Source organism: Giraffa tippelskirchi, chromosome 13 (assembly GCF_054371585.1).
Source record: "Giraffa tippelskirchi isolate mGirTip1 chromosome 13, T2T-mGirTip1v1.2.pri, whole genome shotgun sequence".
In the NCBI taxonomy this organism is placed as follows: Eukaryota; Metazoa; Chordata; class Mammalia; order Artiodactyla; family Giraffidae; genus Giraffa; species Giraffa tippelskirchi.
Window position 1 is genome coordinate 82336718 of NC_137287.1, and position 143438 is coordinate 82480155.

The 143438-nt window shown below is 45.5% G+C and overlaps 4 protein-coding genes and 2 long non-coding RNA genes across 18 annotated transcripts in view; 3 read left to right on the forward strand and 3 right to left on the reverse strand.

Moving 5' to 3' along the window:
* Window positions 1-6032: 6032 nt before the first annotated feature.
* Window positions 6033-70238, reverse strand: ZNF133 (zinc finger protein 133). 9 transcript variants are annotated; one of them, XM_081558656.1, is made up of 6 exons: window positions 70114-70238; window positions 67462-67548; window positions 61544-61660; window positions 12317-12443; window positions 11822-11917; window positions 6033-7916 (listed from the first exon to the last, which is right to left on the reverse strand). In XM_081558656.1, the coding sequence occupies exons 4-6, from the start codon at window positions 12435-12437 to the stop codon at window positions 6229-6231; spliced, it is 1905 nt and encodes a 634-aa protein (XP_081414782.1). In that variant the 5' UTR covers window positions 12438-12443; window positions 61544-61660; window positions 67462-67548; window positions 70114-70238; the 3' UTR covers window positions 6033-6228. The 9 variants fall into 9 exon arrangements, with proteins under 9 accessions (XP_081414782.1, XP_081414783.1, XP_081414777.1 ...); XM_081558657.1 differs by lacking the exons at window positions 61544-61660; window positions 67462-67548; window positions 70114-70238 and adding exons at window positions 18888-18972; window positions 20243-20301; XM_081558651.1 differs by lacking the exons at window positions 61544-61660; window positions 67462-67548; window positions 70114-70238 and adding exons at window positions 18888-19070; window positions 20243-20301.
* LOC145532809 (uncharacterized) lies at window positions 20361-43006 on the forward strand. Its single transcript, XR_014073573.1, has 2 exons — window positions 20361-20406; window positions 42476-43006. It is a non-coding gene; the product is annotated as an uncharacterized LOC145532809 (long non-coding RNA).
* Window positions 69935-93835, reverse strand: KAT14 (lysine acetyltransferase 14). 5 transcript variants are annotated; one of them, XM_081558615.1, is made up of 10 exons: window positions 93138-93835; window positions 90950-91068; window positions 88536-88657; window positions 84632-84813; window positions 82552-82968; window positions 81871-82439; window positions 75445-75581; window positions 74407-74516; window positions 72999-73189; window positions 69935-70988 (listed from the first exon to the last, which is right to left on the reverse strand). In XM_081558615.1, exons 1-10 carry the CDS (start codon window positions 93394-93396, stop codon window positions 70815-70817), a joined length of 2280 nt encoding a protein of 759 aa, XP_081414741.1. In that variant the 5' UTR covers window positions 93397-93835; the 3' UTR covers window positions 69935-70814. The 5 variants fall into 5 exon arrangements, with proteins under 5 accessions (XP_081414741.1, XP_081414739.1, XP_081414742.1 ...); XM_081558613.1 differs by having other exon boundaries at window positions 74407-74582; XM_081558616.1 differs by having other exon boundaries at window positions 74407-74582; window positions 75532-75581; window positions 82552-82971.
* On the forward strand, window positions 70317-72001 carry LOC145532808 (uncharacterized). The gene is made up of 2 exons (XR_014073572.1): window positions 70317-71218; window positions 71521-72001. It is a non-coding gene; the product is annotated as an uncharacterized LOC145532808 (long non-coding RNA).
* Window positions 92873-97388, reverse strand: PET117 (PET117 cytochrome c oxidase chaperone). Its single transcript, XM_081558670.1, has 2 exons — window positions 97197-97388; window positions 92873-93835 (listed from the first exon to the last, which is right to left on the reverse strand). Exons 1-2 carry the CDS (start codon window positions 97290-97292, stop codon window positions 93686-93688), a joined length of 246 nt encoding a protein of 81 aa, XP_081414796.1. The 5' UTR covers window positions 97293-97388; the 3' UTR covers window positions 92873-93685.
* A 30271-nt stretch (window positions 97389-127659) lies between these two features.
* The window catches only part of OVOL2 (ovo like zinc finger 2), a 25056-nt gene continuing 9277 nt past the window's right edge, over window positions 127660-143438 (forward strand). The window contains exons 1-3 of the mRNA XM_081552258.1: window positions 127660-127890; window positions 128570-128790; window positions 139040-139229. Of these exons, the coding sequence (XP_081408384.1) occupies window positions 127791-127890; window positions 128570-128790; window positions 139040-139229 (511 nt within the window). The 5' untranslated portion in view covers window positions 127660-127790. The remainder of the gene's footprint in view (window positions 127891-128569; window positions 128791-139039; window positions 139230-143438) is intronic.

Here is a 143438-nt window from a genome sequence, read left to right on the forward strand (position 1 = left end):
AAGCATATGTCAGCAAAATATTCAGAGTTAGCTGTTAGCTCTTTCCCTGGCTATTTTCTTAGCTATTTTAAGTGGACGTTTATACAACAAACAGATCCAGATTTGGCTCCCCATATTGAAGAAATTAAATTTACTACCCGCTCATCCCCTGGTGCTCTCAGGCCTTGGACAACTACCTCACCACGGGACAGGGGACCCCAGGCTTCTTTCAAAGCCCTACCACCTCCCCCCCCCAGCCTCCTAGGTGCGCCCACCTGTCCCTGCTCCTGCCATGATGACATCACACATGTGGACGGGGTGGGGGTTGGACAACCAGATGGAGGAGGGGAGCACTCACAGCCCCCTGCCTGGCTCCTGAGTTAGGACCCCTGTATCCCGCCCTCAGTCTGGGCCAACACCACCCATGCTCCTGGTTCTCTGGCCTCTGCACTCAAACTGGAACCAGGTGGCCAGCTTCCCTGAGTTTCAGCTGCGGACATCAGGAGGTGAGGATTCTCAGCCTTCACAAGGAGCACCAGCCAGTTCCTGTAATAAATCTCTCCCTATTATAGTGTATGTCTATCCCATCGGCTCTGTTTCTCTGGAGAACTCTTGACTCATGCACTGCTTTAGTCTACTGTCCTTTTTCTTTGATATTCAGCCCCATTTTCACTCTTTTTCTTTCTCAAATGGGGGTACAATGTGCCAGGGACCAGGCAAGACAGGCTGGTCCGAGGTGATGCCCAGTGAGTCACATGTTTGGGAATACCAAGGGGTGTCGCTCCTGAGACTGGATTATGTTATGTGGCAGAGGTGACAAGAGCCTGTGATGTCATTAAAAATAACAATAACAATGAATTGATTTAATCAAAAAGGAGCTTGTCCCAGGTGGGCCTGACCTAATCAGTGGGGCCCTTTAAAACAGTGTTTCAAGGTCAGAGACCCAAAACAGCTGAGTCTCTTGTGGTTTTGAAGAAGCAAACTTCAGGTGCTGGGGCTGATGGTGGCCTCCTGGAGCTAAAGGCCTCACCGTTGGGAACTGAACTCAGCCAGTGACCAGTGACCGGGCTTTCTGTCAATAAGCACTTGGTTCCAGATCTGAAAGGTGAGGCCCACGACTCCGAGCACAGAGCCTAAGGCCCAGCACATGCTTTCGCCCACAAGCCAGGGAGGGCAGGGGCTGTAGGGAGCCTGTCTCCCCTCGGGCCCTCCCACCCAATGGGCCTGGAGACGCAGGTTCCTCCTGCATGAGGGTTGCCAGCGGCCCAGCAGGGCTGGAGTCTCCTCCCTGCAGCCTCTCCGGCCACCCCCAGCTGCAGGGAGACCCCAAGAGTCCCTACCTCTGTCAGAGTGTCCTCAGGCCCCAGTTCTGTGACCAGGGTGGCCACACTTGCTGCTCTGTGCACCTGGTCTCTGTCCCCTGGGGGAGCTGGAGACCAGTCCTTGAATCTGCTCTTTTCACTCCTGTCTTTTCCCTTTTCTGGGGCCTTTGGCTTCAGTGCTGATGGGCTTCCAAGTCACTTTGCTTGGCTCTCTGTCACTGTTTGCCAGGGTCACCCCAGTATATAACCCATGGGTCCCCCACTGCCCCTGTGCCCAGGTCACCCACACTCACCAGCTGGCATGATGCCTGCCCTGGGGTCCCAACCCTGCTGCCCAACTCCTGGCCCTGCCCTTGCTCAGGCCTGGCCTCCCCCACAACCCTGGTCCCTCTGCCTCCTTCCTCCCATCTTGCCTGTGTCCTGCCCATCACAGGCACCCACAACTGTCCATGTGAGAAATCCAAATGCCCTTCCTGAGTTGCCCAGGTCTCCTGGACCAGCGGCCTTAGCCATCACCACAGCCTCTTCTCTGGTTCTGCTCTGAGATCCCACCCAGGCCCCAGAACATTACCTGACTCCTCAGCTCCGGGCTAGGAGGGCCTGGTTCCCTCCTACCCCAGCCCCTCTGCCTCACCCTCTCCAGAGATGACCTGTCCAGCCAGTTCTCCCCAGTCACATGCCTGTCTCCTCAGAGACCAAACATCTGCAGGCATGGGATTCTGGTACCTCCTTCCAGTCCCCGGCATGGGGCAGTGACACCATGGGCGATTAGTCAAATCGACCTCACCTGCCAGCACTAATCAAGGTTGTTTTAAAATCTGCACGTCCTCCAAACGGCTCAGAGCCTAGACAAGACGTTGGCCCTCGCTGTTTTCCAGGGACTTGGAGTCAGCCGCATCTGTCTGCGCTCAGCCAGCTAAGCTGGGTGGGCGCCAGCAACCCCAGGGTGACCCAAGGGAAGTGGGAGTCTGAAGCCCGGTTCCACCTGTGCAGAATGAGGCTCGTCACACCTTTCCCCAATCACCGCTCCCTGTGCTTCAGGCTGCCCTGCTGCCTGACTGGTTATCCTGTAAATACTCAAGTCCCTTGCCTTTGTGGAGGCAGGTTTGAGGTTTGTTTTCCTGTCTCCCTGCTCGGTGGCTCTGTGAATAAACCCTCTCTGCTGCAGACTCTGCTTTGGTTTCCTGCAAGTCTAGCAAGATGAACATGGTGGGGTAGGTTCTCAGCAAAGAGCTGTTGAGAAAATTCACTGTATCTTTTGAGTTCGGGCAAAAGAATGTTGTAGACAAACTGCAGGCTTTGCAGCAGGGGGTATCCTCGCTGTGGAGTTTGAAAAACACATTTGTTGTTGTTTTTTAATCAGATAGTTCTGATATAAGGTTGTAAAGAAAAATAAAAGTGTAAAAGAAGGCCTAATTAATAATGACAATGGTAGGGCAACTACAACACTTGTCTAACTATGGATTTTCAGTGCTAAGCTTACCTATATATTCTTTATTCTTTTTTGTTGGTGGTGGTGAGTTGTTTTCTTTTTTTGCCACACCTTGAGGCTTGTAGGATCTTAGTTCCCAGACCAGGGACTGAACCCAGGCCCCCGCAGTGGGAGTGCACAGTCCTAACCACTGGACTGCCAGGGAATCCTCATTATTCTTTAACAAATAACTCCAGATATGATTTATTAACCAATAGGCCATGAGAAATTGCCGTTGAATTGGAGTTTAGATAGATTCTGAATTTGCTGCTATTTCCTCAGGGAATACAGCTGAAAGAGTTTTTGTTTTAGAGAATCTGAAGCAGAGACATAGGTGATTAATTCTCTTCTTGGGTACAGAAGCAGCAGGCAGGGAAGCTTGGTATTTATACTGACTCAAATACAGGCAGCTTCACCACTGTTTTTATAACATCTAGATTCAAATCACGAGGAATAAAGAATGCCATTAGTCAGGGCTTCAGACTGAGTCAGTTGGCAAGTTTCTCGCTTTAAAAGAACACAGAATCTGCCTGCAAGGCAAGAGATTGCCTGTGATGCAGATGTGGGTTTGATCCCCCAGCCAGGAAGATCTGGAGCAGGAAATGGCAACCCACTCCAGTGTTCTTGCCTGGGAAATACCATAAACAGAGGAGCCTGGCGGGATACAATCCATGGGATCACAAGAGTCGGACACAACTTAGTGATTAAACCACCACCACAATGTGAAGGGAATGTCTGAAAAGGCTCCTTCAACTCCACTAGACAACATGAAAATTTACCAATTTACCTAATCATCTTGGTTCCCACACCAGTCTCAGGGCGGTGGACAGCAGGGTGCATTTTTTCAGAATGGAAACCACCATTGTTTACTCAGCAATCTGAGCCCTGGTAGGAATCTCTGCAGTTAATGCACCAAGGAGAGTGGAGATATGCTTTAAAAGGAAAAAGAAAAAAAAAAAGCTACAGATGCAGCTGGAAGCATATGGTGGCCTTAAGGTTTGAGATAAAATAGCAAAAGTAGAAACATGTGCTAGCTTTGAAAGATATTTAATGGTTGACTTGGAACAGGCCAGGCGTCTTACCTTTTCTCTCCTATCTACATCCAAACTTGAGTAATAGTTATTGTCAGGCTGTTTTTTGTTTCTGTCTTTTTAAAACCCTTTCACCAAGTTTCTCCAGTGGTTTAAATGCCTCAGTATTTTATTTTGTCCCTTTCCTTTATAATTCCAACTCGAGATTTCTCAAGCTGGTTTTTGAAGCCCTCCAAGATTTGACCTGACCATTATTAACAATTTATCTTACTTTCCTAATACACCCCCTGAAGTCCAGGCACAGGAGTCTCTCTCTGTGGAATCTATAGCTGTTGTTTTCATACCTAAAAATTCTCCCTCTGATTTTTCCTGGGCTTGGTTTTCTCTCCTCTGACTTTCCAGGTCCTTGTCATCATTCCTTGATCCTACCGGCAGTTCCCCACCTTTGATGAGAACATTCCCAGCTACACCTCACCTCTGTGCAGGCAGCCCCTCTGGCTGACCGGGAGCACTGAGAGACAGGGGCACAGACACGGCCTTTCACTGTGGACTGTCCTGGTATTCTGTAAGGACTGAGTTGTTCTCTGTTAATACTGTATGCAGCTAGAGAACAGGGATCAGAACATTACATTTTACTTCCTTTCTTCTCCCAAGAAAAACTCTCCCAAACTGACATTCTAGAGCCGGGCACTCAGTCTGGCTGGCCAGCAGGGTGGTTACACCTGCTTCTGAAGTGTTTGCTTCCACACTTATCAGATTAATAAATAGACATTCAGAGGATTTAGCAGTCCCAAACAATCAGCTCTGATCTAAAAACAGAGCAAAGCCTCTGGTTTCTCAGAACCGTTTCTCTTATTCATTCGACTTGCTTCCAAGTATGACAAAGAATTTGCTTTGGAAAACTTAAATTTTTTTTTAACAATTGAAATGCTGTCACTGCCAGTTTAGGGTTTTACCGAGTGTGTGTTGTGCTTTATCTTATGTCGGCAATTCTAGGTCCCAGATATTTCTGTGGCACCAGGTTTGGCCCCAGGTTTTTATTTTTCCACCAATGACAGGATTTGGGTGGGTAAGATTTAAAATTTTTAATTGAGGTAAGATTCAGGTAATTCAAAGTTTACCATTTTGACCATTTTTAAAGTATACAGTTCAATGGTTTTTAACATTTCCAATGTTCTACAGCCATCATTACCATCGAGTTCCAGAACATTTTTATTACCCCCAAAGGCAACAATCCTTTATTGTTAATGGGGAACAGCCACCCCCATTTCCTCTTCTCTTAGTCTCTGGCAGCCACTAACATGCCTTCTGTCTCTTTGCTTTGGCTTATCCTGGATATTTCATATAAATGGAATGTGTTTGCTTCCCCCCACCCCTTTATTCTATTAACATGATGTATTGATTTTTTTTTTTTTTCCTATGTTGAGCCAGGAAACCACTCACAGTGTGAAAATCCTTTTCACATGCTGCTGGATTTGGTTGCTAATACTGTGTTGAGGGTTCCTCCCTCTATATCCATAAGAGTTAGGGGTCTGTAGTTTCCTTGTGTTGTCTTTGTCAGGTTTTGCTAATAGGGTAATACTGGCCTCACAGAATGATTTAGGAAGGTCTTTTTTGGTAAGATTTTGAGAATGGGTGTTAATCCTTTAAATACTAGGAGTCGCCAATAAAGCCATCTGATTTCGGGCTTTTTTGGAAGGTTTTTGGTTACTAACTCAATCTCCTTATTCATATTGGTCTGTTCAGATTTCCTACTTATACATGATTGTTTAGATGTTTGTTCATTTCTTCTAGGTTAACCAGCTGACACACAATTATTCGTGGTGTGTTTACCCTAACTCTAAGCAGTAGCAGTGGTCCTAACCTCTGAGTTGACTCAGCAAAGGCAGAAGTGGAGACGTCTGAGAGGAGGAGGCAAGCCAGTAGGGGGCTGCCACAGGAGCTGGGGGAGAATGGGGAAGGGGCTGCAGGTGAGAGGGAGGGCTTAGGGGAGGTCGTGGTTCCTGGAAGACCCCCTCCCTTGCCCGAATACCCTGAACACAGTTCCAGGATCCTCTCCCTCTACAAAGGACCAGACTGTCCAGCATTCACAGACTGACTCAGTTCTTATGTCGTCCAAAGTACTGAATTACCACGGAACCACGGCCTCAGAAGCTCGAGATTTCTGTACCACCCCTGATTCCCTACCTTTATAGGTGGGTGAATGAGAGACACAGTTGAGGCCACATATTTGTAAAGAAGCAGAGTTTTATTAGCACAAAAGGCCCCAAACATGACGACTTGGGGAGAGGAAGTAAACTGAGTTCAAATGTCTTTTTGACCGCTTACGGAATGTGTTTCAAGAAGAGTGTAAAATGTTTTGATTTAGTCTGCGCTCCTGGAGCGGGTGAGGGGGTCAGAAGGATGCTCCGGCGGCGCCTCGGGGTCAGACTGAAATGGTGGTCTGTGGTGGGCACACATTCCTCCTGTGTCTGCTGAGGTGGCACTTCTGGCTGAAGCCTTGCCCGCACGCCTTGCACACGTGTGGCGTCCTCCCCTGGTGTGTCATCTGGTGGAGGATGAGGTGTGACTTGTGGGGAAAGCCTTGGCCACACTCTGTGCACAGACAGGAGTTCTCTTCTAAGTGTGACCACTTATGCATGAGCAGGGCGGACTTGTTGCCGAAGCCCCGCCCGCACCGCCGGCAGTTGTACGGCTGCTCCCTTGTGTGTGTGCGGCGGTGCCGGATGAGGCCCGACTGGTGGCGGAAGCCCCGCCCACACTCCCTGCACACGTACGGCTTCTCCCCGGAGTGCGTCCTCTGGTGTGCCACGAGGTTCGACTTCTGGCTGAAGCCTCGCCCGCACTCCGCACACACCAGGGGCTTCTCCCCCGAGTGCGTCCTCTGGTGTCGGATGAGGTTGGACTGCTGGCTGAAGACGCGCCCGCAGTCCTTGCACACGATGGGCTTGTGCCCGGAGTGCGTGTTCTGGTGCCTGTTGAGATGGGACTTGAGACTGAAGCCCCGCCCACACACCCCACACACGTACGGCTTCTCCCCGGTGTGTGTGCGCCTGTGCGAGATGAGGGTTGAATTCTGGCTGAATCTGTGTCCGCACACGCCACACACATAAGGCTTCTCCTTCGAGTGTGTCCTCTGGTGGTTGACGAGCGTGGACCTCTGCCGGAAGCAGCGCCCACACTCCTTGCAGGCATATGGCTTCTCCCCCGAGTGTGTCCTCTGGTGCGAGATGAGGTTCGACCTGTCGCTGAAGCCCAGCCCGCAGTCGCCGCACACGATGGTCTTCTCCTCCAGGTGTGTCCTCCGGTGCCTGACGACGGCTGACTTCTGGCTGAAGCCTTTCCCGCACTCCTGGCACACGTAGGGCTTCTCCCCAGAGTGTGTCCTCTGGTGGATGATGAGATTCGACTTCTGGCTGAAGCCTCGCCCGCACTCACCGCACATGTACGGCTTCTCGCCTGAGTGTGTCCTCTCATGTATGATGAGCGTCGACTTCCGGTTAAAGCCTCGCCCACACTGCCCGCACACGAGGGGCTTCTCCCCGGAGTGCGCCTTCTGGTGTCTGGCCAGGCTCTTCTTCAGACTGAAGCCCTTCCCACACACCCCGCACACGTAAGGCTTCTCCCCAGAGTGGATCCTCTGGTGACTGAGCAGGTTCGCCATCTTGCTGAAGCCCAGTCCACACTCTCCACAGTTGACAGTTCCAAACCCCAGGACTTCGATCCTCTTCAGCAGTGTGTCTGTTTCCTCGGGGGTCCCCATCTGTGCGGGGCCGGCCTCTATCTCCAAAGCTGGGACCCCACCCCCGGGGATGACTAGCTGCCTCTGGGGTGGCCTGGGGAATGCTCCTACAGTCCTTTCCTCTGTCTTTCCAAACAAAGGCGGGGCGCCTTCTCCCTCCTGCCCTTCCTCTTCCTCCATCCAGGCACTACCTCCAGCAGCCTGCTGCTGCTGGTCCTCCAGGCACAGATCTCCTGGCTGCAGGGGATCTTCGGCGTACAGGCACGTGAAGATCCAGGGTGGGGGACTACACAGCACCTGCGGCATGTGGAATTTCTGACTGCAGAGATCCGGAGGGCAGAAAGGACAGAGGTGGAGTTCTGGCTCCGGTTCTGTGGCAGAGAAAAGAGTCTGAGTCAGAACTGAGACGTGGAGCCACCGAAGCGGTTCTGCCTTGTCTGATGGTTAAGACTTCATTCCCTGTTCTTCAAAATGTTTACATCTTCAGGGCCACCCAGCAAGACTTCCTGCAGAGGACCTACTACAACGACCTCCTAACGCACAACCACCCAGTGATACAAACAGGGTCCAAAGGGATTGTCTGTGATCAAGAGAGCTCTGACCAGAGGACCCACATGGAAATGTCTTTGTCTTTCACTGTCTCCCTAGGAGGATGGGGTGGAAGGAGAGAGCTGTCCCTGAGCCTGGAAGACCCTAGTGTAGGAGGCAGCACAGCAGAGTGGCTAAAGATACCACATGTCAGACATCTGAACCTAGAGGGTCCCGACTCACTGACAAATACTAATTAGAGGACTACTCTGGACCAGAATTCCCACAAGGTAGGGCTTCCCTGGTGGCTCAGATGGTGATGAATCTGCCTGCCAATGCAGGATACACAGGTTTGACCCCTGGGTCGGGAAGAGCCCCTGGAGGAAGAAATGGCAACCCACTCTAGCATTCTTGTCTGGAGAATTTCCATGGACAGAGGAACCTAGCAGGCTACAGTCAATGGGGTCGCAAGAGAGTTGGACACGACTGAGTGACTAACACTTCCTTTCACTTTCAGGAGGCTTTCAGCAGTGGATAATACACACACAGTCTAGGCCCCCCAGTGACTGGTGCCCCGGATCAGTTTGAGTCTTGTTAATTTCCATAATTAACCTAAATAAAAATGGCACCAGGAATCAATATAAAAGTTTTCTTCAAAAAAAAAAAAAGTTTTCTTCTTATAGTACCTCTCGTAAGGAGATGTCAACACTGAACACCTTGCTTCAGCATGGCTGGTTCTACTCAGCTGATGGGAATGCAGGATCACATAGTCTGAGGAACCAGTTCCAGACCTCACTGCATCTGCCTGAACACTTGCCTTCATCAGTGAACTGAACTTTTGAAAACCAACTGTGTATACATCTACATTCTAAAGTCATTCCATCAGTATAGAATGCTACTGTATTCGGAGACAGGGCCTTTAAAGAGGTAATTAAGGTTAAAAGAGGTCATAAGGCTCTAATCGATATGACTGGTGACCTCCCTGTAGGAGGAAGGCCAGGATGTGCAGCCTCAGAAAGGCAGGGTGAGGACAGAGCGAGGAGGTGGCCATTCAAAGTCCAGGAGGTAGGCCTCCTGTGTAACCTGCCAACACCTCTGCCAGCCAAGAACTGCGAGCCTCCAGAAACACAGTAAAACCTTTTGCTTCTGCCATGAACTCTGGTGCCGTGTTTCAGCAGCCTGAGCTAAGAGAGATGCTGCTTCTACCCTGAGCTCTTCCCTAAGCACCCCTGTATCTGCCCTACAGTCCGCCCCTAAGTAAGTCCCATGAAATCCATCAGCTGTTCCAGTAAATGTGAAAGGGCCAAAGTCCCTATTCAAAGATAACGGTTGGTTTGGCAGAAAATGCAATAGCAGCTACGTGACACCCCAAATCACATTAAATACCATACCAAAACTCCCTAAAAAAACAAAGAGCCACAACAAAGCAGGTCTTAAGACTAATAAATAATAGGATTGATATGTACACACCACTATATTTAAAATGGATAACTGACAAGGACCTACTCTACAGCACAGAGAACACTGCTCATGTTATGTGACAGCATGGATGGAAGGGGAGTTTGGGGGAGAACGGATACACGTATATGTACGGCTGGGTCCCTTCACTGTCCACCTGAAACTATCACAACATTGTTAATCAGCTATACTTCAATATAAAATAAAAAATGAAAAGGTTTTTTTAGAAAAAAAGGAAAGTTAAAGGAATATAATGTGGAACAAAAGAATTTTAACATTAAAAACTTCATTAATGAATGAGATAAAATTGTCATGAACCTTTACACACCTAACATTACACTGAAGTGAAATATATAGCAAAAACTTAGAAATAAATGGAGGATTTGATATAAGTTACAATGACATTGGAAAGTAATCTAAGTAATCTGCTATGACTCTTAGCAGATAAAAAACAAGGATATAAACAACTTGAAAAATATAAATGATTTCTATTATATATGCTACTTCCCTTGATTGTAAGACAAAATTAGCTTCCAAATTTGATAAAACTGAGAAACAGAAAATTTCTTACAGAAAAAAAACATATACTTCTCTTTATTATGAAACTGTCAACAGTATTTTAAAAGCTAAAAAACACACAATTCCCTACAGTTATCTATACTCTATCATTTAAAAAGAATGCCAAGTCAAAAAACTTCCCAGAAACCCCACTCTTTCCAGTTCTATACCCACCAAGCTAACCACTGATCATGGTCAATAATAATGCAGATGTCTATGTTCACATACACATATTGATACAGTCTTTCACACATATAATAAACCCAACTATGTAATAAACATTGTTTTGCAATTTTTCACTTAAAAATGTATCTTCTAATTATCTGGTTTTCTGTTAAACAAGGTAAAGGAAAATCTGATCTTCATTAATGAACAATTAGGAAGCATCATCACAAAAATGGAAAGTTATAAAAAAAAATACAGGCTCAGTAAACTGTGGGACAATGTAAAAAGGATTAATACACATGTAACTATCATTCCAAGAAGGAGGAAACAGAAGGGAACAAAAGAATCATGAAAGAATAATGTCCAAAAATCTCCCCAATTGGCTCTAGCCATAAATTTATAGATTCAAAAATCTGAGCAAACACTATGACAGGAAAAATGCAACGAAAATCAACTCACTTCCTCAGTGACATCACAGTCAAACAGCTGAACACCAAACATACAGGAAACTCTGAAAGTAGCCAGAGGTTTAAAAAGTAACAAAAAAACAAAGCAATAACTGTGGAAATGACATCTGATTTCTCATCAGAAACAATGGGAGGCCTGAATAGGGGAACAGTATCTTTAAAGTGGTGAAAAAATAAGCCAATCTAAAATTCTATGTCCAGGCAAAATATCCTTCAAGAATAAAGGTGAAATAAAGACACGTTCAGAAAAACTAAATGAACACACTGCCTGTACCAACCCCCCAACCACAAGAAATGCGAGAGCACAGAAACACTATCAGGTGGAAACTCACATCCTCGGGAAAATAAGGCAAAGCACAGAAAATGGTAAATTATCTGGATAAATAAAAAGAATATTTTTTCTTTTGATTAAAAATACATGTGTTTAAAACAAAAATTTTAACATTGTATTATGGAGTTTAGAGAGTCTGAGGTGCAGTACAAATGACAACTATAGACTAAAGCATGCTGGGGAAAGCGTGCTGCAAGCGTGCGACTACACTGCCCTGACATTTAAATAACGTGGGATCCAGAACAAGTAGGAAAAGAGAAGTGAGGGCTGTGTATTGTGATCCCTCTGAGCAGGGGTCAGCAAACTTCTTAAATGGCCAAACAGTAACCAGTTTAGGCTTTGAGGGCTAAGCGGCAAAATGAGGGATTATATATGTAATTACATAACCATTTAGAAAATCTCACCCTCCTGGATGAAATCCATTCTGACAACTTTTTTAGAATTAATTTCCCAATCGGCTGTTTACAGCTTGCCTTCCTTCCACGGGGCCTGCCTTTTTTCTTCAGCTCCCTTAGTTTTATTTCCATGTTCTTGCTTCATCTTTTAAAAATATAGTAACAAGAGCCACCAGACTATGTATGTGGGAGAGAACTAAGTGAGGCAGAGATGGCAAACCCAGTGCAGGAAGGAGACAAGACACCAGGAAGCTCGAGTGCGCCTGCAGGTCTGGAAGGAGGCCACGAGGGCAGTGCACACGGTGAGTGGCCAGGGGGCCAGCAGAAAGACCTCCCGCCCCCAGCCCTCTGAGCCACCCAGGGTCCCCACTCACCCAGGCAGCTGACCGGCGAGCATTTTCTCTCTTCTTTCCAGGTCTCCTTCCCTTGCTCCAGCTGGGTGATGAGTTTTGGTTTAGAAAACGGAATGCCTGCTCAGAGGAAAAGAAAACAAGATGGTTGCAGGTTATGCTGCACTGAGAGCCACACCAGGGGGGGATTTCTAAAGGTGGTGGGGAAGATCTGAGAGCGGTGAGCTCCCCGCCAGGGGAGGGAAGCCAGGATGGGAGTTCACTGACCCGACTGCATGCTGTGAGAGAACACCTCCCTCGTTTACAAGAAGATACTGACTAGGAAGAGATGCCATGCTTACCAGAGAGCCTGTGGGAAAACGCTAGAAATGCGGAGTATCACACACATATACACACACCTGTACACGTTTATAGAGTGTCTCTGCTTTTGAGTCCAACCCAAAGGTAAGGCCAGAAAGCAAGAGGGCTGCTCCAAGTTGCCAGCAGCCAGGACCCAGGTCCTGAGAGATGCAGGCTTACCCAGCGAGACCAGGTTGCTGTAGTTCTCCAGCATCACCTCCCGGTACAGGGACCTCTGAGCAGGGCTCAGCAGCACCCACTCATCCTGGGTGAAATCCACAGCCACATCTCTGAATGCCATGTGTGCCTATAACACAAAACAGCCCTGCTCACCCGGGAGCCAGCCCTGCCCAGGCCTTAGGGTAAGGGGCAAGGGGGAGGCTGCCCGGGAGAGGCAGGTGAGAGATCTAGATGCTGCCTTTGACCCTGGTGCTCTGTATTCCAAGATCTTTAAAGCCCTGTCACCATCTGGGCAGTGGCACTTGTCAACACGTTCAAGGTCCTGGGTGGGCTGATTTGGAGAATACATGCAAAAATAGGAGCCTGTAACTTTCAGGAACTCTAACTCTATGCTGAGGGAGAGTGCAAACAACGTAAAAATTAAATAACAGTAAAGCAACAGATAATTTTGAGTTTTAAGAATTTAAAAGAATAGTCTGAACCATGGTTTTAGTGTTGAAGTATCCGAATGACTGAGGTTCACACAGTTCAGTTATGGCAAAGACCAAACACAACTCAGTCCCTCCCTCAATCCCACGGCCCTTCCAGCCCTCCTTGCCTGAGAGGCACCAACCAGCAGGGAATGGTGAAGAGCTCGAACTTGAACCCTACTGCCCTGGTTTGGAGCCCATCCCAGCCATCAGCTAGCATCTCTGCTTTTTCAACTGTGGGTAACAGTCCACTAAATGTCCTGTCCCACGCTGTGGTGCTCAGGGTGGACGTCCCTGCCATTCAGTCCACGAATTCATCTCACATGCCATTCTCACACCCTGCCCAATATTACTGCCTTTATCGCAACACTGTTTCAAAGTGGAAAGCACACTGGAACACAGACATCGGGAGAGGTTTTCACAAGAGGCCCAGGAACTTGGTCTTGAAGGAAGAGCAGGAGTCTAGGGAAGAGAAACGTGCCAGGTGTTCCCGATGAGGTGTATGGGGAGCAGAGAAGAGGACACCTGAGCCAAGGAGGAGAGGAAGCCTGAATCCTGGGACCACTTGGGAGGAATAAAAGGCGCTAAGTGGCAGAAATGCAGAACAGGTCGAGCACAGGAGCAGCTTGTGGGTTTTACATGATTGTAAAATATACATAAGCATGTTACTATTTTTACCATTTGAAGTGTACATTTCATGCTCGCACTTAATGTGGTACAACCATCACCACTATCCATTGCCAGAACTGATTCATCATCTCACGTTGAAACTCTGTGACCATTAAGCATAATTCCCTTTCTCACAAACCCTGGTAACCAACCATCATTTTACTTTCTGTCCATGCATTTGACTATTCTAGGTATCACAAATATGTGAAATCATACGGTGTCTGTCCTTTTGTGTCTGGCTTATTTCATTCAGCGTAATGTCTTCAAGTTTCAGCCATACACTCCAAAGAAGACGTACAGATGGCTAAGAGACACATGAAGAGAGGCTCAACACTGCAAATTATTAGAGAAATGCAAATCAAAAGTACAACTCACACCAGTCAGAATGGCCATCCTCAAAATGTTCACAAACAATAAATATGGGAGAGGATGTAGACAAAAGGGACCCCTCCCACACTGTTGGTGGGAATGTAAAATTGGTAACAGACCCTCTGGAGAACAGTATGGAGGTTCCTTAAAAAACTAAAAATAGAACTACCATATGATCCAGCAATCCCACTCCTGGGCATATATCCAGAGAAGATTATAATTTGAAAAGACACACACACCCAGTGTTCACTGTAGTCCTAGTTATTACAGCCAAGACATGGAAGCCACCTAAACGTCCATCAGCAGAGGAATGGATAAAGAAGATGTGGTACAAGCCTTCGCTGGTGGCTCAGTGGTAAAGAATCCACCTGTGAATACAGCAGACACGAGTTCCAGTGGTAAAGAATCCAGTGAATACAGGAGACACGAATTCGATCTCTGATCCGGGAAGATCCCACATGCCTTGGAGCGACTAAACCCGTGTGCCACAACTACTGAACCTGTGCTCTAGAACCCATGCTCTGCAACAAGAGAAGCCACCTCAATGAGAAGTCTGTGCACCACCACTAGAGAGTAGCCCCACCTGCCGCAACCAGAGAAAAGCCCAAGCAGCAATGAAGACCCAGCACAGCTATAAATAAATACAATTAAAAAAAAAAGATGTAGTACATCTTTGTACAATGGACCATTACTCAGCCATAAAAAGAATGAAATAATGTCATTTTCAGCAACATGGATGGACCTAGAGATTATCATATTAAGTAAAGTAAGTCAAACAAAGACAAACATATCACTCATACATGGAACCTGAGTTTTTAAAATGATATAAATGAACTTATTTATAAAACAGAAACAGACTCACACACTTAAAAAACAAAACATATGGTTACCAAAGGGGAAATGTGTGTGTGTGTGTGGTGGGGGGAGGAATAAATTAGGAGTTTGGGATTAACATACACACACTACTATATATCATATATAAAGTATATAGACAGATAACCAACTAGACCCTACTATATAGGACAGCGAACCCTACTCAATACTCTGTAACAACCTATATGGAAAAAGAATCTGAAAAAGAATGAACATATGTATATGTATAACTGAATTACTTTTCTGTACACCTGAAATTAACACAACATTGTAAATAAACTGTACTACAGTAAAAATTGGGGAAAAAAGATGACCTGAATCAAAATATGAAGGGCCTACAAAGTACCAGGGAGAAGCTGACACACAGCCAGCAACTTCAAGGTATCTATCTACTGGAAAAACTATCAGGCTCTGAAGAATAACAAGAAAAGTCCTAAGTGACTCTAGACAAAAAATACACCAGACTTCCATGAGACTTTTCAAAATCATCATTCAACTCATGTGCATTGCAGGTGGGAATGTACAATGGTGCAAGCACTATGGAAAACAGCACAGCAGTTCCTCAAAAATTTAAAAATACACTTATCATATGATCTACCAATTCCACTTCTGGGTATTTCCCCAAAAGAATTGGAAGCAGGGACTTGAATAGATATTTATACACTCATGTGAGCAGCATTATTCACAATAGCCAAAATGTAGATGTGATCCAAGTGTCTGTCAATAGACGAATGGATAAACAAAGAGTGGTGTGTTTGTGTGTGTGTATGTGTATATATATATATGATGGAATAATAGTAAGCCTTAGAAAAAAAATTCTGACACACGCTACAACATGGATGAACATTAAAGATACTATGCTAAGTGAAACAGTTCAGTTCAGTGAAACAAACTAGACACAAAAGGACAAATATATAATTCCACTTATATGAGGTATCTAGAGTAATCCATATAGACAAAGTAGAACGATGGGTGACAGGAGCTAGGAGGAAGGGGAAATTGAGTTATTGTTTAATGATTGCACAACAATATGAATGTACTTAATGATACTGAACTATATACTTAAAACTATACTTAAAACAGTTAAGATGGTAAGTCTTATGTTACATATATTTTATCACTTTAAATGCATGGCAAAAAGAATATCATTCAAAGCAATAAGAAAATATCTCGGGGACTTCCCTGGTGGTCAGGTGGCTAAGACTTCGCACTCCCAATGCAGGGTGCCTGGGTTCGATCCCTGGTCAGAGAACTAGACCCCACATGCCACAACTAAGACCCAGCAGAGCCAAATAAATAAATAAACAAATATTTAAAAAAAAAATTTCACCAAGACAAAATACCCAGAAATGTAAGGCTGGTTGAATATGAGGAAATTCATTATTGTAACATACTGTATAATGAACTGGACCAAGGAGAAAAAACATGATTGCATTTATACATGCTGAAGTATTCTTTAACAGAATTCATCCAACATCCAATTCACTGTAAGACTGATGAATCCATAGAACTTTTCATTTTGAATTTTAGACTTAGAAGTTGCAAAAATACCAATTCCCATGTAACCTTAATCCAGTTTTCTCTAAGGTTAACATCTGAGAAAACTATACTACAATGATCAAAACCAGGAGATTAACATTGATTATTACTACTATTATCTAAACTACAGCTTATAACCACATTTCAATAAGTTTTTCTACTAATGTCCTCCTTCTTCTGGTCCAGGATTCAACTGAGGTTCCCGCACTGCATTTAGCTGTCATATATCTTTAATCTCCTCCAATCTGTGACAGTTCCTTCTTTCATGAACAACATTTTTGAAGAACAGCCCTCAACTGTGGTTTATCAGATTTAAGAAAAAAATGATTAGAATGACCCTAGTTCACTTTTGGCTAGACTGTCTCAGAAGTCACGTGTCCTTTTCACACTCCTTGATAGGAGTTCATGATATTGGTATGTTTCACTACTGATGATGTTAACCTTGATCTTGATCACTTGGTTAAGGCAGTGTCTGCTGGGTTTCTTCATTACAAAGTCACTCGTTTTGCCTTTATATTTAATATACATCTTGGGAGAGATACTTTGAGATTATACAAATATCCTGTTTCTCTTCAACCTTTTACCAAATAATTTTAGCATAATCTTGTGGGAACTGTCTGCAACCATTATTATTGCGGTGTTGACCAAACGACAATGTTCTATCTCCTTCTTTCCTTCGAAATTCATTAGCTGGAATTCTGTAAGCAAAAGTTGTCCCTTCTCTTTTTTTTTAATTAATTTATTTATTTTTGGTTGTGCTGGGTTTTTGTTGCTGCATGCAGGCTTTCTCTAGTTGTGGCAAGCGGGGACAACTCTTCATTGCAGTGTACGGGCTTCTCACTGTGGTGGCTTCAGTGGTCGTGGAGCACAGGCTCAGTTGCTCCATGGCATGTGGAATCTTCCCAGACCAGGGACTGAACCCATGACCCCTTCACTGGCAGACAGATTCTTATGCATTGAATCACCAGAGAAGTCCAAGAGTTGTCCCTCCTTATTAATTTCAGTGTGGATTCATAGCTTATCCTAGGCGTTATATTAGATTATTATCACCATTTTGCTGTTCAAATTATTTCATCAAACACTGGGAGCTCCTTCAGGCTGACCTCATCCCTGCTTTCAACCACAAATGTGGGACAAGTGATGCTGTGCCAGTCACAGGCTTAAGTCTGTATGCTCTCAGGGGCATCCAAGGCACCAGGTTAAGAACGTCAGCTCCCTTGCTAGAGGGACCAAGCAAAAGCAGAGGCCGGATATCACATGGAGAGGGTGCAGGGCCTAGCAAAGACACCACCGGTGTCTTCACCGTGCATCACCTGCTTAGTCTAACCCAGTGCCAGAAACTGAATCAACTGGCTCAAGAGGAGCAAATGAGGCGCCCCACCTTCTAAGAACCATCTCCTGGTCCAGTGGGACGGTCGGACAGTTATGACACAGCCTAAGCCCTGGCGTCCTGAGCCCCAGGGTCCTTCCATCAACAGGGAGCCTGGGAACACTGCCAGGGATGTGCAGGGTGCTCTTCAGGGGGAGAGCATCCCAGCTCATCACTGGAGTTGACACTGAAACAGAGATGCTCGGAGAAACACAAGCAGATAATGGAATATGCTTCCATGAAGCTGTAAAGCAGGGTCTGACCAGGTGGGGAGTTGGGGAGGAGACTGAGGAGGAGACTTGAAGAAGCTGGAGGCATTAAAAGTAATTCTAACAATTACTTAGCCTTTATGTGCCAGGCACTGTAACTGCATTGCTAGGGTTATCTCCTCCAACATCCCCAGGAGATGGACACCATTCTGATGATCCCTATCTGGCAGATGAGGAAAAGAAGGCTCAGAGAGGTGAAGTAACAAGCTCAGGGCCACACAGCTAGACATGGTAAAACTGAGATTTGAACCCAAGCATCCTGACTTTGCAGTTGGGACAGAAGCAAACAATTAGGAAGGTCTCTTTCTAGCAGGCTGAGTGGCAAGTTCAGTATGTGGACCTCAGGTGCCCAACTCAAGAGGCAGGCGGGGAGAGGGACAAGAAGGTGGAGAAGAGACAAGAGTGAGGGCGGAGCAGGAGTGGAGACCGGAAGGAGAGGGGTCCAGGGCACAGCGCAGGTGCTGCTGAGAGAACAGGGCAGGTGAGCCTGGAAAGAACAGAGGCCCAGCTGCGGGTGTTCACTGAGGTCTGCAAGGTCAGAAATGGGGGGAAGGCCAGAGACAGGGACACTGTCCCCCGGAATTCCTCCCTGGCCACAAACCTCTCCTCTCCTGCCTCTGAACAGAGCTGCTCTGACTGAAACAACTATTAATTCTCTTGAGTGTAGTGATGACACTGTGGTTATTTTACAGGAAGCTCTAGTGTTAGAGCTGCCTCCTGAGGAAACTGCAGTGAGATGACAGGACAGGGACAGAGGCAGTGAGGGCCTCGCCGGATGGAACCAGAACAGAAGGCCAAGGCCTTCACAACAGACAAGCTTGAGAGTGCGCAGGCCTGAACAAAACCACAAGGATGGAGGGGTGGTCAAGAAGGACACAGGGTCTGAACAAGAGTCCCTGTGACGGCAGCCACCCCTACCACAGACTGTGTCCCCTGGGGAAACCAGCTGGGCTCTGATCTCTGGGAGCGGCATGCTGGGCACAAGATGTCAAGGCTGAGCGAAGGAAACCCACCTGTGGTTCAGCACACGGAAGGCAAGCAGTCCCCACGTGAGTCCGGGCTGTCAGGAGCCCTCTCCTCGCCCAACAGGCTTCCTCTCTGGGCAGCACAAGAGCAGAAAGGTTCGGGAGAGTCACTGGAAACTCACGCCCTGGCAAGGTAGGCTTTCCTCTTCCTTAAAGGCATCAGGAATGGACCTGTCACAGAAGAAAAGGCTGCGGGCAGCTCGCTGAGAACACAGCCTGCCCCGCCGACACCAGGCCTGAGCTGACCCACTCTCGCCTCTGACCTTCCTAAGCAAAGTTCGTACTGGGCACTTAGGACTGTACACATCAGAGACGGTTCCAGGCACAGAACTGTCTTATTTCATTCTAGTCTCACAACCCAATGGAATACGATTTATTATCTTCATTTTACAGATGAGAAAACAAGCACAGTGAAGTCAGTCCCTTATCCAAGGTGACACCGTTACAGTCACAGAGTCGGATGAAAGCTAGCAGCTGAGGCCAGGCTCTTCAAGTAGGGCAGGGACAGTGAACCTCTGTGGGTTGTAAGGCTTCTCAGTGTGTTATTTTGAGATGAATCAAGATTGCTCCCCAGGTGACAAGGGTTAAATCTGGATGGTGGGTCTGTAGAGTTCTATTTATTTCTGTCTAAAATCTCTCCCTAATAAAACTTTAAAATGGAACTCAAAATCCCAAAGTCGGGAAACACCGGAGCTGTGCACATCTGTGACTGCTGTGGTCAACGCAGGTTTCCAGGACCTTTGAGAAACTTGCCCAGTGGGCCTCAGACAACCTCTTCCTCCAAGGCCTGAATCCAGGGGCGACCAGCCAAAAACACACCCAAGATCGTTGCCAAAGTGGCCCGTTCCACACCCAGTCCATCCCAGGCACATGCTGCCCACGGCAAACCACCCACCAAAACTCCTGGCGGCGGGCTGGCCCGCATCCCAGCACCTGGAAAACATCAGGGCCCCATGCTAACTTACTCAACCCTCTGGCCCCTAGGGACTTGGGGTAAGAGCGACCCCCACCCCCCCCATCATCGTCGCTCTTTCGGCCAAGGCCTAACGTGTCCTCACCCACAGGAGCCCCAGGACGTGGCTGGATTCCGGCATCCGTCACGACTGGGCATCGCGGCTGACCTTCGCCCACGTCCATCGGAGATGCGCGCTCACATCCCAAATATGACATCCGGGAGGGCACGGCCTGAACCGCGACAGCGCGTCCAGCCGCCGCCTCCTCTCCCCCGCACCCGCACAGTCCCCAGCCTCAGGCCCAGCCAACAGCCCAGACTTTCAGGACCTACTTTTCCGCGCAGGGAAGGGTACGGCTGCGGCTTAGGACCCCACGAGCGCCACACTCACCAGCGAGGAACAAGGGGTCACTCCAGCCACCAGCTGGGCCAGGACGCTAGGACTACACTACCCAGAATCCTCGGCCCAGCACTAGGACTACAATACCCAGAATCCTCGGCCCAGCGCCGGGACTACACCTCCCAGGATGCTCGGCGCGCCCAGAGGCCTCTGAGGTAGCTGTTTCTCGGTAACATGCCCACGGGAGAATGGCCGCTGTGGCGCCTAGATTTCCGCCCCCTCCCCTTTTTTTTCCCTTAAAACCACGTGGATAAAACATGTAGAGGACCCCGGGTAAAACGTCTCTCCTTCCCGTGACCCTTTCGCTAACGCCTCCGCCTTAAAGACTACACTCCCCAGTGACCCTAGCAGTAACTCCTGCCTCCGGTGCCGGCCCACCCCTCGGCTGGCGGAAGTGATGTGCCCGGGGAATCTCCGTTTAGTTTCTGGGGTGCGCGGCGGAGGGGACAACGGTTTCCGGGACACGCTTGCTTGCGGGGAAAGTCAGGCTACGTCGCGGCGGGTGGGGAGGGGTCCGTGAGCCGCGCAGGCGTGATGTCGACCAGCTTCCTTTAATTCACTTAAACCCACGTTGGGGACTGAGAATGGGAAGGCTAGGCATCTTGCCGCGATCTTACTAAGGAGGCAGCCCTGGGTTCCGAGCCTATGTCCCCAACTAGCGCACCCGCACCGCTCTCCGCTAGATCCTGTCTCTCTGTCTCAGTCCACGCGTTTATGGGCAATTTCTTATCCATCTTCTGGGGGACAGGAGCCTCACCGTTAAACCATAACTTGGGGCTTAGCCCCTTGTAGTGTCCCCCTGAAAAAGCAAAATATCAAGAATGACTACCTAAAAGTTGAGAATTGTTTTATTTGGTGGCCTTATATCGAGGAGACAGCCTCGCAGCTCTGAGGAACTATTTCAAAGAGTTATGGGAGGAGCCAGGATATGTAGGAGTTTTTGCTGAAAAGAAAACAGGGTGGTTGAACATCGAAAGGTTACTGCTGATCACAAAGGAGCAGACAGCTTAATGAATTTAGAACTTTTCTACTATGGGAAGATGAAAAATCTGGGCTCTCTTAAATCATTCCTTTGAGATGCATCTTAAGTATCTAGGGCCAGCATACTGTTTTTCTCCATCCTTCAGTTCAGTTCAGTTCAGTCGTTCAGTCGTGTCCGATTCTTTGTGGCCCCATGAATCACAGCACGCCAGGCCTCCCTGTCCATCACCAATTCCCGGAGTCTACCCAAACGCATGTCTGTCGAGTCGGTGATGCCATCCAACCATTTCATCCTCTGTCGTCCCCTTCTCCTCCTGCCCCCAATCCTTCCCAGCATGAGGGTCTTTTCCAATGAGTCAACTCTTCGCATGAGGTGGCCAAAGTATTGGAGTTTCAGCTTCAACATCAGTCCTTCCAATGAACACCCAGGACTGATCTCCTTTAGGATGGACTGGTTGGATCTCCTTGCAGTCCAAGGGACTCTCAAGAGTCTTCTCCAACACCACAGTTCAAAAGCATCAGTTCTTCTGCGCTCAGCTTTCGTCACCGTCCAACTCTCACATCCATACATGACTACTGGAAAAACCATAGCCTTGACTAGACGGACCTTTGTGGCAAAGAAATGTCTCTGCTTTTAAATATGCTATCTAGGTTGGTCATAACCTTTCTTCCCAGGAGTAAGCGTATTTTAATTTCATGGCTGCAATCACCATCTGCAGTGATTTTGGAGCCCCCCAAAATAAAGTCTGACACTGTTTCCACTGTTTCCCCATCTATTTCCCATGAAGTGATGGGACCAGATGCCGTGATCTTAGTTTTCTGAACGTTGTGCTTTAAGCCAACTTTTTCACTCTCCTCTTTCACTTTCATCAAGAGGCTCTTTAGTTCTTCTTCACTTTCTGCCATAAGGGTGGTGTCATCTGCATATCTGAGGTTATTGATATTTCTCCCGGCAATCTTGATTCCAGCTTGTGCTTCTTCCAGCCAGGCGTTTCTCATGATGTACTCTGCATATAAGTTAAATAAGCAGGGTGACTATACAGCTTTGACGTACTCCTTTTCCTATTGGAACCAGTCTGTTGTTCTATGTCCAGTTCTAACTGTTGCTTCCTGACCTAAATACAGGTTTGTCAAGAGGCAGGTCAGGTGGTCTGGTATTCCCATCTCTTTCAGAATTTTCCACAGTTTATTGTGATTCACACAGTCAAAGACTTTGGCATAGTCAATAAAGCAGAAATAGATGTTTTTATGGAACTCTCTTGCTTTTTTGATGATCCAGTGGATGTTGGCAATTTGATCTCTGGTTCCTCTGCCTTTTCTAAAACCAGCTGGAACATCTGGAAGTTCACGGTTCACATATTGCTAAAGCCTGGCTTGGAGAATTTTGAGCATTACTTTACTAGTGTGTGAGATGAGTGCAATTGTGCAGTAGTTCGAGCATTCTTTGGCATTGCCTTTCTTTGGGATTGGAATGAAAACTGACCTTTTCAGTCCTGTGGCCACTGCTGAGTTTTCCAGATTTGCTGGCATATTGAGTGCAACACTTTCACAGCATCATCTTTCAGGATTTGAAATAGCTCAACTGGAATTCCATCACCTCCACTAGCTTTGTTCGTAGTGATGCTTTCTAAGGCCCACTTGACTTCACATTCCAGGATGTCTGGCTCTAGGTGAGTGATCACACCATCCTGATTATCTGGGTCATGAAGATCTTTTTTGTACTGTTCTTCTGTGTATTCTGGCCAGCATATCTTGTATCTAGCTAGGGCCAGCATACTGTTTTTCTCCATCCTTAGTTTCCCTAAATGTGCACCTTCAGAGTACCTGCAGAGGTTGCTGGCTTCACAGCAGGCAGCATTCCGTTGTTTACTAAAACAGCAGTTGATAGCATCTTTTTCTTTTTCTTTTTGGTCTACAGCTCTCTGAGTCTTTGTTCAGCGCTCTGATTGAGGTCAGGGAGGTACTGGTACCATCTGGGACACCCCCACTGGGGAGCTGAGGAGCACACCCCCCTTCACTGTGGAGGGTGTTTCCACCAAGGTACCCTCTCAGTTTTCCTTACTTCCCCTAGATTTACTTTCTGAAATTTTGTCGTCTAGAAGACCAAGAAAATGTTCACATGGCCCGGAAGGCCAAGGAAAGACAAGCATTTCCTAAAATTCATTCTTAGCTCCGGGAGGATGAATCCATTTTCTTCTCTTGCCTGGAGGCTGCCTCATTCACAGTGAATTCAGTTCAGCCCCTGCCCTGAGAAAAGTCCCTAATCTGACTTGGACACTCTCTCCACATCCCTTTCTGCTCTACACTAGGACTAGTAGTTTACCAAGAAATTAGAGTCCACTAAAAAAAAAATATATACACAACCTAAAAACTGAGAATTCTATTTTATTAGGCAGATTTTCAGAGGACTTCAAGCCTAGGAAGCAGCCTCTCAGTTAGCTCTGAGGGACTGCTTTGAAGGGCAGGGGAGCCAGGATATACTGCAATTTTACAAAACAGATAATCAGAACATCAAAAGATTACTATTAATTAAAACCAGACATCAAGTTAATGAATTTAATGCTTTTCTATGAAGGAGAAGATGCCAGTCTGGGTACACTGAAAGCATTCCTTTGACAAGCACCTTAGCTATCTAGGGCCAGCATCCTGTTCTTTCCCATCCTAGTCCCCTGAAGTACACGAGGGTGGAGGGTGGGAGGTGGGGCTGATGGCTTGAGATCGAGTGTTCTGTTTCCATCCTGAAGTCCCTCAGGGCTCACCGTGGGGCGGGGGCCCTGTAATGTGATGGCTTGATGACCCACAATATCCTTTGTGTAACCATTCTTAGTCCACATCAGCAATGAACAAAGAAAGTCAAGAATGTCACCTACCAAATCAATAAACAAAGGACGCTGTGGCTACTACAGTCACCCCCAACTATGCACCCTGAGGGGATTCAAGATAGAGAAAAAAAAGTGTTGGCCCTAGTGAAAGTTGCTCTGTTGTGTCTGACTCTTTGCCATCCCATGGACTGTATAGTCCATGGAATTCTCCAGGCCAGAATACTGGCGTGGGTAGTCTTTCCCTTCTCCAGAGGATCTTCCCAACCCAGAGATCGAACCTAGGTCTCCCACATTGCAGGCAGATTCTTTACCAGCTGAGCCACAAGGGAAGCCCAAAGAATACTGGAGTAGATAGGCTATCCCTTCTCCAGAGGATCTTCCCGACCCAGGAATCAAACCGGGGTCTCCTGCATTGCAAGTGGATTCTTTACCAACTAAGCATTAGGTGCATATCAAAGAAATGATTTCAAAGAACCTAGACTCTTGGATTTTCCCATACCTAGAAAAGTGCTAAGTACATTAACTTGAGATGTCTAGTTTTTCTTTAGGTGCGTACTCAGTCGTTTCAGTCGTGTCAGACTCTTTGTGACCCTATCGACTGTTGCACGCCAGGCTCCTCTGTGCATGGGATTTTCCAGGCAAGAATACCGGAGTGGGTTGCCATGCCCTCCTCCAGGGGATCCTCTGGACCCAGGAACTGAACCTGAGTCTCCTGCAGTTCCTGCTTTACAGGCAGATTATTTGTCACTGAGCCACCCAGGAAGTCCCCTGGTTTTTCTTTAAATAACAGTAATATTTTGATGTTTTGACTACCTGGGGTTTTTTTTTTCTTCTTCTTTCCAAAACCCCTGTATATTCTGGCTCCTCCCTTACCTCTTCTGAACAGTCCCTCAGAGCCATCTGAGAGGCTGTCTCTTGGGCCTAAATCCTCAGTATGTCCACCAACTAAAACACAATTCTCACAATTTATCACGTCTGTAAACAGTCAGATTTCTGTTTCAGCCCCAATCTCCAGTTCCTTACAACTTTTTGTTCTCTCATGTTGGCTAGAACCACAGTTGTTGTTGTTTAGTTGCTAAGTCGTGTCCAACTCTTTGCAACGCCAGGCTTGTGTGTACGTGGAATTTCCCAGGCAAGAATACTGAAGTGGGTTTAGGTTGTACATAGTTTTTAAGTGGACAACACCAATACTGTATTTATCAGACTCACTGATAATTAGTGTTTTGCTCCAGGGTCTCTCTATGTGTCCAAGTGAGCAAGCTCTTCTTTTTCTCCTTTGAAACACGTGTAATTGCACACACTGTAGACCCTTAGCTATATTGGCATGTGTTTCCTAAGAACAAAGACAATCTCCTATGTGACCACAGTAGTTACCAGGTTCAGTAAATTTAACACTCAGTTCAGTTCAGTGGCTCAGTCATGTCCGACTCTTTGCAACCCCATGGACTGCAGCACGCCAGGCTTCCCTGTCCATCAACAACTCCCGGAACTTGCTCAAACTAATGCCCATTGAGTCGGTGATGCCATCCAACCATCTCATCCTCTGTCATCCCCTTCTCCTTCCACCTTCAATCTTTCCCAGCATTGGGGTCTTTTCCAATGAGTCAGTGCTTCGCATCAGGTGGCCAAAGTATCAAAGCTTCAGCTTTAGCATCAGTCCTTCCAAATTTAACACTAAAGCAATATTTTACATTAGCCTACCATCCACATTCCGGTTTGACAACTGACCCGAGTGTGTTTTATAATATGTACCCCCCCACCCCCGCCTCTAGCACAGGATCCAGTCTAGGATTTGAGTTTTAATTGCTGTGTCCCTAATTTCCTCTAATCTGGAATATTCCACAGTTGTGTTTTTGTCTTTTATGACAACAGCATTGTTGAAGAGTCGGGGCTTCTTTTTTGGAAACTGCGGTTCTTACTAGGGTCTGCCTAGGGCTCCCGTATGGTTGGACCCAGGTTTTGAGGTCCTGGTCCAAGCACTGACTGGAGTGGGATTGTGTCCTTCATGAGGCATCCTATTCAGTGCTGCTCAGTTTCCACCTTGTACCGAAGACCATCTCTGGGTAGACCTTTTAGGACCTTATACCCATTTTTCTATTTTTCTTTTTTTTAAAGAAATTTATTTATTTTAGTTGGGGGCTAATTACTTTACAATATTGTAGTAGTTTTTGCCATACATTGACATGAATCAGCCATGGGTTTACATGTGTTCCCCTTCCTGGACCCCCCTCTCACCTCCCTCCCCATCCCATCCCTCTGGGTCACTATTTTTAAAGCTCTTCTCAGGAACCAGGAGCTTCCCTGGTGGCTCCGATGGTAAAGAATCTGCCTGCAATGCAGGAGACCCAGGTTTGATCCCTAGGTCGGGAATATCCCCTGGAGAAGGGAATGGCAACCCACTGCAGTAGTCTTGCCTGGAGAATTCCGTGGACACACTAGCCTGGAGCACTACAGTCCATCGGGTTGCAAAGAGTTGGACATGTCTGAGCAACTAACACTACTACTACTACTCAGGAGCCAGATACTCTGTTTTACCTACATCACCTTCTTGAACCCTCAAAACAGCCAAATGGAGATCACCCCCTTTTGTGGATGAGGACACAGACACCCAGAGCTGGCAGTAGCCAGTAAGCTGCAGAATCCACATCTGAGCCCCCAGTCCTGCTCTTACCACACACGCATTAAGTGCCCACCACACACCACTCACAGGGCTTGTTAGGTGAATGTGTTACACTCCACGCCCTCCAGCAGCACAGACTATGGGAAAGAAGGATATGTCTGCAAGTAATAACCAGCCAGCCATGTTACTAGGGAAAAAGACCACTGAGGTACCAGCTTTCCACTCTGAAGACTCCTTCCGTTAGAACTGTATAAATGTCCTTTTCTAAAGTAGAATCTTGAAAGTTGACTAAGCTATAGTAACATTGTTTAAGGTAGTAAATGACTGAATCTTAATTCTTTTCCTCCCATTTTATTATGAAAATTTTCTGACACAAAAAATTGGGAGATAGGAATGTCTAGACACCCATCACAGTTAATATTTTTATCATATATATATATTTGTCACACACTTCTCTTTCTGCCCATCCATCTAATTGGGGGATGCACTGCAAAGTCACAGACATCAGTTCACCCCTAAGCACTTCAGCATGCAAGTCATTAGCTAAAGTTCAGTATTCATTTACAGCTCATTTTGAAAGTAAAATGTACTTACAGTGAAATGTGTGAAACTAACGAGTACCATTTAATGAAGTGTGACAGATGCAGACACCCATAAAACCCCAATCCTTCTCCAGTTACAGAACGTTCCCATCACTACCAAAGTTCCCTCAGGCCCCTTCCAGCTACATCCTCATCCTCGTGGCCTTCAGGGCAATTGCTAGATTAGTGATTCTCATCGTAGAACTTCATATAAATGGAATTAGCTTTTTCTCTTTTTTTGAGAAGCCTGTGGCTTTAGCAAACAGTTGCGTATGTTCAACACAACTTTACTAGTCTCCAGATACATTTATATCTGTAAAAAGATTAGTTCAGGGACTTCCCTGGCTATCCATTGGTTAGGACTCCATGCTTTCACTGCAAGGTCTTAGGTTCCATCCCTGGTCAGGGAACTAAGATCCGGGCAAGCCAAAAAGGTGGTGGTACAGACAAAAAAAACAAATTTAGTTTACAGGAAACATTTGCTTCAGTTGAGTGGTCAGGTTTGGAGGGTTGTACCAGCAAACCCTCATACCAAGGTAAATGCATCAACAGACTAGATCAAGGCACATCCCAGTCCCATGTGAGAACAGAGTGGTCCCCAGGGTGGGAGAGTCAGTGACTCACAGAGTCAGCCCTAGCCTGGGGCTTCTGGGCCTTCAGACATCCTCAGATACATGTGTCCATACCGCTATCAAAGATACCAGGTTCCTTTGAATTTTTAAGATTCTTTTTAGTATTTCAAAACACCAGATAGAAGAGATACTAACCTTCCCCAGGGCACCAGAGACTAACAAAAAATCCCTTTCCCCCTTGGCTTTGGCGGTTAAGATACAATCCTAATAGCTAATATTTCCAGAAAGCCCACACTGTCACTGTCACGGGGTAGAGTGTTTCACACATCCAATTTCATTTAGAGATATCTGTTAGAACTATAGTCTGTGCGTCTAAAAGTGAACATGTTTCCTCTAAATATGCGCTTTGTTTGGTAGAATTTTAAGAACCTTCAAAACGTGAGGACTCTGGAGAAATATAATGAAAGAAACAGCTGGGCTAGTAAGAGGCAGGCCCCTCTTCCATTGGTTCTTAAGGAAGTCCCTTCCTGGGGAGTTTCTGGGGTCCAAGTATAACAAATGACTTTTAAAATCACTCGATTGTTTTAAATCATGTCTTGAAAATGTGAATAGCTCACATTATAGAAAGCTGAAAGTAAATTGGTGATGAATTGTTCTTTTTTTAAAAAGGCAGAAGACACTTGAGTTGCGAGTTTGGTGTCTCCTTGATGTGAGGCAGGGGTCAGGAAAGCCAACTTTAACTGACTGTGACCACGGACAAGACATTTGACCTCTTTGGGCCTCAGTTTCTCTATCTGAAATACGTTGAGTTTGAACTGATCACCTTGAAGGTCCTTTCCAGCGAACTCCGGAGTGCTCTGACCTTGGACCTGAGACCCTCCTCCCCTGGAAGTTTCCCCTCTGCTCTCCATGTGGCCTCAGCGCCACTGAACAGCAGGGGGCACCCTCTACACAGGGAGCCCTCCCCTCCCCATAGACCTCTGGCCGTCCAGGTGGAGACTGGGCACAGGCCAGCTACTCAGAAATCAGGGCTCAGCTCAAAAGTCCAGAGCCAGCCCTTTCCAGGAACAACAGGGATGACCACAGCCTCAGAGGAAACCACTCATCTTGTATCTTTTCAAATTTTTGTGAGATTGAAATATTTAATTGTATTTTAAGCATGGATACCATTGAAGATAATGGAAATCATGACGCATATTCTTATAATCGGGCTTCCCTGGTTGCTCAGAGGTAAAGAATCTGCCTGCAGTACAGGAGACCAGGGTTTGATCCCTGGGTGGGTAAGATCCCCTGGAGAAGGAAGTGGCAATGCACTCCAGGATTCTTGCCTAGAGAATCCCCATGGACAGAGGAGCCTGGAGGGCTACAGTCCATGAGGTCACAAAGAGTTAGACATGACTGAGCGACTAAGCACAGCACAGCATGTGCCTGGCATTATTCTAGGCACTAAAGATTTGACAATAAACAAGACAGAGTGTCTGTCTTCTCAGGAGCTTACAATTTCCAGGAAGGTGCCAGGCAATAAATACTTTAAAAAGTAAATAAATGAAGGTGTAATTTTTTTGGAATTAATTTTAGCAACACTGAAATAATATTTGTGGTGTTCTTGATGTTACGTTGCTATAGACTGAAAGTGTGTGTCCCTCCAGTATTCATATGTTGAAACCTCAGCTCCAATGTGACAGTATTTGGAGGTGGGGCCTTTGGGAGCTGATTCAGTCATGACGACGGAACCTTATGAATGGGATTAGTGCCCTTAAATCAAAGACCCTGAAGAGTTCCCTCAGTCCTTCCATCATAGAAAAGTTTGCTGTCCATGAGACAGCCGAACCTGAAGCAGGTTCTCACAAGACACCATATCTGCCAGGGCCTTGATCTTGCACTTTCCAGCCTATGGAACTGTCGGAAATACTTTGTTTAAGCGATGTGGTATTTTTGTCTTGGCAATATGAAGGGACCAAGGCATGTGCTCATGTAAGAAAACATCTTGCAGTTAAGGAACTGATACAAGAATCCTAGCAAAGAACTCGAGAGAGGGAGCTGCCGGCTTCATTCTCCACTTCCAGAAGATGTGGGCAGAAGTTGAGAGGCTGTCAGTTCTCTTCTGGTAAAAGAACATTGCATTTGACTGTAACAAGATGTTAAACCTGATTATGCCTTATATTGTGTTTGTTCTGGCTGAAGACTGAATTCCAGGTTGATATCTGTAGTAGGATTCCAGCAACTAGAGAGTGAATGGATTGTGTTTCCTTTAAGCCTTCTGATATCTGGGTGAAAGGAATATATTAATATGTACTGTTCTTACATGTCTCACCAGTGAACCATCTTCAACAGGAAAAGACAGCTTCTGCTAGTTTTGATAGCATTCTTGTGCAAGTTAGAAAAAGATGTCCTTTTCCTTAAGGCATTTTGTTTTTCTTGAAATTTTTCCTGATAGACATTCATTTCTACAAGGTCTCAGATGTGAATTGCACTCCTTAGTTTAGTTCAGCTCACACCCCGCACAGCCACCTCAAACTGCTCTCCTGACAGGTCCAACCAACGCAGAAGCAGAAGAGCAGCTTATTCATAACCTATTTTGTAACTGCTTTCTTTCTACTTGTTCCCTTGTCACCAGCTTTTCTCACCTGGAGGCAAACATAAAATCTCAGGCCGCTGATTCAGAAGTCTAGCAATTCATTGCATTCTTGGGAGAAGACACTCAGCTAATCTCTAGATGACCACAGCAAGCAAGCAAATAAAACTGTGCATGCATCCCCTCAAACAAAACAAAACAAATTTTTTTTAAAAAACCCAGAAGACGTCTCAGTCTGGTCTGGCATGGAGTGGGGTGGGGGAGGCAGTTTAACATTCACGCTTTTCTCACATACTCTGAACGTGTGTTGCTCTTCTGTTTTGGAATCACAGTGGTCCGTGAGCTCATGAATCAAAACCAAGCTTTATCGGTATATGTAGGAGAATGCAAGATCCATCCCAGGGGAGTTTTTTTGAGCTCTCACTGAGCCTCTAATGCCAGTGGGTGTCAGGCACCCCAGCTAGCCCATGCTCGTCCTTCCCAATCCATCTTCTTTCTCTTCCTCAGTCTCAAGACCTCCATCTCCTGCTCTCAATTCCAACTATCACCCACCTTCCTAGAGTCTTTCCCAACATCTTCCTTTCTGCCCCCCATCACATCAGTTACCGAGCAGCTCTTGCCGGCTCAGGATTCTTAAATCTATGTTGTTTGGCCACAGCCTCAGGTGTAGCCTCAGGCCCTTTGTTCTCTTTCTGGGAGAAACACATCAGCTGCTCAGGCAGTGTCCTGGCATTCGGAAAGCTCCTTGCCGCCTTTTAATCTTCTCTCCTGTTATCTAAATGGAGCTCTAACCATTTACCTGAACTGCTCATAAACCTCCAGGGGTGCCTTGCTGCCTACAGGATAAAATCTCAACTCTGTTCCAGTCTTACCTGGATTCAACCCTACTGTTAACCTTTAGTGTCCTACTCTGTGCTTCTCCTCCACACCACAGGCATTCCCAGCCACTTCAAACAGCTTGGAATTTTCTCAAAACATTGTGCTTCTAAGTCTCCATCTTCCAGTACCCTGTGGACTGAATATCACACTTCCTTCCTCTGACAACCTCTCATTCATCCTTCAAAGCCTAGCTCAAGTGTCACCTCTTCTCCAAATTTCCTTATCCTATTCTGATTTGACTTTTGTAGTGCATTTTAGAAACCTCTGCCTTAATATTTTTTTATCACAGTCTGTTGCAACATGTTTCTCACCAGGAATGAGCTCCCCACAAGGCAGGTGCTGGGTCTCATTTTACTGCCTGTTCTCAGAGTTTGGCGCTCCAGAAAGTACTCAAGGGTTGGCTGAACCCTTGAAATGGAAAGACAAGATCAACAGGGTGACTCCATGGAACTGAGCAAATTCTTTTTTTTTTTAATGGCACTGCAAGGCTTGTGGGATCTTATTTGCCAACCGGAGATTGAACCTAGGCCCTCAGCAGTGAGACTGTGGGGTCCTAATCTCCAGACCACCAGGGAAGTCCCTGAGCAACTTCTGAAGAGCTTCCAGGGTGGAAGCGAGGTGGCTACTGTGGCCTCGGCAGGGCCATTGTTGTTCAGACATTGAGAAAACTCAGGTTGTATAAAATCAGAGCTTTCCAGAATGTTCTCCTGTCCACTTGAATTCTGGGGTTCGATGGGACTGGGGCTTTACAAAATGAAATAAAAGGATTTTTGCTATTGAATATACAGTGATCATCTTTAGAAAGACAAATACAAGAAGAAGAAAAAAATCATAGGATCAGTGAATTGCAGATTCAGAGTTTTAAGATTGATTTATGGGCTCCAGCAAGGCGGTCAGACAGGGAGTAGACAGGGGGTCAGACATTAAGCAGTGATCTTTTTTATCTTCTCATTCACTGCTGGAATTCCAGTTCACAAAAGCAAAATCAGTCTTGCTTATGCACTCTGAATTCCTTAGAGTTCAAGATTCTACTGAGAAAGAATGAATGGGTCTCATTATCCTGCCTGCTAAATTCATTGATTTTCTTTTTGCCTGAAAACAGACTTTTTCAGAATTCTTTTTCTTAAGAAATAAAAAGACTGTTAGACTATAAATATTGAAGTAGGTTCATTTAAAAAACAAATACATATCTCCCACAAATGTATCTATTTATATTAGTTTGAAATACAAGTTTATGTCTCTATTAGTTTGATAATATACTAAAACACACACAGCTAAAGCCACGCATTGGTTCCTTACTGGGCTTCTGTGATTGAAAGTGGGGAGGTCCTTCTCCTGCACCCAGGACACTCACAGTCTCACCAGGGAGATGATGAAGTCAAGAAATATGTCCATGCAGGGGGTGTAGAAAGGTCTTTAACACCTTGTTCCATCAGAGAGTCCTCTGGCGATGCTGGGATCCTCATCAAAGGGCAACACGAGCTGACTCCAGCTGCGGCCAGAAAAGTACCCAGTCTAGTCAGGCAGATTCACGTGTAAGCAGGTAGGAGCTCAAGAGACAGGCTTCTGAAGTCTTCGGCTTTGGGCCTATTTCTTCACGGGAGGTCCCAGGTATCAGACCCTGGTCTGTGCAAGGTCACCGCACAGTGCCAGGTCTCTGAGCCAAGCCTAGCACCTTGTCCCACTTCACAGCAGCTCTAAGTCTGGCAGGTGTGCTGGGAACGCTTGGTGTCCCTGCACCAGGTAGATGTGAAGCTCTAAACTCAGTGCGTTAGAGAGGTGATTTCAGCATTTTAAACACCATGTTCTGTTATAGTTTTAGTTAAGTAACATTTTTGGTAATTATTCTCATTATTCATCTATTAAGTTAGCTTATTCACACAGAGAGCTTAAACAGTAGCTGAAACAATTATTTTGTTGTTTAGTCACTTGGTCGTGTCCAACTCTTTTGTGACTCCATGGATTGTAGCCCACCAGGCTTCTCGGTCCATGGGATTTTCTAGGCAAGAACACTCAGTGGCTGTGGCTCTTGAGCTCAGTTGCCCCGCGGCATGTGGGATCTTGGTTCACCGACCAGAGATCAAACCCATTGCCTTGCAGGATGGATTCTTAACCCGTGGATCAGCAGGGAAGTCTCTAGTTAAGTAACTTTTCTGAGTTGGGAAATCAACTTCCTGTTAACCATAAGCTGGGACACTCAACTCAAGGGTAGACATTTATGTCAACCATGTGGGTCATGAGTACAGCCCGTGTGTGGGGGACATGGGCATCAACTGGGACCCCAAGACCCTTCAGATTCTTGGCTGTCACTGAGAAATACACCAGCTGGGAGAAGACAGCAGTGAATTGGCAGAATTAGATGTCTTAAAACAGCAAATGATGTCAATGTAGTTCTTCCCTTTCTTTGATTCCCTCTCACATGTGAGTATTGCAACAAGCTTTCTAGGAGGAAACTCTTTCTCCCTTATTAGAACTATTTTGTTAAAGGAATGTTTCTTGTGACTTCCCTGGTGGTCCAGTGGTTGGGACTTCGTACGTCCAATGCAGGTGGCATGGGTTCAATCCCTCGTTGGGGAACTAGATTCCCCAAGCCACATGGGGTGGCTACAAAAGAAAAAGAAAAAAATTGAAATAAAAAGGGAATATTTCTTGATTCCATCTCTTTATCCTTTATTTGTATTTCTTTTCTTTTTCTCCTTTTATTTCATAGTGTGACACTTGGAAGACCCAAGTACTTTTGACATGTGTTGTTAGCCAGAGATGTTCTACAGTTTCTATTGGTGATGTGTTGGAATCTTATTGGTTTCCTGTTTTGGAGAGTGTTTCAAACACTGAATGTTTGATATTGCTGTTTGCACTCTGGATAGCAAGATGCTTATGTATTTTCCCAAGTGTCTTTCATGCCTTGCAGCCAGTGGCAACAAGCTCTGACAGGTCCAGAGCGAAAGTGAAAATTGCAGGACAGAGTTTCCAGTCTCATCTTTACAGCCAATTTTCCGGGTGGTGTTGAGACAGTCCTAACTGCCTAAGGCATAATTGGGATGATGATACCCACCTATGAATAAGTTTGTCGTATAGATACATGAAGTCACGTCTGCAAAAGATTCCCAACTCCTCGGAAGAGGCGGTTTTATAGAACCATAGTGATGACAGCAGCCAAGAGTCAAATTGTTTTTAGTGAGACCAACTCTAGCATACTTGTCTGGTTTCATTATAGCCGGCAACTTTCTCAACAGGTCACAGCGGGGTGTACAATGAAGACATAGAAGGATAAGGAAATTAGGAATGCCAGTCAACACGTAGGAGGGTGTGTTAAAGGCTACATGTTCTTTGCCACTGTCTTTAATACCCAGTACTCTTCAAGAGTACTCTTCCCTGGGTCAGGGAAGATCACCTAGAGAAGGGAATGGCAACCCACTACAGTATTCTTGCCTGGAGAATTCCATGGACAGAGGAGCCTGGCAGGTTACAGTCCATAGGGTCACAGAGAGTCGGACACGACTGAGCGACTCACACTTTCACTTTCTTCACTCTTCAAGAGGCACTGGTGTGTCCCATTGTCATCATTCTGGACCTAGCATCTACTTCAGAGAGTCTTTACCACCTTGTCTGGGCATATTTCCAACATCTTGGGAAGTGCAGACAGAATAAGTAATCACGGGCCAAAGAGGCCAGGCTGCCATTCCTGCCCCAGGAGACTCTGACCTTCTGAGTCTGCTGGTGAGGTGGGAATTTCCACCAGGCTTCTGGACCATGTGATGGGGAGGGGCTCAGATGAAAACTTCCTACCCTTGAGAGTCCTTTTTGTGGCTGACACACTGCTATTCTCTCGAAGCCCATAAAATCTTATCAGTTGCTCAAAGGGTCTGTGGGGGAGTCAAGGTCAATGTCATGGAGGAGACTTTGTTAAAACCTTCTTAACACTGTGTGACACTATGGTCAGAGGTACTAATGACTCTCTGTGACACTTAATTTTTTTTTAAGGAGAGATACTCGTTTATTCTTTCAACTCACACCTACACACTGAATGCCAAGCAAGTTATCATGTGCTCAAGATAGAAAGATAATACAACCAACATGGTCTCTGCCCTTCCAGAGTTTAAAATCAGATGCCCGTAATAGTAACAAAGCAGAATTACAGTCAGCTTGATTTGAGTTTGAAACAATTAATATTAAGAATATTCCTTTCACTGTCTGGAAATGAAATTCATGGTTAATAAGCATATATATATTACATATACATTATATACCATATGTATGATAAATATGTATCTTTTATTTGAGGTGTATATATAATGTATATTCCAAACCATAATATAAAGAACCAGAAGAAAATTCATATATGAAGAAATAATATGTAACACATATTCCAAAATGTAGGTGTTCCAGCATGACTACACTAGAAAATGTAATAAAAGAGCAAATATTCACACTTCTCTGTAGAAGTTAGTTATAATTATTAAGTTTAGATTTAAAAGTAAGTGAGGACTTCCCTGGTGGTGCAGTGTTTAAGAATCCACCTGCCAATGCAGGGGACACAGGTTCCATCCCTGATCCAAAGATCCCATATGCCACAGGGCAACTAAGCCCATGTGCCACAACTACTGAGGCCTGTGCACCTAGAGTTTGTGATGCAACAAGAGAAGCCACCGCAATGAGAAGTCCAAGCACCACAACTAGAGAGTAGCTCCCACTCGCCGTAACTAGAGAAAGCCCACATGTGTCAACAAAGACCCAGTGCAGCCAAAATAAAAAAATGCATTTTCTTAAAGTAAGTGAGAAGCTCAGAATTACATTCCAGATGAGAAGTATGGAAAATAGAAGAGTTAAGGGTGGGGGATAGAATAAAAACTAGTGTTCAGAGAAGACAGACCAAGCTCACTTGAAGATCATCAGAGAAACAGGGAAACCACCTTACCATAAGCAGGCATAACACTTCTAAAGAGGGGAAACAGAGGGTGCACAAGATATCAGCAGGTGCGTCAGCAAGAAACAGCGTGCTTGGAGGAGGAAGTAACGAAAGTTCAGGAAGGTAAAGGCAGGCTCTGGTAGCCATCGGGGACGTCTGAGGCTCTGGAGGGGTGAGCGAAGGAGTTTCCAAGCAGAAGCAGCAGTTGACTGAACACAGTGAGTCTTGGAGCCTCGGGCAGGAGAACTTGGCCACAATTGACCCATTGCTGGGCGGGAATATACCAAAAGTGAGTACCCTGACTGCTCCTCCAACCTCCACAGTGCTTTCAGGGCTTCCTTTGTCAGATCCAGCCGAAGCCGGGGGCAAAGCACGTTTGGAAGCCCTGTGGGATGTGAACTGCTTCTTGAGTTTGCAGGGCTGCGGTGCACTCTGCTGTACTTCTAGACCGCCAGCTTACACCCCAACCACACTTCTACCAACTTCCAAAACACCTTTGGGGAATAGTACCCTGCTGAGAATCACTGCTTTACCTCCTCAATCTGAAACATGCTCTTCTGGTCCAGATCCCTGAGGGCCTTTGGAAGCATGCGGGTGATGGTTACTTACCTGTAGCCTGTGTCTAAGCATCAGTGGGCAGGTCTGATCGTGGCTTTGCTTTAAGATGCTCAACTTGTCCCAACAAACTGGTTATACTGTCACCTATTCCTGTAGAACCAATCACACCAAACCTTGGTGGCTTAAAGGAACAGGCATCATTTCTCAGCCCAGAGCCAGGATTAGCTGCCGGGGAAGCCCCCCAGTACAATCTAAATGCTGTGTGAATGCAACATAAAATCTATGTAAATAGTTACCAGTGCCCAGAAAATTCAAGTTTTGCTTTTTGGAACTTTCTGGAACTTAGAGGGGGATGGCTATTTTTGACCCACCGTTGGTTGCATCCTCAGATGTGGAACCCAGGGACACAGAGGGCTGACTGCAAACTTCTCTCACAAAAATCAAGGTACTGTCCAGGGAAAGCTGAGACTCCTCCTGTTTAAGGGCAGAAGTCACTGCACTTAAGAGTATTGTAGACTGTATTGTCTGGAGGAAAAGACTTCCCTGGTGGCTCAGACAGTAAAGAATCTGCCTGCAATGTGGGAGACCTGGATTCAATCCCTGGCTTGGGAAGATCCCCTGGAGAAGGGAATGGCAACCCACTTCTGTATTCTTGCCTGGAAAATCCCATGGACAGAGGAACCTGGTGGACTACAGTCCATGCGGAAACAAAGAGTCGGACCCGACTGAGCGACTAACACACACAGGGAGCCCCGGACTTAAGTGAAAGCCAGCAGGCAGCACTCCTTCCAGTCATTCACAGGAAACAGGCTTTCATGCACAGCAGCAGAGGAAACCCAGACCGGCCACAGAATCCTTTACATCAGTGGATTGAAAAAAGCTGAGGTTGCCGGCTTAGTCGCGGGAACTGAGCTTGGATTCAAACACCAGTCTCTGTGTAAAAGCCACTCGTGTAACTGCATCCTGTTGCTTCTCCAAGAAAACGCCAAGATGAGAATGAAATCTTAAATCTGAAGTTTGAAACATAATTATTTGAGTATTTTATATCTTGCAGTTTTGTCTATCTTTTATCATGCCCTGAGGAAGATATTCTGCCTAAATCATTATTATACAGAAAGAGGAACTAAGGGATAAGTAACATAATTACTTTAATGTTTTTAATTAAGCCTTTTATAGACACTTTAAGATAGGCACTGAAAGTACTAACAGCACAGTGAAGTCATTTTTCCTAATCCATAGCAGGTCAAGGACCAAACTTGCGTGAGGATTTAGGCTTTTTGTGGCTTGCATCATCTCTTTTTCTCTATTCTACTTATCTGTAATAATATATAATAAGTATGTCGATATACGTTGAATGAAAATTTTTATCTGAAATTAAATCCCTGCTTTTGCAACTTATTAAGTGAAAAAAATCAGTAGTTATATCCGTTCTTTAAAAGTATAAGGGCTTCCCTGGTGGCTCACACTGTAAAGACTCTGCCTGCAATGCGGGAGACCCAGGCTTGATCCCTGGGTTGGGAAGATCCCCTGAAGAAGGGAATGGCAACCCACTCCAGTGTTCTTGCCTGGAGAATCCCATGGGCAGAGGAGCCTGGTGAGCTACAGTTCTTGGGGTCGCAAAGAGTCGGACACGACTGAGCAACTAACACACACACAACAAAAATGGTGGAGTAGGGGACCCCAACCTCTATTCACTGACAGAGATCAACAATTAGACAGCTATCTAGGAATGAAAACAGCTCTAGGAGAGTTCAGGAGTCTACCTGAAAGCTTCAGCAACAGGGTGGAATAAAAAACCTGTGAAGAACTGCATAAAAAGAGTAATTCATAAATAATAAAGATTGTGTGGTATGTGAGGCAACATAAGACATAGAATGGAATACTCAGGATAATATCATAAGGAATGGGGGAAAACGGATCCCTATTGGGGTACAACTGACCTATTTTATCAGAATTAAATCAGTATTAACTTGAAATGAGTTATTATTGATAAGTTAAAAATGTTGATTAAAATACCTACAATAACCAGTGGGGGAAAACTTTCAAAAAATTATAAAAGCAACAAAAGTAGTTAAAATCCTAAATATTTGTTTAATACAAAATAAATGGTAATGGAGGAAGAGAGGAACAAAAAGGAGATGATACACACATAGAAAACAAAAAGCAAACTGGCAGTTGTAAACCCAGCATACGTATCAGTAATGGCCATAAGTGTGAATGAATTAAGCATTCTAAACCAAAAGACAAAAACTGAAAAATTGTCATACACACATACATATGCCTTTAGTCAGATTTACTTGGGAGTCTGTAATTTTCTCTGCTCACTGTACCACCATGTAAATGAATGTGTTGTTCTGGAATTTAAGCACGTATGAGGAGGGGAAGGAGACTTTTCTATGTTTTTGAAAGTCTTTGGCAGAGTTTCATGTTGCTGTGAGTGTTGTATGTGGCATGTGGCACCTCTCAATAATTACACTGATGGGAAAACTGAGAAGAAACTACTCAGAGCCACAGGGAGATTCAGTAGCTGAACCCAGGAGCACACGAAAAGCAGGTTTCTCCAGAGTCCACCACACCTTTTGGGGGACTTACTAAGGAAAAAAAAATCCTCTGAGTCCTTGTAAACCTTGACTTATGGTTTACTCTGGGGCAGGGAGAAGGTGAAACAAAAATTGTCATCAGAATATAAGACATCCACCTAACCTTCACCACTTTTGGGTACTGCTTCTAGTTTGTTTAATTCTCTAGTGGTTCACCAAACTCAGCCAACACACTGGATAACAACCAGCCCTCCAAAGTGTTTCATAATGTGCTTAAGCTTGAAAAATAAGGTGGAAACTTCTTGAATGTTTTCTTTTGCCAACTTGAAGATTTCACATATGTAAATCTTTTTTTAAAACAGTATTTTATAATTTTTAAAAGATTTTTCTGATGTGAACCATTTAAAAGTCTTTATTGAATACGTTACAATATCATTCCTGTTTTATGTTGTGATTTTTTGGCCACAAGGCATGTGGATGTCAGCCCCCCGACCTGATTGAACCTGCACCCCCCTGCATTGGAAGGCAAAGTCTTAACCACTGGACCACCAGGGAAGTCCCTCACATGCTCAAATCTTACATGCTTGGTCTGAGAACCATTTAATGAGTAAGGGCTTTGAGCGCTGATTTAGTGTGATATGCGAGTGAAATGAGGTCTTGAAAACTAGTGATTGTGGAAGTCCTTTAATATAACATGTTGCCTGCTGGACTCATGATGGTATTTTCTCTTACACCAGTTCCTGGGCTAACAACCTGGCAGGCACCCCTTCTACAAATCTTTCTGGGGGTGGTAACATAAATACAGATGCCAGGGCTCTGTCCCTCTAACTGTATCACAACCTCTGGGTGAGGACCTGGGTTTAACTATTTTTAAAAATCTCCCCAGATATTTCTACCATGCAGTCAGGGTTGAGAACCACAACCATCCAGCTCTTGAGTATTTCATTCACTGAGTTTCTCATCTTTCTGCATTTTCTCTTGAAGTCATAGTCCAAAGGACCCTGGAAACACTCCCTAAACTTGGGGACGGGAGGGAAACACTTAAATTTGGATCCGTTGGTTAATTCATACTTGAGTCAACATGCTGAAGGTTAATCATACCCAAAGGGAAGAAATGAGAGTTTTTTTCCTTCCAACTCCTATCTCACATGGGAAAATGGAGAGAGACATGGTGTTTGCCTTTTCAGAATTCTGCACGCCCAGCCTGAGTCAGCACTTGAGCACGAGATCACGTTGTCTTTGGGGGTTATGTTCAAAACCATCACCCGGGGGCCGTACCTTCATCTCAGCTCTCCTGGTGACCTCCTACAAATTTCCCTGCTACGCTGGGCCAGTGGAGGGCAAGGTGGGCCCCCAGCTCTCACACAGCCTCAAGCCAGCCACCCTGGGGAAGAGCTAACCTGCACAGCCTTGCTTTGTGGTCCCGCTGGGCTCCAGCCAAAGCCCCTTTAACACCCACTCACTAGTGGATTCAACACACACCTGCTGCCTTTGGATCGGGTGAGGCAAACTGACTACATTTCCTACATCATAAACCCTTCCCAAGGCCCCCTCTTCCCCCCACACCCCAGTCCTGGTGGAGGTCCTCATTCTCTTACCTGGATGTCCAGAGTGGCTCCCTAATCAGACTTGCTTGACTTCGAGCCTCAGCTCCTCCGAATCCAGCCCACACGCTGCCCAGAGTCATCCGTTTACCACTCAGATAGGGTCAGTCCTCCTCCCTGCTGGGCAAGCTCCAGTGGCACTTGCCACTGAGGTCTGCACAGCCTGGTTAAAGGCACCAGAACGGTCATAAACTGGCCTCTGCCCACTTTCTGAGCAGCTATCCACTGCTCCTGCTTCATGGAATTCCCCAACGACTGTCATCTACAGCCCTCCATACACATCGTTCTGGGCATTGCTTAACTGCCTCCTCTTCATCCTGCTGGTTAGGAAGGGATTCCCATCCTAGGTTATGGGGATGGCCAAGGACACACACTCAGTGGACGGGTGAGAACCTCACCTGTGCTCACAACTGGGGGAGGACTCCAGGGGGACTGCACTGGAGGCAGAGTGAACAGCCTGTTTCAATGTTTTATTTACTTACGGCTGCACTGAGTCTTTGTTGCTGAGAGCAGAGGCTACTCTCTAGTTGTAGTGCACAAGCTTCTCATTGTGGAGGCCTCTCTTGTTATGGAGCATGGGTTCCTGGGCACATGGATTTCAGCAGTGGTGGCACGTGGTCTCAGAAGTTGTGGCTGCCGGGCTCTAGAGCACAGGCTCAGTGGTTGTGGTGCATGGGCTGAGTTGCTCCACGGCATGTGAGATCAGGGATTGAACCCATGTCTCCTGCACTGGCAGGCGGATTCTTCACCACTGAGTCACCAGGGAGGCCCGAACAGCCTATTGCTCGTGGAGGTGGGCTTGGTGGTATCGAGGGGTGGGGTGACCTCGGGCTCACGTGGGAGGATGTGGCTGGCTTGTCTGAACGACGCCACGAACTGACACCCACTTCTCAGAAATAAGCAGGATCCGTGCTGGTCCCTCTTGACAAGGAGGGTTGTTTGGGTGGGGGGCTTCCTCCTGGGGAGCAGGGTGGGTAGCAGAGGCTGTGGCCCAGGCATTTGAGGCTCTGTGGGCTTTACGATATGTGCACTTAATACCGGACCCACAGCACTTAATACCAGGCCCTAATCTGAGGTTTTCCATCACAGGCCTGAGAACTCTGTCTCTGTGTTTCTCTATTTCCCTCCCCCTGACTCTCTGGCCCAGTCCTGGTCACCAGGACTGTCAGCTCGGGCTTCCCATCCCCCAGGACATGTCCCCTGACCTCTCCCCTCCAGCCAATCACTCACCGACCCCTAGTACCCCCTTGCCCAGAAGCTACAAAAGTACTTTAATTTTCTGTCTCTCTTCTGGAATGTAAGCTCCTTAAGGACAGGGCCCTGCACAACTTACTTGTTTTCAAATCCTCGGTAAATGTCCAAGATAAGATGGCATATTTTAAGAATATAACTCATACATTTACCTTTATCAAAAACATTCTAATTTACTTTTACTAAATTTTAGGCTGTCAGGAAAGACAAGTCCATTGGAATTCCTTAAAGAAAACAGGCAGTAATAAAACTTCCTAATTCTATAAGAAAACTGTGAGGGGAAATTATGTAAAAATTGTTTAGCTAATGCAGCCTCCCCACTTTCTTCACAGGGTTGAGCTCGGCCCACGTGCACACCTGCCCTCCCCTTAAACTGTTAAGCACAGGTTCCAAGAGAGCCTGGGATTCTAAAACACCATTTGAGGTCAGCATGCAGGTACCAGTTCACACGGGCAGGAGCCGAACTCACCTCTGCCATCACCCAGGTTTCCTGGGCTGAGGCATGTGGGGTCAGAACCTCCAGGCACCTTCAGGTAGGAGGCACAGAGACAAAGCTGCTTCTGTAATCCTTGACCCCTGCGTAGAAGTCTCCAGCATCTCACGACTGTGAGAAGCAGAGCCAGGATTCAAACCCAGGTGCGCCCAGTTCTGGAGACGTCACACAGCTGGGCCAGGAAGAGAGTGGACTTGGCGCCCGGGCTGCCATGGGAGCTCGTTGCCCACAGCAGAGGGGACAAGCCAGTAGCCTCGGGCTCCATTGGTCCAAAGACAAGTCTTCTTTGGTGTGTGCTATACTTAAAGTTTATTTCCAGTTTGCTTTTTATTGTGGGAAAAAAACACATAAAATTTACCTTCTTAACTACTTTTAAGTGTACAGTTCAATGGCATTAAGTACACTCACATTGTTGTGCAGCCATTTCCACTATCCGTCTCCCAAACTCTTTTCCTCTTACAAAACTGTGTCCCCATTAAACACTAACTCCCCATTCCCCACTCCCCCAGCCCCTGGCAACCACAGTTCTACTTTCTACTGAATTTCTATGAATTTTATGATTTTAAGTACCTTGTATAAATGGAATGATTTGTGGGCTTTCTTGGTGACTCAGTGGTAAAGAATCCACCTGCCAATGCAGGAGAGGCGGGTTGGATCCCTGGGTTGGGAAGATCCCCTAGAGGAGGAAATGGCAACCTACTCCAGTATTCTTGCCTGAGAAATCCCATTCACAGAGGAGACTGGTGGGCGACAGTCCATGGGGTCACAAAAGAGTCAGATATGACTTGGCAACTAAACAACAACAATGCTATTTGTCTGGTTGTGACTGGCTTATTTCCCATATCATAATGTCAGTGATGTTCTGTGTTAGGTCCATGTTGTAGTACGTGTCAGAATATTCTATCTTTTTAAGGTTGAATAGATTTCCATCATGTGAATATACCACACTTTATTCATTCATTCTTCCATCAATGGACAGCGGGGGTACTTCCACATTTTAGCTATTGTGAATAGTTCTGCTATGAACATGAGTGTACAAACACCTCTTTGAGACTCTATTTCAAATCATACATCCAGAAATGGAATTGCTGTATCATAGGGTAATTCTATCCTTAATTTTTTGATGAATAGCCATCCTGTTTTCCCCAGCAGCTGTACCTTGCGGCATTCCCATCAGCAGTGTACAAGGGTTCCAGCCTGTCTACATTTTCACCAAGACTTATTTTTTTTCTGTTTTATTATCTTTTAAATAATAACCCATCCTAATGGGGATGAGGTGGCATCTCACTGTCATTTGATTTTCATTTCCCTAATGATGACTGATGTTGAACATCTCTTCAAAAAAAAAAGTGTCCAACATGAAAAATCTGGAAACTTCACAACTCCAAATTCCTGGCCTCTTTTGACAAATCAAAAGCTGGTATTCGTTCCCACAAGGCAAGTGAGCCAGGGGTGAGGTTGGGGCTCCCTTTGAAAGGGGCAAGGCTCTCCTGGCCACCCTGGTCCCCACCACTACTCCCTCCCTGCTGCCTGACCAGGGGGCACGGGGTGTCTGAGACTTCCTGAGGGGTTGTCAGCGTTGCTCTCAATGAGTGCAGACCTTTAGGCGAATGTCTCACCCCAGTCCAGTCCCACATTTTCCCCACCTGGCCCCTGGGGCCTCTGGAATACTGGGGGTCAGCTCTGGAGACCGCATGTGACTGGATTTCTTCTCCATGTGCTTCTTACAATCATCTCCCAACAGGAGGATTTGATAAACAAATAACAGAGAAAAGCTTTCTCCCATGAAACTTAATAAATCCATCAAGAATCTGGGCATGACCAGGGAGGGGCATCCTGAGCCCAGACGATCTCGGGAGGGGCCGCCCGAGACCTTTTGAAATCAAGAGCAGGCTGAGCCCTGGTCACAGCGGCATTTCGTTTCGCTGCTTTGGAGTAAATGGAACAGCTTGATGAGGCTTTCTTGAGATGATAGTGACAATACTAAAAAAGTTGCTGGGGCGAAACATGTCTATGCTACACCTACTAAACAAATGTGCAGAGGGTGTTCTCGGTGACGAATGCCCGCCCTGTGCCCTGTGGGGAGAAGGTGGGGATGGTGGGAATCCACTCTCCCACAGTCTTCAGCCTGTACCCAGAATCTGTGGCAGAGACACTAAAACCTAAAGAAGAAAACCTGCCATCTTGTGTGTCTGAGAAGATGGGCAGGATCCTTTGTGCCTGCTCCCAGACTGAACCTGATGAATTGCCTGGCATCTCGTGGTGAGGAAGTCAGGAGCAGGAGAGTCTGGAGCAAACCCAGAGAGGAGAGGAATCACCCGGGCCATCTTCCTGGGACCTCTAAGTCTTACCCTTATGCAAGGATCTATTTCTATTAAGCACAGGCTTCTCCTTCCTAGCACCTGGAGGATGTGCACCCATTTCACAGGAGAGCAAATGGAGGTTTGTGTCACAGTGGCACGTGACCCTGGATGTTTTCTATAAAAGTGTTATTAAAGGTCTATTTGGCTATTTAAAAACTCTGAGTGCCTACCTAAGTTGATTACGTGCAGCCTGAATCAATGACAGCTTTAGCAAAAAGATGCTCAAGCTATCCATGGTGGAGTCTAGTCATTCTGCAAATGTGGGCTGGCCCCAGAAATCCTTAAGGGGCCCATGGCCCATCAGAACAAAAGTGAAAGTGAAAGTCGTTCAGTCATGTTCGACTCTTTGCGACCCCATGGACTGCACGTCCATGGAATTCTCCAGGCCAGAATACTGGAATGGGTAGCCTTTCCCTTCTCTAGGGATCTCCCCAACCCAGGTTTCGAACCCAGGTCTCCCACATTGCAAGCAGATTTATTACCAGGTGACCACAAGGGAAGCCCGTATCAGAACAAAGGGGCAGCTCTATTATGATTGTAATAACAGAAAGTAGGTTCATTGAGCATCAGCATTAAGCATCCTTCAGGCCAAATAGGCTGCTAAACCTTCCCACATACTCTGTCCCCCTGGTCTTCGAGGTCACATTGAATTCAGGGATTCGAGGCACTGACAGGTCTCCAGGCTTTGGCTCCGGGGGCTGTGCTGCCAGTCATCATGGGAAACTAATCTTCCAACCACTCCGACCTCAGGGCTCTGTGTGCTTCTCTAAATGAACTGCCGTCTGCTTGCCCTGCCTACTCAGATCATCATTCCAAAAGCAAATCTGCCCCCCTACATTCCATGGCTTTTGGTTTCCTGCAAGAAGTGAGAGCATCTGTGTCCATGATTCTCATTCCTCACGACACGCTGAAGTGGGTGCCAGTCTAGAACCGGGAGAGGTGAGCAGTGTGGGCACAGGTGAGTGGCAGACGCAGGGTGCACTGTCCCTCTGCCCTAGAGCTTGGGTCCCTGTGGTCCACCACAGTGGGTGAATAAGCATGGCCAGTTCTTTCAGGCTGCCTGATTCAGGTCACAGACGATGCCACCCCACTCCTTCATACAGCAAAAACTTCTTAAATAATATTTTGGGTTAACGTTTTTGTAAAATGCTTTACTATTTTCCTTGCATTTTTTCTTCTTCAACTGTCAGACTTAATTTTAGCAATTTTGATGGAAAATTTTCTAAATGGCTTTACATGTTTCTTTACATTTTTCTTTCAGGGCAGCTTGAAAAAAAAAACCTTTATTATGGAGAATTTTGAAGATACACAAAAGTAGTTCTTAGTAGAAACCCACAGTGTGCCCTCTGCCAGGTCTGGCCTCTGGGCTCACATCACACCTGTGGAACCAATCACGCTGTGAGTGTAGCAGGAATCTGGTCATTATCATGGTGAATGTCTCTGCCCGGCATTTTCACTGCTATGAAAGATTATGTTGAGTGAATAGATCACAGTTTATCTGTCCTTCTGCTGATGGACATTTGAGTTGGTTTTGATTGGAAGATGGAGCCAGCAGAAATACTGAAAATGTTCCTGTCTGTGACACTGGAGACTCTGTACACTCAACTTCTCGCTCTTCTTACTTTTTAAGTTGATTTATAATTGGGTTAATTTCTGCTGTACAGCAAAGTGATTCAGTTACATGCATATGTGCGTTCTTTTTAATATTCTTTTCCATTATGGTTTGTTACAGGATATTAATATATTTCTATGTGTTCTACAGTAGGACCTTATTGTTTATCCATTCTGTATATAATAGTTTGTATCTGCTAATCCCAAACTCCCAACCCATCAGTCCCCCACCATCCCTCCCTTTGGCAACCACAAGTCTGTTCTCTATGTCAGTGAGTCTGTTTCTATTTCGTAGATATGTTCATTTGTGTCATATTTTAGATTCCACATGTAAGTGATTGTATTTGTCTTTCTCTGACTTACTTTACTCAGTATGATAATTGCTAAGTCCATCCATGTTATTTTAAATGACATCTCATTTTCTATGGCTGAGTAGTATTCCACTGTATATATGTACCACATCTTTATCCATTCATCTGTCGATGGATATTCACGTTGTTTCCATGTCTTGTCTATTGTGAATAGTGCTGCTATGAACATTGGGGTGCATGTATTTTTTTTAATTACAGTTTTCTCTGGATATATACTATACTCAGGAGTGGGATTGCTGGGTCATAAGGTAGTTCTATTTTTAGTTTTCTGAGCAACCTCTATACTGTTCTCCATAGTGGCTGCACGAATTTACATTCCCTGCACGAATTTACATACATCAGTGTAGGAGGGTTCCCTTTTCTCCGTATCCTCTCCAATATTAATTATTTGTAGAATTTTTAATGATGGCCATTCTGACCAGTGTGAGGTGATACCTCATTGTGGTTTTGATTTGCATTTCTCTAATAATTAGCGATGCTGAGCATTTTTTCACTTGCTTGTTGACTTTCTGTATTTCTTCTTTGGAGAATCATCTATTTAGGTCTTCTGTCCATTTTTCGATTGTTTGCTTTTTTTTTTTTTTTTTGCTGGGTTGTATGAGCTGTTTGTATATTTTGGAGATTAAGTCCTTGTTGGTCACATTGTTTGCAAATATTTTCTCCCATTCTGTACGTTGTTTTTTCCTTTTGTTTGTTATTTCCTTTGCTGTGCAGAAGCTTGTAAGTCTGATTAGGTCCTGTTTGTTTATTTTTGTTTTTATTTCTGTTGCCTTGGGAGATTGACTTAAGAAGACCCTGTTGCGATTTATGTCAGAGAGCATTTGCCTATGATCTCTTCTAGAAGTTTTATGGTGCCATGTCTTATGTTTAAGTTTTTAAGTCACTTTGAGTTTATTTTTGTATATGGTGTGAGTGGGTTCTAACGTCACTGACTTACATGAGGCTGTCCAGCTTTCCCAGCTTTGCTGAACAGACTGTATTTTCTCTATTGTATATCCTTTCCTCCTTTGTCATAGATTAATTGACTCTAGGTGTGAGCATTTCATTTCTCTTGAGCATAAAAACTTAGGAGTGAAATCGCTGGATCAGAGGCTAGAGGTGAGTTAAGACTTAGGAAATGATGCCAAACAGGTTTCCAAGGTGATAGTGCCAATTTACTCCTGCCTGGGATTAGTAGCTTTAAGAGCTGGGAACATGCCTTCAATATTGAAATAATTTCAGTATTTGAACCACTCAGTTGAGGCCTGGTATGACTTGAGTGATCGGAACCATCTTCATTTCAACAGAGATATGGAAAATGTTGCTCAAGGGTACAGAGAGGAAGGTCATTTGGGGAGATGCCCAGTGGTTTTCTCACCTTCAGGTATGACCCTCTGCTTAGAGCTCCTCTCTGTTAAGTTTTATGCTCAGGGGAATCCTCCACGGGCTCCCAGGGAGAGCAGAGTTTCTGGACCCTGCCTGTCCCAGCTGTAGACTCAGCCTTCAAAGACAACAAATTGGAAAATCCTTGCATGGCCCTGTAATGAAATCTTACAGTAAAAGTAAATGTATAAGTTAAATTTTAGGTGAAAGAATCACTACTTGTGGATGATACGATTGTGTATCTGGGAGATTCAACTGAAAGATGAATAGAAATAATAAGAAAATTCAGTAATGTGACTAATTACAAATTTAACATTCAATAAGCAATGGCTTTCTGATGTGCAAGGAACCTGTTAGAAAATATAACAGAAGGAAAATTCACTTGCAATGCCCACAAAAGACAGAATATCTAGGAATAAACTCAATTAAGATGAACTTAAATGAATCAAAACTTTATAGCTCCAGTAAAACTTAAAAAATATTGAACAAATAGCAAGATACACCCTATTTTTTAATAACAAGAACTGACATTATGCTTTTTCCTCCCTATGCTCAGTCACTTCAGTTATGTCCAACTCTTTGTGACCCTATGGACTGTAGCCCGCAAGGCTCCTCTGTCCATGGGATTCTCCAGGCAAGAATCCTGGAGTGGGTTTCCATACTTATCCAAAAATTTAATGCAATCTTAATAAAAATTGTCTATTTCTTAATTAGACAAGCTGATTCTAAAGTTCATATTAGGACTTCCCTGGTGGTAGAGTTGTTAAAAATCCACCTGCCTGTACAGAGGACACGAGTTCAGTCCCTGGTCCAGGAAGATCCCACATGCTGCAGAGCAACTAAGCCCATGTGCCTCAACTACTGAAGCCTGTGTGCATAAAACCTGTGCTCTGCAACAAAAGAAGCCACCTCAATGAGAAGCCAGCACACCGCAACTAGAGCAGCCCCCACTCACCACAATTGAAGAAAGTTTGCACAAAGCAAAGAAGACCCAGCGCAGCCAAAAATAAATAAGTAGAAGTACAAGATTTACACAAAGAAAATATGAAACAATTTGGACATTAAAAAAATAAAGTTCATATCATGCAAAACTAGCCAAGAAAACTCTATAAAAGAAGGCTAATAGGTGAGATTGCCCTTCTAAATAATCATAACTAGGGCTTGCCTGGTAGCTCAGCTGGTAAAGAATCTGCCTGCAGTGCAGGAGATCCCAGTTTGGTTCCTGGGTTGGGAAGATCCCCTGGAGAAGGGATAGGCTACTCATTCCAGTATTCTTGGTCTTCCCTGGTGTCTTAGTTGGTAAAGAATCCACCTGCAACGTGGGAGACTTGGGTTTGATCCCTGGCTTGGGAAGATCACCTGGAGGAGGGCATGGCAAACCACTCCAGTATTCTTGCCTGGAGAATCCCATGGATAGAGGAGCCTGGCGGGCTACAGTCCACGGGGTTGCAAAGAGTCAGGCATGACTGAGTGACTAAGCACACTTAAAACTATACTTACTTAAGGGTGCTTGAGACAGCATATGAATATACAGTGAGATCAATGGGACAAATAAGAGAGCCCAGAAATAGACCTCAACACATATGGAAAGATGACATTTCAAAGCAATGAAAAAAAGATGGAGTATTCAATAAATGACTCTAGGACAGCCGAGTGCCAGCTGGAGCCATGGCTTGCTCCTTACACTGAAGAAAATTCCAGATGGAGAAAAGTATTTTAAAAACATAAAAGCATGGAAAGAAGCTTGAGGGTTGTTTTTTTTTTTTTAAATCATCTCCAAATAGGGAAGATTTTTCTAAATAAGACATAAAACCCAGAAGCCATAAAGGAAAAGGCTGCTACATTTACATACCCATAAAATTTTTATAGACGATTAAGAGGTACAAACTATTATGTATAAAATCAGCTATAAGAATATATTGTACAGTATGCAGACTATAGCCAATATTTTATAATACCTATAAATGGAGTATAACCTTTAAAAATTGTGATTCACTATATTGTGTACCTGTAACTTGTATAATACTGTACATCAACTGTATTTTTTTTTACAGTAGATTAATTTTCTAAGGAAAAAAGTTTATTTAGGAAAAAATAGTTATTTCTAAAAGTTTTTTGAAATGACAGACTTGGAAAAAACATTCGCTACTAAAACAACAAAGGTCTAACTGCCTTAATACTGCAAGAACTGTTATTTAAAAAACAGAAGGAGCTGGTTAATATCCGTAATCCAACATCCAAAAGAAAAGTGAACAAAAGACAAGAGCAGGTAGTTTATATATGAAAAGGTGCTCAACCTAATTCACAATAAAAGCAATGGAAATTCCATCTAGACAATAAAAATGGAAACGACGGATAATCCACACTGGACGCACGCATTGGATACCAGCAGAGGCGGTGCTGGTGAGAGGCCAAGGCCACTGTTCTCCAGGGCCCACTGGTGTTCAGCGTCAAAAACTGGACGCGTGTACCTCTGCATCCGGCTCTTCTTCCTCTACAGGTTCTGAGGGCAGAATTCCATAACTGAAAATTGTTTATAATAGCACTAAACTGGAAACAATTCAAATGGCCTTTCAGTAAGAGCCTGGCCAAGTGTGCTCTAGAATGGGGACTGACAAGCTGTTTCTTAAAGGGCCAGATCGTATTTTAGGCTTCTGGGGCCAAGAAGCAGCACAGAGTTTATTATGTAGGCACTTCTTTAAAACTATTCTCAGTCAAATATTAAAACAGATGTCTTTGGTCTCAGGTCTAGGATATCCACACAATGAAACGCTATCCAGAGTATGACGAGGCATGTCCAAATATTTATTGTGTGAAAAAGCCCCAAGGCATACGTTTTAAAAAGAGGTAGTCAGTTCAGTTAAGTCGCTTGGTTGTGTCCGACTCCTTGCGACCCCATGGACTGCAGGATATGCAATCAACACACAAATATCAGTTGTGTTTCTATACACTAACAATGAACAGTGTGAAAAGGAAATTAAGAAAATAATCTCATTTACAGTAGCACAAAAAGAATGAAATACTTAGGAATTAATTTAACCAAGGAGGTGAAAGACTTACATACTGAAAAGTATAAAACATTGCTAAAAGAAACTAAAGACACAAAAAAATGAAAGGCATTTTGTGTTCATGGATTGGAAGACTTAATATCATCAAGATGTTACTATTATCCAAACTGATCTATAGTAATCCCTATCAAAACCTCAAAGATATTTTTGCATAAATAGAAAAATTCATTCTTAAATTCATATAGAAAAAAAAAATTCATATAGACTCTCAACAGACTGAAAACAGCTAAAACAATCTTAAAAAAAAAAAAACAGAGTTGGAGGACTCATACTTTCAGTATGGTACTGGCATAAAGACAGACATACAGACCACTGGAACAGAATAGAGAGCTTGGAAATAAACCTCACATACAGGGTTAAACGATTTTTGACGAGGGTGCTAACACTATTGATGGGAAAAGGACAGTCTTTTCAACAAATGGTGCAGGGAAAACATTCAACTATACACAGATGGCCAATAAACACATGAAACAATGCTCAAACGTCACTCATCATTAAGGAAATGCAAATCAAAACTACAGTGATATACAACCTTACAGCAATAAGGATGGCTATTATCAAAAACCCAGAAAAGAACAAGTGTTGGCAAGGATATGGAGAGATTGGAACACCTATTCACTGTTGGTGGGAATGTAAATGGTGCAACTGTTCTGGAAAACAGCTTGGTGATTCCTTGAAAACTAAAAAATAAAATTACTATGTGATCCAACAATTCCACTTTTGGGTTTATATGCAGGGTCTATAAAAAAGCAGGGTTTCTTGAAGAGAGATTTGTACACCCATGTTTGTAGCAGTATTATCCACAGTAGCCAAAAAAGCTGAAGCAACCCAAGTATCCATTGACAGATGAATGGATAAACAAGATATGAGATACACTCACACACACACACACACACACACACACACATACACTGAAATATTATTCAGCCTGGAAAAGAAATGACATTCTAATATACACTACCACATAGATGACATTGTTTGAATGGAACTTGAAGACATTATTTGAAGTGAAATAAGAAAGATACAAAAGGACAAATATTGTATGATTTCACTTACGTGAGTTACTTGAAATAGTTAAATTCATAGAGACAGAAAGTAGAATGGCAATCACCATGGGCTGGGGGCAGGAGGGTATAGGGAGTTATTGTTTACTGGGAATAGATTTCAGTTTGGGGTGATGAAAGAATTCTGAACATAAAAAGTAGTATGGCTGTACAATAACATGAATATACTTAAGGTCATTGAATTGTACAGTTAAAAATGGTTAAAATGGCAAATTTTATATTATATATATTTTATCAGATTAATAAAAGAATATTATTTAACATTTTTAGAAAGCAAAGGATATAATAATAAGCTGCCAATTATACAAATTTATATGCATACATATGTGTATATAGGAAATTTCTGAATGACATGTGAGGAATATGGTGGGTTTCTGGGATGGCAGAGAGCCTTGTTGTTTAGTCACTAAGTCATGTCATCAACTCTCTTGCGATCCTATGGACTGTAGCCCACCAGGCACTTCCATCATTGGGGTTTCCCAGGCAAGAATACTGGAGTGGGTTGCCATTTTCTTCTCCAGGGGAATCTTCCTGACCCAGAGAATGAACCTGCATCTCCTGCATTGGCAGGCAGGTTCTTTAGCACTGAGTCACTAGAGAAGCCCAGCAGAGAGCCTTACTCTTTCAATAAAAGCTCTGGATTTAGAAAGAAATATTTGCCATAAAATAGTAAACTGTTTTCAACAGTCATAGATCATCAAAATCCCTTCTGCCACACCAAACTTATAATTCCCAATCTACTTCCCACACTGGTCACACCACACCTACTGCTAAAGTCAACATCAGACTATTCAGCACCTTTGTGTAATTAAAATAAGGCAACCACTCCTCTGGGTGGATATGACTCTCAGTCATGCAACCTGGAGGGCAGAAAGAAGGATGGGTTTCAGGCCCACTAGCCCTTCATTGGGGTGCCATTTTTTGCAGTGCACAACATGTACAACTGTTCATGGTGTTTCTGCCTGGGGCCAATTTTCCCCTACTTGACCAATGTTATTTTTCATAGACCAAGAAAGAATACATAGCACCTTTGTTAAAAATACAATTTCCTTAAAAAAATAAATGTTTCTTTGAAAAGCTTACAAAAGATAAGGGGAGTAGTCCACTCTTTTCAATTGATACAGTACAAAAGGCACCATCCAAATTTTCTGTTAATTGTTGATTACAGTGATATTCATAACCACATGACCTGTGAAACTTTCTGGTTACTTGAAATTTGAATTTTTCTCTCAGAAAGTCCTAATTGTTTAGTTAGTAGGGAAAACTCCCTTGTTCTCTATTTTTCTTTCTATCAGTTGGGTCCCTGTAACCAGTTGTGTTGAGGGATGTGGTCTATCTGGATGTGGTGTGAGGACTTTGATGCACCACTGTGAGGCCAGAAGTTATAGGGTCAATGTGATGTCTGATTTCAGATAAACAAAATGCACACTAAGTAGTTTCTGTATTGGTTTTTTTTTTTTTTTTTGAAGAATAATGTTTGGTACAAGCAATATGACCCCATGGAAAGAACTGTGATTATTTGTTGTCATACTTATGCACCACAGATTCATTACAAATCTGGAAAACGAAAATGACCTGGAAATACTGAGTCAGCAGCCATGAAATTAAAAGATGCTTACTCCTTGGAAGGAAGGTTATGACCAACCTAGACAGCATGTTAAAAAGCAGAGACATTACTTGGCCAACAAAGATCCGTCTAGTCAAGGCTATGGTTTTTCCAGTAGTCATATATGGATGTGAGAGTTGGATGGTGAAGAAAGCTGAGCGCCGAAGAATTGATGTTTTTGAACTGTGGTGCTGGAGAAGACTCTTGAGAGTCCCTTGGACTGCAAGGAGATCCAACCAGTCCATCCTAAAGGAGATCAATACTGGGTGTTCACTGGAAGGACTGATGTTGAAGCTGAAACTCCAATACTTTGGCCACCTCATGCGAAGAGCTGACTCATTTGAAAATACCCTGATGCTGGGAAAGACTGAGGGCAGGAGGAGAAGGGGACAACAGAGGATGAGATGGTTAGATGGCATCACCGACTCGATGGACATGAGTTTGGGTAGGCTCCAGGAGTTGGTGATGGACAGGGAGGCCTGGTGTGCTGCAGTTCATGGGGTCACAAAGAGTCGGACATGACTGAGTGACTGAACTGACCTGAAGAGGCCCAGCAAGAAGAAAGGTCTCAGCTACCCTGACAGCTGGTTTTTGGCTCCTTCTCCTTAGATACACACATTTGCGACTCTCGATGACCCTAAGTCCATGATAAGCAGGTGCTTTGTAAAACCAGACTGTTCTAAACCTAAAGGTAACTCTCTTCCTATTAAACATAAAATAGATCTACTTTCAAATGTATTTTGTCCTTTAAAAATATTTTTCGACTTAGAGAAAAGTTGATTACTTACCCTTTACCCAGATTCCCCTAATGTTACTATCTAACATAATCATATAAAAGTTAAGAAGTAGTCATGGGTACAGTACTATTAACCCACCTGCAGACTTTATTTGGACTTGAACAGTTTTCCCATATCTGCATTTGGCTGTCATATATCCTTAATCTCCTTAGATCTGTGACTTTCCCTGTCTTCCCTTGTCTTTCATGACGTGGGCATTATTGAAAAGCACTGGCCACTTATTTAGCAGGACATCCTCCATTTGGGTTTGTCTCACTTCACGTATCCTATCAGGGGAGCAGCAAGTTGACATCTTTTTACAGTGGTATTGCCTTTGATCACTTGGTTATGGTGCTATCTCCTGACCATAAGATTACTGTTTTCCTCTTTGTAATTAATAAATATCTTGTGGGTGGGAATACTTGATACTGCAAATATCTTGTTTTTCTGCAAACTTTTGCTGACAACTTGAACATTCATTTGTGGATCCGAGAACTATTAGATTGACTTTCTCCAGGAGATTTTCTGTTCCCCTTTCTTTCTACATTTATTAATTAGAAATCTTTTATAAGGAAGAGCTGGCCTTTCTCCCTCATTTGGTTGTTAATTTTGAAAACTTTATTTACTTATATCAATATGTGCTTATGGATATTTATTTTATTCTATGGGTTCTAATTCAACATTGTTATTTATTTTATTGCTTCCATTGCTCCAGCTTTGGCCATTAGAAGCTCTGTCACGTTGTTACTGAACCATCTGCCATGTCCCCATTCTTTTCAAGTACTTCCTTACTTCCTGGTCCGACAAGTTGCTTCAGGCTCCTCATAGCAGCACTATTTACAACAGCCAAGATACAGAAGCCACCTAAGTGATCATGAACAGAGGAGTGGATAAAGATGTGGCACATATATATGATGGAATATTAGCCTTTAAAAAGAGTGACATTTTGCCATTTGCAGCAATATGGTTGAACTTTCAGGGTATTATGCTTAGTGAAATAAGAGAAAGAAATACTACATGATATCACTTAAATGTTGCATCTAGGGGACTTCACTGGTGGTCCAGAGGCTAAGACTCTGTGTTTCCAATGCAGGGGGCCCAGGGTTTGATCCCTGGTTGAGGAACTAAACATGCCCACAACTTAGAGTTCGAAGGCCTCAATTAAAAGGTCTCACACACCATAACTGTGTGCAGCCAAATAAACAAATAAAGATCTGGTGCAGCCAAATAAATACTTCTAAAATGTGGAATCTAAAAAATAAAACAAGCTAGTGAATATAACAAAAAAGAAAGACTCACAGACATAGAGAATAAATTAGTGGTTACTGGGGCGGTGGGAGGGGGAGGAAGGAGGGAGAGGCAAAATAGGGATAAGGGATTAAAAGATACAAACTACTATATATTAAATAAATAGATACAGGGATACATTGTACAGCACAGAGATTACAGCCAATATTTTATAATAACTGTAAATGGAGTATAACCTTTAAAAATTGTGAATGACTATGTTGTATACCTGAAACTTACAAAATATTGTAAATCAAGTATACCCCAGTTAAAAAAAATTTATGCTTCAGGCTCATCTTGTATTTTCCCCATCTCACTGCAAGAAAAGAAGCACAGCGATATTGCTATCTAATTAATCATGAATAAAAGTAAATATAATTATTGACAGTGGTGTGATAGGGCTAAACTAATACCCTAGACCTCCATATCACCTCTGTTCAGAGGCTCTGCAACTAGCTTAGGTACCATGGTTTCATTCATTTTAGGTAATTTCTAGAACAGTGAAGGACACGTGTGCTGCATGCTCAGTCTCTAAGTTGTGTCCAACTCTCTGTGACTCCATGGACTATAGCCCACCAGGATCCTCTGTCCATGGGATTCTCCAGGAGAATCCACTCTACTGTAGTGGGTTGCCGTGCCCTCCTCCAGGGGGTCTTCCCGACCCAGGGATTGAATCCAGGTCTCTCACATTGCAGGCGGATTCTTTACCATCTAAGCCACAGGTGAAGCCCAAAGGACACATAGTAGGTCATAATATAACATCTCTGAATATGTGTGTTCCACACAGGCATTTTTCTTTCGTAGCCTCAGAAAAATTACCCTCTTGGCTTCAGGTTTCTCTTCTTTAGGACACTGAGAAAATGAATACATCACATCTCTGTTCACCTCATGCTCAGAACAGCCCTCAATTCTGGACCTTAATTTCAGAGCCTAGCATGGGAAAGGTAAGGGAAAAGACAGTGGGACACAGCAGGGATTCAACTGAAAGTCAAAAAGTCACCACCTCCAGAGGGCCTCCGAGCCTGCCAGTCCCCAGTCAACAGGGCTCCCCAGCTCATTTTCCAGGTTTTTATTGTTGTTATTGCTGTTTTTCCCTAAATCTGCTCATTCTCGGCCTCGGCACTGTTTAAATCTTGATGAGAAAGAGCAAGAAAGCAAAGTGAGCAAACATAAGGACTTTTCTCTGCAATGTTGCCTGGGTATGTTGGCTCTGGCCTCCAGCCAAGAAAAACATAGATGATCCAAGAATCACCACCCTCCACTGGGACCTGCCACCCTTCAGCTCAGAGGTTTTCTTATTTTGCAGGCAGTGGTAAAGAAGCAAGAGTCTGGTTTAACCCCAGTCCCGAGGCCCCTTGGCTGGCAGCTCTGTCTTACACATGTCAACTTGTCCCAAGCATGAGACAGGGTACTGCTGGGCACTCTTTCCTTGCAATCCAGCAGAAAAGCTGTGTAGTGTTTAAGAAAAAGCAAAGTGAATTAAAAAACAGAAGACTGAGGTTCAAGAACCGCCCCCATCAGTCAGCCTTGGGCTCAGGGAGGGAATAAAACCAGGCTGATGCAAAGATACCACCTACTTTCTAGGTTCTTGAAAATGATTTTTTTTTTTTGGTACTGTTGACTGATAGCAAGTCCTGTAGCAACAATAGGAATTCCTAGGATCAGGCCATGCTTAGAGTTGATCAAAAGCCCCAGGTTTAAAAGCTACATGATACTGAAGTTCTGACTATCAGAGCTAAAAGAACTGACTAGATGGGACATTCAAATCATTCACTATGTAACAGTGGTAATAATCATACTAGTGACCACACATTCACATGCCTAATATCTGAAGGATGTTCAACTCCAGTCCTAACCACCAGCCCACAGAATAGGTAGTTTTACTTTTAGTGGCAGTTTTTTTTTTTAAATGGCCACTAATCTTTGTCCCTTGCCTTGAATTCTGCTACTTCTAGAGAAACCTGTTCCATCTCGACAAGTTGGTTTTCAGTTGCCAAGACCCAGCCACCCTACGTTGTTCTTTCCCAGGTGAGGACATTCAGCCACACAGGCTAAACTTCAATTGTCGAGGACAGTGGTTAAGAATCTGCCTTGCAATGCAGGGGACACAGGTTCAATCTCTGGTCAGAGAATTAAGATCCTACATGTCAAGGAGCAACTAAGCCCGTGGACCACAACTACTGAGCTGTGCGCTCTGGAGTCTGTGAGCCACAACAAGAGAGTCCCTGTCCTGCAGAGAAAGATCCCACATGATGCAACAAAGATCTTGTTATGCCACAACTAAGACCTGACACATAAATAAACATAGAAATTAAAAAATAAATAAATAAAATAAAGGCCTGACACATAAACATTAAAATAAAATAAATAAAAATTAAAAATAAATAAACATTAAAACACTCCAATTGTATCTCCAGTAGACAGCAGACTTATATTGCTAGAAGGGTCTAAATAAGTACATAAAGGTTAAGCTTTTCTTTTTGTTCCTTTGAATTAATATTCCTATTTGGCATGGCTTGTGCTCTGAGTAAAGCATTTGCAGGTTGCCTTGTTTTGACTCCCTGCATTTTCAGATGGTTGTCTCTGCCTCTGGGCAGTGGAGTTCATCAAGTCTCTGCTGGCGGATGTGAACAGATGGCACACAGGGCTGTGCTCAGGTAGCTGCTTGGCACCCCTTCCTGCCCTCTGTGTCCAATTGCACCTGTCTGCTCAGTGAGATAACTCTCCAGGGTCACATGCCAGTAAAGGACCAGTAAGTAGCAGAACCAGGGTTTTACCAGGATCTCCTTGTTAATTTTCTCAAGCGGGCTCTCTCTGTTTCTTCGTTTTCCTTTTTTTTTTGGCTGCAAGCACAGCTTCCCAGGTGGTACAAGTGGTAAAGAACCCACTCCTGCTAGTGCAGGAGACTTGGGTTCAATCTCTGGGTTGGGAAGATCCCCTGGAGGAGGGCATGGCAACCTACTCCAGTACTCTTGCCTGGAGAATCCTGTGGACAGAGGAGCCTGGCGGGCTATACTCCATAGGGTCACAGAGGCAGACAAGACTGAAGTGACTTAGCACACACGTATAGCTTTCAGGATCTTAGTTTCCCGACCAGGGATAGAACCCATGCCCTTGGCAGTGAAAGCACTGAGTCCCAACCACTGGACCACCAAGGAATTCCTCTTTGTCTTCTGAAATAACTCAGAATCCCTGTGGCCCACTAGCAAAGTTGGAAACATCATCAAGTTACATGAAACAGCCTCTTAATAAAGTCCAATTAATTAATTTTTCCTTTGTGTTAATGCTTTTGTTTGTGTTTTCACTTTACTGCTGCATGTTGGCCCTGCCCATGGTTGCCTCTCAGAAAACTTGTGATGAAGGATCAGATGGACGAAGGAACAGACCCTGTAGGCCCAGACTATTCCACTGCTCAGTGAGGCAGTCTTGTTTCAACCTGGCCTGGCCTGACCTCTCCCAGAGCTCTCCAGGACCATGAAGAAGGCCAAGGAAACCCCTGGGAAGCAAGGGGTTTTCGCAGAGAGGACAGTTGAGGCAGTTAAATGGGTGACATCCACAGAAGCCACTTTTTGCCAGGTCAGAGAGGTCTGCTTGGCAGCTGTGGCAGACCCTGTGGATGGTGAGTTTAAAAGACTCAGGGTAGTAGGGTCAGTAAGGTCACCCCAGGAAAGGCCAGAGAGTAAATGGTTTGTATTGTCACCACTCGACTCTGCCCCTGCAGTGTGGAAGGAGCCCTAGACAACACACAAACCAGGAGTGTGGCTGTGCGCCAAACTTTACCTACAAGACCTGGCGGTGGGGAGGCTGTAATTTGCTGACTCCTGACTCAGGAGATGGTGGTCAAAAAACAGGGCTGGGCCTTGCCCTCAGCTGTTCAGATGGAAAATTTCTTTTTTTTTTTCCATGTCTTCATTTAACAAACACTTAAACAGCCACATTAGGCCACAGACATTTGGAAAGTGAAAAGTGAAAGTTGTTCAGTTGTGTCTTTGCAACCCCATGGACTATACAGTCCATGGAATTCTCCAGGCCAGAATACTGGATTGGGTAGCCTTTCCCTTCTCCAGGGGATCTTCCCAACCCAGGGATCGAACCCAGGTCTCCTGCATTGCAGGTGGATTCTTTACCAGCTGAGCCACCAGGGAAGCCCAGACATTGGGAAGAACTTTATAAATATCAATGCACTTAATTATCACAATGATCCTATTAATATTAAGCAAGTATTTACTATTATTCTCCGATTTGGTACAGAGAGGTTAGGTAACTTGCCCAAGGTCACACAGAGGTAAGTGGGAGCATCAGAGTTTGAACGCAGGCAGCATGTACTGTTCCCCATCATCCTGTGCTGTGCAGAGACGGGCTGGTCTTCATGGAAGGAACACACTGGGCACCCTGCTCTGTGTTGGCCTGGTGGAAGGGGACAGGGACTGAGGTGATGAAGACCCAGTTCTGAGATGGGCAGAACCCTAAGGGGCCTTCTCAGGACAGACTACCCCCAACTTCTGAAGTCCTCCACCTCCCTCTTGTCTGTACAAAATCTTCAGCCAAAGAATAAATTTTATCAGAGAGATGAGAAAATACAGAAACAAAGGAAAGCAGTCCAAGACCAAATAATAATAGTTTTGTCATGAAGCAAACTGTCATGAATTGTCTTCAGTTCCTCCTCAAGAGCTGCAGATAATATTGAGCCATATCCTGTGAGCTGTCTTGTAGATACTGAAACCCCCACCAGATGTAAGAAGTTAACTACTTGATGACCAGACTGTAGCCATGACATAAGCTGCCACAATTCCAGGAATTGGCCTCAAAGAAATGGGAACAAACTGATCTTGGAACTGAAGATTAACCATACCTACAACCATCAAGATGATGCTGGTCAGACCACTGATGACCAATTTCAAGATGACTGTCAGAGCTGACTGTGCTGCTTCTGGATGTAGCCCCTCCCATAAGAGCTCTTGCCCACTGATGGCAGGGGAAGCTGGCCTTTGGACGGGAGTCTGCCTTCTCCCCTGGTTGCTGGTCTCTGGAACAAAGCAAACTTTCCTTTCCACCAACACCTGCCTCTCGTTGGAGCAGCGAGCAGCTGGACCTGAGTTCTGTAACATTCCTACCCTCAAGGAGCCCTGTGGAAACTGTGCAGATCAACAAAGAAAAGCATAAGATGGAGGATGACTCTACTTCTAAGAACGCAGAGAAGTTGCAAAACTCACCTTCAGGGATAAAGGTCAGAAAACTGGTGGCCTTGAAGAGGACAATGGAGGACACAGGGACATTCTGCAGTGCTGGAAGGGGCCAGTGTCTAGGCACTGGCCCCATGGACTAGGCACTCCATATATTTGGGTAAAAAAATTGTCAAGCTGACCCAGTAAAATACATGCATTTGAAAGGAAACAGACCTGGGGGTGCTGGGTGGAAGCTGGCAGGTGGTGAGGCAGCTGTCCAGGCTGTTGCTCTCCAAGGTCTCATCCAGGTGCTGGAGGGTCCCTCGGCCCCAGTCCCATCTCCTCAGAGTTCTACGGGGATGAGATGGAGTCATGGACAGTGACATAAACTCCGAGTGAGTGCCTCTGGGGGCAACACTGACGTCCCTCCTCAGCAGGCAGATGGCCGGTAGCTGCTTCCAGACCGGAGTCAAGGCCTTTCCCACAAACTCTTTTGGGATGGACTGGGATACTTGCCATGAAGCCTGGGCACAGATGTGGGATCCCCAACACACTCACCCAGGGGACCCCACAAAGAGGGAGGGAGAGGGCCTCTCTTTGGCCATCAGCCAGGACTGTGTCCCTGACCTTACTCAGGGCTCTGTGAGGGGGGCTCAGATTGTAAACTCCTTGCAGATAGGAGTCCTTGGGGAATCTGGTGCCTTGCACAGAGACTTGGGAAATGACGGCCCACACCCTGGCACTGGTTTTAGGCAGAACTGTGGCCATGCCATAGGCAAGTGATGTAATAGGATTATATGACCTCAGAGTCATGGAGGAGTCAAATGAGATGCTTTGTGTAGAAGTGCGCAGCCCACTGCCAGGCTAGAGGCAACAGTGTGTGGATGTTAACTGCCATCCTTGGAGAGGGACTGTCCCACGTCAAGGTCACAGCTATGACCTCCGCCAGATCAACTCTGCCAGATGTTGTCTCCACTACAGCTTCCAACCAGCTGTTCAGGGGTCATCTGCAGCTGTCGGGAGCTGCCATAGGCATTACTGACAAAATGGAGGCACGGCCCCAACCTCCTCTCCTCATCCCGCAGGCACAGTCCCGGGATGAAGGAGTTAGGTCTTGTGATTCTGACTTGTCCTTTCCTTCTTCCGGTTGAGTTGGCTGGAAAGAATGTTATAATCCATAAAGTTAACTATTGACATTTGTTCAAGGATCTTTACAAAGAATGCTCCAGGATGAGCACATAGGCTGCAGCTTGAGACCATGGGCAACATTGTTATCTGAAACCCGCCTGTAAGGGGAATGTTTATGGCAAAACAAGTTTGCTGAGTTTAGGGGTTAGAAATAAGAATAGTTAGAAACTAAAAGTTTAAGGTATGTTGTAGTGTTGGCATATTTTACTATAGAGTATAGAAACTAGGAATTTTAGAGACATTATAGCTAAAAGCCTTTTTAGGAGATGATGAGCTTAAGTTACTAGGGGATAGCAGGATTTAAGAGATAAGAAATAAACTGAGGAATGTAATATACAGCACAGAGACAAACTTGAGTTACAATGTTATCACAAGGACACTTAAGAGGGAACTCTGAAGGACAACAATGATTTATGGAGACAGTAAATATGGGTGAGGGGAAACTGAAGATGTCATACCTCTGACCTAATGCTTTTGTAAAAGTATAAAAGAAAACCTGATGCTTAAAATAAACCTGCAGCCCAGTGCTTTGATCGAGAGATTGCATCATTTTCTCCGCCGAGATGCAGTCCAAATGAGTGAGAGGCTGCATCATTCGCCGACCCCGTTCATCCCTTCAGGGCGATTCCCTGGCTGCCGGAGCTGGACTCCGGCATGCGGCCCCACCTCCGGAAGCCGGGGCTCTGCCTGAAATGTCAACCAAAACCTTGATAAAGTTATGTAATGAACAGGTGCGTGAACTAGCTGAAGAGGGATGTTCCAAGTCTGGCTGAAACACAGAGAGGCTGGACTCTCCGCCACATCAACACGAGGCCCCACTGCAGACAGCAAGACAGGTTCTAACAGTCTCTTGTGTCCAAAGAGAAACTTGGGAGGGCCGGCCTCCCAGAGAATATTCCAGTCACCTCTGAAAATGCTGGGCTTGTGTGCAACTGGACACAAGGTTATGAGCGATGGCCTCTGGAGACAGGCCTCACTCCCACAGCCCGACAGCCTTGAACACGGTGGATTGTGAAGTTATTTGTCGTACGAGCTGATCTCACTGAAATTCTAATTCCAGAAGTGAGTCATGGACTCGGCACCAATACTGTGGGTGATGTGCACACGGATGGTTTTTGCTGCCTTGTTTGTAGTGACAAAAAAAACTGGAAACTGCCAGAATGTTCAACATTAGGGGCATGGCTGAAGAAATTGATACTTACACACCTCTGTTTAAAAATAAATTAAACCTGTGTCTTTTGACCTAGAAGGAGTTTTACAATGTCTTGTTAAGAGAGAAAATCAAGTTGCACAGTATTTAATGCATTGAGGATAATCCCATTTTAATAAAAGGATAAAAGCCCATCTAAGTGTATAAATAATTAGCATATGTTTGTGCAGGGATGGAAAGGGTATGGAAGGATACACAACTGAAGGAGTAGGGAGAGATTATTAGCTTTTCCTTTATCTTCATTTTTTATTTGGAGATTGCAAATTTACAGAAAAGTTGCCAAAATTAAAAGTGGTACAAAGAACCCCTACATATCCTTTGTCAAGATTCATCTACTGTTAACATTTTATCCTATAGCTTTATGATTTATGCATGTTTCCTGCCTCCCCTTCACTTACTTGCAGTTTTTACACACATATATATACACATTTTTTTTTCCTGATCCATGTGACGGTTAGTTACATACATCACGGTCAGTTCAGTTCAGTTCAGTCGCTCAGTCGTGTCCAACTCTTTGCGACCCCATGAATCTCAGCACCCCAGGCCTCCTGGTCCATCACCAACTCCCGGAATCTACCCAAACCCATGTCCATTGAGTCAGTGATGCCATCCAGCCATCTCATCCTCTGTCGTCCCCTTCTCCTCCTGCCCCCAATCCTTCCCAGCATTAGGGACTTTTCCAATGAGTCAACTCTTCGCGTGAGGTGGCGAAAGTACTGGAGTTTCAGTTTCAACATCAGTCCTTCCAATGAACACCCAGGACTGATTTCCTTTAGGATGGACTGGTTGGATCTTCTTGCAGTCCAAGGGACTCTCAAGAGTCTTCTCCAACACCACAGTTCAAAAGCATCAATTCTTTGGCGCTCAGCTTTCTTCACCGTTCAACTCTCACATCCATACATGACTACTGGAAAAACCATAGCCTTGACGAGACGGATCTTTGTTGGCAAAGTAATGTCTCTGCTTTTAAATATGCTGTCTACATTGGTCATAACTTTCCTTCCAAGGAGTAAGAGTCTTTTAATTTCATGGCTGTAATCACCATCTGCAGTGATTTTGGAGCCCAAAAAAATAAAGTCTGACACTTTCCACTGTTTCCCCATCTATTTCCCATGAAGTAATGGGACCAGATGCCATGATCTTAATTTTCTGAATGTTGAGTTTTCAGCCAGCTTTTTCTCTCTCCTCTTTCACTTTCATCAAGAGGCTTTTTAGTTCCTCTTCACTTACTGCCATAAGGGTGGTGTCATCTGTGTATCTGAGGTTATTGATATTTCTCCCGGCAATCTTGATTCCAGCTTGTGCTTCTTCCAGCCCAGCGTTTCTCATGATGTACTCTGCATATAAGTTAAATAAGCAGGGTGACAATATACAGCCTTGACGTACTCCTTTTCCTATTGGAACCAGTCTGTTGTTCCATGTCCAGTTCTAACTGTTGCTTCCTGACCTGCATACAGGTTTCTCAAGAGACAGGTCAGATGGTCTGGTATTCCCATCTCTTTCAGAATTTTCCACAGTTTATTGTGATCCACATAGTCAAAGGCTTTGGCATAGTCAATAAAGCAGAAATAGATGTTTTTCTGGAACTCTCTTGCTTTTTCGATGATCCAGTGGATGTTGGCAATTTGATCTCTGGTTCCTCTGCCTTTTCTAAAACCAGCTTGAACATCTGGAAGTTCACGGTTCATGTATTGCTGAAGCCTGGCTTGGAGAATTTTGAGCATTATTTTGCTAGCATGTGAGATGAGTGCAATTGTGCGGTAGTTTGAGCATTCTTTGGCATTGCCTTTCTTTGGGATAGGAATGAAAACTGACCTTTTCCAGTCCTGTGGCCACTGCTGAGTTTTCCAAATTTGCTGGCATATCGAGTGCAGCACTTTCACAGCATCATCTTTCAGGATTTGAAATAGCTCAACTGGAATTCCATCACCTCCACCAGCTTTGTTCGTAGTGATGCTTTCCAAGGCCCACTTGACTTCGCATTCCAGGATGTCTGGCTCTAGGTGAGTGATCACACCATCATGATTATCTGGGTTGTGAAGATTTTTTTTTGTACAGTTCTTCTGTGTATTCATGCCATCTCTTTTCAATATCTTCTGCTTCTGTTAGGTCCATACCATATCTGTCCTTTATTGAGCCCATCTTTGCATGAAATGTTCCCTTGGTATCTCTAATTTTCTTGAAGAGATCTCTAGTCTTTCCCATTCTGTTGTTTTCCTCTATTTCTTTGCATCGATCACTGAGGAAGGCTTTCTTATCTCTCCTTGCTATTCTTTGGAATTTTGCGTTCAGATGGGAATATCTTTCCTTTCCTCCTTTGCTTTTCATTTCTCTTCTTTTCACAGCTATTTGTAAGGCCTCCTCAGACAGCCATTTTGCTTTTTTTGCATTTCTTTTCCATGGGGATGGTCTTGATCCCTGTCTCCTGTACAATGTCACGAACCTCCATCCATAATTCATCAGGTACTCTATTAGATCTAGTTCCTTAAATCTATTTCTCACTTCCACTGTATAATCATAAGGGATTTGATTTAGGTCATACCTGAATGGTCTAATGGTTTTCCCTACTTTCTTCAATTTAAGTCTGAATTTGGCAATAAGGAGTTCATGATCTGATCCACAGTCAGCTCCCAGTCTTGTTTTTGCTGACTGTATAGAGCTTCTCCATCTTTGGCTGCAAAGAGTATAATCAATCTGATTTCGGTATTGACCATCTGGTTATGTCCATGTGTAGAGTCTTCTCTTGTGTTGTTGGATGAGGGTGTTTGCTATGACCAGTGCGTTCTCTTGGCAAAACTCGATTAGCCTTTGCCCTGCTTCATTCTGTACTCCAAGGCCAAATTTGCCTGTTACGCCAGGTGTTTCCTGACTTCCTACTTTTGCATTCCAGTCCCCTATAATGAAAAGGACATCTTTTGGGGGTGTTAGTTCTAAAAGGTCTTGTAGGTCTTCACAGAACCATTCAACTTCAGCTTCTTCAGCATTACTGGTCGGGGCATAGACTTGGATTATTGTGATATTGAATGGTTTGCCTTGGAAACAAACAGAGATCATTCTGTCATTTTTGAGATTGCATCCAAGTACTGCATTTCAGACTCTTTTGTTGACCATGATGGCTACTCCATTTCTTCTAAGGGATTCTTGCCCACAGTAGTAGATACAATGGTCATCTGAGTTAAATTCACCCATTCCAGTCCATCTTAGTTCCCTGATTCCTAGAATGTCCACGTTCACTCTTGCCATCTCCTGTTTGACCACTTCCAATTTGCCTTGATTCATGGACCTAACATTCCAGGTTCCTATGCAATATTGCTCTTTACAGCATCGGACCTTGCCTCTATCACCAGTCATATCCACAACTGGGTATTGTTTTTGCTTTGGCTCCATCCCATCATTCTTTCTGGAGTTATTTCTCCACTGATTTCCAGTAGCATATTGGGCACCTACCAACCTGGAGAGTTCATCTTTCAGTGTCCTACCTTTTTGCCTTTTCATACTGGTCATGGGGTTCTCAAGACAAGAATACTGAAGTGGTTTGCCATTCCCTTCTCCAGCGGACCACATTCTGTCAGACCTCTCCACCATGACCCATCAGTCTTGGGTGGCCCCACAGGGCATGGCTTAGTTTCATTGACTTAGGCAAGGCTGTGGTCCGTGTGATCAGATTGGCTAGTTTTCTGTGATTATGGTTTCAGTGTGTCTTCCCTCTGATGCCCTCTCGCAACATCTACCGTCTTACTTGGGTTTCTCTTACCTTGGACATGGGGTATCTCTTCACTGCTGCTCCAGCAAAGCGTAGCCGTCATGGTCATTCACCCCTAAAGACTCCAGAACATATTTCCTAAGAACAGAGAGGTTCTATTACATCAGCACAGCACAGCATTTGGCTTAAGGAATTAAACACTGATACAAAGTATGTTCTCTGATCATGAGAATTAAACTAGAAATCAGTAACAGAAAGACAGATGAAAACATTCCCCCAAGATATGGAAACTAAAAGACTGGCTTCTAAATAATCCAGGAGTCAAAGAGGAAATCATGAGAGAAGTGAGAGAACAGTTTGAATTTAACAATGTTAATACAATCTTTGACCTAATCCACCTATTACACACTTATAATTCTTCATGTCCTTTGCCATGTGATTTGACACTACTGTACCACCAACTGGCGTGAGCAGATTTTATCTCCCCCACTCTAACCAAACCTGGGATGGGAAGCATGATTTGCTTGAGCTGAAGGAAAGGGGGATGAGTGAGAATGCACCGGTTCCTGACCAAGGCTTGATATTTTGGCAAAATGTAAACATATGAGCGATCCCTGGGCTGGAAAGATCCCCTGGAGAAGGAAATGGCTATCTACCCCAGTAGTCTTGCCTAGAAAATTCCATGGAGAGAGGAACCTGGTGGTCTAGAGTCCACGGAGTTGCAGAGTTGGACACAACTGAGCATGCACGTGCGCACACACACACACACATACACAAAGATACAAGCAGTATATTTGCTTTTCAGCCACCACTTACCTTCAACTCAAAATTCTCTCTCAGGATGACACGAATTAGCAGGTGTCACTCAGAGAGCAGATCAGTTTGTCTGGAATCCCTGACATTTCACTGCAGAGGAATGAGATGGCAGGTCCATCCGTGGGGACAAACACACACCCGGGGCTTGTATGTACAGCTGTTGGCTCATCCTTGAGCTCTGGGTTGGGAAAAACCCATTAGTTCAGTTCAGTGGCTTAGTCGTGTTCAACTCTTTGAGACCCCATGGGCTGCAGCATGCCAGGCTTCCTGTCCACCACCAACTCCCAGAGCTTACTCAAACTCTTGTCTATCGAGTCAGTGATGCCATCCAACCATCTCATCCTCAGCTGTCCCCTTCTCCTCCCACAGTAGTATATATAATGGTCATCTGAGTCAAATTCGCCCATTCCAGTCCATTTTAGTTCACTGATTCCTAAAATATCGACATTCACTCTTGCCATCTAATGCTTGATCACTACTAATTTACCTTGATTCAAGGACCTAACATTCCAGGTTCCTATGCAATATTACTCTTTACAGCATCAGACTTTACTTCCATCACCAGTCACATCCACAACTGGGTGTTATATTTGCTTTGGCTCCATCTCTTCATTCTTTCTGGAGTTAGTTCTCTACCAATCTCCAGTAGCATATTGGGCACCTACCATCTTGGGGAGTTCATCTTTCAGTGTCCTGTGTTTGTGCTTTTCATGCTGTTCATGGAGTTCTCAAGGCAAGAATACTGAAATGGTTTGTCATTCCCTTCTCCAGTGGACTATGTTTTGTCAGAACTTGACTCCATTACCCGTCTGTCGTGGGTGACCCTACACAGCATGGCTCATAGTTTCATTGAGTTAGACAAGGCTGTGGTCCATGTGATCAGTTTAATTAGTTTTCTGTGATTGTGGTTTTCATTCTGTCTGCCCTCTGATGGATAGGGATGATTAAGTTTATGGAAGATTCCTGATGGGAGAGACTGACTGAGGGGGTCACTTAAGCATTAAAACAGATACACTCAGAGAGTAGAATATGACACACCTGTAATGTTAAAAACCTAAATCTTAAGGCCAAGTGCACATCAGGTGACAGCTGGCCCCTCCCAGTCTGCTGGGGGTCCCTGGAAGGCCAGGCTGGGGAAATGCTTGTGCTGACTCTCTGAAAGGGGAGAGGGTGAGAAGAGCCCAGAAGACCACTTTTTAATTTTTTTAATTGAAAGATAATTGCTTTACAGAATTTTGTTTTCTGTCAAACCTCAACATGAATCAGCCATAGGTATACATATGGCCCCTCCCTCTTGAACCTCCCTCTAGAAGACCCCCTTCTTGAAGGCTGATCATTGTTGCCCTGGGGAACCTGGTACCTGAGTGACCCCATGTGTCCAGCCTGGGTCTCGTGGGGGAAGGAGAAAGGGGCCGGCTCCCTGGGAGCCCCGAGCCCATCCCAGTTATCAGAGACAAGTGACAGGACAGCCTCACACTCTTCCCTTGGGGGAGGCACACACATTTCCCTCAAATGAAGGGATTGCAGCTCCCTCTAAGCACAGATTTGAGAACAGAGGTCCTGGTGTACAAGGATCACAGATGCAAAATTTTACATGTGCAGAGCTTTCTTTGCATTCTCAAAGGGATTCGCGTCCCCCCCGCCCCCCACCCAAAATAAGAACTACTGCTCTTAAGAGAGTTGGAAAGCAAACTGGTTAGACTAGCCATAGGTTGTCACAAGAAAATATTTTATTTGAGAACATTTGATACTGTGGGAAGCATTTCTACTAAATCCAGAAGCACCTGACTGATGGCCCACTTCCAGTCTCCACAAGCCCGCCAACAGCCTCCGCCGGCAGACGCGGGGTGTGTCTGTCCACGGCTGACCCCTCCCACCACCGCATACCTCCGTCAGGGGCACAATCAAACAGCAGGCTGCCAGGCTCCTCCAGCCCCAAACTGATCTCACTTCACAGGACAGGAGAACAGCTCCTGCCTCCCAGGCCAGGGCCCCAGCCGGACACGCTCCCAGGAGAAAGGTGAGGCGACGTCACACACAGACACTGTGACCAAAGTCAGCGCATGCCCTGCTCTGGGGACAGCACAGCCGGGTTGGGACGGGCTGGGCCAGCGTGTGGTCGTCACCAGGACAGCGCAGGGCCTCGCGGACACTGCAGGGACCGCAATCTTGGACCACAATCACTCTGCTCACTTTAAATGGGACAGAACTTCTCTCCTCAGGAACATCAGCTCAGGCCTTTCTGGCTCAACGGGCTGTCAGCTGAAGGTTGCACACCTGCCAGTCTTGGCTGACCTTGGGAGTCCAAGATGCGGGCGAAGGATTGTCCAGTGACTCTGCTGATGAGGCGCTCACCACTCACGCCGCCGCCCACGCCCCTCAGATCCACAGAGCTCAGAACCCGCAGTGGGTGAGCACCTGCTGCTGGGCTTCCTGTTGGCCCTTTCCTCCAAGCGTGTGCGCCGTGAGGAGCCACGCTCACATCAGCCCTGTCAGCCCTCTCCTCCAAGCGCATGCGCCCCGTGAGCAGCGGCGCTCACGTCAGCCCTCTCCTCCAAGCACGTGCGCCAAGAGCAGCCGTGCTCACGTCAGCGTCGCAGACGCAGAAAGAACGCGTGCTTACACTCCGTGCTCTCCAGGGGGTAATACTTGTCATAAAAGTCTAAGACATACTCTTCTGTCTTGAACCCGAACTTCTGGTAGAGCAGCATGGCAGGGTTGCTGGCGGAGACATGAAGGGTCACATCTTTGCCCATGCAGGTCTGCAGGAGAGTGGAGAAGCACACAGTGAGAACATGAGGGTCACGGGAGGGGGGGGGGGGGAGTGGGTGGAGAGACTCCTTGCAGTGCAGACAGTCAAGTACGGAGGCTGGAGGAGTCCGGCCTGAGGCTGAGGCGAGGCACCATCAGCCAGCGACCATCGGGGGAACCCAGGCCCGCTTGGCCGCCGCCAAAACCTTGGCTGAAACGTTCCAGACTGAGGAGGCAGACGGTAAGCTAATTGAATGTTTTTTCCCAGTTTTTAATGAAACTTGCTCAGTAATTCCCACATGTTGGTGTCTGTCCACCTTTGATGAGGCCTCTTAGTACAGGAAGCCTTAAGGACCCTGGGATTGTAAAACCTCCAGTTTTTTCTCTCTGGAGCAAAGAGCCACCGGGGATATTCCATTGCCAACTGATTTATAATTCAGTTACATTTACGTATATCGTATATCCAGCATAACAATACCAAACACTATGACAGTCTTGAAGAAACAAGGGACGAGACCAGACGTTCTGTTTTTTCAAAACTAGATGTCATCCTGCAAGACAGTCATAAACGATCCCCACCTGGACCTACTAGGAAAGATGTCAAGTTATGTGACCAGGTATGAAACCTCAAGACTGTTTAATTATACAAGCTGGGTACCCCCTAGGGACATTCTGAATCCCAAGACCCCCTCAGCACTCCCAGACTTCTCAGAACTGAGGTTTCTTCATGCAACACCAGCCTTATCCCGTGGGGAAAAAGAGGGGTGACTGTTCTACTGCAGCTAGGCAGGTTCTCAGATTCTTTAATTAGCCACACAGAAGAGAACACCAGAAGTTACATAAACTCAGAATTGGCTCTTTAGTGAGGAGGTGCTGAGATTGTGGACTTCTTGAGTCCTGGAGGTTTTACAACCCCAGGGTCCTTAAGACTTCCTATACTAAAAAGCCTCATCAAAGGTGGACAGACACCAACATGTGGGAATTACTGAGCAAGTTTCATTAAAAACTGGGAAAAAACATTCAATCACCATCTCCTATTTAAAAAGAATCTTGCCCACATGACACACAATGCTCCATACTGAATGGCTTCTAAGTAAGTCACCAGATGAATTCTGGGGTAAAAAAAAAAACAAACAAAAAACCTTGCCTGTGTTTCTGGTGTTAGTATATAAATATATGGTCTATCTTCCTCAAAGGTGATACAGATACATCAAAGGATGGATTACTTAGAAGGTTCACAGCAGCTTACACAGTGATAGTAAAACTAAAAACAAGCAGCAATAACAGAATGTACCTACTATTGATAGCATGAATTTTTTTTTTGGTTTTGGTTATGCTAGGTGGCATGTGGGATCTAGTTCCCCCACCAGGGATGGAACCTGCACGCCCTGCATTGGGAGTGCAGTCTTAATCACTAGGCCACCAGGGAAGTCCCTGATACACGGTTTTGTTAAAATGTTTAAATATACCTAAGAACTAAAAATCACAGGTTTACCCCCACTTCTCAGAGTCACCGTGGTGGTGACTCCAAGACCAGAAGCAGTTATAAGATGGACGGTCCAGGACTTCCTGGGTGGTCCAGTGGCTCCATGCAACCAATGCAGGGGGCCCGGGTTCAATTCCTGGTCAGGGAATAACCAGGAATTTGATTCCCATGTGCTGCAACTAAAAGTTTAACTGCTGCAATGAAGATCAAAGATCCCACATGCTGCAAATAAGACCCGGTGCAGCCAAATAAAAATTAATTAAAAAAAAAAAGACAGTCTGAGTGTTGCAGGCTTTCACCTCTGTACTCGCCTCATTCTATTTATTATACATGTCCACAAACTGATTTCTTTGAAACTTGGGTCTGAGGAGTGACCTCTTTGGGGGTGAGGCTTCTGTCTGGGTGTAAATAACCTTGTGGATGACAGAGCTGGCTCCCCTTCACCTGGTGTTGCGTGGCTCTGACCCCGTCCCCACTCCAAGCCTTTCAGGGCAGCTCAAGGCAGATGGGCAGACAGTGAGCAGAGACAACATACCTGAATCAGATGATAAATCATGAAAGTCGCGATCCCTGCTCTTCTCCAGTCAGGATGGACAAACAGAAACGAAATATAAGCTTCGTTGTACTTCACATCGGGGACCATGAAGCCAAAGGCGATGATGACTTTCTTATAGAGGACGACAACACTGAAGTCAGGGTACTGCAGGCACTCGGACAGGTCAACGCCTATGGAGAGAGGCAATCAGAGTCAGTCCAGGCTCTGGGATGAGTGAGCGGCAGGCTGTTCAGTCTGTGCTTCAGCTGCACCTGCCTGCTAAAAGAACCCAGACTGCAGACAGAGACACCACTGCAGACGCCACACATAAATACCAAAATTAGCATTGTCTGGTCTGCGTACATACGTTAAAAGAAGGGAAGTGGGACAGGGTGGGTAGGAGAGAGCACGCAGGCTGGAACTGGACACACCTGGCTTTGCGCTTGGTCTCTGGATCACATGTGCCAGCTGGCATGTACCCCAATGCCCTGCCTCGGGAATCTGCCTCAGGTGAGATGAGAGATACCCAGACCTCAAGGGAAGGTCCGAGACTGCCCAAATTGTCGTGTTCTTTATCTCATACACAGATCACTGACAAGCTCTTTGGTAAAAGTGCCACTTTTTACAATAAAGGAGTTAAATATCACATAATTCTATGCTTATCATTTGGAAGCCACCTTGCGCAGGAGCATGAAGAAGCAGACGCTCCGAGAATGTTCCTTTCAGCCCCATTCCCCCCCCTCCACATGCACTGACATCCTGACAAAATCTTATCCAACCCCTAGAAGACATGTTGTTTCCTTTACATTTCAAAGCAGTGCCGTTAAGACAGATCCACAAAGAACATACTTACATTTAGCAATGAGAGAGTGTTCCTTTAATCAAGAACTTCAGAGACTATATATAATATGGTAAGGCTGATAAAATAACAAATCTCATTGGTTCTATTATTTTCAAAGTCTGTGATTGGGGTTTTTGGCTTTTAAAAAAAAAACTTTTGGCTGTACTAACACTAAGGACCAGTTAAGTAAACAAAGCACAATTATTAAGCAAACATCAAAAGTGTCCAGACACACCCAAGCCACCAGCCTGTGGTGCTGATGGGTATAACCTAGGATCTTGATACATGTGGGAGAAAACAGGGTGAGCTGTTTCTTCTGAAACCAGAGACAAACAGGGAAAAGGAACAAACAGCACTGCTTATTGCTTTAACTGCTCGCTTCTTCCTGATCTTAGGAAGGAAAGAGATGTTCATACTTTAAACTGTCTATGTGAGCAGAGACAAACTGAATGAAACCATATGAGTAAAGGTTTTGGGGTCACATGACACACACCCACTAGTTTTAAAAACTGCTGAAATGAACGATATGGAAGGTAGATCTGCTGAGCTTGGATAGGGAGAACATACCAGGCCAGAAGAACTCCTGACACATGGAGTTTATGGTCGGGATGTGATTTGGCCGGACATAGCAGTAATCGAGAGGGGCGTCTGGCTCCGGCGTCCAGTGCGGGTCCCCCCTATGCAGGTGGGAGCGGATCTGGGAGAGCAGCTGCAGTTTGGGTGGCTTTGTTTCGTAATCACGCCTCCAGAACCCAGAAAAGAAACACAGGAAGGCAAGGAAAATACCCATTACTCCCAGCCAACTGATTGAAAATGCTCCTTGATTTGTTCAAAATTTTAAATTAATTCACACTACTTTATATGTCAGCCGACTTAAGAGCTACAGCATTCTTCTGGTATGACACTTAAAATTATCTCTACTAACATTCGTCAGACCAGACCTACTGGAACCAGCCAGGAAGTCCACTAGTGCTAGTGAGCCTTAATGAACTGACTGCGGAAACAGAAACGGCTTCCTAATTCCAGCCTCTGACCCAGGACAGAGCCCGAGGAGGAAGGCCCAACACAGCCTGGACAGCTGGGAACACTGGGGCAAGGAGTAGGCTCGTATGCTGACCGATAGGTCTGCCCGGGGGGAGGGGGAGGGGCTGGGCCAGGAGGACACGTGACTGGGGTGGCAGAGGTAACTGTCAGTAATGTGCAGCCCAGTGTGGGTGGGAGTGGGGACTCTCTGGCCAGCTCACTGTCCAGGTGCTGCCTACATGGGAGATTCATCATCAGTCCACGGACAGGCAGTTTTGCAGACAACTAACTATATACAATTTGAAATTTAAAATAAAACAATGAGTATGATAATCAGAATGAAATCTCACAGAGTTGACTTATCCTTGCCTTGTATATTTCTTTTTTCAAAGGGACCAACCTTTCTGCAATAACATACAGTTGAAACAAGCTGTATATTATTTCAGGACGAGACTAGACACAGAGCAGAGGCCTGGTCCTTGCTGATGCCGGTTCACAGATCTGGGGAGGATGGGGCTGGCTCAGAACCCACAAGCACCACTGCTTGTGCCACACCCAGTGCCACAGCTCTCCTCTGTGTACCTGATGTAGGGTTTCAGGATCCGAGACGTGTACGGGCTGACAATGCTCTGGTCCACAGCCATATCTTCTGATCCCACCAAACGGTACAGAAACTTTGTGCTCTGGTGCCGGAATCCTTTCCTGGATGGCAAGGCAGTCTGTGAGAAAGACAAGCCAGTTATACAAAAATAAAATTACTCAAAGGGCTGGTTTCATTTCTATAGACGAGTAGTACTTAGGACATTTTTACGTGTCAGAAAGTAGGTCTTTCTGCAGGACTTAACTGGAAAATTTAATAAAAACGTCATAGGTACCTTTGCATAAAACTGGATATGAAAACCTAATTCCAGTTTAATAGTTTAAAGGCAAAATAATTAAAAAGTTTTTTTAAGTTACATATACCTTCTCCAAGTTTCATGTTGTCTATAAGGCATCTTGAATCCGTTCATCAAATATCAGTCAGCCCAAGCATCAGATGAGTGTCACACACACACACCCCCACACGGGTCTCCTGTCTCATGAAGGGTCTCTGTTACCACGGCAGAAATCACTGCTGCATGTGTATATGGATTTATTATAATGTGTCTCTACTGAGTAAATCTCACAACAGTGGGACTGACGTAGATTATTATCCCTACAACACTGTGTGAGCAGAGAGGACCGATCAGAGGGTCCAGGAGACATGGTCCCTGCTCCCCACAGGCCTGCAAATGCCTGCTCTCCACATAGGGCTGCTCAAGGGCCCTCGGTCATGTCGTAACAGAACACGGACAATTAGGTTTCACAGCAAAGAGCTCAGACGGAAGATTAAAAAGTACATTTACAAAGTGGTTTGCCAGGGGTTGGATGAAGTTTAGAAACCTGAGTTGTTTTTGTAGAATCAACTCGCTCTTGGCCTAGAAAATAACTTTGTTGGAAGAAGAGCATGAATTCCTTCCTTAATAATTTTGCTCTGATTACTTTCCCAAACTGGATACCAAAACTTTCAGAGGACACCCAACTCTGAAATTCTTCCAGTACTTTAAGTTTTCAAGTGAAATTCAAACTTGGGGTACACAGTTTCCAAGTACAGCCCATGTTTCCTACTGAGCCTGAAGGCACACTCATCTCCTGTATCAAAAGGCAAAGTCAATATCCCCTCCTCTGGAACCTGGCAGGCCTGGGGTAGGCCTGACCGGTCAGAACATGGCAGAAGTAATAACATTCTGGGAACTCTAAGCCCAGGCCATAAGGGAGCTGGTGGCTTCTGCTTCCTTCCTCCTTGAGTCCAGCTGCTGCAGTGCCCAGGTGGGACACTGAAGCGCTTGTGGCCACATGTAAACAGGCTCTAGCAGACCAAGCTCCAGCTAAGTGGAGCCACAGGGTGCCCCTTTCTTCAGCTCATGAAGTAAAAGAAATACCCAGCTGAACCCAGTCAACCCACAGACTCAGAAGAATTAGTTATTGTTTTAAGCTACTAAGTTTTGGGGTGGTGTGCAACTGAGAACAGGTAACACCAGCCACTGAGCCTGTGAACAGCGTCAAGTCAGCATGTGGAGGTGAGGTCTGTGAGACCCCCAGATATGCACAATCCTCACCCTGTCTGTCTCCCCGGCTTCCACACCAAGTTAACCATCCTTAGCTTCTGCCTGGTCCATGAACTACCCCTGCCCCCTACCGGGCTCCTCCCTGCCACGCTCACACCACCCCATCCATCTCCACACAAGGCCAGAGCCTACTTTTAAAAACTAATAAAAGTCACCTTCCTGGTCTGAAACTTTACGTGGCTTCCAGCTGTGCATTCAGAATATGACGCAGACTCCTGTCCCACGCTCTGCACGATCCACGATCCCATTGGCTCGGTCCTCCTCCATTAAGACATTCCCATCCCACATCCCAAATGAAATCCTGCCTTGGGGCCCTCCTGCCCTGAACCTTCTTGGACGGGCTCCTCCTGTGGATCAGGATGTGGTTCGAACATCACCTCCACAAAAGGTGCAGTCCACCCCCCAACCCCCGCTCCCCATGGCACTCACTTGAAGGAAACGTCCCTGCTGGTTGAGTACTGTCATCTCCCTGCTCCTGATGCTGGGGACCTCCTCTGTCTTAAGTCACTATCTAATCCAGAGCCAGGCCCTAACTCCCTTCAATTTCATGAAGGTTGAGAGGTGAGGAAGCTGCAGAAGAAAAGTTTGAGGCTTGTAGAGGTTTAAGGTTCATGAGGTTTAAGGCAAGAAGCCATCTGTTTCCACGACAGAAGTCCAAGTGCTGATGCAGAAGCTGTGGCAAGTCACACAGAAGACTTAGGTGAGATAGTGACAGAAGGTGGCTGCACTAAACAACAGATTGTCAGTGTAGATGGAACAGCCATCCACTGGAAGAAACTGCCATCCAGGACTTTAATAACTAGAGAGAAGTCAGTGCCTGGCTTCAGGCTTCAAAGCGTCAAAGGACAGGCTGACTCTTTTTTTTTTTTTTCTCTTAGGCTGACTCTCTTTTGAGGAGGGGCTAATGCAGCTGGTGGTGTTAAACTGAAGCCAGTGCTCACTCACCGTCTGATTTATGCTCCATCTACACAGCCTGTGCTCTGTAAATAGAACAACAGAGCCCAGATGACAGCACATCTGTTTTCAACATGGTTTTCTGAATACTTTAAGCCCACTGCTGAGACCCACTGCCAAAACTGAAAAGCAGAGAGGGGAAAAAAGGCCAACCCTCCCCCCACCCAGAAATGAACAGAATATCTAAAAACTGTGGCGTAGCTACTAGAAGTGTAATATATGCATAATGGGAATAGCAGGAGGAGCACATAGGACAGGACAAAAGAAATACCTGAAATGATAACAGCTGAGAATTCCCCCAAGTTAATCAGACACCAAACCAAAACCACAGATCCAAGGAGCTCACAGAATGAGGAGAATTAAATGCTAAGAAGCCTATCAGTCATCTGTAACAAAAGGGCAGAGTTGCCAGGCAAGATGAATGAGAGCAAAAGCACTTTAAGTGTGTGAATACAAATAAATATCAAAAACAAAGAGAAAACTCTGAAAGCTTCCAGGGCATAGGAGAATAAAAGAAAAAGACCACCTATAAAGAAGCAAGCATTAAGAATGACAATGCAGCTCCAAGAACAAGCTGATAGTGAGGTGATGATGGAGTGGTGATGCTAAGTGTCAACAGGAAAAAAAATGACAATTTTATATCTAGCTATACTATCATTGAAATGCAAGAGTGAGGATGTTCTGAACTTCAAAAAGACCACATTTTAAGAACTGTTACAAAAAGTGCTTCAGCAAGAAATTAACCTGGAAGAAATGATGGGAAATGAGGCTGAATGAAAAGTTTAACTTTAGGGAGGTTTATTGTCGACTAAATAAGCAACACAATGTAAAAAGAAAAATGAGAGCAGGCAGAGGTAGCTTTTTGTTTGCAAGGCGAGGATCATTTGGTAATATTAAAAAAATAATACAGAAAAAGAAATACATGTCTTAAGTTAGGACCTATAAAAAGAATAAAAATGGAACATATGATTTTCTCTATAGAAAAGAATCAATGTCACATAGACTATTTTCTCTGACCACAATATAATCTGATTAGAAATTAAATCAATTACTAAAAGATAGTATAAAAATTCTCACATATCTGAAAACTAAGAGCTATTTAGCACTAAATAACTCTTGAGTTAAAGAGGAAAGCTAACAAAAATTGCAAAACACTAAATACTGAACTATAAAAAAAGTCACCTCATTTCAGAAGTCATGAGTAATGGCTAAAATATCACATGGACAGTTAACAGCTATGAATACACTGATCAGAGGACGAGAAGGCAAGTGGACTGAACAAACGCATTTATGGCTGCTCCCCTATGTAACTGTATTAAAGTGATACTAATATTCCAGGTTAAGATGGGGGGTGAAACACAAACATCCCCAAACCCCACAACTACAGAAATAGACATTAAAAATAAATTAAAAGACAAACACACAAGAACAAAAAGATCAGAAGAAACCACAGTAACTGGGAAGCAGATAGACAAAAATTAAGAAATTTCAAGCCAGAATCTGGAGCTGGCTTTGGGTGAAGTGAGAACCAGCCCAACCTGTACTGCAGAATCCTCTTACAATGCAGGCAGCAGCACCAGTTTCGTCTGGAACCAGGAATAAGGCAGGCAGAGAACTAAGGTGCGGGTAAAAGCTGTGTGCGGAGCAGTAAGACCCCTCAGCAGGGCTGTGCTCTCTGAAGCTCCAAGGGACAACCTATCCCAGGCCCTTCTCTCGGCTTCTGGTGTGGCCTCAAGGCCTGTGCTCCTCAGCTCTGCAGACACACCTCTCAAACCGCTGCCTGGGCCGTCACAGGGCATCTCTCCTGTGTGTCTCTCCTGTTCTTGAAAGGACACCAGTCACACACGGCTAAGGGCCCATTTTGCCCTATGCAACCTCAGCTTAACTACTTATATCTGCAAAGGCCCTACTTCCACATGAGGTCACATGCACAGGCACCAGGAGTCAGGACAATACACACTTCTGGGGACACAATTCAGTCTGCATCAGTGATCCGCAAAACCAATTAAGCCTGTCTTGTTCCAGAAGCCTTCATCTAACAGCAGCAATGTCCTCACATGGCTCTATCTATGCTTCCTACACTGTTTATGGATAAAGAGTTTAAAAAGGCAGAGGAATGGTTAACACTAAAAGTCAGCGAGTCGCTTCCTCTGGGGGAGTGGGCAGTCTGCAGAATGAAGGTGGTTTTAATGCCCTGTTTCTTAACCTAGGAGCTAGATTCATAGTTATTGGTCTTATTAACCTCTAAACTATACCCATATGTGTTCTTGTATGGGTACAATGCTTTTCATAATTTTAACAGTTAAGTATAGGGTTTAAAAGGAACAAGGAACAGGTGAGCAGATAACAGCAACAAAAGCTTATGAATAAGTGGCAAGTGACTAAGACCAGAAGAGCCCAAACCTAAGGCGGCTGTGAAGAAAGGCTGACCAGTGCCTCAGGTCAGCAAGGCAACAGGGACATCAGGTCCAACTGAAGCTGAGGGCGGGCAGGGAGCCATGGACTGAGGGTCTCTTCAGTCAAGAGGTATTAAAGCTCCAATGACACTTCTGCCATCCACATACAGAAACAACCTCTTCCTTCAGGGCAGACCAGACCCTCTGGAGGCTCCAATGAGAGATTCTGATGCAGCCAAGGGTGGAAGTTCTGTCCAGAAAATAGGGAGACTCAGGGGAAGTTTAACAACTGCATGGTCAGCCCCTAGCTCTCCCCACAAGGTTCCTAAGATGCAGGCAGGCAGGTTACGGCTTCCCAGGAAGGAGAAACAGGGAAAAGAATTACAGGGATACAGCTGGAGTGAAGGTCTTTGGAAACTACAGAACCCGGAGACCGAATCCAGCCTGCTTTCATACATACTGTTTCTGGCACACAGTGACGCCCTTTCATCACACGTCATGTATGCTGCCCTCACACCACACAGCAGAGCTGGCTAGCGAAGCCACAGCTATTTACTCTCTGACCCCTCACAGAAAAGGCTTGCAAACCTCTGGTCAAGGGGGTCCAATAGCCAAATAACAGGAGTGCTCCAAACAGACAGAAATAGATGCCAGGAAATTCCAGAACTCAAGAAAGAGCATTTCAAATGGAAAGGCCCCTAGGCAAAGGCCCAGCACTGGGAAGAACAGCCCCACACGCAGTGCAGAGCTGGGTAACCAGAATACCAGCAGCAAAGTCCACACCCCACCAGTGTCCAGAGAAGACAGGTAAAAGGCCAGACCACCACAGAAGACAGGAAAACATGCAAACAGTCCAGACACACAATGCACAAACAACCAGGAAACAGGAGAATGTTTAACTTCACCTGTAATCAAACAAATGCATCCAAAAACAAACAAAAAATAACCCAAAGACTTCATTTTATAGCCATCAGAATAGCGAAACTAGTTAAGGAATGGTTAGCAGCAATGCCACCAAGACACAGGGAGAGAGGGTGGCTGGCTCCTGCCGTGGGAAGGCGGAGTCCGGCACTTGTGGAATCACCTGTCCCTGGAGCGCTCACACATCAGTGTCCTCCGGCCACGCGGACACCATGCTGACCCGCTGCTCTTCCTGCAAGATGTCTCCTAACTACACAGATGAAACCACGCCTTCAGTCCTGCTCAGCTCAGTGTCCAGTACACTGGCACACTGTACATCCTCAACAAACCTGCCAATCAAAGCTACAACCCAGACCATAAGTAGTCGCCCTCGGAGACTAAGAGATATGAAGAGAATGTCTAGGTTCTGTCTGGAATATCCAGAAGGAAAACAGAAACCCAACTAAGATGTATTTAGGAATGTTCACGTTGGACGATTAAAATAAACACAGCCCAGCCGTCTTTGCACTTCTCCCCTCACTGTTCTTCCACTCTCCCGTACGCACCGTGGAGCCGCAGTGCCAGGAGTTGGAGAGCGAGACGACACCCACCTGGTACCGGTCAAGGATTCTAAAGTCCTGACAGGTCGTCCTGTACGTGGTCTGTCCAGCCGGAAGCCTGGAAACTCCTCCGTCTTTGGCCCCGTAAATTCCGTCCACTAACATGAGCGCAGCGTTCACGACCTGGTCCAGGTCAAAGAGCGGCAGCCCCCGGTCCCTCTTTGCCTGCCGGACGATCAGCTTCCGCTTCAGCCGCCGGGCCTCGGGGGTCATGGCCACGGCCCCTGGACAGGCCTCCAGCCGCCTGAGGAGCAGCTTCTCCTCATAGATGCTCACGGGGGTGAACTTGGGCCCCTTGGGCTTCCGGTCCTTCTCCAGCACAGGTTTTCTCTTCTCTCGAGCCCTCGTCTGCAAGGACGTGTTGGAGTCTGTGTCCTCACTGTCGATGTCCATCCTGTCGGGCTTCTCCTCCTCACTCTCCACCTCCTGCTTGATCTGCTCGGGGGCCCTGACCTTCTTTCTGCCCCCGATCCCTGTCCCCGAGGTGGCTGTGCCAGCAGGGGGCGGGACGTACTCCATCCCAGGGTCTATGACACCGTCCCCTTCCATCTCATCGTCATCTGTGAGGAGCAAAAAGCAAGTGAGGAAATGTGGCCCCACCGCCCCCCAGGGAAAGTGCACACACCCCCACCAGGGCCACACAGGTCCTGAGGCCCCAGGACAACGGCTTACCGTGAAACAAGGCCTGTGGCGGCATCACGTCTGGAATGAGGTCAGCTTCTGAAAGCAGGCTGGGCGTGGCTGAGTGAGAGGCCGGGGTTCCTGGGGCGGAGAAGTCCAGGGATGGCGAGGGTGATGGGCTTGTGAGCGGGGTGCGGTCTGAGGAGCTCAGGGACGAAAAGTCGATGACTTCTCCTTTCTCCAGAATCACGTCGGGCCTGCGGCCTCGGCTGATGAACTTGACAGGCGTGGAAGAGCTGCTCCGGTCAGCAAAGCCAGCCGCCTCCTTCTGGGCTCTCCTGATGTCCTTGGCTTCCTGAGTCCGAGACCTTTTCTCTTTCAGTTCTATGGCAGATTCCACAGGATTCCGACTCGCTCGCTTTCTAAGTCCCTCAACAGTGATGATGGGATCTAAAGTTGGTTTGGAGGCTGCTGGTGAAGAACAAAAGATCTAAATTTTTAAATACCGATTCAGCGTTAGCTACTTTTACTAACTTATTGTGAATCTACTACTACCATAGAAAGAGAAATGTTCAATGAATGCCCTGAACTAAGATTAAGATTTCTCTTAACCAGGAAAAAGGAATTATAATGCAAATACAAACACTTCCACATGGTCTTTCACTTACTGGAACTGGTAAAGGTTAAAAGTTTAGAAACTGGGGTGGCTCAGGGATGATAAAGAATCTTCAATGCAAGAGGCCTGGGTTCAATCCCTGCATTGGGAAGATCCCCTGGAGAAGGGAGTGGCAACTCACTTCAGTATTCTTGCCTGGAGAATTCCAAGGACAGAGGAGCCTGGCGGGCTACAGTTCATGGGGGTCACAAAGAGTTGGACACGATTGAGTGACTAACCCTAAAAGTTTGATAATGCTCAGAGAGCACAGGGGGAAACGGGTATTTTCATGTCTTTTTGGTAGAGCATAAAGTTTATCATATCTTTTTGGAGGGTAATTTGGTAATATGACTAAAATTTTGAATAAATATATGCCCTTTGATACAATAACCTATTTCCAGGAAGTTATCACAAAATATTGGCAAATGTATATAATTACAGTATTGTTTAAATAACAAAAATGATAGAAATAACCAAAATGTGCATCAACAGGGTAATGGTTTAGTTAAGTTATCATGCAGCTACTCAGTGAAATGCAATGAAATAAAAGAAACAGGATAGACCTACATGTACTGCTATGGAAAGATGGCCAAGATATACTGGTAAGTATGGAAAAAATGGAGAAGAGATAATATAGTATGAACCAGTTTTTTTTTTTTTTTTAAGAAAATGCTTAAATATACAAAGGAAACTTCTAAAAGCACTCACAAGAGACAACAGTGGCTCTGCTGAAGTTAAGTTGTGGGAGGTGGGAGAGGGACTTTCAGACTTTATAGCTTCAATACTAGGTGATTTATTCCCAGTTATATTGTTAAAAAGTTAGAAGTTCATTATTAAAACAATTTTAGATTAAAAAAATCAGATCAATATGTGATAGTAAGGAGCTACTATTAGTTTTTTTTTTTTTTTTTTAGTTTTTTATAAGTGAGAAAATGCCATTATGGTGAGGTTACAGGAAAGAATCCTTGTGGCTAATAATGAAATATTTAAAAAGGAACTGCTGATACCTGGAAGTTGCTTCTAAATAACCCAAGGGTGTAGATGGGTGGGGGCTGGGAGGAAGCACCCAGGGGCCCAGATAAATGAGATAAAAGGAGATTGCCAGGGTTAACAGCTAAAGTGAAGACAAAGGTGTGAAGGGATTCACTACACGACTCTCTTCACATCTGTATATTTAACATTTTCCATACGAAAAAGGTTAAAAACATAAAAAAACTGACAGAAAATAGACAATCTTTCAGAGAACAAAGGAAATTTATAAAGTGACTCTTTTGCAACTCCATGGACTATAGCGCACCAGGCTCCTCTGTTTAGGGGATTCCTTGATTAGGAAGTTACAAAATATTTTTGTACACTATTTATTTACGGCATAAAAACCTGTGTTAGAAGAAAATTATGGAGCAGCGCAGCTCCAGGGAGGCCACGGCGCCGTGCCCGGTAAAAACGGCACTGGCATTTCCGGGCTCAGGGCAGTACCTTTCACTTTCAGAGCGGAGGCAGCCAGCTTCTCTCCCTCGGGCTTCAGGGTCGGGGGCCTGTTGTGGACGAGCTTCCACCAGCCTGGCTCTCCGAACTCCTGGGCTCCTGAGCGGAAGTACAGGGGGCTCCCCACGCTGAGGCAGCCGGCCACCGTGCTCCACCACGTGGAGGTCTTCTTCCTGAGAGCCCAGGACGTGAAAATGATTGGCTTTACAGCGCTCTCCTTACCTAGATGGTGCAGTCTCTGCCTCCAGGTCTGGGATGGGCTATGGAACAGAGCTCCTCAGGTAAGGGAGGGAACAGGGGTCTGTATGGCTTCAAATCCCATCTCCACCACCCCTTCTATCAATAGCTGCCTCAGATTCCTCATCTTTAAAATCAGAATAATAAAACTTGCAAGGCTGCTGAGGGGATTAAATGGAATAACGCCATAAAACAGAGCTCATAAAACACTTATCAGAATCCACATGATTATAGAGTTCCAGTTGGGAAGATCCCCTAGAGCAGGGAATGGCAACCCACTCCAGCATTCTTGCTGGTAAATCCTGGTGGGCTACAGTCCGTGGGGTCACATAGAATCGGACTCGACTGAGCATGCACAGCACACAAAATGTCAACTATTCAGGTTCCTGTAAAAACCTGGTCTATTATTTAAGGAAAGTGTTCTATTTCCACCTAGAAAACACAAACCAATGTCCAGAAATCCTGAAGAATCGTCTTTCATACAAAGGCCAGTCTAACAAATGGAAAATACTGCTGAAAAGGCAAAGGAGAAAGGTATCCTTAAGAACAGAGATATACTAGACAAATACAGACAAACCAAAAGAACCCCACAAAAAGACTGTAAAGAGCCTAAGCACTGAGATGGGAGAATGACCCCCAGCCTCTGGCCCCAGAGTAACTCTCTTCTGCCACCATCTCACCTGGTTTTGAATCTTTCAGACCCCTGTCCCCACAGCCCAGAGGTCTGACCAGGGGAACCCACTCCACAGGTTCTGGAGCTCTGTTCACTTTTCTTCCCATTGTCCTATTTGGCTTCAAATCCCTCCAGTGAATTTCCCATTTCAGTTCTCAGCTCCAGAACTTCTTTTTTATTTACTTAGGTTTTCTATCTCTTTGAGGATATTTCTGTTTCATCCATACCTTGCTGCCTGACGTTTTCCACCTCTTCCTTTAGTTCTCTGGGCATCTCTAAGCTGTTCTAAAGTCTCTGACTAGTAAATCCACCATTAAGTCCTTCTTCAGGGACAGTTTTGGGTTAGTTTATTTTTTCCCTTCAAATGGGTCATACTTTCTGGTTCTCTGTATTCCTTGGGGTTTGTCTGTTGAAAACAAACATCGGACATTTGGACGTCAGTCTTTCCTCTTTCCCCAGGGTTCACTGGACATGATGGCTGTAGGCTGTCTCTATGCCAGAGATCAGCTGGACGGAAAACTCAAGGTCCTCTTGGCTCACGTCTAAGCCTGTGCCTTCCCCCGGGCATGCATGGAGACTAATCGCCCCTGTATAGGCGGTTGCTTTCAAACATGTGCAGTTTTCAATGTCTGGCTCCAAAAGAGGGACAAAGAGGAAATTGAAGGTGGGGAAGAAGGTGCCAGCCCTTAAGTTCCTTTAAAGTCAATCCAGTCAGAGGGGCGGGGCCTGCAACAGTAGGGGGAGGTGCAATGACAAAGGCTGCCTACCCCTTTGTCAGCACTTCTGTAATCAGAAGCAGCAGTGGGAGATCAGAGCACAGATATGAATGGAGGACAGGTCCTGTGTGTCCACCCAGACCTCACACTGTGCCAAGCTGCTCCCGGAAGGCGTGTATGGCTGTCTGTCACAGGGCTAAAGGATGTGAGGTCATTAGACACTACTGTACTCAGAGCTAAAAAAGACAAAATGGACTGTAACTTATGGTCCAGCTTCTTCCAGAGGACAATCCACCAAGAACAGCACTGATCATGAAAATCTGCCAAGATCTAATTTTATCAGTTTTCTCCCTTCCTTGCCCCTTATAAATGGGGTGTATTAAGTTCCATAAATAGACCTAAATCATAAACTAAGACAACAGATTTCCTTTCCTTAAGAAAAAGAACCAGTTAAACTGTCAATTCTTTTCTTAGTACCACTAAATATCTCCAGAACAAAAATAGCTCCTTTTGTAAAAAGGCACTGAATTTATTTCTCCTCACGGCAGCCTGCAAACAGTCACCCCTCCCTGATTCCGCAGCAACTCGGGCACAGCTGTGATTCTAGGCACCTGAGGACACGGGCGAGGACAGGCACACACTCCCTGTGCCCACCTTTATCGTGTCCATATTGACCCAAATCTGCAGGATTCATGCATCTCACCCAGGACTTCAGACGGCAACTAACAATCACAGTCTCAAACAATCCGCCAATGCAACTGCCAACTTGCTAAAGAGCAATGAAAATCTTGCTCGATGCACATGTACCTTCAGCTTCAATGTCTGGTCTGGATGTCTATGGCCCGGCATCCCTACATCTGATGACCCAAGGAGCAGGTCACGAAGGAGGGGCGAACTCAAAGCATCATGATGAAAAAGAGTAACGAATGTGGAGTAGGAAATGGCAACCCACTCCAGTGTTCTCCCCTGGAAAATTCCATGGACAGAGGAGGCTGGCTGGCTACAGTCCATCGGGTCACAAAGAGTCAGACATGACTGAGCAACTGAGCACCCAAAACATATTGCTTAGAATATATAGCTACCATCTTGCAGGGAATGCAATGTACTTCATATTAAGTCAGATCTCCAAAGTGTCTGTATCTATTTTTTTAACTTTTTATTTTATATTTGGGTACAGTTGATTAACAATGTTGTATTAATTTCAGGTAAACAGTAAAGTGATTCAGTTATGCATATACATGTATCTATTCTTTTTCAAATTCTTTTCCCAACTAGGTTGCTATAGGATATTGAGCAGAGTTTTGTGTGCTATACAGCAGTAGGTCCTTGTCACTTATCCATTTTAAAAATAGCAATATGGAGCTTCCTTGATGGCTCAGTGATGAGGAATCCACCTGCCAATGCAGGAGGTACGGGTTCAATCTCTAGTCCAGGAAGGTCCCCCCTACAAAGCAACTAAGCTCATGTGCCAGGACTACTGAGCCTATGCTCTAGAACCCAGGAACCACAACTACTGAAGCCTGAGTGCCCTAGAGCCTATGCTTCGCAGCAAGAGAAGCCACCGCAATGAGAAGCCCACGCACTGAAACTAGAGAATAGCCCCTGCTCACTGCAACTAGAGAAAGCCTATGCAGCAACAGAGACCCAGCATAGCCAAAAATAATAAATAAGTAAAATTTTAAAAAAAAAGAGTAACAAATGAATAAACCACATGCATGTGAATCTGCCCAGACCTGGCAAAGTGTTATGAATGCCAAAAAGTACACAACGGTTTCTACCTTCCAGAGCTAATAAAGACAAACACTAGTAATTAACAAAGAGCAACTTCAATGAGTTCAGTCAATAACTGCCATTATTTCTCTTCTTCTGACCTCCTATAAGGCACTGATTCTAAAAGGACATAATAGTCCTCTGTCCTCAAATTAGTCACCCACCCAGCTATTAAACAGCCTCATTTAATCAAACTTTGTTTTTCAACAGTCTAAGAATCTGTTCAAACATCTTCCTGCTCAGTAGAAACCAGCAGTTTCCCCTGGATGTAGGGTAAGAAGTATGGAAACCTACACTTATATCTATGCTGGTGATTATACCCACCTCTGCTGAGACTGTTAACTTAAAGTGAAATCATCTTCTGGATTTAAAAATTCTTAGGAACTGCAGCAAGTGTATACGCTAAAGCTCTAAAGGCTTGCATTAGGCTGTCTTAAGTCACATGTATTTTGTTCTTTACATCTTCATTCAAGGATAAGACTTTTGAAAGTCACATTACCTATTTCCTAGTAGAAAAGTCCAGTGTTTCTCTATAAAGGCGCAGATGTCTTCTTTCCACCGGAAATAGCCCTGCCTCCCGCTGCCTTCCAGGGACAAGTTGTACATCGCCAGCACAACCACCTGGAACACAAGTGCACAGGTTGGGAGAAAAGCACCAACAGGAGGAACATCTGCTGTTTGAGTGGGCATCAGGGGAGGGGAAGGATAACACCCTGGAGAATATTCAGTATAGAATTCGACTTCCTGTTTGCTTTCCACAGATGAGCATCACTGAGCCTTGTAATGCACTTGCTCCTCACGCGTCACCAACACGAGGCTGCTGTGTGGCTGAGCTGGTGATGAGTAAAGACTGTCCTAAGCACCCCCATTCCTGCCCCCTCCATCACGCAAAGGCAGCACTAAATGCCATGTTAACCATAGGCATCAGGAGGCCCCAGGGCCTGCTCCAGCTGGCGCTGCTGACGGACAGTGCTGACCTTTACTAAATATTCTGAGCATCATCCCTGCACATACACTTTCTAAGCCCTTCAGAGGCAGAAACAAGAGACCATCAGAATTTCAGAGCTGAAGACAACATGAGGTACCATCTACTCTGGGTTTAGCCTTTCTCAGCCATGGCCAACTTCTCCCGAGATGAAACTGGCATGGACAAGGGGCAGAGACCTGACAGGCCTGGCTGCCCTGCTTATCTTCAGAGAGCACGACACCCCCAGCTCCACTGCATCTGGCCCAACCATGTATTTCACAGGTAATGCATTCACAGCCCCAAATGGGGAAGTACTTTCCAGAAATATAAATAACACACTGTATAGAAGAGAAAAGAACAAAGAAGGAAGTAAAAAATCATTTTAAATCCACCATCAAGAAATAATTTTCTTAACGTTTTCAGTGACTGTCCTTTTAGACATTTCTCTTCTCATCTAAAGGAAGTTTTGTAGTCATAAATGGACAAGAAGCTATACATGCTATTCAAAACCATGTTTTCATCCTTATAAAAATTATGATTAATTTTGGGCCAATAAAACCGAAAAGGGGACAGAGAATCTAAGAAGACAATCCTTCCATAATTCCAAATCTGCCTATGTGTGCACACATCAGAATAATGCTATATTAATCTGATCTTGCCAAGACAAAGTACTCCATGTACGCTTTAAAAACAAAAATCCCAGTTATAATATTCATTAGACTGTAAACATCCTCAGTACAAGCTTCATTTTCTACTCACATATTTTCAGGCAAGTCAAAAAAGGCTACCTAAAACCACCACTGACAGATTTCATTAAATGTCCTAATAAAAGCAATGATAATTAAGATGACAGCCCCAGGCTGCAAACACAACTACAATCTATAAGGACACCGTAAGTGACTTAGAGGGTATAACATAAAATCACCTTCTCACTATCCTGTTTATTTCCCCTCATAGTAAAGAGTGCTAGGGAAAATTAACCTATGTATTTGTCTGCTTATCATCTAAAATAAATGTGCAGAAAGTCAGCTGCCTGGGGCTGTCTTGGCTGTCTCATTCACCACAGAAAAGAAAGAGCTGGATGAGAATTAGCTGGTCTCGACTAGACTCTACTCTCCAGGCCTAGAACAGTGCCTGGTGCATGGTATGCACTCAGTATTTGTTAAAAGAATAAACATAAAAACCAAGTGGAAGTCGCTCAGTCGTGTCCAACTCTGTGACCCCATGGACTATACCGTCCATGGAATTCTCCAGGCCAGAATACTGGAGTAGGTAGCCTTTCCCTCCTCCAGGTGATCTTCCCAACCCAGGGATCAAACCCAGGTCTCCCACATTGCAGGCGGATTCTTTACCAGCTGAGCCATGAGTAAGTGATGGCTAATTCATTATTTTCAGAACTTAAAAGGCCGCATATACCATTGGTGCCTTGCTATAAACATATTAATATAAAAACAAACCCCCCAAATTAACGCAACCTGGAGATCAGTTAAAAGATACTATTCAGGCTATAGTTGGGCAGAGTTAGGTTGGCCAACTTCACTTTTTTTTTAATTGAAGCACAGTTGCTTTACAATATTGTGTTGTTTTCAGGTGTACAGTGTAGTGATTCACCATCTTCACATTTTTTAGAATGGTTTTATTTTTCTAAAAACAGCTGCCAGAAAAATGTGAACCTCTTCGATTAAAATCAGAATTTGGTGTTATATATAAATGAACCTGTGTGCGTGAGTTTCAAAAATCTCAAACCCAGTGTGCTAAGTTGGCAGTGAGTAATTTTACTAAGAACTCTCTTCTCCACATATTCAGTATGATTTTCATTGTGAAATAAAGTGACCCTCAAAACAACTCAAAAGCTCATATATAAGTGCCTCATTCTCTAGACATTGACTCCAATAAATCTGGGGCAGACCAACCTCACAAACTCTAGAGGAAGAGCTTTTACTCACTTGCTGCCATGTCAGCTTCAGCCTCTCATACTGCTCCTTGCCATCTTCTGAGCAATCGGAACAGGTAAACCTAAAAAAATTATCACCCTTAAGGTAACTGAGCTGTTCCCTCAGCTGACCTAGGAGGAAAACAAAAAGGTACATCACTAGAACAGAGGTAACCAAAGGTTTAATCAGTTTACCAACCATTTTCCAAGTTTCCCAGGCTGTCTTCCATTTTTCTTTCAGCCAACTCAAGTCAACAGGTTATTCTTCTAACATCAAGTGCATGCCCAGTAAGATAGATCCGTGGTTCCCTGACTTTCAGAAAAAAGACATTGAGAAGACAGGTAGGGTTGTCCTCACTGGCTGTTCCAACTGTTAACATTCTTAACTCCTACAGGAGGTCTCCTCACATATCCTGCAAGAAATATCTGAGCTCCCACTGCGCCACTGGGCTAGGAACTGGGAACAGGATGCCCAGGGCAGACATGTTGAGCGCCCTCAGAGGCTTACAGCTACTGCAAGGGCCACATGGGGGCAAGCAGGTAACATAGCATCACAGCAGCTCTCCATCCTGTGTATCAGAACCACCCAAGAAGCTGTTTGTTTAAATATGCCTGGGCTTGTCCCATACAAAATTAATCAACCTCTAGATGCAGGGCATTTTCTTAAGTTCCCCAGGGGATGCTGAAGATCTGGGAGACATGAAGACCCCTGGAGTGGAATGTGATGGGCTCAGTAGGGCAACGTGAGGGCACATAAAAGAGATGCCAACCTACACTAGGAAGACAGGAGAGCTGGAAAAAGTGGGGGCACTGGGGCCTGAAGGATCGTTAGAACTGGCAGGTGAAAAAAGGTGCTGGGGGTGCGGGGAGGATAGAGGCTGCAAAGACACATGTTCCACAAAGGAAATTTACATGTGCAAAGGCCCAGGGAGAAGAAAGACCTGCTTGTGGAGAATGAAAAGCTCACCCTGGCTACAGAGCTCTGCGGGGATTATCTGTGCGGAGAGGAGGACAGGAAGGAGAGGCTGGAGCGGTTGCAGGTGCCCAGCAGAAGGGCGGTTTACAGTGTAGGCTGTGAGGACAGGAGAGAGCCACCCAGGCCACCCAGTCATCCAGAATCCTGGATCTGCAAGCAGAGACAGCTCAAGAGCAAAAGCTAGCTAGTGAGTGCGTGCATGCATGTGCGCACGCACGCTCATACGTGCTCAGTCGTGTCCGACTCTTTGTGACTTCACGGACTATAGCCCATCAGGCTCCTCTGTCCATGGTATTTTCCAGGCAAGATAACTAGAATGGGCTGCCATTTCCTACTCCAGAGGATCTACTTGACCTAGAGATTGAATCTGTGTCTCCTGCACTGGCAGGTGGATTCTTTACTCCTGAGCCACCTGGGAAGCCCCCAAAACTAGCTTATAGGTAGTAAATTTTAGGTTTGCTTTCTGTGAAAATAGTGTTACTTTATTAAATAGTAATTAGGAATCTGAATAGCTGAATCCATCTTAGAAACTTCTCCACATACCAGAAAATGACCCAGTTCACAACAAAAAATACACATACACACATATCTAAATTTCTCTGACCTGGTTACAGGTTCCATTACACAGAGTACTCCTCCAATACATGTGTCTTTACTAGTCTCCATCTAATGGAAAAGCCCTGCTTTGGTAAGAGCCCTGATGCCTAGCAAAGGACCTCCTGGTGTGTGTGTGTATCTACTGTCAGCAGATCAAGGAGGCCAGCAAGTAGAAAACACTAGAAACAGGAGCAACACATTTCTAATCTGCTAATTCCTTATATCGGCAAACTATCGCAGCTGTTTTCCATGTAAGTTAAATATTACCCGAGTTATAAGTCTGAACTTCAGCTCTATGCTGGGCCTAGAATTTGGTTGCAAATCCACAATAATGTGACCCTGATAGAAAAATGCAGCTGATTCTTTAAGTCACACAGAATTTCCAATTTTTATTGGGTGGCAATCAAGAACATTAATTTAACAAAGTGGTAGAGGTTGGCAATCATATTTATTAGGACAAATGTGTCTATGTTTTATATAAACCTGCAGTTAAGCAACTAAACTAGTAATAAATGTAAGAGTTATCTTTTTATTTAGATCTACTTCACATTCCTGTTTGTTTCACGGGTTAGGAAAACACATCTTCCCACAGGAACTGACAGAGCAAAGGAAAGAAGAAGCTCCTTACTGGCTGGGATCCACTTCTGGCACTTGTCACAGAAATAGGACAGCTGCTCCTCCATCCACGACACGTCCCCTTCATCACTGTTGAGGGAGTCCCCGCTCTGGTCGTGAGACAAGTCCACGGACGCCTGGTCCTCCGACTCCACGATCAGCAGGGTCTCCCCCTCCACCTCCCCCTCCTCCAGCCCCTCCGAGGTTGATGTTCTCGTGGCTTCATCATCGTGCCGACTGATCAAACTGCTCAGGTGGATGCTACCCTCCATCCCTCCTGGCTCACAGAGTCAGGGTTCTCAGGAACAACCCCAACCCCTGGACACCAAGCTTGAAGGGCTCCTCGCTGACCACACGAACAGGAAGTCTCAGAAGGGTGTCTGCCCACCTCTACTCAGACACAAGGGGCTCTAAAGACATTATTTAGAATATATGAGCCATTGTCCTTTTTCTGATCAAGTTTAAAAGGACAGTGAGCAAAAAAGATTTCACTAAGCTGTTCTCCATCAACACACACGTTGAATGCTGTCTCTTTCATCAATACTTCACACACACTTCAAGTCACGTTTTTTGAGATCCCTTTGCCAACACCATTTTCTCTCTTTCTGCTTCAAGTTGCTCAGTCAGAAGAATCTGTTCTCCCAAAAGACGAATATTTTCTTTTTTCCGATTTTGCCTTTCAATGTCTCTGATCACTCCATCACGAAGCCTCTAAAAATGTAAGAAACAGATTTCAATAAAACTGGAACAGGTAGTTCCCATCCTTGAATCATTCAAATCTAAAAAACAGTTTAGATACACTTAAACTTAAACATTTAGATTCCAACTACCCAATTACTATTTTAATTTACTGTATAAACTTAATAAAGAAACCATAAAATTAACTTGGTAGAGTGCCACAGTATTATTACAGACTTCTTATCGTCCTTTAGGAAATTCCACATCATTTAATACAAATATGGTAAATAACAATTAAAAATTAAAAACTGGGGCTTCCCTGGTGGTCTAGTGGGTAAGAATCCTCCTGCCAATGCAGGGGACACAGATTTGATCCCTGCTTCTGCTGGGAAGATTCCCCACGCTTCAGGGCAACACTAAGCCTGTGTACCACTATTTAGCAGATGAGCATCAACGCCCTAGAGTCTGTACTCCACCACAGTGAAAAGCCTGAGCAATGCAACCTGCAACGAAGAGTAGCCTCCGTGCCCCAAAATCAGAGAAAGCCCGGGCACAGCAACAATGACCCATTACAGCCAAAAATAAATCTCTTTTTAAAAAAGAAAAACTGCCACTGTGCTGAATTTTAGTAGTTAATATATGATACTTTAAAATTTTGAGAGCAATGGAAAAAAATAAATAAAACAAAAAAGTGAAAAACAAACAAACAACAGGAGGAAAAAAAGAGAGCTAAATAAAAATCTGAGGAGGGAATTCCCTGCAGGTCCAGTGGTTAACAATCTGCGCTTCCACTGGTTGGGGAACAAAGACTCCGCAGGCCACCTATGTCCCCCGCCCCCCCAAAAAAACTTTGATGAGAGTTATTTAAGTAACTGTGAACTACATTACTGTTAGCAATTGTCCTACCTGAATAATAAATATCATTAAAAAAAAAAAGTACTAAAATTTGAACAAAGTGTAAGGATGTGAAAAAGTAAAGAACCTGGCTTGTTCTATTACGTAAAGAGAATAAGTAAAAATTACACAGAATTACTATCAATTACCTAATGGGCAGAGAAGGGGGAAAAAAGAAAGCTATCAGCATAAGAAAAACAAGGCCCAGCAATGGCAGTTACTTTCACAAACACTTAGGACAGAAGATTCCAGAATATGAATGTGGCATCTAAGATGACTTTCTAAAGCATCAATCCAGTCATTACTAATAACAAACATTTTATAGTTTACAGGTCATTAAATACTCTCTTAACAGTGGCCTGTGAGGCAAAATAATGGGGGCAGGGTATGGGACCTGGGTATGTTTTTTTGTTTTTGTTTTTTTAATTTTAAACCAGACCTCTTTCAAATAAACTACAAGATAAGTGTCTCCATTGCAAGGCCAGCTTGCAATTCATCAACAAGCACCAAGTTACAAATCCGTTTGTCTTTGGTTTTTAAACTATTATGTCTACTTTAACAACTCACCAAGTACCTCGGTGCTGGCCCTCCTCCAGGCCTGGAGCTTGTCCCCATTATCAGGGAGCTGGGAAATTTAAGAGTCCTGGGACTGATAACACAACTGAAACCCATCTGTCTTGAACCCTGCGCCCCTGGCCAGATCTCCAGACAGAATCAGAAACTCTCATTCTACTCTTCCCTCCCCAGCTCCCGTCCTGTGTGCCTCCCGTCAGGACACATTTACACACCCCACCCAACCCCTGAAGCCCACACCTTCCACGCCTGCTCTGAGGTCCTCCCTTCCTTTCTCAGACTTTGGAACGTGGCTTGGGTTTTTGTTCTCCATCCATCATTTGCTAGTTTCCCCCCCAAGTTTCAAGATCTGTGCCAATTGCCTGGCACACCCTTCCTGGGACTTCTGGTTGACAACTGTGCTGACCACCCAGACCTCTTCATTACCATAACTCTTATACCTGGAACCCAGCTCCTGGTGCAGTTCTTACTCCTTGGGTAGTACTGCCACTTTTGCTGGCTTCCTGTGAGGATGAGCGCTCTGTACAGTGCCTGGTATGCGGTAGACAGTCAGGAAACAACGGGGGACCACGCCAACCACTGGTTTATTTCTTGCTTCCCTGAACCTTCCGACACACCCAACTATGTCAAATCACCTGTCCTCCTCTTTCCAGGAAGTAAGCGGCATGAATGACTGGACGTATAACAAACACAAGTTATTCTGGTCAACCTTCACCTCTAACTTCCAAATATCTAAATCTTCCACTTTTCGCATTCTAAAAGCAGTTCTCAACCCTGGCTGCATGTTAGAACCCCTGGGTCGCTTTTAAAACATACTTAAGTGGGATCCACATCCGCAAGAGATTCTGATTTGACAGGTCTGGAGCAGGACCCAGGCGGTTTCACCGTATTTAAAAAAAAAAAAACTTCTCAGGAACATTGGCACGTGTAGCTGGAGGTCAGAACCAAGCTTGAGCCCAGCCTTACTCTACACTCGGAAAAACTCCTGCTCTCTGACCTCAGAGCTACATCCGATACAGCATCCTCAATCTTCTTGTTAAATTTCCTCCCATCACCATTTTTTCCTTCTTAGAGAAGGAAGCCTCCTCCCTCTGTTCGAAAAGCTACCCCCTTAGCTGTGTTAGTTGCTCAGTCGTGCCGGACTCTCTGCGACCCCATGGAGCCCCCCAGGCTCCTCTGTCCATCGACATTCTCCAGGCCAGAGTACCGGAGCGGGTTGCCATGCCCTCCTCCAGGGGATCTTCTCCACCCAGGGATGGAAAACCAGGTCTCCCGCATTGCAGGCACATTCTTTACCCTCTGAGCCACCAGGGAAGTCCCTTAGAGCCCTACTTTAAGCCCAAATTTCTCTTCTCCTCCGTGTCCTGTCATCGTTAATCATTCCATTCCCTCCGCTAAATCCCTGTACCACCGTCGGCTTCGTCTCCTGACTTCCAAGCCATGGAACAGGACAGAGGCCTCGCCGGCAGCATCTCCGCACCACCAGCACACGCACCGACTCCCCGCCTCCCGCTCTTCCTGCGCCCACCCCGGGCGACCCGGGCTCCGCCGCTCCCCCGCCCCTCCCCGGGCTCAACCCTCAGACCCACGACCAGCAGCGCTTCCTCTTCTTTCTTCCCTACGAGCTCGGGGCCAAGGCTTGCGCCCGGGGGTCACGCTGACCGATTGGGAAAAGGAAGACGCGAGAGCTGAGAGACACAACGCGGACGGTCAGTCTCCCAGTCTCCGACCCCGGCGGGCCCGGGGGCAGGGGTGGGGGGTGTCTCGGAGCCCAGTGTACCCGGGGACTACCCTCTTAACCCCAGGACCTCTTACGCCCAAGGGGAAGGGGGTCCCCCGGCCCCAGAGGAGGGAGGAAAGGTGAGGAAAAGAGGCGCCACGCGGAGCCAGGCCCCTGGCCCGAACCGCGCGGGCCCGGGACACCGACCTGCCGGTCTTGCCGCTGCTTCAGATGCACGCCCGCCACGGTGGCCGCCGTCAGCAGCACCGAGAGGCCCAACACCACCTTGGAGCGCCTCGACATCCCCCGCGCCTGCCTGCCTGCCGACCGCGGCCTCCGCTGGCAGCGCTTGAGGCCCAGGGCCGCCGCCGCCGCCGAGTGTGCATCGCCGCCCGAGGCGGGGCCAGGCGCGATGCCTCGAGCGTAGAGCCCGGCCGCCGCCAGGCGCGGGGAGTCGAGCGCCGAGCGCCGCCCTTACTCCGCCGGAGAGCGTGACTTCTGGAGGGTCCTGGGGGGGATCCGAGGGACCAGATCGTCTCCCTGCCCTGCGGGCTGGAGAAGGGACCACTTCCAAGAGTTCCCGCCCAGAGCTGGCCCCGGCTTCACCACCCGAGACGGAGTTTGGAGGTCTGAGCCCCCTCCTCTCATCCGTCGTCCTCTGCGGCGGGAGTGTCGGGAGGCAGGATTCCGGGCTTGAATATCTTGCTGACCCTCCGCCGCACGCGTCCCGTTGGAGCGCGGGGCGCTGCCACGCCACTATCCCAAAACGCAGCGCTCGTTGCCCCTTGGCGAGGGAGGGCACCAGGAGAGTTTTTCTGGTGAGACGTGGCAGACACCCACCTGCTTCCACCTTGATGCGGTGGGAGGGCGAGGCAGGGTCTGGTTTTTCTTGACGTCGTCGTTGGGAAACCTTCTGGCTGCAGAGCTAGCTCTCCAGGCAGCGGTACCTCTCCTGCTGGTACGAAAGACGCTGTCACCTTGTCGCCAGGTAAGACATCCCGTCTACACCGGTTTCCGCATTCAGGTGCCCGCGTTACTCAGTTCAATTCAGTCGCTCAGTCGTGTCCAGTTCTTTGCGACCCCATGGACTGCAGCACGCCAGGCTTCCCTGTCCATCACCAACTCCCGGAGTTTACTCAAACTCATGTCCATTGAGTCGGTGATGCCATCCAACCATCTCATCCTCTGTCGTCCCTTTCTCCTCCCTCCTTCAGTCTTTCCCAGCATTGGGGTCTTTTCAAATGAGTCAGTTCTTCGCATCAGGTGGCCAGAGTATTGGAGTTTCAGCTTTAGCATCAGTCCTTCCAATGAATATTCAGGGTCTGGTTTTTCTTGACGTCGTCGTCGGGAAACCTTCTGGCTGCAGAGCAAGCTCTCCAGGCAGCGGTTCCTCTCCTGCTCGTACGAAAGACGCTGTCACCTTGTCTCCAGGTAACCCTTGAGACATCCCGTCTACACGGGTTTCCGCGTTCAGGTGCCCGCGTTACTAGAGTCAGAAATGATGAAGCGAAGTGGAGAACTGAGAGGCCCACGGAAGAAGATACTATGCCCAGCTCACGCAGACGATGGGCTTTCCAGGGAAGGGAGAGGTATTATGATCAAGAAATGGTTGGATGGCATCACCGACCCAGTGGACATGAGTTTGAGCAAACTTCAGGAGATAGTGAAGGACAGGGAAGTCTGGCGTGCTACCATCTATGGAATCGCAGAGTCCGGCACAACTTAGCGACTGAACAACAATATTTTTCCCCACTGGAATGCCCAAAGGACAGATTTCCTCCAGTGCAAACAACTGTGGACACTGTTGATTTGGGCTGAGTCTCACTCACCCTGAAGTTCCTTCCGCCTTGATCTCTGTAGTGCTTTGCTATTCCAGGGTCTGTTGTGCAGAGTGTCAGTTGCTTGAAGTGAATGCTGCTCTCCGAAATGTAATGAGATAAAAATAACTTTTAAAGTGAAATACCCTTTTCAAATATTTCCTCTGCAGCATTTTTCTCTGCAGAGGAGGAAGTACCATTGAGTTGGAGAATAGGGTCCCTGTGCTGACCTTGGAGTTAGAAGCAATTTAATTCAGGGCATATTTGGCTGTTTCTCTAAAGAAAAAAAGGGTATATTAGACTACTTTTTACTTGTGGTAGACTCCAGATATTTTTTCCCTCTTAGTCAGTGAGCCTTCAGTAAAGCTGCATGTCTTTAGAATGTATGTCAGAGTGAGATGGTCTTTCATTCTACCATGACTGATTTTTCAACTTATCTTTTTGAAATGGATTGTTATTCTGCTTTTCGAAAGTCCTTCATGGAGATTCACTGGCCGTTCAGGAGTTAGGACTCTGTGCTTTCACTTCCATGTCCCAATTCCTTAAGATCCCTCAAGCCTTAAGGTGTGGCCTCCTCCTCACAAAATATACCTTATGAGTTAACAGTTTCAAATTCAGAAATGGATTATCTGTTTGTTTACATATTTATTTATCTGCAACTAAGACCCAACATAGCCAAATAAATGAATAAAAATACTGAAAAATCATCCCCATTTAAAAAAAGGGGATATATTTTCAGTTCAGTTCAGTTCAGTCGCACAGTTGTGTCCAACTGTTTGCGACCCCATGAACCACAGCATGCCAGACCTCCCTGTCCATCACCAACTCCCGGAGTATGCTAATTATGAAAGGAAAGTTATGACCAACCTAGACAGCATATTGAAAAGCAGAGACATTACTTTGCCGACAAAGGTCCATCTAGTCAAGGCTATGGTTTCTCCAGTAGTCACGTATGGATGTGAGAGTTGGACTATGAAGAAAGCTGAACACAGAAGAATTGATGCTTTTGAACTGTGGTGTTGGAGAAGACTCTTGAGAGTCTCTTGGACTGCAAGGAGATCCAACCAGTCCATCTTAAAGGAGATCAGTCCTGGGTGTTCATTAGAAGGACTGAGGCTGAAGCTGAAGCTCCAGTACTTTGGCCACCTGATGTGAAGAGCTGACTCATATGGAAAGACCCTGATGCTGGGAAAGATTGAGGGCAGGAAGAGAACGGGACGACAGAGGTTGAGATGGTTGTATGGCATCACCGACTCAATGGACATGAGTTTGGGTGAACTCCGGGAACTGGTGATGGACATGGAGGTCTGGCGTGCTGCAGTCCATGGGGTCACAAAGAGTCGGATATGACTGAGTGACTGAACTGAACTGAATTATGATTTCAATAAAGGTATTAAGAGAAGGCAAAAAAAATAAAGCTGTTTGTATGTATCAGTTCATTTCGTCTGCACAATAGGTGCTATTGTTATGCCCATTTTACAAAGGAGGAAGGTAACTTGCCCAGAGTCCACAGCCTGAAAGTTACAGAGCAACATAATTGGTTTTTAGTTTTGTTTTCAAAAGACATAAAAGATTAAACTCACCTGGTTTAAAAGTGAATTCACTTGGTTTAACCGAGAACTTTTAACTTGAGGCAATCGACAAGGAAAATGTATATATGTAGACTCTTTCAATTCTGTATTTCAGGTACTTACAGAATGGGAGGAGTGGAAAGAAAGGGAGGCAGTTAAGAAGTGGGAGGTGGGAGAAGAGAGAGAAAGAAACAGAAGAGAACAGGAAAGCAATGGACTCCCCTTAGGTTCTGAGGTCAGAGCATTGGCCTCTCAGGATGTTCTTTTGGCCTCTGACAGCTACACCCCGTTCACATGGGCCTCGAGTTCAGTTTTCGAGTATCCCATTCCTCCCTTTGTGGGAGCCTTGCTGCCCCCTGGCAGGATGTTGTTCTCAGAAAGTGGCCTCAGTGAGTGAAGCTCTACGACAAAGGGCTTCTGGCTTCACTGGGGACAGTCCCTGACCTCCGGGGGCCTCAGTTTCCCCCTCTGTACTATGGGGACAGTGATACATCTGCTGCCCCCTGGGCTTGCTGGTTGAGATAACGAATTAGCAGCGTGACTGCACCAAGTCAGGCATGTGGCAGTAATGTGTGTCATGCTCTGGCTAGTGAGTCTTCAGGGGTCCCCTAGGAGTGGCAAGATGGGGACCCCCTTGGCCCTGAGGGGAGGGGGAATCCTTGTCTTCACATCCTTGGTAGAAGTCTGTTCATTTGCAGCTCAGAGGGTCTTTCAGCAACATCCCAGCTGGAGGCAGCACAAGCGTTCTCACCGCATTTGCCCCAACCATGATTCAAAATTCTTGGTGTGGCTGGCTGGGTTCCTTTGGATTCAAAATCCAGTCACGTTGTCAGAGAAAAATGTCAGCCTTACCGGTTGTTAATGGAAGAAAGGAGCTGTTAGATCCGTTAAAGACAGGCAATTTTGACTGCCGTAAATTTATGAATCATTGTGAAAAAATAATGGCTTTAACGGACAATACCACACGTTAGCAAAGACGTAGAACAGTTGGAACGCGCTGTGCTCTGGGTGGGAGTGTCTCTTGGAACCACTTCAGCTGAATCTACCGGAGCTGAACTGGTTTGAATCCTGTGACCCAGAACCTTCAACCCCAGATGGAGGCCCCACAGAACTACATATGTGTGTGCACCCAAAACACGTGCCAGTGTATCTGTGTATATCCCACTTGCAGACGTCTGCAGGTGCTTACCTTACTGGGGGTGGGGGCAGCGTGGGAGAGTATTCCTGAAAGAACAGAGTGTGAGTGGGTCTTCTGGGATGCTGATGTCATCCTGTTTCCTAATCTTTTTTTTTTTCCTTTAATATTTATTCATTTGGCTGTGCTGGGTCCTAGCTGCAGCATGTGAAATCTTGGTTGCAACATGTGGTATATAGTTCCCTGGCCAGGGATCGAACCCAGGCTCTCTGCAGTGGGAGCTCAGAATCTTAACCACTGGACCACCAGGGAAGTCCCCTGTTTCCTAACCTTGATGCTGCTACTGAGTATTCGTGAAGATGAATCAAGTGGTAATAGATTTTGTGCTCATATCTATACACATGGCCTACTGCTATACAAAATCTTATATAAGGGACGTCCTTGGCAGTCCAGCAATTAAGACCATACTTTCACTGCTGAGGGCTCCGGTTCAATCCCTGGTTGGGAAACTAAAGTCCCACAAGCAGTGGGGCAGGGCGAAAAAAAAAAAATCTTACGTAAAATTATGAACTGAAAAAAAAAAGGCTTCACATTTTATCACTGCTTCTCACACCAAGAAAGTTTTTTCTCCATGATGACTATCAAGAATTGAGGTCTTATTAAGTGAAGTAAGTCAGATGAACACAAATACATGATCTCACTTATATGTGGAATTTTTAAAAAAATGTTACAAATGAACTTATTTACAAAACAGAAATAGACTCATAGACATAGAAAACAAACTTGTGGTTTCCAAAAGTAGTGGGGGAATAAATTAGAAGTATGGGATTAACATATACATGCTACTATATACTATATAATATAGGTAAAGAGCAAGAACCTACAGTATAGCTCAGAGAACTATACTCAATATCTTGTAGCGGAAAAGAATTTGAAAAAGTATACACGCACACACACACACATACACATATATATATGTATTTGTTGTTGTTTAGTAGCTAAGTCATGTAGGACTTGCAACTTCATGGATTGTAACCCACCAGGCTCCTCCATCCATGGGATTTCCCAGGCAAGAATGCTAGATTGGGTTGCCATTTCCTTCTTCAGAGGATCTGCCCAACCCAGGGATCAAACCCAAGTCTTCTGCGTCTCCTGCATCGGCAAGTGAATTCTTTAACACTGAGCCACCTGGGAAGCCCCTGGTGCGTGATACTTCTTCCTAAGTAAAACCACTGGGAGACCTAAACACTGCCATCAGATTGAACTTACCATCTAAGACAAAAATATGAATCTGACCTTCTCAAAAACCTCTCAATGGCTCCCCATTCCTATAGGATAAAGCTCCAAACTGCTTAGAATAGCAAACTACCCTTTGCCCTTCCCTGCAGTCTCTGCAAAGTAAAAGTGAAAGTGAAAGTCACTCTGTCATCTCCAACTCTTTGCGACCCCATGGACTGTACATCCATGGAATTCTCCAGGTCAGAATATGGAGTGGGTAGCCTTTCCCTTCTCCAGGGGATCTCCCCAAACCAGGGATTGAACCCAGGTCTCCTGCATTACCAGCTGAACCACAAAGTCAAAAACAAGTGCAGCTGGAGATCAGTGGCTTGGAGAAGAACCAAGCAATGGAAATGAAGTGGAGGAAGTACAACCCCCTCCCCGTGTTTGAACACTATGGTCATCAGCGCTGGTTTCACCTGCACTCATGCAAGGGTGGGATTTGAAAAAATGCCTGAGCATAATGTGGCTCACTGAGCGTAATGTGGCTTCTGTCCTGCAGGTTTGAATCGGGGCCAGGTCCTCGAAGCTATTGTGGGTTTCCAAGTCCCTGGTAATATTAATCATCTACTCTCATCTAGTGGGAGGTGTTCATAGGCAAGCACAGATTCAAGGTGGAATAAATGGTGGGCAGGAGTGTGCAGGTGAGGGCGGAGGCATAGTGAACTTGAAGGTCATGTGGGGTAGGGCTGAGGAAGAAAGAGGAGGCAGAGAGGCCACCGTTTGTTTAGGAAGAAGGTGGAGGGCATCACTGAAGTGCAGCCAGTGATCATCTTTTATGTACATGTTCCAATCTCAGCATCAAATGGTTTGGAAACATCACACCCATGGGACCCCAGATGGCACCATTAGGACTGTTTAAAGAGCAAATGTACATGAGCCCTGCCTCATGTATGGCCCTGTGTGGGCCCTAGCAGATAGTTAAGCAATAGGGTCCCATCTTCCTTGAGCTTAGCTTCTCATTTCAGTCATCCACAGTCCAAACTGTCCTTGAAGGAAGGTGGCCTGTTGGAGAAAATAGACTTTCTCTCAGTAGGTCCAACACAGTCTTCTCTCTAGTGCTGAAATTGATCAGTGGAAATGGATCAATGGGAATTCAATGGAGGAACTATATAATTCTACACTGGAGGTGTGTCTCTTCTCTCCCACTCAGGAAATTATTCAATCATTTATTTATATCAATATGGACTCATAAATACATGTACAATTTTTTACTTTTCCTTTTTTTTTGGCCACAGTGTGAGGCTTCTGGGATGTTAGTTCTTGACTAAGGATTGAACCCAGGCCCTTAGGAATGAGAGCATGGAATCCTAACCACTGGACCACCAGCAAAGTACAGAAGATGACCTCTTCTTGTATGGGTGTTTGCTTGGTTGCTGTTAACCTTTGCTTATTTTCTGGAGCTCCTACAATATTGTCTCAGACAGCTTCTAGTTGTTTTCTCAATATTTCTATGGTGAGCAAGATTCTTGAAATAAAAAGTAAAATTCCTGAAGCAAGGCTTCAAGGTTCATAATTTTACTGATACCACTTCCTTCTTCTTTTTGTTGTCTCTTTACATTTTCCTTAATCTCTTGTAGCTCTAATTTATGTTCTTATTTTATAGGATTGACATTGCTCATCCCCTCATTGTCTCCAGCCTCATCTATGGATTGATTCCATAAATAAGAATTCTCTGGTGATTTCTCATTCAGCCTTGTCTTCATTCTTCATTTGTTCATGCATTCAACAAATGCTTATTTGTTGCCTAATATGTACCAGAGACTGTTTTAGGTGCTTGGGATATATATATATAAACAGACAAAAGACTTGCCGTAAAGTATCCTCATGAAGAAAACAGATAAAGTGAATAGATATAAATACATCACTTGTCTTGTTTGTTAGAAAGTGATAAGAACAGCAGAGCGGGATAGGAGGGTTAGGAGTGCCAGTAGGGAGAGGAAGTCAGATTACGATAAAAATATGATGATCAGAGTGAGCCTCACTGACCATGCGACAAATGAGCAGGGATGGGAAGGAGCTGAGGGAGGAGCTGTGTGGATTTCCCAGGCAAGAATACTGAAGTGGTTGCCATTTCCTTCTCCAGGAGATCTTCCCGACCCAGGGATCGAACCCACGTCTCCTGCATTGCAGGTGACTTCTTTACTGCTGAGCCACCAGGATAGCTTTTCCAGTATTCTGATGCAAAAAAAAAAAAAAAAAGCTTCTTTTTTAAAGCCCCTTGCTTTTATCCACCACCCTGTCCCTGTTGCAGCATTTGAGACGAGTTTGATCTACCAAGTCTATTCCTGCTTGTGCTTGCCCGTCTACTTTCCATCTTTAAAAACAGTGCTGATGTCTCTTTTCTGCTGGTCACTTCTTCTGTCCTCTGTGCCCTAACAGGGTTTCCATGGCTTTTTAAATCTGTATGTGGTTATTTTAGTGAACTCTGGGATGAGTGGGGATAAATACATGTGTTCAGACTACATGTTAAATTCATGGTTTCCCCTCTCTACTTGAGTAGAACTCAAGGTGATTTAATCCTTTTCTGAACTCTTGCAACATCCTGTGATTTAATTTTTTGGCAAGAAATAGATATGGACTTCAGCTAGTTTATACATGAATCTATGAAGTATTGTGAGGTTTTCAGATAACTGAAGGAAGAGCTGAATGACCAAGACATGGAAAGGAAAGAAGCTGGAAAATCTTCACTGAGCGTTCAAAGGTCTGTCTTTTGTCCAGCAGTGCCATCAAGGAGATAGGACATGAGCCACAGGTGTCATCTTATATTTTCTTGTACCATATCAAAAACAAAAAAATAAAAACAGAAATGAAAAAATAAACAAGTGAAACGAACTTTTATATATTTTATTTCACCCAATATGTCTGAACTATCCTTCATGTAATCAATACAAAAATTTATCAATGAGATATTTCACATTTTGTTTTTGTACCTAGTCTTCAAACCCTGTAATTTATACTTACATATGGAGAAGGCAATGGCATCCCACTCCAGTACTCTTGCCTGGAGAGTCCCATGGACGGAGGAGCCTGGTGGGCTGCAGTCCATGGGGTCACGAAGAGTCGGACACGACTGAGCGACTTCACTTCACTTTCATGGTAAGCAGTGAACACTCTTTCCCCATTTGTCCAGATCTCCCCCTCTGCCTTAGGATAATTTCTGTCTTCATTTTGCATGAATCTTTCCAGAGTTTAAGTATATGTAAGCAAATACAAATATTTTCCCTCGTTTTTACCAAAAAGGCAGCAAAATATACCCACTGAAATAGCTTTTAATCACCTCACATCTAATGATGTCATTTTTCCTATCTTGATATCTTTGTAGAAATTTTAAAAAATTCTTATATAATCATATGTAGTTTATTTAATTCTTGTATTATTATTATTTAATCTGCCACACCAGAAGATGTCTTCTTTCCTGTCATATTTTAAACTTCTGGAGGCAAAAGCTGTATCTTGTTTGTCTCTGACAGCACTTTACCTATTACTGCTCTTCCCACATGGTCAGTAAAAGTGAGCTAAAGTGAAAAAGAAGATGAACAGATCTTTGTGGAATAAATGAGCTAATATTAGGAAAATGTATGCAACATTGATCCTTTTCCAGTAGTAACCAATTTCATAACCATTGTACTTTTAAGATCATTAAAAACATATACAATTGTCTCAGTTTCTTTCTGTTTGGAATGGTTTTTGCTTGTTTGCATTTTAAGGATAGGTTGATAGCATTTGGGAACTTGGAGAAAGAGAAGTACAACAATCACATCCGAATGTCATTCAAACCTAGCATACGTAAATAACCCCCTCAAATAAATGAGTTAAGGTTTAGTATTTTTCTTACAAAGGACAGACTAACATTCTTATTTGGGAACTTTCTTTGAGGAACATGAAGACATCAGGCAAAGAGTGCATAAATCAAACCAACATGGGGACAGAAGAAAGAACAAGGTGTCCCCAGGAAGTCTATTGGAAGCTAACTGGCACACAGAGCCCTGCTCCCTGGTCATTCCAGCATGCATTCTGATCTGTGCTCTTCACTGTCCATGGCAAGGTCCCTCTTCAGGAGTGGTCTGCTGTGTGAAAGGTCTAATCCCCACCTGATGCCATGACAGGATTATGTGTCCTTTGAAAAACCTTTTTGCTCTCAAGGAAAATGGCCACTTTTCTTTTCATGCAGCTGTATTTTCACCAAGCAGGACAAAACGTAATCCTGAATTTGGTGGATTCCAAACACTTGCTCCCCTTTGTTAGCAACAGCAAATATTTTGTCTAGGGTAGGGACCATGTCTTTGCTTGGTATCCCTGGAGCCTAGCACAGTGTCCTGTGTTTGTCATGCTCAGACAAGAAGCCTGCTCCCAAGAAAGCAACAGTGGAGAGTGAAACTTAGCTCCTTGTACACCACCACCTAGTACACAAATCAGATTAAAATAACTTTTAAATCTTAAGCATTTTAAAACACTGGGGTATTACACAAATAAAAGTGCAAATCTTTTTTTTTTTTTTTGGTTGTTGCTGTGAACTATTTTTAAAGTATTGAATTTGTTGTAATATTGCTTCTGCTGTATGTTTTAGCTTTTTGGCCATGAGGCACGTGGATCTTTGCTCCCAAAATTGTAACAATAGTTAATAATGATTAATTAATTTGGTTATTAATTAAGCAAAATTTTATTAATGCGACCCCATGGACTGTACAGTCCACGGATTCTCCAGGCCAGAATACTGGAGTGGGTAGCCTTTCCCTTCTCCAAGGAATCTTCCCAACCCAGGGATCAAACCCAGGTCTCCTGCATTGTAGGCAGATTCTTTACCAGCTGAGCCACAAGGGAAGCCCTTATTAATCAACAATTAAGTTAACTTCATTAAACTTTTCATAACATCCATCTAGCTATTTCTCTCCATAGGAAGTGATTATAAAGAAATTTACCCATGCTTGACGTTCAGTAAGTCTTCAGTTAAATTAGTGTTTATGGAGGTCCTGACCCAGGCTCTGAACTGGAAGGGGGATTACAAATATGAATAATACTTGGGCCTCTCTTCTAAAGACCTGCATGCACGCATACATTTTTCACCCTACTGTAATTGTTGGTTTGCCGGTTTATCTTGTCCATTGGATTATACACTTTTTAAAATATATTTATATATTTATTTATTTTTGGCTGTGCTGGGTATTTGTTGCTGTGCAGGCTTCCTCTAGTTGCAGTTCACAGGCTTCTGATGTTGGTGACTTCTCTTGCTGTGAAGCACAGCCTCTAGGGGTACGAGCTTCAGTAGATGCAGTACCTGAGTTTCAGTAATTGTGACTCATGGGGTTAGTTGCTCTGAAGCAGGTGGAATCTTCCCAGACCAGGGATTGAACCCATGTCCTCCACATTGGCAGGCAGATTCTTATTCCCTGTACCACCAGGAAAGTCCCATAAGTTTGTTTTCTATATGTGTGAGTCTGTTTCTGTTTTGTTATTAAGTTCATTTGTATCATATTTTAGATTTCACATATAAGTGAAATCATATAGTATTTGTCTTTCTCTGGCTTACTTCAGTTAGTATGATAATCTCTAGATCCATCCATCCATCCATGTTGCTGCTAGTGACATTATTTCATTCTTTCTTTTTCCTATTATTATATATTATATTTTACATAATATAAACAAAATCACTAATATAACTAAACGTCTAGTAGTTTAAAACTATGATGAACTACAGAACAGGTGGAAAATGAGTTTACTTATTGGCAGCAATTAAACATTCTTTCTTATATCTGAGTAGTATACCATTTTTGTGTGTGTGTGTGTGTGTGTGTGTGTATACCACATCTTCCTTATCCATTTGTCTGTTGATGGACATTTAGGTTGCTTCCGTGTCTAGCTATTGTAAATAGTGCTGCTGTGAACGTTGGGGTACACGTATCTTTTCGAATTAGAGTTTTCTCTAGAGAATTAATTTTCTCTAGATACATGCCCAGGAGTGGAATTGCTGGGTGCTTGGCCATGTAATAATTCTGTTTTTGGCTTTTAAAGGAACCTCCATACTATTCTCCATAGTGGCTGCATCAATTTACATTCCTACCAGCAATATAAGAGGGTTCCCTGTTTTCCACACCCTCTCCAGCATTTACTGTTTGTAGACCTTATCTGAGGTTTTTCGCATGAAGAGGCTGGGGTTATGTGTGTTTGGGAGGCCAAGTGCCATTTTCATCACGTCTCATCAAGAGTGCGTATTATCCACACGACTAATCATGGTTGAGGTCCATCTTGATCATCTGGCTGAGATAGTGTTTATTGGGTTTTTCCACTAAAGTTACTTTTGTTTTCCTTTCTGTACTGTCCTCTTTGAAAAAAAAAACAGTCACTGTGTGACCCACACTTGAGGATGGAGAGTCCACATCTTAGTCTCCAGACCTGTCAATATGTCTCACAGCAAAGAGGAATGAAGGATGAGGAGGGGTAGTGCGAAGAAGGAAGAATTGGGATGATTATTAGGTTTCCTTTGGGGGCTTCTCTGGTGGCTCAGATGGTAAAGAATTCCCTTGCCATGCAGGAGACCTGGGTTTGATTCCTGGGTTGGGAAGATCTCCTGCAGAAGGGAATGGCTACCCATTCCAGTATTCTGGCCTGGAGAATTCCTTGGACGTACAGTCCATGGGGTCGCACAGAGTCAGACACGACTGAGTGACTTTCACTTTTCACTTTAGTTTTCCTCTGGGGCTGCTGAATGAATGCTACTTACTGATGGGGAAGTCTAGGGGCAGGGACAGGAGAAGGAGAGATTTCGAGGAAAACTTCAGGACTTTTTCAGACTTACTGGGATGGTTTACAGAGACTCAGAATGGAGATACAAAATAAGCAATTGATCTAGGGAAATCTGAAACTAAGGAAGGTGTGGGTTGCACCTATGACTTTGAAGAAATTGAAATTTAACAATAAGAAATGGGTGAGCTCTGCTTGGGAAAGAACAAAGGTAGGGAAGATGAAAGGAGCCAGCATCCAGCTCTGAGGACGAGCTGAGAACAACAGTTCAGCTGAAGGAGGAAGAGAGAACTGAAAGTGATGTAGGTAAATATTGTAGAGCACATAGTGTGCTTCTCAAACCCCAGTGCTTACCAGAATCATCAGAATCTGGGTAAAGCCCAGATTCCTGGGCACAGAGGTGGAGGATAGTGCCTGGGTTTGCATTTCTAACAAATTCCCAAGTCAGGCTGATGCTACTACCCTGAGGACCACAGTTCGAGACTCGCTGGCAGAATGAACGCTTTTGACTTGAATAGGCATCAGAAAACTGCGGGGGGTGGTGGTAAGGGGGGGATAAAGGAAGGATTTTCAAAGATTGAAGATGAAGGGTATTTGCTTGCAGATGGGAGCGACTGATAGAGTGAGGGAGCTGGACCATGCAGAAGGGGCAAAGTCCTTGATGATGAAAAAGGGGCTGGATTTGAAGCCTCATGGGGGCTTTGGCCTCTGGTGGAAGCTGGGCATTAACCCCATGCTGGCAAGTGTGCATAGAGGCAGGAGACTGAGGAAATTTGTACCAGGGAGCTTCTATATATACCATAAAGAATGAAGAGTTGGGATTTCCCTGGTGATCCAGTGGTTAAGATTTCACCTTGCAATGCAGGGGACACGGTTTGATCTCTGGTCGGATAACTAAGATCCTACATGCTGCACAGCAAGTGAGCCTGTGCACCACAACTACCGAGCCTGAGCCTAAATGAAGATCCCATATGCTGCAACTAAGTCCTGATACAGCCAAATAAATAATAATAAAGAATGAAGGGTTTATCTGGAAGATTCTACACTCTGTATTCTCAGGGAAGAATGAAAGCAGAGTGGAGAAAATGATAGAGGAGTTTTGAGGCAAGGGGGCAATGTATGAACTCGCCATCTTGGGGAATGGAAAATCAGTTTCCTAGACGAGCCTAATAGAACTTTTTTCCTGAGATCAGAAAAATGTTCTATAATCTGTGCTGTCCAATACGGTAGCCACTAGCCACATGAGACCGTTTGTCTTTAACTTAAATAAGAGTAGACATTTATTTCTTTAGATTCACTAGGCACATCTCGTGCCTCAGTGGAGAAACAGAGTGGGCTCCAGGTTTGTGAAACCAGCTGGCCCTGGTTGGTCATTTTTCTTCAGCAAGGCTCCCCACTCCAGTACCCTCCAGGCCCAGAGGAAGGTGGGTGGTACAGGCCTTTCAGCATGGGATTTTTTTCAGATGTGTGCGGCAAAGGAAAAAAGGATCAGAGAATTGAGGATATTGGGGATGGAGGGGTTACCAGGCAGGACTATAGAATGTCTAGTGCAAGACACTGAACAAGAGCATTGAAGATAAGAGGACCCTCAAATGCGTCCCCACTGTTAAGATGACCCTTCTAGAATAGGCATTCATCTAACTTTATCTGTCAATTGTATCTCAAAGGTAAATTGTTGACAAGAAGCATCTCTTTATAGAGCACTCCAGCTAATAAAGAAGAAATGATAGGGCTTCCCTGGTGGATCAGTGGTAAAGAATCTGCCTTCCAATGCAGGAGACATAGATTCAATCCCTGGTCCAGGAAGACCACACGTGCTGCAGAGCAACTTACCTCATGAGCCAAAAGAAAAAATATGCAAATCACAGCCACAGGAAGATATCTCCTTGCACCTGTCAGAATGATTATCATCGAAAAGTCTACAAATAACAAATGAAGGTGAGAATGTGGGACTGTTGGTGTGCACTGTTGGTGAGAATGTAAATTGGTGCAGCTGCTATGGAGACAGTATAGAGATTCTTCAAAAAAACTAAAAATAGAGCTACCATATAATCCAGCAATTCCACCCCTGGGCGTAAGTCCAAAGAAAATGATTTAAAAAATAAGGGGGAGGGAGATAGAATTAGAGCATCCAGTCTATTAATATAAATCCCTAGAGAAATATGGATATAGGTAATACATATCAATGGCGCTAAACCCACACAAACGAGGGACAAGATATTTTACATCGCTTGATGGAAGAACTCAACATCAACTGATGCATTCTTGCCAAAAAACCCATCCTGAGTCTGATCGAGCTTCTAGATCCAGCAACCCCCTTGCAGAACACGTTAGTGTGGGGGCCAAGCAGGGGGAGGGGGACGAAATCAGCACTTCAGAATTGTGGGACATCCTACCAGACACACAACTTGGCTTCTTCAACAAATTAATTGCAAGGGGTCAGGGGAAGAGATGGAGAGGAAATCTAAAAGAATCTAAAATTCCACATATAGGGACTTACTTAGTGATCTACTGGTTAAGATTGCATGCTTCCACTGCAGGGGACAAGGGTTCAATCTCTGGTCAGGGAACTAAGATCCCACATGCAACCTGGCATGGTCAAAAAAGAAAAATAAAATAAAAAGGAAATTTTAACTCAGCCATAAAAAATGAAATTTCTGCCATTTGCAACAATGTGGCTAAACATGAAGGGTATTATGCTAAGTGAAATAAGTCAGACAAAGACAAACACTATACAATCTCACTTATATGTATAGCACAGGGAATTACAGCCATTCTCTTGGAATAATTTATAATGGAATATAATCTGTAAAATTACTGAATCATCATGTTGTACATCTGACGATAATATGATATTGCAAATCAACTATACTTCAATTCAAAAATTAAATAAATAAAATCACATCATCTAATAGAATATAAAAATAGATAAATCAATAAATAGGACATTTCACATCGCTACTAGAAAGAGAAAGCCAGTATCACTTTCTTTAATAAGTGGTGAAAATATAGGTCGCAATATGTAGCGCTAGTGGTAAAGAATCCGCCAGCAAATGCAGGCGACAAGAGACACAGCTCTGATCCCTGAGTTGGAAAGATCCCCTGGAGGAGGAAATGGCAGCCCACTCCCGTATTCTTGCCAAGAGAATCCCATAGACAGAGGAGCCTGGTGGGCTTCAGGCTCTGGGGTCTCAAAGAGTCAGAGGAGACTGAGCATCTGAGCGCATAGCCCAACAGAATGAGGTTGTTAAAGTTTAACCATTTACCACTGGCATGCCTGACAGAAGATCAAAGCCTGAGGTTGGCTGCTCCTTAAAGGGAATCTAGCCAGTATTAGAAAGGTGTTGAAGACTGATTAGCACCTAGCTGAGACTTTCTCCTGGACCTAGTCAGAAGGGTCTCAATTAAAAAGAGAACCACCTTCTCACCTGAGGCCTTCCATGTTAATATTTACCAGAGAGCAGTAAATACACCCCAAACAGCCACAGAGCCTTGCCTGGTTGACAAACAACAATGGTGAGTTCATTGTTGGGAAGCCTTGTGGTAGGAAAATTACTGAGATATTAATTTGTATTCTGTTCAAGTAGTAATTTTTCCTCCATTTGTACCAACCAGGTAGATGTTCTTTCATGCTTTCTAGTCTTCAGGGAGGTCTGGATTGAAAATCAAGGGTTTTTGAGGGCATCTCTCTTGCAGTGTATAAAGAAAACCTAAACTCATGTGTTGGGGGGTGGGATGTGGATGGAGGCAGGGAAGGGAGGTTGCTCAGGCTGGGGAGGGAGGTGGAGGCCCATGATCCAGAAGCAGTGAGGAGATAGAGGGGGAGGTGGAAAAGGTGGCTCCATGGCAAACTCACCATTGGGATGGAAGCGTGGAGTCAAGTTAAAGAAAATAAAATCTTGTGACGTTGTCCCCATACCTGAGTGTGTGGATCTGGATTCATACACAACTGTAAGCCTCTTATGGTGATTAGATCAGTAACTCATAATGATAATCAGCTCACTCCCAAGCTTTATATATATATATATATATATATATATATATATATATATATTTACATTTACATTACTTAAATTTCCAACAAGCTTTATTGTAGACATTGACAAGCTGATTCCAAAATTCATATGGAAATGCAAAGGACCTAGAAGAGTTAAAACAGCTATGAAAAAGAAGAACAAAGTTGGATGATTTACAGAACTTGATTCCAAGACTCATGAAGCCACAGTAATAAAGATAGTGTGTCATTAAAATACACAAATAAATCAACAGAATAGAATAGGGCCCAGAGATTGACCCACATGTATACAAGCGACTGATTTTCAACAAAGGTATAAAGGTGATTCAGTAGAGACACAATAGTCCTTTCAACAAATGGTACCAGAACAATTGAATATTCATATGCAAAAGCTTGAACTTCAATCCACATTTTGTACCATACACAAAAATTAACTCAAAACAGATCATAGACCTAATTTCCATGCCGTTAAACTACAAAATTTCTAGAAGAAATTTCTGGGAGAAAATGTTCTTAAAATTTTAAGAAAATCTAAAAATCTAAGAAATTTTTCTTAGATGCATATAATACTGTGATTCAAAAAGAACAATGGATAAACTGGACTACATCAAAATTAAAAACTGCTCTTCAAAGACATAGCTAAGAGGATGGAAAAATAAGCACCAGACCAGGAAAAATATGTATATACCTGATAGAGGACTTTCTGTATACAGGAATTCTCACTAGTCCACAATAAGCAAACAACACCCACAGATGGTCAAAATATCTGAAAAGACACTTAACCATAATGAAACATAATTTGTTAAGTCTCCCCTGGTGGCTCAGATGGTAAAGAGTCTGCCTGCAATGCGGGAGACCTGGATTCCATCCCTGGGTCGGGAAGATCTCCTGGAGAAAGAAATGGCAACCCACCCCAGTATTCTTGCCTGGAGAATCCCATGGACAGAAGAGCCTGGCAGGCTACAGTTCATGGGGTTGCAAAGAGTCGGACATGACTGAGCAACTAACACACTGACATATGTATATGCTCATAAACACATTTTTAACCTGGTGGCGAAAAAACCTCAGGCAATTAGGGAAATGTACATTAAAACCACAATAAAATACCACTACTTCTATTAGAAGGGCTGAAATTGACAAATACACACAAGGCAAGGATGTGGAGGAAGTGGGACCATCACTTGCTAGATATTGCCACTTCTAGGTATTTACCTGGGAGAAATAAAAACATATATCCATACAAAGCTTTTGCAGAAATATTCATAGCAGCTTATCTATTTATATTTACATGTTTACGTGCCTAAAAGATGGAAACTAGTTGCTTCGTATGTTTGTACTTAGTTTATAGAGCCACACCTTCTGTCTCATAGGAGTAAGTTAAAAAGTCATTGCGGGGACTTCCCTGGTGGTTTAGTGTCTAAGACTCCTCTCTCTGAACACAGAGGCCCTGGGTTCAATTCCTGGTTAGGGAACTAGATTCCGCATGCCACAACTGAAGATCCTATGTGCCACAACTAAGACCCAGCAAAGTCAAATAAACAAATAATTTAAAAAAAAACAAACAATCATTGTGTCCTGCTGGTCTTTGGAGACCCAGCTTGTAATTCATGGGTAAGGGTTACACTGTCTTTTCTCTGACTCACCGGAGAGCAGAGAAGCAAACAAACATCATTTTTATTAGATATTTAGGTGAAACTCTTGGTAGAAAATGACAAAGCACCACTCCCACTGGCTTGAGCAAGAGGGAGAGAGAATTTATTCAGGAGTCCCAGGAGTAGACTTGCTTCAGTCTAGGCTGGATCCAGAACCGTCCTGAGGACTCAGTCTGGCTCTTTCCGTCTCTTGGCATCGCCTTCCTCTGTGTTGCCAACCTTCTCGGGCAGCTGCTGGTTGCCTGCCTGGGGCTTGTGTCACATCCTCCCTCCCCCTACAGGGAAAGAGTGTCCTGGCAACAGTTCCTCTCCAATGCTGGTTCAGTTTGGATCTCTGCCCCGAAGCAATCACAGTGGCCAAGTCAAAGGGTCTAATTAGCTAGGTTAAGTGCCCACCTGCCCCAGGGGGTAGAGTCAGCCCACCCAGAACTGTGTGTTCAGTTACTAGAAGATGGGGGAATGGACGCCAGAGGGCAGGTGGAAACACCAGGTGGCCTCCACAGGTAGAGGCGTCCCTGCTCCAGACACAGGTGCACCCAGGAGCATGGAGAGCTCATTAGGGTAGAAGAGACACTGAGATCTTGTTCTTGGAAGATTTTGAGTGTGTTTACAGACTGAGTAATCCTCAGGCAAAGGGGGATCCCCCCATGACACATCTCGGGCCAGCTGGGGTCCCTGATGGACACACTGCTCATTTCTGCTGAGTGTAGGGTAGATGCTCTTGGCAGCTGATGCTTTCCTAAGAGCAGGGGTCCTTGACCTTTTAAAGCTTTTGTTTTCTCACTTGTGAAATGAGTACAAAAAGTTTTTCTCTCCCACATATAGTTGTTTGGTGAAACACCATAGCTAGTGCAGGTGACCCAGTGTCTAGATTAGAGAAGGCAATTCGATTAACATTGGTCATTGGTATTTATTTAAACAATAGGAAATGCTTCCAACATGCACGTTCACAAAAGGATCCATTTGATTCTCAGTAACTGTGTGAAGTAGGTAAGAGACATGTTATCATCCCATTTTATGGATAAAGACGCTGCGGCTCAGAGAATTAAAATGACTTTGCATGTCCCTGGAGCATGTCAACGGCAGAGCCATTGTACAAAGCCAAGTCCTTGGCCTTCAACATGACCTCCCTGTCACCTCCCCTCCCCCAAATCACAGTGCTGACCAGAAAATGTGAGGATGGCAAAGAACAGCCTTCCAGAACTGCACAGGCTCCCCTTGCTGGTCATCAATAGTCTAGACCAGCACTGTCAGATAAAATTATAACTCAAATAACAGAATAGTATTAAATTTTCTGGTAGCCACATTAAAAAGCAAAAAGCAAAACCAAAACCCTTGAACTCTACCTTAATATTTCATTTTATTTAACCTAATATATTCAAACTATTGGGCTTCCCAAGTGGCTTTAGTGGTAAAGAACCTGCCTACCAATGCAGGAGATGTAAGAGACATGGGTTCGATCCCTGGGTAGGGATTACCTGGAGGAGGGCATGGCAATCCACTCCAGTATTCTTGCCTGGAAAATCCTATGGACAGAGGAGCCTGGCGGGCTACAGTCCATAGGGTCGCACAGAGTTGGACACAACTGAAGCGACTTAGCATGCACGCATTCAAAGAATAATCATTTCAACATATAAAATGATATACAAAAGTAGTAATGAAATATTTTGTAGTCTTTTTTTCATAGTGTCTTCAAAGTCCAATGTGTTACACTTAAAGCACATCTCAGTTCAGACCAACCACCTTTCAGGTGCTCAGCAGCTACGTGTGACCAGCTGGTGATTCTCGTTTGGGACAGTATGGGACTAGAGGCACATTAGGTGTCTATTTAGGGCACCAGAAAGGGGCTGAGAGAAGAAAGAGAGAGATTTAGCATCCAGGAGTTTAACCAGAACCTTGCAAATTATTCTAGAAAGGAGAGATTTTAAAAAAAGGATACCTATTTTGTGGTTTATTGTTTTTATTTTGAATTACAATCATCTGAGGGTTATGTCCTTGATTGGAAGACAGCCTAATGAAGTCCTAGAGACAACCCCAGTTGCAGCATAGATGACCCAAGAGTGCAACAGACTGCACTCTACCTTGTTCAGAAAAGGAATTTATTAAAGATGTTAGGGAGCTCACGAAATCTCCAGGAGACCCTAGAATCTGTCTCGGAAGGGAGCTGCGATCGAAAAGGATGATCAGACTGCAGTTCCGAGGGTCTCCACTGGGGGCTCTGCTGCGGCCGTCCGGTGGCCGGGCTCCATCCTGAGCTCAGGACCCGCCTCCAGGACCCTAAACCCCAGGGGTAGATCCCGGGTCACAGGCTTGCACCCAGCAAGCAGGGGAGTCTGAGAAAGGAATCTCCTGGCTCACTTGTGACTCTTAAGGGGAGATTACCCAAAGTGAAGGTGTGCACTACATCAGCCTATTTGGTTTGTTAAATTTTAAAGAACATTGTCAAATATATTACAGTGACAAGACAGTTTTTAATATGAATACATGATTAAATAACAACAACAATTATTCTCATTTCCCAGGTTGAGAAATACAATATTGCCAGCACTTTGGAACCCTCACCCCCACCCCTGTTTGTATGCTGTGCTTAGTTGCTCAGTGGTGTCCAACTCTTTGCTACCTTGTGGACTGTAGCCCACCAGGCTCCTCTGTCCATGGGATTCTCCAGGCCAGAATACTAGAGTAGGTTGCCATACCCTCCTCCAGGGGATCTTCCCAACCCAGGGATCAAATCCAGGTCTCCTGCATTGCAGGCAGATTCCTTACAGATTGAACTACCTGGGCACCCCCTGTTTATTCCTGCCTAGTTTTACACCTGCCTCCTGGAAACCTGTATGCAGGTCAGGAAGCAACAGTTAGAACCAGATATGTAACAATGGACTGGTTCCAAATTGGGAAAGGAGTACGTCACGGCTGTATATTGTCACACTGCTTATTTAATGTACATGCAGAGTACATCGTGTGAAATGCTGGGCTGGATGAAACACAAGCTGGAATGAAGATCACTGGGAGAAATATCAATAAGCTCAGATATACTGATGACACCACCCTCATGGGAGAAAGTGAAGAGGAACTAAAGACCTCTTGATGAAGGTGAAAGAGGCTGGCTTAAAACTCAACATCCAAAAAACTAAGATCATGGCATTCGGTCCCACCACTTCATGGCAAATGGATGGGGGAAGAAATGGAAACAGTGACAGACTTTATTTTCTTGGGCTCCACAATTACCGAGGACAGTGACTGCAGCCACGCAATTAAAAGACGCTTGCTCTTTGGAGGAAAAGCTATGACAAACCTAGACAGTGTATTAAAAAGCAGAGACATCACTTTGCTGACAAAGGTCCATCTAGTAAAAGCTATGGTTTTTCCAGTAATCATGTACGGATGTGAGAGTTGGACCGTAGAGAAGCCTGAGGGCCCAAGAATTGATTCTTTCAAACTGTAGTGTTGGAGAAGATTCTTGCGAGTCACTTGGACTGCAAGGAGATAAAACCAGTCAATCCTAAAGGAAATCAATCCTGAATATTCTTTGGAAAGACTGATGCTGAAGCTGAAGCTCCAATACTTTGGCTACCTGATATGAAGAACTCATTGGAAAAGACCTTGATGCTGGGAAAGACTGAGGGCAGGAGGAGAAGCAGGTGACAGAGGATGAGATGGTTGGGTGGCATCATTGACTCAATGGACATGAGTTCGAGCAAACTCTGGGAGATGGTGAAGGACAGGGAAGCCTGGCATGCTGCAGTCCATGGAGTCATAAAGAGTTGTCAAGAGACATGAGTGAGCCACTGAACAACAGCAACAGTTTTACACCTGGTCTTCTCTTCAAGTGAACAGCATTCTGGTGACTTTTGTATCGATCATTTTCTTGCTTTGCCTAGTGTTTTTTTTTTAATTGTGATATAATTGACATATAACATTAAATCTGTTTTAGGTGTACAATGCAATGATTTGATACATATATGTGTTGCAAAATGATTACCACAATAAATTTAGTTAATATTCATCACCACACATAATTTTTTTCCTTGTGATGAAAACTTTGAAGATGAACTCTCTTGCTGGGCTTCCCTTGTGGCTCAGCTGGTAAAGAATCCACCTGCAATGTGGGAGACCTGAGTTCCATCCCTGGATTGGGAAGATCCCCTGGAGAAGGGAAGGACTACCCACTCCAGTATTCTGGCCTGGAGAATTCACAGAGTCGGACACTTTAATTTTGAGATAATGCAGTTTCACATGCAGTTGTGTGTCCTTCATCCAGTTTCCCCCAATGGTAAGTCATAGAGAATGAGTGAAGTATATTATCAGCAGAATATTGGCATTGAGACACAGGTCTTCTCCAGACCTAAGCTGGTGTGTGAGTGGTGGTGTGTGTGTTCATTTTATTTTTTTTCAGTCTTTTTTTTTTGGATGTGGACCATTTTTTTTTGTCTTTATTGAATTTGTTACAATATTGCTTCTATGTTTTGGTTTTTTGGCCAGAAGGCATGCGGGATCTTAGCTTCGAATCCACACCCCCTGCATTGAAAAGTGAAATCATAACCACTGGACCACCAGGTAAGTGTGTTTGTGTGCATGAATGCTAAGTCGCTTCAGTCTTGTCTGCCCCTTTTCGATCCTATGAACTGTAGCCCACCAGGCTTCTGTGTCCATGGAATTTTCCAGGCAAGAATACTGGAGTGGGTGGCCATGCCCTACTCCAGAGGATCTTCCTGACCCAGGAATCGAATCCATGTCTCATGTCTCTTGCATTGGTAGGGAGGTTCTTTACCACTAGCGCCATGTAGGAAGCCTCTGTGTATATGTATGTGTGTTTAATTCTATACAATTGTATCATATGTGCATGTTGGATTATTAGCTACTACAGATATGGAGCAGTTCCATCACACAAGAATCCCTCAGGTTACCCATTTACAAATCCTTAACTCTTTGAGAACCACTGATCTTTTCTCCATTTTTATGATTTTGTCATTTCAAGATTGGGAGACCTGGGTTCAATCCCTGGGTTGGGAAGATCCCCTGGCAAAGGGAATGGCTACCCACTCCAGTCTGCTGGCCTGGAGAATTTCATGGACAGAGGAGCCTGGAGGGCTACAGTCCATGGGGTCACAAAGAGTCAGACACAACTGAATGTTACACTTTATGTAGCCCTAGCAAACTAATACAAAACGTAAAATGAATATGAAGGTAGAAAGTTAATTTTTTAAAAAAGGAAATAACTAATTTCAGTGGGATCAGAGACTGAAATATGACTGCCCTGAGTCCTCATTTTCCCATGTAGGATGTTAAAAGATAATGCACCAAACTCAAATGTACATAGGTATCACTGTGAACACATTTAGTTTCTAAACTAAACAAGCAAAACTGGAAGAGACGTTGTTACCTCTAAGAAACTGTCAAGCTTTTCATTTTAATTAGGTCCCATTTGTTTATTTTTGCTTTTATTTCCAATATTTCCAATATTCTGGGAGGTGGGTCATGGAGGATCCTGCTGTGATTTATGTCGGAGAGTGTTTTGCCTATGTTTTCCTCTAGGAGTTTTATAGTTTCTGGTCTTACGTTTAGATCTTTAATCCATTTTGAGTTTATTTTTGTGTATGGTGTTAGGAAGTGTTCTAGTTTCATTCTTTTACAAGTGGTTGACCAGTTTTCCCAGCACCACTTGTTAAAGAGATTGTCTTTTCTCCATTGTATATTCTTGCCTCCTTTGTCGAAGATAAGGTGTCCATATGTGCGTGGGTTTATCTCTGGGCTTTCTATTATGTTCCATTGATCTATATTTCTATCTTTGTGCCAGTACCATACTGTCTTGATGACTGTGGCTTTGTAGTAGAGCCTGAAGTCAGGCAGGTTGATTCCTCCAGTTCCATTCTTCTTCCTCAAGATTGCTTTGGCTATGAAACTGGAGCCCATTATACAGAGTGAAGTAAGCCAGAAAGAAAAACAACAATACAGTATACTAATGCATATATATGGAATTTGAAAGATGGTAACGATAACCCTATATGCGAGACAGAATAAGAGACACAGATGCATAGAACAATTTTATGGACTCTGAGGGAGAAGGTGAGGGTGGGACGTTCTGGGAGAATAGCATTGAAACATGTATATTATCATATGTGAAACAGAACACCATTCCATGTTCGATGCATGAGACAAGGGCTCAGGGCCGGGGCAATGGGATGACCCAGAGGGATGGGATGGGGAGGGAGGTGGGTGGGGGGTCCAGGAAGGGGAACACATGTAAACCCATGGCTGATTCATGTCAATGTATGGCAAAAACTATTACAATATTGTAAAGTAATTAGCCCCCAACTAAAATAAATAAATTTATTAAAAAAAAAAAAAAAGAAACTGTCAAGGATTACAACGGTCATAGGCAGGGCCTTTTTTTTTTTCAAGGGAATTTGGAAAGTATTTCGGTTTTTTAAATACTATTTGTATTTATTTGATCCTTACCTGTGGCATGTGGGATCTAGTTCCCTGACCAGGGATGGAACCCGGGCCCCCTGCTTTGAGAGCATGGAGTCTCAGCCACTGGACCACCAGAAAAGTCCCAGGGCCTGTCCTTCTGGTAAACCTACTATAACAATGGACCGTCTACCTTCCTGTATATCTTTACTACAAATAGAAGTAGAATAAAAATTTTTAAATAAAAAAAGCAATAAAAAGAATGTTATATAAATGGAATCATACAATGGGTAGCCTTCCATATTGCTTGTTTTAAATCAGCCTAGTCTCTAGGGACTCTTCCAAGTCATTGCTTGTTGACTAACGGTTTTAACACGTGTCTGTATTCCTAAACAAGGTATGGTTTACTTTGATCTGTTTTTTAAAGTAATTTGAGTCTTATAGTACACTTCTTCTGTCACTTGTTTTTTTCCTTTCAACAATGTGATTTGAGACTTACTTTTGTTAATATGTGTGGCTGTGAGCTATTCCTTCTCACTGTACAGATTTATCACCATGTTTTAATCATATCAGTTATTGATGGTAGTTTGGGTTGCATTGAGATTCTTATTTTTCTAAGTATAATAAATGCTTCTATGATGAGTATTCTTGTCTGTGACTCTTGGTACAAAAGTGCAAGAATTTTTCTGGATTCAGAACCTGAAGTGGAATATCTGTGTCATTTAGTATGTGTATGTCCAATTTGACTAGGTAAAGAAAAACTCTTTCCCCCCAAAAAATTTTTAAATACTTATTTGGCTGTGCCAGGTCTTAGTTGCTGCACTGGGATCTTCAGTCTTCAGTCTTCACATGTAGCATGCGGGAGTTTCTAGCTGTGGTATTTGGGATCTAGTTCCCTAAACAGGGACTGAACCCAGGTACACTGCATTGGGAGCACAGAGTCTTATTAGTCACTAGACTACCAGGGGAAAAAATGAAGGAAATTGAATAATGAAACTGGGAAGTCCCCAAAGTGCTTCAGTGAGTATACATACCCATTAGAAATATTTGACCAGTTTCATTGCTCCACATCCTAACCACACTTTGAGTATTGTCAGACTTAAACATTTTGAAAGTTGGTAGTTGTTCAGTCATGTTTGATTCTTTATGACCCCATGGACTGTAGTTTACCAGGCTCCTCTGTCCATGGACTTCTCCAGGCAAGAATAGTGGGCTGGTTAGCCATTCCCTTCCCCAGGGGATCTTCTTGACCTAGGGGTTGAGTCCGGATCTCGTGCATTGTAGGCAAACTCTTTACCATCTGAGCCACCTGAAATCATGTTTCATTGTCATTTTAATTTGTATTTTCCTATGTACTAATGAGGCTGAGTATCTTTTTATATGTTGATGAACCATTCATGTTTTCTCTTCTGGGAGATGCTTGTCTATTGAGTTTGTCTTTTTCACGTTCATTCATCCGAGTTCTTTATATAGTCTGGATTCTAATCATTTGTAAGATAAATGTGTTGCAAAAGGTTCTCTGCTGTTTAGCTTACTGTTCTCTTGTGCCTCTTGATACATTTTTAATTTTTCTGCAGTCAGCCTTATCAACTTTTATGGTCTGTTTCAACCTTATCAACTTTTGTGGTCTGTTTTTGTTTCTTAAGAAATTCTTCTCTACCCTCTGATCATGAATACATTCTTCTACATTATCTATGTATATATGTATATATATATATATATATGCATGCATATTTCAATGTTTAATCCACTGGAAATCGTTCTGTGTGTCCATTATTCAGTTTCCTTTATTTTTTCCCCAAATGGATAACCAGTATTCCAGTTTCACCTATTAAATGACACATCTTTCCCCACTGCTCTGCAGTGCCTTCTCTCATAAATCACAAGTGGGGGGTCTCTTTCTGGGTTCTCTGTTCTGTACTGGCTGTCAAATTGTACACTAATGTCTACTTATGCACCAATGTCTGTCCGTCCACCAATGCTCAGCTCTGTACCAATGTCTCACACTATTTTAATTACTACTGATGTCTGAAATTGTCTGCACACCTTGTTTTTCTTCAGGAGTGGGATGGCTATTCTTTCATATATACTTTACAATAGTTTGAGCAGACCCCACAGGTGGCCCAGTGGTAAGGAATCTGCCTACCAATACAGGAGATGCAAGAGACACAAGTTTGATCCCTGGGTCAAGAAGAGCCCCTGGAGTAGGAAATAGCAACCTACTTTAGTATTCTTGCCTGGAAAATCCCATGGACAGAGGAACTTGGTGGGCTACAGTCCATGGGGTCGCAAATGAGTCGGACACAACTGAACACACATGCACAGAAGTATCTTTTTTTTTAAGTATTTTTAAGAATTGTATTAAATCTACAGATGAATTTGGAAATTTTTGACCTCTTTTTCATGTGGAGTCTAACAATCCGTTAGCATGGTAAATCTTTCCATTGATTAGCATATTCTTTAACACTTTCCAATAAAAGTTTTTGAATTTTATTCACAGGAAATTTGCACAATATTTTTAGAAAATTTATTTCAAGGCGTTTTGTATTTTGTTTGCTGTTGTAAGTCACTTTTTAAATTAGGCTTTTAATTTTTCTGACTGTTTACTACATAGAAATGCAATTGACACAATACATACACACAGATTTTCTATAAACAACTTTGCTAAACTCTCTTATTACTTTTAATAATTTATCTGAAGATTCTCTTGAGTTTTCCACCCAGACAATCATACTGACTACAAATGATGGTTTCTTATTTCCTTTGTAACCCTATACCTTTATTTCTTCTTTTTTGTCTTATTGAACCTATAAGAAAGCTGGTTTATTGTTGAATAGAGCAAGCAGCTTTGTCTTGTTCTGGGGTGCTGATTCAAAGATGAATTCAGTTTGCAAAAAGTTATCAAGCTGTGGACTTATAATTTGTGCATTTTTTTTCTAACGCTATGTTAAGTTTTGTTGTCTACTAAGTCATCTCTGATTCTTATTCAACTCCATAGACTGTAGCCCGCCAGGCTCCTCTGTCCATGGGATTTCCCAGGCAAGAACACTGGACTCGGTTGCCATTTCCTTCTCTAGGAGATCCTCTCAACCCAGGGATCAAACCCACCTCTTCTGCATTGGCAGGTGGATTTTTTACCATTGAGCCACCAGGGAAGTCCAACTCCATGTTATATGCTTCAATAAAAAGTTTAAAAAAAATTTAAGGAATATTTTTCTCAACATCCTAACCTGTCCTCATAACTGTATGCTCTAAGGATGCCACTGAGCAGGTTTGTACCTGTCTATTGCAACCTGACCATACATTACCAGGGAAAAGGAGTCTTAGGAGAGGATAGGGGAGGTGTTTTTTCCTGCTTTAGAACCAGGGGGAGAGGGCACAGCAGACCCTGAGGGCAGAATGGGGAGGGGAGGGGAAAATGCAGGGAAACAGATTTCCATAAAATGAAAGGAAAAGCTTTCTAACAGCAGTGTTGTCAAAACGGAACAGGGGCTGCTTTTTGGAAAAATGAGCTCCCCAGCTCTGGAGGTATTCAAGTAAGGCTGACTACACACCTAACAAGGGGGGCTACCTCCTCCCCCTAATACTGGGTGAGCTCTGGACCACTCTTCCAACTCCAAACTTTTGAGATTTTTAAAAGAATTGAGTTCATTTCTTTTTTTTTTTCTTTCATTTCTTATTCTACTTGGAGGCGATGCTCTATCAATACCTCTCACAAAACTTAGAATACTGACGTCACACAAGAGAAAAGTCAACAGAGGCAAAACTGATTCTTTGAAAATGTTAAAAATACTGTTGATTAACTCATCAGGTCTGATCACACACAAAAGAAAGATAACATCAGAATTCCTTTCTTCCAAAGAAATATCCAGTAAATAGAAGAATAGGTGTGCATCCAACATGGTCAAATAAGAGTGTGATTAAAACTGTTATCCTCCCCATTAACCCCTTAAGTATTGAACTACATTTTGAGATTTCTTGCCTTAGATCTTGTCATTCTACAGTGTTTTCAAATAATGGACAGAGTGGATCAGATACTCGGTGATTTGAAATCCAGTGAAAGAAAAAAGAAAAAAAAAAAAGCTCTGTTACTGCGTTTTTTGTTTTCTGTGTTTTGTTTTTGTTTTTGTAAAATAAGGAATTTTGAAAAATGTGAAGTTTTTAAGGTTTTTATGAGATGGGGCATACTTCCATGATTTCACAGTTTTACTCTATTTTTACTTTCATTCAACCAAGCGTCTTCTTTCTAACCAGGCTCCAGTTTGTTGGCAGATAAAAATACACTCTCAGAAGCTCCCAGAAGCTGCGCCATCGGCCTCGGACGAGAAAGAAGCCTGGTCTCCTCGTGCCGCTATGGAGATGTCTTCCTCTTTCTCCCCCGGGTTCCCTCGGCTCCAAGTTTTTTTCCTTCTGCGTTGATCGTTCGCAGAGAAAATCTGGGGTCCAGACAGGGATGAGCCCGGAGAGGGGGAGCCCTTGAGGGCAGCCCTGGAGGCGGGGCGCGTCTGTACCCCGCAGTAGGGGCTGAGCTGCGCCCCTCTCCGAGCACCAAGAGTGTTGCCGCCGAGCCGAGAAATCCGTTACCAGGCTGCCGTGTCCCCAAGGGCCATTCCAGGGCGGAAGAGGACGGGGAAAACCGCTGTGTTGATTCTCCCGCCCTGTGGGCAGGTCGCTCTGCGGGTCAGGTTACAGACAGGTGAGTCGGGAGGTTGGGCGAGCGGCTGGCGCCAGGGTACACCGGGCCGGCCGCGCCCCCGCAGCCCCCGGAGCTGGCACACGTTTGATCCCCAGGAAGGGGGGTGACCCCACGGCCGTGGAGGCGGTGCCCTGCATCCCCGGGCACATCCGAGCAGGGGCGTGGGACCGGCGGCGGGCCCTCTATCCCCCAAAGCGAGTACAGCTGCTCTTAGAAACTTGGCATCTTTTTCTTACCAACTCCCCTTCCTTCCCTCCCCTCCCCCCATCCCTGGCCCTCCAGGTATAAAGGTAGATTAAACAAAAACAAAAACTCACACACAAAACAAAACCCAAACCCCAAACCTTAAAAACCCTAAGCTCTCCAGCCACGCTTCCAGTAGGGGCAGTAAGGGGAGGTAAACCCATCTTGACTGGCTTCCTGGAAAGTATTTCCCAGCCTCAGAATTTGGGGAGCAAATGGTTGGGGGAGGCAATCATGGGAGTGCACGAGGATAAGAAAATTGTTTTGAAGCTGCGTTTGCATAACTAGCACTTGGCTTTTTTTCCAGCGTGTTTATTTAGGGGTAAGAGGGTTCGCGGGATGGAAGGGGCTTGGGGTGGAAGCAAACGGACTGGTTTTTCTTAGATTGTATGGCACAAAATAACGTGTTCTGAAGATGCTGAATTAAAAAAAAAATTTTTTTTATACTGTGTTTACTGGGGGGAGGGGGAGCTGTTGTAGATGAAGGGGAACCGAAGCCCCCAAGTTCCCTCTTTACCGGATCAGAATCCCGGGTGTCTCCCCCGGCCTCCACACAACCGAGACTTCAGCAAACCCAGGAATGATCCGCAAGGTCCAGAGACGCTGAGCCATTTTCTGGCTTGCTTGTCGGAGACGAATCCACGGGTGGGGGCCGGGGGGCGGGCACTAGCGGGAGGCCCCAGCTCTGAGGAGCAATGCCCGGGGAAGCGCGCGCCGGGCTTCCTTCCAGGAGATCGCCCTGAAGTGTCTGTGATGCGGCATGGGGCAGGGGGTTCAGAGAGAAGCGTCCTTCCCTTTTTACAAAGGGGAGGGGGGAGAATCAGACGTTAAATTCTTTTGCAAACATTCATGCCTAAGGAAGGGCTGGAACAGGCAGCCCCGGCCGCCGGAACCGGTCGGACAGGTAGCGAGCTTGTTGACACCGTTATGTTGCAGAGCGCATGCTCACTCCCAAGTTTCCTGGTGCCTTTTCTATTCCACCTTATGAAACTTTTTTCCTCGGCGTGGTCTCACCCGCGATTTCGGGCAGAGGTGTCGCGGAGCCCGGAGGCTGGGAGTCTCCGGGCGTGCGGGGGAGAGGCCGGGCCGCGAGGCGGCGGCGGGGGGCGGAGGGAGGGGGCAGGCGGGGCGGGAAGGTGGGCTCCGGCCGCTGGGAGCCGGGGACCAAGCCGCCGCCGCCGCCGCCTTTAGCGGGGAGCAACCGGGACTAGGGGGCCGCAGTCCGGGGAGAGGGCCCCCACGATGCCCAAAGTCTTCCTGGTGAAGAGGAGGAGCCCGGGGGTCTCGGTCCGCAGCTGGGATGAGCTCCCGGATGAGGAGAGGGCAGACACCTACATCCCAGGTGAGCGCCGCGCGGGGGCCGGGCCCGGGCGCCGGGTTCCTGGGGTGGGGGCAGGGGTGGCCGGGTCCCCTCTGCTCCACGACCCTGGCTGGACTCCCTCCGTACCCCATTCTCCTCCTTCGGGGCTGGCGGGGAGGAAGTTATTGGGGCGCGAGAGGACCGAGAGTGAGAGGCTGGGAACTCAGGACGCCCTGCACCCCCTCCCCCCTAGTGGGCGCCTCTAATTGCCCGGCGGCGGGATCGTTGGCTGCTGTGGGCAGAGGTGGCCCAGGAGGGGGACTGGGGACCAGGAAGGGGCAACCTCAATCCCACGTCCTCGGGGGTTGCACAGGGATGGGTCAACCTCTCCGGGGCTAGGTGGCTCGAGATCGAGTGCCCCCATCAGCGTCCCAGGGAGTGGAAATTTGGCGCGCGGTGTCCCCAGCCGCGCTTGGCCCTCCGTACCTCGTGGGCACGGGAACTGGGAACGAGGAGCGCACACCCCCCATCAGGATCCCGAGCTTGCTCGGGAGGCCGAGTCGGGGGCTCGCTCGCCCACCCCCGCGGCGTTGCCCAGTTGGCGAGGTGCCCAGGTCCGGGGAGGGGCGGCGGCGGCACCGCCCGCAGGTCAAACTGCCGCGGGCGCCCGGGCCTGACGCCGCGTGTCTGTGTGTGTCGGGGCGCCGCCCTCGCTCCGCAGTGGGCCTGGGCCGTCTGCTCCACGATCCCCCCGAGGACTGCCGAAGCGACGGCGGCAGTAGCACCGGCGGCGGCAGCAGCAGCGCGGGGGAGCCCGGAGGAGCAGAGAGCAGCTCGTCCCCGCGCGGCCCAGAGCGCGAAATCCCAGAGCCCGGCGACGGCGAGGGCCCCGATGGACACCTGGCGGCGAAGCAGCGCCCGGTCGCCAGGTCGAAAATCAAGGTACGGAGTCGACTCTGCCCCCGCCGCCACCTGCACCACGCCCTGGCGTCGAGCTCCCGGGGCCAGCGCCCCTCCCTGCCGCGCCCGCCTGCGCGCCCGGGCACCGGTGCACCCTGCGCGCCCGCTGAGCCGCTCCTGCACCTGCCCTTGGGCTGCGGCCAGGGCGCCTCCGCGTGTCCTCCTGCCTGCGGGCTAGCCGGCCGCTGCGCCCTGGAGACCCGCTCCCCGCGCTGGCACAGCCCTCCCGCGTGGCCTCTGGAGCTGCCCAAAGCGCTCAGGCACAGCCTCCTTCCCCCATTCTGTGCGTAGAGCCTGAAGCACAACCAGGCCGTCGGAGTTCCGGGGGTGGGAAAGTAGGGACCCCAGGCCCTAGGATCCCCTCCTCTGGGGCGCAGTTCCCAGCGCTGTTTGAACTCGAAGGGAGTTTCGCCCCGTTCCTTGCGTTCCGGAGACAGTCGTGGTAGCTTGGCACACGGTAGGTCTTTCACAGTAACAACTATTCCGAGTGCCAATTATAAAGTGCCCGTTAGACACGAGGTCTGTGCCGGGCACTTTTAAACTGGTGTTTATCAAATCTTCTTGAACCATATTGACGGATAATCGGATTCAACTGCAAATTGCCCCATGGCCCCGCCCGCAGTGGCTTGCAGTGTTTGTTTCCCTCTGTTCTCGAGCTTCAGTCCCCACCCCCCACCCAGCCTCTTGGAATTGTAGGCCACAGTTTATCACGACGCCCATCTGCGCTTTCCTGGGTGGAACTTCCAAGATTGCCTGCTCAAAGGTATCCGCTACCTCCAAGATTAAGTCCCATTCCACTGACTCACAGCCAGCCGGAGCCAGGGAGTGGTGTTTTTACGAATCATATGACCCCAGCTCCTAGCTAGGTGGGCCTTAATGCGAACCTTTGCAGGCTCCAGTCCCTCGGTGTAGGTGTTAATTCTTGGGCGCTCCTGGGCGGTCCCAAAGCGCCCCCTGCCCAGGCCGGGGGATGGGGAGGAAGCCCTAGAACACTGTGGATTGGGAAAACTTCCTCCGTTACTTTTGGTGGGAGGGGTCTTCCCTCCCCCATGCATATTCCTGGCTCCTGGGGCTTGGCTCTGGGATGGGCTGGGGTGATTTGGTTATGAATTGAGGCTAGATGCTTGAGCTGGGAATCCTTAGGAAAGACAGCTTTAAAGGATGCTGCCTACTGGGTGTGGGCATCCTGCTTGGAAAGGTTCAAAGTCAGCTGGTGGGAGGCTTTTCAGGGGCTGGTGGGGTTAAGTGGGAGGAACAGTTTGCCTGAGGCTGCTACCTCTGCCCTCCAGGAAGTTCTACAGAGTGTCCCACGTGCACGTTTATCACCCTGCTGGAAGGACAATTGAAACGTTGTTTTGGGGATGGTCCCAAGCTAGTTTAAACCTCTATCCCCCAACTGCCCACATTGCCCTGGAAAGAAAGTGGCAGGGGAAAAACATCCAGTCCCTTAACCACCATTTTAGGAGATCTCTGATGCCCCGGGCCAACAGCTCCACTGGGGCCCTGGATTAAGGGAATGAAGAAACCGATCTTATTCCCAGGATCCTTGTCTTGGTGCTGCCCCCGGGGGGGAGGGGGGTGGAGTGTAGAGTTTGCTCCTCAATCTTTAACTAAATTTCCAGAGGAGTTTTTGTTTACTGAGGCCGAAGTTCAGGTTCCTTCTCTCTGCTTCCACCCGAAAATAGGAGACATCTTGGCATCAAGATGCTCCAAGATTATAGAATTATCAGCCATGATATGGTCCATTTTCAAATGACTGGTCAAACCGCCCTTGACTTAGGGCGTGGTTTAACTTTAGAGTTCTGTGCGAAGTACAGTGAACTAAGAGGGGGAAGCCACCTGAGCAAGATGCAGTTTTTTCAATGACTTGAAGGCACTCATTAAACAGTTGGTTCTTAGAACCAGAGAAGGGCAGAGAGAAGCTCCATCCACAGCATTTAGTGCCTGCTGTACGCAAGGCAGCCAGGAGATAAAGTTGTGCCACCTTGGTGTTTCGGAACCATCTGACAGTAATGGTTAGGGTTCTGCGCTCTGGTTTTGCAAGTTGCTAAACATTCCAGGCTTCAGTTTCCTCATCTGTAAAGTGGGAGTATTAATAGTAATGACATTTGCCTCATAGAGTTGTGAGGATAAATAAGTCAAGCAGAAAACATGGTAGGTGCCCAGTAACTCCAGCTAGGATTCTTTGGGTTGGTGGAGAGACACAAATACTATATTAATTATTAACATTATTACAGGAAAATGAATGCTCAACCAGAAGCACAAGGAAAGATGCAATACATTCTGAGCAGAGGGAGGTTTCTTGGTGTGGATTCGAGGGCAGTTGAGAGAGTGGGAAGAGGCAGGCTTTAGGGCTGAGCTTGAAGCTTGAGTAAGAACAGGACTCTGAGCTGAAGGGAGGATGGGAAACAGGCCTGGGGTCAGGGAGAGTCAGGGTGAGGAGCTGGAAATATAGCTGGGATAGGCTGAGAAGGTATAGGGGCCAAGCCATGAAGTGTGGATGCTCCCGTAGGGGCAGATGAGGGGCCATGGGAGAAGGAAAACCTCATTTGGGTCCATCTCACCAGCTGTGCTTGGGGATACGTTATCTGTTTTGAGCCTCAGTTGCCTGATCTGTAAAATGGAGAAATAATAGAATGGGCCTCTCAGAAGCATTGGGGTAGACAGTGGATACAAAATGGTGAGCAATTTTCTTAGAGTATAAACTGCCCAGTGGGGAGTTAGCCAATAGTGAGTTGTGGCAGGTTTTGTTAACATCCAATATTTTGTTGCCCCCAGCAAGGACAAGGGATTTACCAACTGGATTGACTGGATTTAAGTATTATTTGAAAAAAACCCACCCATTTGATGTTTGGAAGGCAACATAAGCCTCATCCCTAACTCCTTGCCTGTTGACTTCAGTCTCCCAAGACAGAATTGGAAGCACCAATTCCCCCACCAACCTTGTAACTCACCATCTCCATGGCTGACCAGACTCCTCTTCTTGACTCTAGAGCCACCAAAGGTAGGGAACATTTCTAGTGGGCTCATATTTCCAGCAGCTGGTACAGTAATGCCTGACTCATAGGAGGACATAAGTCAACATGGAAGAGAAATACAGGCAGAGAAGGAGTCAAAAGTCCCTAGACATAAGTGACAGCATTTGGGGGAAAATAGGAAGGAAAAGGGGGAAAATGCTTGGAATGGATACTTGAAAAAGCTTAAATTAATTTAAAGGGGGAAAAGGGAAAATAGGAGAACAATGTGTGAGCTGCAGATGATGGTTAATTATGGGGCATTAAATGGGGTAAGTCTTTCCTGGTGGCTCAGATGGTAAAGAATTTGCCTGCAATACAGGAGAACTGGGTTTGATCCCTGGGTCAGGAAGATCCTCTGGAGAAGGAAATGGCACCCCACTCCAGTATCCTTGCCTGGAGAATTCCATGGACAGAGGAGCCTGGCGGGCTATAGTCTATGGAGTTGCAAAGAGTCGGACACGACTGAGTAACTAACACTTCCTTTCAAATTGGGGTAAAGAGAGACCAGGCTGAGCTCCCAGGAGTAACTCCCAGAGCCACACTGCAGAACTGGGCTGCCTAGGGAGCTGCTGCGGTGGCCACTATGGCTGCTGTTTGCCCATCATGATGCTTCTGCTAATGCAGGGTGTGAAACAACCGCTGCATACTTGCCTTGGCTCAGTTTACTCAGACCCGCCTGAAATCAAATCTCCAGCAATGCACGTAACTGGCGGAACCCAGGTCACATCTAAAGACCACAGCTGGGAGGGATTCTGGGAAATGTTGTGTCGCGCTTTCTAGCCTCTCCTATGCAGGATGGTCCACCTCAGAGCAGGGACAGAGGCTGAGCCTGTCCACCCACAGGATCTACTCAGGGACCCAGATGTGGTCCAGTCTCCTCATATTTATGGGGAGAAAGATAAAGCCAGAGAGGTTGTTTATAGAGTTCCTCACAGGTGCTAGTGGCAAAGCCCAACCCAAGGCTCCTTATTCTTTAGTATGTTGTGCTGTCGTTGTAGTGTTGTTGTGTAGTTGTGTTGTTGTGCTGCCACCTTAGCCACTAGTGTGACATGAGGGAACCTGAAGCAGTTTCTACCACGTGACAGGAGACAAAGCACAGGATTATCCCTCCCTCTCCCACACATCATGCCCAGACCCATGGACCTGTCCCTGGGAAGTGTAGGCATACATTTTGCAGACTACAAGCCCCATCAAAATCTCAGTGTGGGCACCTGCAAGTGTTTTAGCCCCTGTTTCTTCTGGATGATAAGGATATGTTCCCTTCAGCATCTCTGCATTTGGGAAGACTGCATTCTGCCACGTAGTGGAATTGTGACGCTTAAGGATGCAGGAAGGATATTTTTATCTCAAAGAAATTGGGGAATTACACTTAACACATTTTGAGCACTCAGACATAAGCAGATGTGTCAGTGGCAATCTTGTCCACATAGCCATGGAAGGTAGCCTAGACCCACGGTAGCCTACTGCAGGAAATAAGTCCATTAATTTAAGGAACTTGTCTGGTGGAAGCATCCACAGAAAATAAAGGATTTTTTTTTTCTTTTAGAAGTTGACAGGTAAGTGACCTTAGCCAGCTTTGAAGTTGGTCAGAGGGCCAGCCCAAGTCCCCACCTCCCTGAACGCTCCTGAAGTCTTCCGTAGCTCCGATACAATGATGGGTTTGTTTCTGCTGCAGAGGACTGTTTTTCAGAAGAACTAGAGGGGAATTTTGTATGTATTTTAAAACGAAAGCCGAGATCCTGAAGAAAACAGGACAGCAAATAAGAAAGTGCCAAGCTGCAGGGTTGGGGAATTAACTGTCTCTCTTCATCTGTCTGGCCATGAATTAATTGCCAATTAGTTAACGAATCTCCAGACTGATGTCACCTCCCACCCTCCATGGTAGCTCCCCACTTGAGTGCTCAGCCTTTTGGAGAGTTAATTTTGGATTCAGGGTGAGACTGTTAAACCTTTTCAGAAGATGACACAGTATCTGAAGCAGTACCTTGTAATTGCACACATTAATAATCTATATCAAAGCATGAGTATTGACACCAAATGGTAGCTTCTGGTTTTGTTGCCAGTGGAGGTGAGAGAATGTTGATTTTTGGAACTTTTTCAATTTCAGAGTTGCAGATGAAGGACTAGGGGCTAGTGACGCACACCGAGAGTTAGTTCCCTTTTTCTTCCATCAGTGAGAGGAAAACTCAAAAGACAGGTGGAGAAACAAGAGGTTTTGACCAATTACGTTTTATTTAGGATCACAGGACGCTGGAACTTGTCAAACTCTAAGAGTTAGGATTTACTGAGCAACCAGTATTCCTTAACAATCCCAAGAGGCAAGTATCATTATTGCCCACATTTTATGGGGGGAGGGGTGTGAAATTATCCTTAGAGAGGTTGAGTAACTTGCCTACTTCCCAGACTGTGAGTGGTAAAGCAGGATTTGAATTTAAGAAAAGAGCTCATCTAATCCCATTTGGGGCTTCCCCCGGGGTCTCAATGGTAAAGAATCCGCCTGCAGTGCAGGAGCCCCAGGAGACGGGTTTGATCCCTAGGTCGGGATGACCCCCCTGGAAGAGGGGGCTTCCTAGGTTGTGCTACTGGTAAAGAAGCTGCCTGCCAATGCAGGAGATGTAAGAGACTTGAGTTCGATGCCTGGGTCGGGAAGATCCCCTGGAGGAGGGCATGACAGCCCACTCCAGTATGCTTGCCTAGAGAATCCCATGGACAGAGGAGCCAGGTGGGCTACAGTCCAAAGGAAGGCAAAGAGCTGGACACGACTGAAGCAACTTAGCACACACACACATGGTGATCTTAAGAGAATGTGATACATCTATTACCATTCCAGTGATCTGCTGCTGCTTCACAGATAACCTCAGATTTAGTAGCTTGGTATGTGTTATGATATCTTCTAGTTCTGTGGCTTGACTGTGCTCAGCTGTGTGGGTTTTGCCTGGGGTTTCTCTTGCGGGTGCAGTCGGATGCCAGTGGGACTGGAGTCTCCTGGGCTGGATATCCAGGAGGGCTTACTCAGGTGGCTGGTAGTCAGTCTTCTGTCTTTTTTTCTAGCTGCTTTCATTATATGATCCTACCGTCTTTTTTTTATTTTGTAACAAGTCCCTATTGATGGACATATAGGTAGTTTTCCAGCCTTTTGCTATCACAGACCAAATTTCCAGGCGTATGTGAAGTGCGCTCTGTGCAATAAATTTCATCTTTAGAAATTTATCCTCCAAATGTTTTTCTGCAAAATTCTTGGGAATTTCTCCTTTTTTTTTTAAATTGATGTATAGTTGATTTACAATATTGTGTTAGTTTCACCGGTACAGCAAAGACATTCTGGTATACATATATATGTATATATATATATATTTTTTTTTTTTCCGGATTCTTTTCCTTTATAGGTTACTATTCAATATAGATATTGAATATAGTTCCCTGGGCTATACAGTAAATCCTTGTTGATTATCTATTTTATATATAGTAGTGTGTATCTGTTAATCCCATACTCTTAATTATCCCTCCTCCCCTCCTTCTTTCCCCTTTGGTAACTATGTTTGTTTTCTATATCTGTGAGTCTGTTTCTGTTTCATAAATAAGTTCATTTGTATTACTTTTTAGATTCTACATATAAGTGATATCATATCAGTTCAGTTCAGTTCAGTCCCTCAGTCGTGTCCGACTCTTTGTGACCCCATGAATTGCAACACGCCAGGCCTCCCTGTCCATCACCAACTCCTGGAGTCTACCCAAACCCATGTCCATCAAGTTGGTGATGCCATCCAGATCTTTCTCTGACTTCACTTGTATGATCATCTTTAGGTTTGTCTATGTTGCTGCAAATGGCAATATTTCATTCTTTCTTATGCTGACTAATAAGGCATCTCTCTTTTCTTTCTGATGAAGGAATTTTTCCTTCCCTTTTGCCATTTAAAAAATTTTTTTTGGCCATTCAGCACGTGGGATCTGATTTCTCAACCAGGGATTGAACGCGCACCCCCTGCATTGGAGCTTGGAGTCTTAACCACTGGACCGCCAGGAATGTCCCGTGCTTTCTTTCTGACAAGTGAACTAGTTTGGCAGAAGCTGGCTTTATCAGCCATGATCTTTTGCCTTTTAATTAACCCTACATCTTTCAAAGAGAGACTCTCTTCAGAGGCTCTGGATACAATTCATCAGTGTCTGGGGCTGGACTGCTCAGGACACATTTACAGGCAGCAGATGGTCCTTTCTGGGGATTCTCTGGATAAGCATTTAGCGGTGACTCTGTTTTCCATATTGTGAAATGGGGATGTGCATAAATGTGGAGAAATGGGAACCCTGCCTTCGCTGAGGCTTGTGGGAGAACTTTTCCTTTTACTCTGGGAAGACCAGAGGGAAGCTCCCTGAGAATGGGGTGCCTTCCCTCTGCAGTCCCCTTACTCCTCTTTGCTCCCCAAGGTTAGAGAGCTGTCTATATCTTGCTCAGTCAGATGGCCCGCTGGCCCTGCACCGCCTTCAGTGGTGACTGACCCCCTCCCCTCTGCCCTCAGCATTTTCTTCTTTTCAAACCAAAGAGTGTCACTGATATGAGATTTCCACCCTGGACAGTCATAGGAGGTATCTGTGTTGCATGCAGAGCATTTTAAAAATAGGAATTTACTGAGAAGATTAAAGTAAATAAGAGTCCAGGTTGGAACTGTGGTCGGCGTGTTCCCTGGGCACGTTGATGCCAGGCCTTCAGAAGACAGCTCTCCCTTTCTTCACGTTTCTAATCAGAATGACCAGGGTCATTTGCCTGTGTTCTATTTTATTAGCTGTGCGACCTCTCAAATGACCTTCTTCCTGTGTAGACTTGGCTTTGAGAAGCTCCAAGTACCCTTTGCCAAGATTTGGGCTATATTTAGTCTTTTTCACATCCCTTCAATGGAGGCAGTGACCAGAATGGGGACTTGGGCACTGTGGACGAGGAGGAGACCATGACCTGTCCTGGTGATGGGAGAGCCTTGGGCACAGTGGAGTTGCTCTGTCACATCCCACCACTTCAGCGGACACAGGGCAGAGGTGGGGTATGAGGCAGGAAGGTCTTCAGACTCAAGGCCCGTGGTCCTCTTGTATCTCCCAGTGCGCCCCACCTCCCACTGCCCTCTGACAGTCCAGTTCATCGGGGACCCCAGGTAGAGCCCTGCCCTTCTCTGCTTCTCTGGTTCTTCGGCTCTCTTCATCAGCTGCTCTCCAGGGCTCAGGTTAGCCAGGCTGGACCCCACGCAGCTCCTATTTCCCAGCCCTCTCCTGAATATTCTTTGCCCTTCCCCCATCTTCTTCCTCCTCTTTGACTGAGACACTCTTCACTTCCCTAGAAGTGTATTTCCTTGCACCAGGGCCACCCCCCCCACCCCCGTTTGGGGTTAGGTGCCCCTCTGAGCAGCCTCTTGCACCCTGGACTTCCCAGATGGCAGTGGCCTGTGCCTAGGCCTGTGCCTAGACCAGCCACTTCTTGGAGACAAGCCATCCTGATGATGGGGCACCTTCCAGCTCAGAGCACAGGCTCTGTCTGGGATTAGGCACACATTAATCTTGGCTGAGACTAAGATGGAGCAGTTGAGAATGAACCGCTGGAGGGGGCCAACTGAAAAGCCCTGCTCTGGGGTCTTCACATTCTGCCACCTGTGAGTCATTGCCCAGCAACTCTTTCTGACCTGCACGGTGCAGCGCTGCCATCTAGGCTTGGGGCCTGGGGACTGGAACCTGCACAAACACTTGCTGACTTCCACCAGGCATTTAGTTGAGGAAAACAGGTGAACCCTGAGGAAATGTTTCTGTGTGATGGAAGCCTCTGGAATGAGTTGGAATAAAGTGCTAAACCATCTGAAGGCCAGTCCTTCATGTCTCAAGTGTGGTCCGTGGACTGCACAGTGGCGTCTCCCGGGAGCTGGCTAGAAATGCAGCATTCAGACCCCAGCAGACCTCCTGAATCAGAAGTTGCATTTTAACAAGACCCCCAGAGGATTTGTGTGCACACTGGGGTTTGATAGGCTCTGGTATTAGGGGTACTGGGACAAGTTTGGGCAGGCACTGCAGAGCCTGGAGAAGCTTATCTGGGAGGGAACAGGTGAGCTGGGGCTTGGTGGAGGTGGTAACTTGGGTGGATGAAAGGAGGATGTTTGAGACGTGGAAGGTGTTAAGCCAGGAAAGGACCAACTCTTCTTGCGAATGACACTTGTCTGAAACAAGCTTTTTAGGTTCTTTTATGAATAGAATCTTGGCAGAACAATTGGGTCCATCTTCTAAAGGATCTAGGAAACCTTTGATGAACATAGCAGATTTGGTGTTTTACATCACATAGTTAAAGTTTCTATTTTCTTCCTTTGAGGCAGCAAATGCAGTTGAGAGAATGGAGCAGACCGTTCAGAACCTGGGATTTGACTATGGTTTTTCTGGTAATGAAGCTGTGGGATCCTGACCAAGTCCCTTCGGAAGCCAACTGTCATTTGTTCATGATTCTGGGTCAGGAGTTGGGGCATGGCTGGGCTAGGCCATTCTCCTCTGGGGTGATTTGTTCACTCAGCTGGTGATAGTCCTGGGTGGGCCGGAAGGTCCAGTGGCCCCTTATCCACACCTGGCACCTCACTGCTCCTCCGCCGAGCTGCTTGGGCTCCCTCACAGCATGGTGTGCTCCGGCTTCTTGGTGGCCTCTGGCTTCCAAAAGGGAAGAGGGAGAAAAGCCGCTGCTAGGTCTCTTGAGATCTGGAAGTGACACAGGCTCTGCCAGATCCAGGGGGCGAGGAGACAGTCTCTTTCGATGGATTCAACCTCAGTGCAGGCCTGGAAGGAAGGAATTGACTGTGGCTGTCTCTGGGGGCTCCCGGATGTTATCAGACCTACACTCCTCTCTTCTTTCTCCCTTCCATCTTCAGCACTGGCTTCCCCCTCAGGGTCCGAGGTGGCAGCTGGAGCTCTAGCAAGCAGGAAGGACTAAGGCCAGGAAGGGCACCATCCTCCCCCTTCCAGAGAGTGTATCTCAAGGGGCTGGTGGTCCCACCCCCACTTGCTGGGGGGCGGGGCGCCGCTAGAAATCAAGAGCATGGATGTAGAGGGAGCTGCCTTGTTCCACCTCGCTGTCCAAAGCCTACACCTGTTGGAAATTTTTAGTGGGGGTCGGGGCAGCCCGAGCCAAGGCCAACCCCTCCCTTACCCCCACCCCTACCCCCACCCCCACCCCGCACTGGACCTCACTCCCCTCTCTGCCCCAGTTCACCACAGGCACCTGCGGCGATGCGGCCCTGCATACCTGCGACCTGTGCGGCAAGGCCTTCCGTCTGCAGCGCATGCTCAACCGGCACCTCAAGTGCCACAGCCAGGTGAAGAGGCACCTGTGCAGCTTCTGCGGCAAGGGCTTCAACGACACCTTCGACCTCAAGCGGCATGTGCGCACGCACACAGGTGAGGGGGCGCGCGCACAGGTGAGGGGGCGCGGCGCGAGCTCCTGCGCCAAGAAGGAGGGAGCCCTGAGCAAAGCCGTGTTTCTGGAAGGATCGCGGGGCGGGGGTGAGGGGGGCGGAGGGAGGGCCATTTGGAGCCAGGCCGACTGCCAGCAGTGCCCCTTGGGGCCCGCGACCGCCCCCCGCCCCTCAGCCTGGTCTCGCCCCCAGTGAGATGCGGTTGGAGGCAGGTCACTGGTTGGAAGTGCCCTGGGATGCCCACTCGGAGCATCTAGGCGTCAGGTGCAGCCATCGGGCAGGGCTGACGCTGGAAGGCGGTTCCTGTGGTCCCTCTGCAGGTATTTTGTGCTTCTCTCTCGAGAAGTGAGCCTGTCTCAAAATGGCATCACGTTGGTTCCTCCTGGGAGCGCAGAAAGAGAAGAAAACACTCAGCGGACTTAGCGCTCTCCAAGCCTTCTGCGGGGGTGGGGAGGCAGGGTCGGGGTGCGGGAGGTCAGGCGGGCTGGCAAGTGCCTGCCCCCGAGCCTTTCTCAGCGCCCCCTTCTTATGCAGCAGGTCTGGGTCCCCACCAGCTCCTTCCACAGACAGCCCTGGGGGGGTGCCGGCTCCCCGCTCTGCCGGCACCTCTGATTGCTGGTAGCCTCCGTACTTTTGTGTAGGAGACGTCTGGTCTGCAGGCTTCTCCTTGAGGACCACACCTTTGCCAGAGAGATCCCTTGAGAATTCTAAGATGCCATTTCCCAGCTTGAAAAAAAAAAATCTCCAACTGTGGGCAGGATGAAATCCAAAGCCTCCATCTTGATGCGCTCCATATAACGCCCCTCTCCTTCCTGCTCCTATCTGCAAATCTGCCTTCTGTCTCAGCCCCTCCGAACCCTCACGCACCCCACTGGGCTTCATCCTCTTATCCCATCCTGACCAGCCAGTCTCATGTGGGTCCCTCTCGCTCTCCCTACAGTCCCTAGAATTTGTTATTTATAGTCCTGCTGATCCCTCAGGCCCTTTCAGGGTTCAGGGTCCACCCCCCCTCCCCGGCCCCCGGCATTTTGGGGGTGGGAAAATGTCCACTCCTCTCTTTCAGTGGGGCTCCCAGCTCCCCAAGCCCCATACAGGGCCCTTCTCGGATCCTTGCTATTGAGATTTCCTGTATAGACTCTGTCACACATTTTGTACTTAGGGTACTAGCCATGAGCTCCTTCCTGGCCTCAGAAGGGTGTCCTTCACCCCAAAGAGTGGTCTGGCATGCTAAAAGGTTTTTCTTTTTTCCTTTAAAAAAACTTTGCTAAAGTGAAATTTTCATTTAAATTTTCATTTAAATGTAACAATGCATCCAGAAAAGCACACATGTCATAAGCGCACAGTTTGAGAATGTAGGAGTTTCTAGAGTGAACACACCCATCTAACCAGCTGGAGTATTGACAGACCCTGTAAGTCACTGCCCTGCCCCGCACCCCCTCTGGTCACTGTCACCTTACCTCCGAGAGGCACTGTTAGCCTGACTTCTGGCAGTATCACTGACTGTTGTCTGGCTTTGAATGTGATGAAAGTGGAATCAGTAGAGGATGCTCTCTGGGGTCTGGCTTTAATGCTTTCATTTCAGTCCTGAACATGAGAGAACCTGTAAAAGTTTGACCTCTGTGTGGCCAGGCTGACACCTTGGGTTGAGGCAGGAAGAATGCTTAGGGAGTGGCTGGTGGTAGGGTAATTGTTGAGAGTCCTGAATAGGGTGAAAGGTCCTATAGGCGGTAGATGGTCCTATGAAAGGTGGACGGGTTCTGTGGTTGATGGGGCAGACCCAGCTATCAGTGGACCCAACAAGTGGCTACAAAGCTGGTCTAATAGGCAACTAACCCAAGGGATTGAGAAACTGGGGACCAGTTGTCCAGTCATTTGTCATTGGTTGTCCTGGAGAGTTCCTCAGCTTTGCATCTTTTTCTGAGGATGTTGTTGAGTGCATGGCCTATTTCTTCTGCAACTCTTTGCCTGGTGGGTTCTCTGGCCACTCCCTGACCCTGAATCCTGGCCTTTAAGACAAAGTGAAGGGGGCTTGGGGAGCATTGTGGGCTGCTGGTATGGTCAGTTGGAGTAAACATGGAGCTGCCTCATCTGTGACTGAGTTAATTCTCCGTTAGTGGAAATATGAGGGACTGACCACTCTCACGGAAGAGTTTACAAGTTGAATTGGTCACATAGTGGTTAAGAAATCCAGATCTGAGCTAGCTGTCTGTGCAGGCTTGTCCAAATTACTTTTTTTTTTTTTGCTTTAGTCTGTCCATCTCTAAAGTGGGCATGGGGTTTTAATACCTATCACCTAAGTGATGGCTGTGAGATTTCAGGGCAATAATGGTGTATAAAGTGCTTTGCACTCTGTAAGCACTTAGTTAATATGAGCTATTAGAGGTGGTGAATGTTGAAATAGTTGGCAGAGTTTTCCTGAGGCCTGAAGACTCACCTCTGTGCTTCCAGAGACCTCAGCCCACATAGAGAGAAAGAACCCAAACCCTGGACTCCCCAAGAAAGTCAGCAGGTGTGCCAGACAGAAGAGAAAGTGGCATCAGGGAGGCTTCTTGGAGGAGATGTCCGCTTGGTTGAGCCCTGAAGGAGGAGCAAGATTTTTATAGACCTCTAGTGACTGCTGAAGGAGAGGCCGAAAATCCCTGGGATCCCGCAAGCTAGGCGGTACGGCCCTCCCACCAAAAAAATCGTGAACTCTAAAATTACAAAGTGACTTGATTTTTTTTTTTTTTGGCCGTACCATGCAGCATGTGGGATCTTAGTTCCCTGACCAGGGATTAAACCCTCACCCCCTGCAGTGGAAGAGCAGAATCGTAATCACAGGATCTCCAGGAAAGTCCAAGTGATTTGCATTTGAGTCTCTATTGGACAGTTCTTAGATCATTGAATCTATAGATAATGATTTTAATTTTTTTAATCAGAATTTTAACTCTTAAAGTGACTCCTCCTTAAGTTTCTTAAGGAGCCCAGAGCCAGTTCTAGACCTCTGGTTTTCTGATGCTCAGCCATGTCCAACTCTTTGCAACCCTATAGACTGTAGCCTGCTAGGCTCCTCTGTCCATGGGATTTCCCAGTTAAGAATACTGGAGTGGGTTGCTATTTCTGCTTCCAGATCTTCCTGACACAGGGATCGAACACATATCTCCTGCATTGCAGGTAGATTCTTTACGGTGGTTAACAAAAAGTATTAAGGAAATGTCTTGAACCTGTTTTCCCTGCTCTGGTTTATTTTCTGATGGCGACTTGCCTCCAGGTAATGATGAACCAGAGAGGGGAGTCAAGAGCTTGTTGACAAATTAGCTGCTGGCAGATCAACAAAAGGCCACCAGCTGTGGTGATGCTGCTGAGCGGGAGCTGGAGGGACAGACCTGGCCTCCTGGCTCAAGAGGCCCGCCCTGTAAGCTCTGAGCTCTATGCCAAAGGGATAATTGGTAAAAAGAGCAAAAACTTGGGGGTCCTCTGACCTTGTAGCTCATGTGAACCACCTCACTAGCTCCAAAGAGCTCACCAATATTCTGTGAACTTGGCTTTGCCTTTAGTTGAGACGCAGATGCTGGATTTTTGCTCTGGACAGCGACAGGTAAATGTTGTATTTGGACTAGAAGCAAAGATGTGGACAGTTTTCCCAAGTACAGTAGCTAGTTCAGTGAAGGTTACAGTTGCTCCCAGTCCGGTTGGGCCAGTCCATGACTAATCTCTGGACCCTTGTTTTGAGAATTGGAGGGACAGTGTTGAGAGGTGGACAGAGCTGGGTGGGGCCCAAAGAGCAGGGTGAATTCCCTCCCCCTCATCTCCTCCTGCCCTCTGCAGCCTCAGAGAGAACAGGGCATCTAAGGAAAGACTCAGAACAGGAGGAAACATCTTGGAAAAGACCCAGGGAAACCGGAGCCTGGAAATGTCTGACCCTAATATCCAAGTAGATGAAAGAAAAGATTAGACTTCTCTTTTGCATATGACTTCACCAAGGAAAGAGCAGATCAGGGATGTGCGAGTGAGGTGGAGGGTTGGGGGGAGTAGCCATGTGACGTCTGACTCCAGGTTGAAAGAAACTGGAATAGAAAGAAGCTCTGTTACCATGTTATTTGGCTGTGCCCGGTCTTAGTTGTGGCATGCGGGATCTTTAGTTCCCTGACCAAGGATTGAACCCGGGCCCCCAGCATTGGGAGTGCATAGTCTTAGCCACTGGACCACCAGA

Bases quoted from the DNA above. Each gene is read 5' to 3' on its own strand.
- ZNF133 (XM_081558650.1), bottom strand. From the start codon at position 20,010: ATGCCCAGTCGTGACGGATGCCGGAATCCAGCCACGTCCTGGGGCTCC. The intron at 11,918-12,316 runs GTAAGCCTGCAT...TCCTCTGAGCAG, and splicing joins CAGCAACCTGGTCTCGCTGG to GCATTCCGTTTTCTAAACCA. The intron at 7,917-11,821 runs GTGAGTGGGGAC...TCTCTGCCACAG, and splicing joins CTCGCCGGTCAGCTGCCTGG to AACCGGAGCCAGAACTCCAC.
- KAT14 (XM_081558612.1), bottom strand. From the start codon at position 93,396: ATGGAGGGTAGCATCCACCTGAGCAGTTTGATCAGTCGGCACGATGAT. The intron at 88,658-90,949 runs GTGAGTAAAAGC...CTTGTGTTCCAG, and splicing joins TGAAGCTGACATGGCAGCAA to GTGGTTGTGCTGGCGATGTA. The intron at 82,972-84,631 runs GTACTGCCCTGA...GTTCTTCACCAG, and splicing joins CTCCGCTCTGAAAGTGAAAG to CAGCCTCCAAACCAACTTTA.
- PET117 (XM_081558670.1), bottom strand. From the start codon at position 97,292: ATGTCGAGGCGCTCCAAGGTGGTGTTGGGCCTCTCGGTGCTGCTGACG. The intron at 93,836-97,196 runs GTCGGTGTCCCG...TTACATTTTTAG, and splicing joins AGCAGCGGCAAGACCGGCAG to AGGCTTCGTGATGGAGTGAT.